This window comes from Marasmius oreades, chromosome 3 (genome assembly GCF_018924745.1).
Source record: "Marasmius oreades isolate 03SP1 chromosome 3, whole genome shotgun sequence".
NCBI classification, from domain to species: Eukaryota; Fungi; Basidiomycota; class Agaricomycetes; order Agaricales; family Marasmiaceae; genus Marasmius; species Marasmius oreades.
This window is the reverse complement of record NC_057325.1, coordinates 4,366,216-4,500,431: the sequence shown is the minus strand read 5'-3', so window position 1 is coordinate 4,500,431 and position 134,216 is coordinate 4,366,216. Positions and strand designations below refer to the sequence as shown.

Sequence of the window (134,216 nt, the reverse complement as noted above, 5' to 3'; positions counted from 1 at the left end):
AACGTCTCCCGCCTCCGATTGATGTCTTGGGCTGCCGAAGAGAAGAGCATAAGCACGGCGTCCTTGAACAGACTTGCCGCTAATGTTCTCTCTCAGCCAGACTTCCATCCCAGCCATTTCGAAGATTTTGACGCGCAGCGCGAGCTGAAAAGACTCGACAAATTCATTGAATTACTTGATGATGACCCAACCAACGTACGCTTGCTGCCTTTCGAAGCGAATGATGTCTGGCGTCGTGGGTCGATCTCCATTCCGATGCCCTGCAAAGACCGTAGATTCGACTCGGAGGATGCGGCCCCACAGCTTGTTATCAACGATGTCTGGTACCGCCGTCCATTAGACATCATCAAGTCCGCTGTGAAAGACGAGGAGTTCATGAAGCTTCATCTTCGTCCATTCAAGGAATTCTGGGCTTGGAATGGTCATGTTCAGAGACTGTACGGGGAGGCCTACACATCGAATCGCGCCGTTACGATTGAGCGGGCTAAAATGCAGCGGTTGAGGGAGAAGGACGTTCTGGGCGATAATTTGGAGGCTGTGATCCTTTGGATGATGATGGCCTCGGACTCTACCCACCTCACAAACTTTGGAACCGCCTCCCTTTGGCCTATTTATCTGTACTTCGGTAACCGCAGCAAGTACGAACGTACTCATCCAAAATTCCATTCAGCTCATCACATCGCCTACATTCCCCAGATTGCCGACTTGGCCCGCAATGTATATCGCGAAGCCTATGGCCAGCCTCCTTCAGACGCTGTTATGCGGCATCTCAAACGGGAGGTTATGCAGGCTGTTTGGAGTCTTATCATAGATGACAATTTCCTAGATGCGTACGAAAACAGCGTTGTTCTGGAGTGTTTCGACAACATCTCCCGACGCTTCCTCCCCGAATTCTTTTCCTATTCGGCAGACTACCCCGAGAAGATTTCCGTCGCCTGCACAAAGTATCTGGGCAACTGCCTTTGTGTCCGTTGCTTGATTGAAAAGCACCAAGTACGGATGCTAGGCTCCAAGCTTGATATGCAGCGTCGACAGACACTGCGTTGTGTCGACAGCACTGCCCGTCAGAACTTGGTCAAGACTGCACAGTGGCATATATTTAGTGATGGACGGGGTGTTGAGAGCGCGAGGGTGAAAGATTTGCTTGACAGTAAATCGCTCACGCCCATCGTCAACGCCTTTTCGGAGAAACTCTCGCAGTTCGGATTTGACGTCTACCAGCTGCTAACAGTAGATTTGCTGCACGAGTTCGAACTGGGAGTGTGGAAAGCCGTACTCATTCACCTAGTGCGCATGCTTTACACCCTCAAGGATAGCTCTGTGGATATCCTGGACGAACGATATCGTCGTGTATCCACTTTTGGACGAGATACTATACGCAGGTTCCATAATAATGTATCGCAAATGAAGAAATTGGCCGCACGCGATTATGAAGATATCCTTCAATGTGCCATCCCCTGCTTCGAGGGCTTGTTCAGATCCGAGAAGAACAAGTCGAACAAGACAGAAAACCTCGTAGCATCCCTTCTGTTTGACCTCGTTACATGGCATGCATACGCCAAGTTTCGTTTGCATACCGATTCAACTGTAGCTTCCTTCGAAGAGGTTACCAAAGACTTGGGCAAGAGCTTGAGGTCCTTCCAGCAGAACGTGAAGAAAATCAATACGCACGAGACTCCCAAGGAGGTAGAGACTTGTCAGCGTCGTGAGGCAGCATCACGGAAAAAGTCTCAGGGCAAGGCAGCTAGCGAGACGGAACCAACAAAGGGAAAGAAGAACACGAAAGCCTCGGTGAAGAAGAAAAGTTTCAACCTTTCGACGGCTAAGACGCATTTTCTTGGGGATTACCCTCAAGCAATCAAGGAATATGGATCTACAGATTCGTATACAACCCGTAATGTGCGTGTCTTTCCAACTCCTCTGTTCCCTGTCAGTCACTGATTAGTGAATCCCCTGCAGAGCGAGTGCCAACACCAGCAGGTAAAGCGTTATTACCGACGAACCAATAAACAGAACCACACTGCTCAGGTGGTTCGCCACGAACAGCGTGACCGAGCCCTTCGAGCCATACATCGTAACATTCCTACTGCTGCAAAGCAGAAGGCCAAGCCCAGGAGGGTGAGGCACCTTGCTGGGGGACGTGAAGCGCTGTCCAAGACGGACCCTTCCGTATGCTATCATATTGCGAACGGGCAAGAATTTCGAGTGAATTTGTCGGAGTTTGATTGGGTGGACGAAGATGGAGATGAAGACCTCGCTCTCCTGGTATGTATCGCACCAACTCTGGATGTTCCGTTTCCTGACTTTATCGATGTAGGACTTTGTTCCCAAACTGAAAGACCATCTCCTCCACCAGTTACTTGGCCTGGATTCGAAGACAGAGTACAGTCAAGATGAACGCTCTCTTCTTACATTCACCAACGATTGCATCTACGCTCACCGAACTCTACGTGTCAACTACAACACCTACGACAGACTCAGATCTCAGGATTCCATCAATCCACGTACCCATCCCGACATCGTTACTCTGAACCCTGATGTGGCCGAGAACGAGGACATTCACCCTTATGAATATGCGCAAGTCGTTGGAATCTTCCATGCCAATGTTCGCCTTTCTCCTTCCCTTCAAACGAACAAGATACCCATAACCAAACGTATGTACTTCATCTATGTACGGTGGTACGAGTTCAACACAACCTGTAAGGCTGGGTTCAAAGAAAAACGGTTGTACCGTGTGTTCTTTCCGCAACCCGATAACCCCAAGGCTTTCGGGTTCCTGAACCCGGACGATGTCATACGTGGTTGTCACCTTATCCCGTCGTTTCATGACGGAGGTGCAGATACAACCACATCTTTGGTGCCATACTCAGCGGCGCGTCAACTAGAGCGCCTGAATACTCACGGACTGCGGGAACTCGAAGAGGATGACTGGAAGTTCTACTACATAAACATGTAAGTCTCCCAATATCTACACTAACGCCGACTCGTAACTAACTCTTACAACAGGTTTGTGGACAGGGACATGGTCATGCGGTATCGGGGAGGTGGTGTTGGCCATGTTCAATTCCACGAATATCTCAAATACTTTGAAAAGGATGCTGGCCTGTCCGAGCAAGCCTTGCCATTGTATGACTCGGACGGCGAGGAGATACCAGCCGCAACAAGCGACGATGGCGATGAAGACCAGCAGGAACTATCTGGACCACAGAACTCGAGTTGTTCGGAGTCAGAGCCAGATAGCGACTGGGTTCTGAGCGATCCAGGTGACCAAAGACCCGGTGAGGACGAAGACGAGGATAGTGGAGATGACGAGGACGAGGAAGTCGATGGAGATGGCGATGAGTACCAACATGCAACTGTATGACTTTGTAGGCTTGCCGACTCGATGTACTATATAAACACGTAGAGTTTGACTCGTAGTTATTCATTTTTCCCATTAAAATATGTTGCTACTGTTATATACACAACAATTCGATAGATCTGGAACAATTGATTGGGATTTTTACGACCCGTTACGATGTATTTGTGAAGTTTTAATGTAATACTACAGTTTTACAAGGTGTACTACGCTTACAACTCGTTAGAACATCTGCAACCCGATATTACACCGACGAACCATAACTACGGTTTGCGACGGTTGTATGGGGTTACAATGGATTGGGAAGGTTGCATCGGATTGTTCTACGTACTGACCGTCTTACCACAGCGTTGCGATCGTATCCCGACCTGTATTTCTCATTCAAATAATTTTATTGAGTCAGTCTGAATTGTGATACTATTGTAAGTCTATTAAAATACTGTTATAAAGTTATTCTAACACTATCTAACTGTAGTATTAAATCATAAACGCTGCAACCCATGGTATTGTGGTTGCAGCGTTTCCAGAATTTTGCTGATGGACCATAGGTCGTGGGAAAGTCAGTTGTGGGGTCCTTTTGGCAGCTTGTGCAGCGTCGGGAACCTCGGCATGATCGGACTCCGAGTACCGTTTAATTATAAGTCGCGAGTCGCACCTTCAATGGACCTGCAAGTTCCTCGAACATGAAACTCGATTATCAAACTTACACACTCTCGGAGGACATAAAGATCTTCTTCAGTGACAATGGCGCTCCGCCAAATTCCGACGACTACACCACGATAGTCCTCCTTCACGGAAGTGGTTTCAATGGACGTGAGTGCGTTTGAATCAGAATGTTTGTAGACAATGGGCTAACCTGCACGAGTAAAGACGGTCTAGAAAGGATGCACGACGTTTCTCATTCGCTCAATCTTCGTACCCTCATTTTGAATCGACGTCAATATCCTGGTTCGACGCCATACACCGACTCAGAGCTCGAAGATCTCAAGCAAGGCCGGAAAGTCTTCATCGACAGAATTGGGAAAGTAATGGGCGAGTTTCTACTACAGTTTATTGAGAAGGAGAAGATACCGAAAGCCAGTGACGACATGAAGAAAGGAGGTATCGCGGTTATGACCTGGTCGATGGGTACTTCAGCAATGGCGCTCTTCTCCGATGCCAATCTTGTTCCTCACGAGGACTATTTGGTCCTTGAGAAATACGTAAAAGACCTTGTTTGCGATGGTGAGCGATCACTTTGTTTCCCCGAGTCGGACCCATGCTTTTATACAGTTGTACCTACAGATCCTCCTCATCTGTGTTTTGGCTTCGAAGTACCCGACGATATCAAGGCTTACGATCCTTGGACCGACCCAGAGTTGAAAACTCTACCAGAAAAATTTAAGCAGTTTTCCAAATGGGTATCTACGTACTTCGATCACCCGAACCCAGAAACTGGCAAGCTTCAAGACATGGACCTAACAACGAAAGGAAGTAGCAATTCAACTATCATGAAATGGTCTTCAGAAGAGTTGCAGAGAAACTTCAATGCGGAGGCAGCTGTAAAATCTGAGTTCCCCATGTGCGCTCTTGCTCCCTTCTCAAATTTCATCCCGTTGCTTGCGACTCACCTTTTTCCCCTTGAAAGGTATACTGAGCCGATGCAAACAACGCTCAGGGGAATGACTGAACGGGTCTTTTATGATGACAACCTCATTCGTTCGTACTTCCCTCGCTTGAAAGTAACCGTGCTTTACGCCTCGCAAACAAATTGGCACTGTTACTGGGGCCCAAGGGAACTACAACGAACTTACGATGAGCGTGTGTCGAAGGGAGAGAGTGCAAGGCCTTTGAAGGTCTATAAGGTGGTCGGGAACCATATGGTAAGCAGTTTGACTTCTCATACAGTCGGGTGCTGAACGACTCCCCTCCCCACTTGCTAGTTACACTGGGAAAATCCGGAGTGTTTGCTAAAGGCAACGGTGGAAGGATTGAGTAGGTAGTTTCATCAGAGACATGTTAAGGCACCCGCCGAATTATCAATGATGTCCATATGCTTACTACAAGAGAATCTATATGGCCCGAATCTTGGTAGATGTAGGGGGGGGGGAAAACAGCTTGCGTTCGTCAAATTACACGATGCTAGTGACAATTGAGCTCCAATTTCTCGGACCGCCCTGTCGAAGCCTGTCGAAGCATCGACCGACGCTCCCCCACACAGCCATTGCAGAAACGGCGGAACGAGAAGATCTACGATTTGGAAGAATATGACGGAACGAAAGAGTACTCTTGAGAGGACCTGCCGTACACGCTAGCCCTTGAGATATCGAGAGTTTGAGCGCTCACGATGGACCGGCCACTAAATAAGGTCAAAGGATTCTGCGAGTTGTAAGTAGGTTATAATCGGCATGTTGAAAGTTGAATTTTTAGATTTTTGATCGGAAAGGCTTAAGAGATTTTGAATCACACAGAGTCAGAGTGTATAATTTAGATATAGTGAGAAATACACTCACCTATCTGCAGACCTTAGAAGTGACGGCTGGACGAGAAAGATCATGGAAGGTCGACGACGCGTGACCGGCCCGAGGCCCATCTTAGTGAGAAATTAGGGTCACGTTATCCATCTCATATCTATCTATACCGTATTAATTGAGGCTCCTTCCTTATCACAGCCAATGAAAGACGGGCCCGGGAGTAATGGCACGATCCGGGTAGTCGAAAAGAGACGCTCGTTGTCGCCGCTCTGTCACAAAGTATTGTTTTCTAAGTAATTCATTCATATCATTTTCTCTGCCTGAACATAAAAGATCCCAAAGAATACGGGCCGATGAAGCTACTTCCTGATCCCTTCTGCCACTTTCTCCAGCAAAAGCTTTGGATCCTCACAGGGTACCTAGTAGTCGCAAGTGAGAAAGGATCGTTCAGTACAAGCTGCATGAGAGAGAAATCTGAATTACTTACAAAATGGTTTGCTCCGGCTATCTCGCAAAATCTCAGAGGCCTTCCTTTCACTCCCTTCGACAAGCGCTCATCGTAAACCCGTTTTAGTTCGTTCTTAGCCCATGTACAGTGCCAACATGACCTCGTGCAATGGATCACAGTAATCCTGAGGTTAGGGAAGTACGTTTTGATGAGATTCTCGTCGTAAAACACCTGTTCTGTCATGGTTCTGAGAGTTGATTGCATTGGCTCCATAAACCTTACGGAAAACGTTGGGTTTGAGGCAGCAAGTTGAAATTAAGGTGAGGTGAAACGTACATAGGAAGCTCGGAGAAAGATGCCCTTTCATTGAAGTGGCGCTTAGACTCTTCTGCAGACCACTTTGTGACAGTTGCATCGCTGCTTTGTTTGGTTGTTAGGTCCATGTCTTGAAGATTGCCAGCAGGATCGGAGTGGTCAAAGTACGAGGATGCCCATGCAAAAAACTGATGGAGCTTTTCTTGTGGATCCTTCAGATCTGGGTCGGTCCAAGCATTATAAGCCTTGAAGTCCGCCGGCGTCTCGAAGCCAAAACATACGTGAGGAGGGTCTGTGGTATATTCGTAGCAATTATAGCAGGCACTGGGTCACTGAAGTTAAAGTAATCGCTCACCAAGCAACAAGACGTCTTTCACGTATTGTTCCAGGATCGGGTACGTTACGGGAGGAACAATTTTTGCATCGGACAAAAGTGTCATAGCCAAAGCGGCACCGGCAGACCAGCCTACTACCGTGATACCTCCTCTATTCAGGTCATCGCTGGCTTTCGGTATCTTCTCCTTCTGGATGAACTGCACCAGAAACTCGGCGAGTCGTGCGCCAAATCTGTCCAGATAGATTTTACGGCCTTGCTTGAGATCATCGAGCTCCGACTCAGTATATGGCGTCGAACCGTATGGGGGTCGTTCCAAGAGGACGATGCGGAGATTGAGCTGATGAGAAAAGTCGTAAAGCTTCTCTAAACTGGCTTTACTCGCAGGGGTGAGCCAATCGCCTGTAGAACCTTGGGAAGTACTTACATGCATTGCAAGAGCCGTGAACGAAGACGAGAGTGGTGTAGTCGTCGGAATTTGGAGGATGGCCATTGTCAGTGAAGGAAATCTCTTTATTATCGGAGAGTGTGTAAGTTTGACGGGCCACCATGTTCGAAGAGAGCAGATGTAACGTTTTGAGACGAAAGGCGCGCTTTTAAGTGCCCTCCCCGGGGCCTCCAAGACGTCCAGACTCCGGATATCCCGAAGTCCCCGACCAGCGGGTGATCACTCAAAATGTGATGATCGTGTGCTTGATCGAGGGTAATTCCGTAGTAAGCTCGGAGCGCGATACATGTCCCCTTGCTCAATGGCCATCTAAACTGTCACTCCTGAGGTTGAAGTCGAGGAGTCACAAAAAGGAAAGATACTATTCACAAGCTCTCGGCTTCACTTCGGAATGAATGAAGTCGGAGTTCAAAATGTTACCATCGCATAAATCCAAAATTGTTCGGAATTGTTTACTCGGGTGTAGCCGCTCGGGCGCTCTGTGTTCCTCTTTGTGGGACTCGCACAGAGGATCAAAGTTCCTGCTCCAGACTAAAATTTTCGTTTGGGTCCTGGGAACAGTACGTCGTACTCCCCTCCCCGCTCTCGAGCCAGCGAATGCCTGATTCCTGGTCGGGCATGCGCTTCAACGCCGTTCCCATCCATTCAGGTCGTTCAAATCGCGATGTAGGATTAGGGTTGTTGGAGCAGCGAGCTTGGCTGGAGCAGAGGTGCACGGGCATCGAATGTGTCCGTCACAGAAGGACCAGAATGGGTGGGTGGGAGACAGTGGTTGGAGTGGAGTACGATGGACGAGAATGTATTTGAACGATGAACTAGGAGACTTAAAAGCCATAGCTCGACTAAACATCCATAACTCGGCCGTGTACCGATTTTGCTAGTTGTATGGGTGCATGTTGTCAACGTATCCCTCTGGACTGCGTAAATCAGATAGCGATCAGAACGAGACTAGGCACCACTTACCAGATAGCTTATGCTTTCCGGTCTCCAAAATTTTTTTGTTTAACCGCTAACTTGTGGTTTCAGTACGAACGCGCCTTGAATAAATCTGAATAAGGGCAAATGAGAAGGGCGAACGGAACCGACTGCGTCGACATCCGTATTGAAGGGCACAAGTCTGATGACCTGGCTTGACGCTGAAGTTTGATGGATGTGAAGGGTGCTAGGTCACTGCTATCGCGGAGGTTACGCGTGGGGTTATGGAGTTCTTGATTTGTTTTTACGATCGGGCTGTCGGGCGTCTTGGTGAGAACAGCGAATGAATGAAATAGATATGACGAACTGGGTAAAGCGACGAAGGCATTATTTTAGGCATTATTTGAAGCCGATTCCTTCAAGGCGGAACGACTTGGCTCAAAGCAACGGAAGGCACGCCAAAACTAGTGAAGGAGTGACTAGTGAACGTTTTGTTTCGTGGACGAGGAGGTAGCGATCGAGAATCGCAGGCTGGAAAATGTCGTTATGAGGCAGCCTATTGTTCCGTCCAAATATTAAGCCACATATATCGTAAGGGATAAGCGGTTTCAGCGGAAACACGCATCCTGACAAGCGTTCTCCAAGAGATGCAGCAGGTCTGAAGTTTGAACTGTTGAGAGAAATTAGGCGAGAATATCGACACGAAAAAAAAGAGATAGGGACTGTACGTGACGTCATATGTACAAATTCTCCGAGTATAACCTAACAGAATCCATCCCTGAGACGTTGACCTTCAAAAAGAAAACGCGATGAAACCCGAAAGCAAGTGCAAAGCGTTAAACGTTAAGCGCCAAAGGTCCCACGGTCGAGCCAAATAATGCCCAAATAACGTATCCTCACCCTTTGACAATGACAACAGTCAAGTAGAAGTTGTGAATCTCAGTGCGTTTGTCGACTTTGTGCTGATCTTTACCCATACTTCCCACCAGACCTCTTCGTTCCTCTCTCAAACGCCTCAATCAATGGGGCGGAACCGGGCCAGTTTGGTCAAAGTTCAGCGCTCTAGAACGCCATGGAACACCATCCAGTGCGACAGTGTCAAGAATGAACTGTTGGACTCCGCATTTGAAGCCTGCGAGAGTTGTAGTGGTTACCGGGTTCGTTGAATCCACCTTGTCGACGTACTCGTTCCATAATAAACTCGAGGAAGCCCTACAGTCTATTCAAGACGCGATGAAATGCGATATCTGTGTCAACCCACCGTTAGCGAGGTACGTAAGCAAATCCTTCCCTCTTAACCATTGCTCTTCTCATGTTTACCTTTTCTTCAATATGACGCAGTAGTATTATCAGAAAACTGCTTTTTGACGGAATGGGAAAGTCGACACTCAATACTCAACAGCGCTTTTTTGGTACCTAGCGCCTCGCTGCAGTCTCGAGGATCTGGCTCAGACTACCACCATATGCTGCTCCTCATTGCCAACTGATTGAGGAAGTGCCACCAAGACAGCTCGCTACGGTCGTCCGTGGTTGATCTTTCCAGAAGGACGTTTTTTCGGATCCAATGCCCTATCTCCTCTGCAATGCGATATGGACGCTCGTTCCATCATCACCATCCACCATCAGGAACGACGAGCTGTTTTGGGCTGGGATCACTAGCTTGCCCGCTATGACCGTCGATGTTTTAGTCTGGTACTCTGGAATCTCAAGTACTGTCGATGGATTTCGGTAGATATATATGTAAAGACTTCGCTGGGAGTGGGTCAGTTCTTCCACTTCGCATCGTAGCGGGTTTCACTGACCCCGATTAGTTCGCCATGTGTACCTTTTATCCCCAGTGTCGATCCACAACCTTCGAAGACAGAAATCTTGGAGGGAGCTTTTAGAAACTGGATCAGATAACTTTCAACACATCCTTCCGACGTCATGCTGTACCATCAATAGGTCTTGAAAACTAAACCTGCCGGCGGTATCCCTGTGGTGCGGCTATACTACTTCTCCCAAACCTTCTCGCGATCGTTGTCTATCCTGCCATTTTGAAAAACCTTGCCCTCGCTGCGACATGATGTACCGCGAGCAACCATACTCCTTGTATGTGGCGCGTTGTCCCAAACCTCCGTTATCTGACACATCTCAGGTGAACCACATCGCCAAAAAATCATAGACCGCATTCTCAAACAACCTTGCCACTACTTTAACTTGACCAGTACTTCGAGAAGAGCCCCATTCCAAAGTCCAAACCGCCAATTACCGTCTCCGTCATGCTTCATGCGATAGGGAAGAAATTCAATCTCATAATGTGCTCGTGGCTCGTGGTTGTGCAAGCTAGCGGAAACATGTTGTTACCGTTTTTCTTTGCCATTATCCCATGCGCTCTTCCCTAAATAGCGCACCCGTATCCCTTCTTCCACCAGCACCTCTGCCAGAAGCGATTGACCTATGTTCGGTGTTGTATGATTAGGCACCCCTCATGTCTTCCGTTAGTATCTCGGATTTGATGAGTCGGTGGTATGTGGATGGTGTTTAGGGATCTAAATGGAAGCTATAAGGGTAGCTGGGATGCCATTCCAGTGAGGTAACCCTAGTGATGGAGGAGGGGCCACTGATGGTGCTCGGTACCTGGTCTAGTTTTCTTACTTGCGCGTGATAGATCAACGTTTGAACCACAACAAACGAATAGACCACATCTTCTGGTGACCATAAAATGGGAAAGCCGGCCCGCCAAAGGAATCAGGTCGCTCATTTCCTCGTGTCGGAACAACTTCCGTCTGGCCGCCCCTCTGTTTTGGAATACCTCACTCCCCCATCGTACCATTTCCTTCAGCCTCCGAATGCTCTAGTTGAAACGATATGTATAGATCATTACATGTACTTACCCGACACGAATAACAGTATTTCGCCCATGTTAAAAAAGGTTTTCGAACCATTCGTATGAGATCATGCGTTGGGAAAAGGGAAGAAACACCACCACTCTTCGCCGAATCCCTGGCAGTCAAAGTAATATCAACGGTAATGCTGAAGGGACCGAAGAAGTATATCAAATGTAGATGAGAGAGAACGAATGGTATAGTGACAACGATGTAATCGCACTCTATAGCACGTAGAAGCTAATATGATCATGGGGTGGAGAATGGGATGCGGGCTATTAGAGATGCCGGTGGTAGACCGAGACCGGAGAGTACAGAAGTGCTTCGAACGAGAGAGGACTTCGCCATCATACACCCGAGTGGCATTACGATGACCTTCAACATCGAAGACAAACGTGAACAAGGCTGCTTAGTTCGAACTTCGAGTGGCACAACCAACATCCGAACAACCTCGAAGGGCCGAGAAATCTGCTGCGAGCGAAAGACAACCAACGCAGACACAGATTTTGAGCTGAAGAAACCCATTATGCGATAGATCAGGGTTGCGAAAGCATATGAAGGTGTTAGGATCCTGCATGGTACCGGGGTGCGGGAGGGTGGGGAGGAGGTACGTGGATTGAAACTTATGCATCATGGGCGCCTGTGGCAATAGCAAGAATCTCGGCAAAGCTGAGAGGTTATCCACAAGTGATGTTAGAGGGAAGAGGAAAGGGAAGTAAAGTCATTGATGACGGCAAATGACTTTCTGATACGGTGTGAGCTTGCGAGAAGTGTTCGTGGCTAGAGTTCGACCAAGGCGGAGAGGAAATGATATATATGTATGTTTCACCCCTCCCAGCTTCCTTGTGCGAGGAAGCGTAGAATGAGCAAAAGCTGAGTTGGAGAGTAATCTGCCAGCTCACCTTTGGGTTGTTGGCCAAGTTGAACCAATGCCATCCACCACACACTTCTCCATGCGAAACTAATAGTAGCCATCACGACACTTCGCTTCCAGCGATAACGAAGAACCATCTCATCGACCCAACCAACATTTCCGAAGCCCAGGGAAGCGAGAGACACTCTTAGAGGTCTACGAGATCAGATCAGCAACTCGTGGGGAGATGCATATTAGAACCACCTTCGACAACTGAAGAACTTATAGTGCATACGTCGTAAACCGGAAAGCGCGGTCAACGCGTGGAGAGAAAATGCTGAATATGAACCAGTCTTGATAAACCGGCATGCATGGAAGGCCCAACTAGCGAGTAACACGTTTTTGGCAGTGCGTACGTCTTTGACATCGTGAGGTTCGTCGTGCCTTCACGACCGGCAGAGTTCACCACGTATTCTGGTGGCAGGGAACGACTAGGTTGTACCGTGGCTTCTACAGCAGGTAGCGATCGAACACGAGAAGGTCAAATGAGAACAGCGAGGTAGGCGAAGAGCACTGAGCGGAACATGCAGGTACCCCATACGCGAATTGATCATGGAAAGGCAGTAAAGGCCTGGCAAATAGTGCTATAGATAAGGGTAGTAGGAGAATTGCGGATCGTCGGGTGAGATGTAGAGTCGCTCCGATAGAATACCTTCCGTTCGACGATAGTGGCGGCTGAATGGACCAGCAGAACGAACTGGCAGTGAAATAGTACGCGAGCCGGGTCAAGAGACGTTGGAGGAAGGATGGAGCGATTTGCTTGCCACGCCTTCGGAAAGCTGGCGACTTTGGAAGGAGGTTGGAGAGCGATTCCCTTCCAGCCTTATCCTAAAGAAAGCTGGTGGACTTCGAGAGGCATTGTTCTAAGGAACGCGAGAATGCCAGCAGCGTTCGTTAGCTGAGCGTCGATCGGTCGGTCGCGTTCGCATCCCCATGGATGGCATGAACTGGATGCACAATTCAAGACAGACGACAGAAGAGAGAGGATAACTTCTCTCACCTAAAAGCTCCAACGTTTGCATGATCTCCTTAAGCATCTTCGACTACAACTTGACGCCGATATCTTCTCATCCATCTCACGCTGATTAGGATGTGAATGACACATTGATTGGAAGTTGGAGAAAGAGCATACGTTATGGATGCTGGACTTGAAATAGATATCGAATGCCGCATCTAGTGATTCATGAGAGTGTCTGTATGCCCCAGGGAGACTAGAATATCGTCGTCAGTAATAGAACGAGAGCGTGGCAAATGACAGACGAACAGTGATAGTGTAGAAGCTGAGATGCATTGTGCACAGTAAGGAACACATCAGAACAGAAAAGCAGAAAAGCAGTTCTGGAACGAGAATGGTGAGTCGAAAAGACGCAAATAACCCCCAAAGGCTACGCACAGCGCTAGGTACGATGAATCGCTCGAAACACGGTCTGACACATCCTGGACTCTTTGTTCACTTTCTTTCAGTTCCTACGAAATTCGAGAACCAAGATTCAAAGTTGAGTCGACGACCTGAAGGCTGAAGGACTGGCAATCACGAAAGGCGGCCAAAAATTTGTACCAAAAGGTTCACATGAGAGAGTAGGTAGGTCACGCAAGTGTGACAGGCCTCAGGCTTCTGCTTGAAACTTGCTGGAAACCACCAACATGAGTTCCATCGCCAGCTCAGCTCTTACAACCCCCAGTTCGTATGCCCAAAAACAATCATTTCCTCTTTCTCGTAGGTTACGACGCAGGAGTCATATCAGGCGCACTCGTGGTGGAATATTCAACGAGTTGACGAATGGGCAGAAAGTGCGTAGCTGGAAAAGCTTATCGTTGCAATCCAACTGGAAAAAAAAACTTCGCTAGGAATCCACGACATCAACGACGACATTAGGCGCACTCATTGGCGGCCTTATGGGAGACGTTTTTTCCGATTGAACAGGCCGAAAACGCGTCTTTGGTATCGCAGATATTGTTTTCATGGGCAATGCAATTGCGCAAGCTGTCTGTCACGATGTTTGGAGTGTATATGTGTCTTTTTTCTCTGTTTCTATTAGCTCACAAGTCTCTCCTTATTCCTCCAGGTGTAGGCCTGGCATCATGCGTAGCTCCGTTATACATCGAACCTTAACCTACACGTCTACGGGATGGTACTAAACGTATACGCGATCACGCTTTAGGACAAGTAATCGCCTACGCGATTGGTGCTGCATTCACACATGAATGAAGATGGTCGGTCGGTTTGGGTACGATACCAGCAACGATACCGGTCGTGTTTTGTTTTTCCCGTTTGAGAGTCGTGAGTGTTAAACCGAAGGGAGTTGAATATTTTTGTTTCTCCAACCAGCTCGTTTACTTGTGGTGATAATCATCGTTGGAACGGCTATGTTACTGAGAGATACGGGAGGTGTTCTGGACACGGATTTGAGGGTGTATAGGGTTCCGAACCTCCGAGTCGTTGGTATGTCTGTCATCGTGGCCTGTTTAGATTCCATCTGGGGATACTCACTTGCTCATGTAGATGTTGTGTAGCCATCAGCGCACTTATTGTAAGTTAAAATCCTTCACCGACTACGACCGAACCTAGGTTATAAAGCCTGCCCGGACAGTCTTCCAATGTATACATGATTGACAAGAGGCGAGTTGCGTTCTTGAATGTCACTATGTACTACATGACCGAATTCAATAGTGATATCTTTCTTGAGTCCGCCGTCATGATTATCAAGGATCAATAATCGAGAATCCGACTGTTTCAATCATCTATAATCGAGGGTTATTCATAAAGCGGATGGATGAAATCATGTCAAGAACTGTACCCCGTATGTCGTCTATGTACAAGAACGTGGTTCCGAATGTTCGTGAACCCAAGTTGACACGCCCGATATCCCGGATCCATGACCAAGTTCGTGCCGTCATCTACTTCGATATCTACTTCTGGAGGACTTCCTTGCGAAGCCTTTTCTGCTGGCAGACGTGATGAACAGAGAATTTAAACTGCAGCCCGGAGGCTCTAGGCTGATCGGACTCAGCACCGACTCGGACTCTGGAGAAGTGACTCGGTACTATGGCAGTAGTACGCGATAGAAAGCTGAGGATTTCAGGGCGGTCAACGCTTGCTCCGAGGAGATGGAAGTCGACATGGCAATAAGCCGTGACATGCTACTGGCAGCTGGCACGTATATAGCCCGTGTAGGTGTGGAATGCAAGCAACGAACAAGCTGGCACAGAGTCGATGGAGGAGGAAGGTCGAGGGTTGGTCGAGAGATGTGTTGAACTGATCAGTAAGCAATTGTGAAGTAAGGACTCATACTAATAGAATTATACGTTGACGAATCGAGAACGGAGGTACGGTTTACAAGGATGACATTTAGTATATCTTCAAGTTATGCAAGTGTTCCCAGACTGGCTCAAAAAGATTTTCGGTCATTCATAAATTCAAATGGTCGGATTATTGTGGAAATATGGAAAGAACTCTATATATTGTGTAGGCTTTACATCTGGTTTATATACTAGTAGTCCATGTATCTAGAATGTTCTTGTATGTACTGTGTTCTGAGGAAGATGAGTAAGTAGCTGAGTAAGAAAGTAGGAGAGAAATAACCGGAATATTCTAATAGTTGTGTTTGCGCTTGCCGGAGTTGCCGGTCAACTCCATTGATCTACAACACGGATACCACACATCAGACGTTCTTGTCGGCACCTGGGCCACCAACCGCACCGTGTCCGTTTCCTATCATATGTCGCGCAGGTGCCCCAATCTCTGTGTCACTTTTTACCCGAATGCCTATGATATTCTTATTCTCGATCTCCCCACTGCTCGTTGCTCCGAATTCCATCCCGATGCCTTCCCAATGGCCGCAAGGGGGGTTCATCAGCAAAATGACATAAGCCTTTTCGGCTTTTTTGAGCTTTTTTCGGCTTTTTTACTGGCGGACAAGACAAAAGCCACTTTTCGGCACTTTTTTTACCAAATTCAGATCATTAAATCCGAAAAGCCGAAAAGCTGCGACTTGTTGACTTGTCGGTGCCGGATAACGGCGCAGCCTCAAGTTTGGAGGACACGTGGTACCTTCACACGCCTCCCGCTAATGAAAAAGCGTGTCTAAGTCGTGCCGCTCAGTTGCCACCAAGGGTTTTGATGTATGTAGGTACAAAGTATGCTATAATATGTGTTTATTTTCAAAAAAACATGCCTCCAGATTATCAAAATGGTACTTTCAGAGTAAAATCTTCGAATTTTCAAATACTCCCCTTACAAATGCCTTTCAAACACCCTCTCTAGTCTCTTACTACTATAGATATGCCAAAAGGACCTCTGTATGGTAGTTCTGTATGCATATGTTATTGGTTGTTCTATGTTCTACATAGTTACACAGTGAGATCTTACAATGTCCAGGCATTGCTAGCCCTGGGCCATAAGCTCTAATAATGTGGACAGCAACATCAGCAAACCTGTTTTCGACTATGTAACCGCTGCCAAGGCTACATGTAGTACTCATATGCCCCATAGCACTGGGTTAGCGCTACATAGCACTACATAGTTCATGCTCGTTGCTATGTAAGTTATGGCTGCTATGAAGAAAATTGTCAATTATATAGTTAACGTTATACATCAAGACTCTACTTACGAATTTCTAAACCTTCTCCATCATTAACCTCAGGCTCTTCCCTCATTCTTCCTGCATAACAAATGGTATACAAAGATGGCCAAAACTTAGTAGTCTCAGGGCTGTAGGTAAGGGTTGTGAAAAAACCAGGATGCCTGACCAAGTACATTATCTGATGTCCATTATCTGCGATGTTTGACTTAAAGAATGCTCGAGTCACCGCTGAGATCACCAATTTATCCGAGGGACAGGGTATGCATTGCGACATGTCGTAGCTATATATATTATTATCGTAGTCACTGCCGAGATCACCGATTTATCTGAGGGACAGGGTATGCATTGTGACATGTTGTAGCTATATATATTATTATTGTACGTTTTACTTCCCTTCCTTCCACTTTTTCCCCTTGCTTTGTTACTACCACTTGCACTCCAAACTTCCTTCTCTCCCCAACTCTCTTATTTCCTTTTTTTGTGGCAGGCTTGACAAACAAAGGCTGGCAAATCTGGACCTGGAACTTTCAAAGCCACACTGGGAGCCGACCGGCGTAAGTCTTGACTGGAATCAAGGTTGTTCTCTAAGGCTTATGCTTTCTTTTTCAAAGCACGGCCTTCTCCTGGGTGTCTAAATCCTCCGATGTCCAGACTCTCTCCGACAGTTTAGTCAAGCATGCAGCTATGGAAATGCAGGAAAGAATGGGCGAAACAGATAGTGAAGTGGATGAGCTGGAGTCAGGTCCTGAAATGGATAATGGGAATGAGCCTGGTGAATGGGGACCAGTTGGTGCCACAGAACTTGCGTGGACGTTGCAGTCGTTGGGCTTGGCGCAGGTTTCTTATTTCCTGACACTATCATACTATACATAACTCATGAATAATATCCGGTTTCTTTTGATTTATTGCCTGGGGCAAGCTGCCTGATGAATGCACATTAAATACAGATACACAATACTATCATATTGGTTCAGGAGATCAGTAGTCTATCTAGTCTACATAATAGCTATAGCCCCTGGTTATGGCCAGCTATAGCGTGCTATGTACCATTGTGTGAGTACTGTACAGTGTTACATAACTTATGCTGTGGGCTAATTAACGCTATATAAAGGGGCCACTTTCTAATCTGCTATGCACGCTAGATAGTCTACATACAACATGAACAGGTTTGCTGATGAAGAAAAAGAATTATAAAGGTGATAAAAAGCAATTACAATATAATTCAATTTGAGTATACAACTAGCTACACATAAGATTGGATGAGAGGAATTATACAGAGAACTTGAATGATGTGAAGTTGGTAAGACATGGTGTTCAAATTCTTCTTGCAGATGTTATAAATTATTCATACAGTAAAGTACATATTGTTCAATTGCTAGATAAAAAACTAAACATTTGATGGTTTGTAAATTTGTTAACATAATATGACTCAAATGCATCAAGAGAGTCTGAATGATGAAAAATTTCTGGAAGAGTATCCATACCAAAACAAGGGAGAAGGTGTGCGGAGTGGGCAATTGATTCTAGATGAATAATGGCCAAGGTGGGTCTGCCATCTCTTTGTACTTCCTGTTCAACAACCCACATCCCAGTGTCTTCATCAGGCTTGTCATCAGGCTGAAGGTACCAGTTGAACAATGCACATGGATAATACTTGTTATTATGGGTGAAAGAGAAGAGGAGCACATGAGCAACAGCAAGGCCCAGAATACCTGGGAGTGAGCTGTCCACCTGTACAAACACTGTATCTCTGCGAGGGTGTCTGTCATGCCAGTGTGGGTTTGAGCGGATGTGTTCTCTGTACATTCCATTGCTCCCACATTCATCACTTGGTGCATAGCAAGTAATGACGGCAGAGTGAAACACAGTGACCTTCTGTAACATACTGTACAAATTTCCTAATATTCACCATTGATCCGTTCACATTTACATCTATGGCAACAATGGTAATAATGTCCGTGTTACTAGAATTCCCGCATTCCTGAAATATCTGGCCTAACCTGATTTAGCTGGCTAACCCAGACACACTACATAACTCGTGTACGCCATCCCTCATTTATTCTGTGGCTATTTCCCGAGAACCCCCTTGAATATTCTCTCCCTTTCCCCAACATTCCTTTTTGTTCCATTTCTTGATGACTAAGTACCTAAATAGTAGTATAAAAACCTCTTCACATGTACTAGACTCCTTAGCCTTACTATTGCCTTAACTGTCGTATTTCTCTTATTTCTCTAACAATCTATCTCTTTCTTGTGAATCTAACTGCCTACTGAGAGTTCTTCTATCAACTGAGAGTCTATACAGACTTATCTTGTCAGAATCCTCTGAGTCCCTATTAGTTCACACTATTAGTCCACCCTTTGAGTACTAAGTTGACTAAGTGCCTAGCAGTTCTTGCTGTCGGACACGTTTCAGAGCCCTCATAGTGACTTGTCATAGCGAGAGTATACGATATGTTACACCTTCTGGCTGAATATAGGACATTGTTCAATATCTAGGCTATCCCCAAAAATATCAGAGTGTGAAAAGAGACATACCTTGGGCACCAACCCTGAACAACACAGGAGAGGTATGTTTACTCAGAATAGTCAGCAATATAGGGACCTAGTTGAAATATGACTCGACGGTAGTGGCCATCAGGACATTTCAGAAGGATTGGGGTGGTCATATATGGTTTTAGCACCTTTAGTGCTGTGAACAAACTGTGGTGATAGAGACGTCAACAGAAAGTATGAAATAATTGTGACTTTCTATCATTTTGATTTGCTGTAGTATGAGTCATCAGAATTATCGTAACTGGCAAGATAATATGCTCACTTCGGGGAATAGCAAAGAACATAAAAGGAAGAACGCTATTGCCATGTGCTCTTCTTGCAATATTTGTTAGATTTCCAGGCGAGATATAGGCAGGATGATATTCTTGATGTCCCGTACCAACAGAGACTGTTGTTTTGTCACTTCCTAGAACAAGAGGAACCAGCATTGCCCCATTTGTGCTGCGAGATAGGTCTGGGTCTTTAGAAATTTCATCCTAAGACAAATTGATAAGTATATCAACAAACAAACAAATAAAATACAACTTACGGCAATATCCCATACCCAATCCCCAGAGAGCAGATTGGAATAAACTCTCTCATTGCGAGTATTCCACTCCCAATAAGGAGTGTAATTGAACTGGCCACTAAACACTTCCGTTTTAAGTTGTTCCGTAAGAATGTTCAATGTATCACGGATACAGAACTCATAAACTTCTGTCATCCAAAGGGGTGGATCATCTGGCAGCTCACCAGTATACTTAATATGATATGTCAACCATGGAGTATTTCCTTCTTGAATAGAGTCAATTGCTGTATAGAGTGCTTGTGCGTCCTTGAATGGAGTATTACTACCCCCAACTTCAAGAAGCTGTGCTGCTAGAATATCCAAAGACTTGTTGATTTTCCCCTTCGAGGCTTTGAGTTCAACATAAAAAAAATGTGACCAATTGTAAGTAGAATGGTTTTTGAATGGGCTCCAGGCTTCTGCAAGATGGATAGGAGGTTCGGTAATTGACTTGGGGGGCTTATTTTCAGGTACAGGAATGCCATGTGCATTGTATGGATTGGCTAAAATAGGAGAAGTAAGCTATATTAGTTGACAAATCAGTGATATTGAAGAAATGCACCATGAAAGTGTGGGTGTGTTTTGAACTGATGTTGACTTTCCCCAGTGTTCTGTGGTCCAAAGGAAATGGCAGGGTGTTTGATATTTTTATGGCGGGTGAGACCACCAGGTGATCGAAAGACCTGGTTGCAAGTAGCGCAACAAAAGTCAGACATTTGGGTTCAGTTTGGTGAATATGGATGGGGTATGAGGGAGTTCTTCGCTATCTGAATTTATATGAGGATAAGATGTTATGTGAAAACATGTTGTGGAACACATGTGGTTGTGTGTGTGACTGCTGGTGCTGGCAGTGACAAATAATTAGCAAACCGGCAAATTTGCGGCAATTCAATCCAACACACACCTGCATCCCTCCCACACATTTCACACGTCCCACACACATCCCACATTGCTCTCTTTCTATGCCCCCTCACTCCAAGAAAAAACCTGTCAATTTGCCGGTCAGTGATGACAAAAATTCACAAACCTTGAACACACACTCACGTTCGCAATCAAAATGTTCTGCTGCCGCTGCCACCAGCGCTCAACCAGTTTCTCCCACTACTGAACAGTCCGAAGATGGAGATCCAGAGGCAGCATCCAGTAGCAAAAACAAGCATGGTATGACCACAGTCTTTTTTCACAAGGCTGGGTATTAAATCAGCCAAAACAGGTAAAAGAAGGACCCTACCTTGTGCAAACAAGAATCTAGACCCAGCATGACCGGATCGCCCCCATCCCAGGTGGTCTTCTGAGGAAGTCCAGGTCGAAAAACGCGTGCAACTACAGAAGAAGCTTGTGAGAATGCAGGAGATACATGCGAAGGAAGTGGAGTTGGAGAAGCTGAAGTCGATGCTGCGTGAACAGCAGACCATACAGGATTTGAAAGTGAGAACAAGGGCATATGACTTACTGAATGTACCCAAAGAGACAGAGAATGAGGTGTATGGTGGCAGTGAACAACCTGTGGGAGAACGAGACGAGCACAACTTGTTTTCAGACTCCCATGAGTACATTGACATTGATGGGTGAGAGACTCTGATGATAGCAGTGAGGTTGAGATAAAGCCGGTTAGTCATTTTACATTCAAGTTTGAAAATCATCAACTCACCTTTGTCTTGTTCATTCAGAAAGCGAAGCAGATGAGACCGGCGGGACCAGCGAAGAGTACCAAGAGTACCAGTGGGGGTGAAAAGGGAAAGAAGATGGCTGCACATGATAGGAAGGTGTGCCAACCAAGGTAGGTTTACATCTGCCGTCAACGTCATCAGTACTGACATTGGTCTGTTACAGCGGCAGGACAGACCTTTCCAAGTGATTTCGAGTGCAACTTGTACGAGAAGAGAGGCGAGGTGGTGGACTTGTTGATAGTGATATTGAGGACATCCCTCCAGGTGAAGGAGAGTGGGAGATGGGTGCAAATGAAGACAACATGGTACGTGTTGAACGTATCTCAGTTCGTTTTTTTGTTGATCCTTTTATACAGCTTGGTTTCGTCACGATGCCACCTGTCAACTCACAGCCAGGCTCACAGAATTCATCAACCGTGCCATCTTGCCAACCCTCTCGTCAGCCATCTCGTCAACCTTCAGTTGAATTCAATCCTCTCCCGAAGAAAGGACCTCAACAGCTGCCTTGTTCTGGATCTTGGTCAGCCTCACATACAGGTACACCTGCTGGGTCTCGAGCCCATTCACCAAATCCTGCTCCATCTCAGCCTCAAGAACCCAGAAAGAGAGCCGGCCAGAGGGCTGGAACAACTGCCAAGGACTATTCAGATTTTGTGAAGAGTAATTGGTCCAGTCTTGTCCTCCTGACGGCGAAGCATGCAATGTTTGCTTCTGATCAACCTATATCAAATTTCTGTCGAGATGACATCCTCCTCAATACCATTCAGGAGGTCATCATGAAGACTTGCCCAGAAACCAATTTTTCTATTCAGGAGCTAGAATCAAGGCTCACACAAGCCACACCTGTTCCTGGGGACGTATCCTCACTTTCTTCTTTGCATGATGAACGAATTCTGGCCGTTGGAGTTGGGAAAACGGTTTGGTTCTGGCAGGTTGCAGGCAAGCAAATACTAGACTATACAGTTGTTGTGGCCTAACCTCCCTTATTTTTACAAGATATAGACCACGATTGGATCTTACTCGGCCAGCTACCTCAACCTCCCAATGTCGATGGAGAGTCGATAAGCCACTTCCAAGTCACTTCAGTGTTCACACTGAACTGTTTGACCATTTTGGTATCATACGCCAATTCTGCTATCTTGTGTGTTATGCGTCATCCCAGGATACTTGTTCGTATTCTCATTACTTCACCTTACCAAAATCTGGAAATTTTCATTCGACTCTGTCGTATCTGAGATCGCCACAAAGGGTTTGAGAACCGCCAGTAAAGTGTTCGTGCAGCTCTTATCACCATCTGCAATGGTCTGATCTATGCTCGCTGCAAAAATTTAGCATGGAAGTATGTGGAAGATCTCGCCAGTTTCCCGTAGCTGAAAACTGCAAATTCCTCCTTTATAACATCAATAGCTCACTCGTCTCTAGGAAGTTCACATGCGGTGTAGAGGCTGCATGGGAAGCATGCTTTGTCACACAGTCCCCTGACTTCATCATTGGGTGTTCAAAGTCGCAGCTATTCCAATGGGCAAACGGCCAACAGAGTAGTATCAGTTCATGACAAGGTTGGTATCTGCTCAAGGGCTCCCTGTATAGTACATACTAATTTGAATGCTGCTGCAGAGTCTATTATCTTGATCGTGGTGAGATAGTCCTGCAATGAATTACAGATCCATTGGTTAATACTTTGACAAAGTCAATCTACGAAAACAACTCAGATGTGGCACGGATCGCAATGCTTGTAGACAATACTTCCTATCCTCACATGGTTTTATGGCATACAATTGGCAACATGCCTTTCAAGACAGGATCTGTCGGTGCGTGTGCACCATACACCCACATTTCACTTTCCATCACTAAACAATCTCACAGCAAGGATGTGTTTATCATGGTGCATGATGATTTTGGTGTTAATGATAGGTATTTGGTTTCAGTGTCTTAGTGAGGGGAAAGGAAATATGCCGTTATTGGAATGGGTTGATTCATTTTACACCAAGAGATTTACATGAAAGGTAGTACACATGCTTGCATTCATTGTTGCACCAGAGGCTAGAGCTTAACGAACCCTGTAGAGCTGAGCTTCTAAAGTAATCATCTCCCTGTCCAGGTCCATGATATCTGACTCGAGGTCATTGACCCTCTTCTCCAATTCCTTATTTTTCTCTTGCAATTCCCCATTTTTCTCTCACAATCCTTTGATGTGGTGTTTTGCTAGGTCAAGCATCATTTCTTGCTGTTTGTAATGGGATAGCTTGGTGACCAAAGTCAGTCGACATGTGAAATTTAGAGACATGAAACTCACCTGTAATAATGAATCAACCCATCACCTGAGCCACTCGCCTTCCTCAAGAAAACTTTCAAGTTTTCGACTGGCAAAACAAATTCGCAGTCGGAGAACAGCCCTGGGTTTCTGACAGACTCTGTGTGCGACATGGATGATAGTAGTGGTATTGGTTATTTAGTGGCTGAGGAGAGTGGCACAATGGAATGATGATTCAAAGTAGGATGTCAAGGGTCTAAGAGTCTGCAGAATATTTAAATGGATCGCATCATGTGATCGTGCCACCGTGCTCTTCAGTCTCTTTCATCCATCCTCCAACATGATGGTGTCTGTTCACGAGCTCGACGATATTTTGAATGCATAGGCAGAAGATCAGGGAGAGTGTTATGACACCTTCATGACTCTGAAGGACCAAATAGCAGAGGAAGCGCTGTCAGAAGGATTAGTGGCACTTAAAGCGGAATCGGTGTGTTTTCCCTTCTCTTTTCTCATCAAAGTTACGCTACGACTCCACACTTATGATTGATGTCATATAGGAAGAGATCAAACAACGTCTTCTTGAATGTGAAGCATACATTTCTGAGGATATCAGCTCAATTTCGGATCCAATTGAAGCCACCTCCAAGTCACCATACATTGTAATCAACGCAAAAAACTGCGGTTTTATAGTGAGGGCGATGCTGCATGGAAAGGAAATTGGATCACGTTTAACCTCCAACGTAGAGTTTTTGCAGGAAAAGGTGTGTGATGGTTCCTTTCGTGATTTTAATTTGAGGAAGGTCGACGACTTGTACAGGTTTCTAGTGACCCTGAAATACTCATTGGGATTCTCAGTGAGCTCGAGAAACACACGAATAATCATCCTTGGTCTGGTGGTAAACCAAGCTACCCTAACATTGATCAGTGGTCTCAACTGCAGGAAGGTATTTTCTCCATGCAGCAACGCTGTCCATAGGTGTCAAAGTCACTGGACACACATCTGGAGAGGTCATATACTGGTCCAGTCCCCATCAAAGAAGTTGCAGCTAAGATCCTGGGTCCACTTTTAACTGCGTGAGGTCATAGTACTTGCTGCAAGACTGTACAGCAAATTAACAGAGAGAAGGTACTACTAGTGACTAGTGACGCTTGTCCATTATGAGTAGCTGACACTGGACCATAGCAAAACAGTCAGGACAACATCAATGATGAACTCACACAACGCCAACATCTTCCATCAGTACAAGCAGATACCGACACCACCAATGAGAAGGTATTTCACCATGATTAGTGCTACCATTAGGTGCTGTTCGAATTTTTAACTGCCAATGCTGATATGATCATAACGTCTGTGTAGGAATACTCGTCAGAATCTCAGGCTACACCGACGCTACCTGATATACAAGTCGATAATGGATTCAATCATGCTGACATGACTAATAAGACAGTAGTACATTTCATTGACCTTGGCACTATGTGAATTGACATTGGTGATCACTTATGTAGGAATACTCTTCCAACTCGTCATGCCGTGCCCGGAGCCCAGTTCTAATCAACACTACACCAACACTACTTGAAATGAGCGGCATTTTGGATATATTCAAGTCTGATGGATGCAAAAATTTTGAGGAGACTGAATCTTATTTGTCAGCTATATACGAGTTACGAAGTGAGATAGCTGCTATGAACGTACATTTGAAATCCTGTACCATGATGATTTCTTTTTTATAATAGACCCTGTAGGAACAATTGAAGGATAACATTGAGAATTTGGCTGACAGATTTCTGTCAGAGATACAGTCTCTCAAAAGTCTTATCACTCACAAGAGTACCCAGGAGACAGCTTCTGTTCCAGTGATTGACCACATGTTACAGGTGTCCCAGAAATTAGATTTGGGAATGCAAACAGCTTTCCATCTGAAAGTACTCCGATCGGGATGAGGCCTTGGAAGGAGAATGTTGGAATCACGTTTCCTTGCTCATCAATTAGGTATTCCTGCAAAGACAACAGTTTGTGTACTTGTTTACTGATGATTTTTTAGATGAAGTTCATTACACTGGACTTGCTGAACAGAATGTTGGAGGCCCTATAGATGTGTCAAATTCATGGCAGCAACAGGCATATCTGCAAACTGAAAAGAGAATTCATGACATACACAAAGCTCTTGCTCAACTATTCACTGCAGTAAGCCAGTCATCTTCTCAGGCAATGTAGATTGTCTCTATGCTAACTCATGGTTTCAGGTGAACACTGATATCAAGGTTTGTGTAATTTGCATCTGAACTTAACATGCATACCCAGAATTCTCACAGCTATATTCTACAGAATAGAATGATGGAGGATGTCAATCACACTCCTTCTATAGAGTTGGACCCAGTTTTGGTGAGTCCCCCCCCATATTACAGGAGAAAGCTGAAACTTGAACTGATAAGCCTCAGCATACTGAAGAATGTAAAGGCATTCCAATTCCAAAACACCAAACTGAGGGTTACGAAGGGATTCCAATCTCAGGTTACCAATCTTTGGTATGTGTTATTATTATTTGTTTTTGGAGGACATCATAGAAGACTTGATATGACCAGGCTGATGAATTAACATCATCCAAGTGCTTCTTGATTGAAGATCCACAAGTTCTTAAGAAGGCCTCACCAGTTGATTTATGCAATGAAATGGTGAGTTTAGAGTAAAATTGTTGTTATATCAAGGTTAACAATATCCTAGTCACTAAACTCAAATAAACAGAGCTATTTGTTGCTCAAGATTCCCTACATTTTGCTCATGGCTTTGAGTGGGTTAATTTTGGTGGTTGTGATATGGAGGCTAAGCATTGAGGAAAATGAGGAGATTTACATCAGCAACTTACACAATTTGCTGGTGAACTTTCCTGGCTTTTCTGGGCTTTTTGGCTGGTTCGACCAGTCCACCCCCTCGCAAGTTCACCAGCTCCTTCACATATCGCAACCACACGCCAGCCAATGAGGTCAAAATAGCTGGCATATGTTCCATAACATGATAGCTGCCCTTGGAAAGCCTCCAACAGTGGAGGTTTTTGTGAGAAGTTGAGGTGACTGGAAAATTTTGGCAGGTGGACCCGAGCAAAACTGAGCTTGCCAGAAATCAGACATAGCTGGTGACTGGTCGACTTGTTGGCTTGTGCAAGTCCAAAAAGTCGTCAAAAAGTTCTCACCAGTAAATTGTCAAGATGCTGATGTACTGGAGAGTGTCCTTGGATGAATTTGATGATATGATTGACAGATTGGAATATTACAGAAAGGAGGAGAGGTTTTATGACCTTTAGTGAATAATCTTGGTTATTAGGAATAGGCATGGCAGTAGAATTTTAGTGCTACTCATTTGGAGTTCTCTTACTGCTATCAGGTTTTCTGGTGTAAGTGTTGTTGATGTTATTCTGTGTGTTTCCACAATAGCATCAATGGTGGGAATGATTGAATTTGGTAGGGATGCGATGATGGCATTTTTGAATTGCATATCTGTGATTGTTGCATATCGTTCATTTAGCTGATCACGTATTATGATCATAGCATCAAGATGTTCATTGATCTTGGCTGGGTTATGGCAGATAAGACTGTGTAAACGTCTTTCGAGTTGTGCTTCTGTATGGGCATTTTTGGTTTCATAGTCTTTTACTAGACCTAACCAAAGACCAGTTGTGGTTTCCATGGCATGATATCGTCGAAAAATGGCATCAGGAAGTTTTCCTATCATGGCATTTAAGAGAGTTGCATCTTTGTCTTTATCATCATCATTTGGTGCCAGGAGTAGGAGGTGTTCCATTTTGATGGATTTAGCAGCGTGTTCCACATGCTTGCTCCATGATGTCCAATTACTGCCATCAGATTTCAATTCTGTGACTTTGTCAAATGCTTTGTTGACAGACATTTTGTCTTTGTCTTCTGTATCAGAATCTTCTTTGTATATCTCCTCTTCTGAGTCTTCAGAATCATGTTCTGGTTCTTTCTGTAGGCTGCTGTACAGGTGGTATTTGTACAGGAGGTGGAGATTGTTGTACTGGTGTTTGAGGATTTGAAGTAGAGGATTGTACACCGTGTGTTTCCTCTATTATGGAACATTGTTCTGTATGTGGAAAGACTCCCCAAGAGGGTATTGCTACTGTTCGAGCAACTGGTAACGATTTAGACAATAATTTTGTCTGCAGTCTTCCCAGATATTATTGGAAAAATAACAGTCTCATTTTTCTGTATCATTGTATATGTGCTCTTTGTTTGCACAAGGTTTGTTCCCAGCAGGTGGTTGTACTGTGGATACTGGTGGTGTAACTGTTTGAACTTTTGGTGCCATACAATGGTGAAGAGGATGTTTTAAAGGATAAGGTTAAAAGGCAGGGCCCATAACCTGTGAGAAGAATAAAGAGATATTCTTGAGAGTGACTACAGCAGGTAGTCTTAGCAGCTAAGAGGTTTCCACTACAGGTGGAAAGATGACCAGAGGCTTCACTATAGGTGAAGGGAGTAGAACTGATAATGTAGGTAAATATAGATAAGACCATATGGTCTGTACTGCTGCAGATTGCTGTGCACGACTGTGGTCAACTGTGGAATGATAGTAGTAAGAGGTGTTAACAATCATAAAGTAGAGTTAGAAGAGAAGATGTAATAAATATTCCAACAGTTAGCCTCCACTTCCTTGAACTTGATGTGGGTGGTAGCAGGGGGGGGGGGTTGTCATGAACCAAAACACTTATGCCAGCTGAACCCTGCCAACCAACATAGTACTGGCCCCCCTTCAATTTTTCTAAGTCTTAATCTTATCAATAGATCCTTGTTATCAACTATCCCTATTCAATTCTCAGTAAATCCAACTGGCAAGTCATCTCTGCACAGGTCTGCACAGGTTTGCACAGTCATTTTGACTCATCTCTTATCTCTAGTCATAGCATAGCTGTACTCATGTATTAATTGACTCATTAATGACTCATTAGATAGATAACAGAATAGTATATAAGGCCTGAGGTTTGCAAGCAAACCTCAGCCTTGATATTTGTAACCCTTGTAGTCTTTTGTTCCTTTTGTCTCTTTTGTCTCTTCTGTTTCTCTCTCTGTTTGTTTGCTTCTTTCTCTTATTTTTCTAGTATCTACTCAATATATTCTGTTTCCTCTCTCTCAAACCAAGCTCTGTCTGAATTCTACTGCTCAAATAGCACCTCTAAGCCTTCTGAAACCATTCAACAAACCCTTGGATAAGTATTTCCAATCCCAAATCACACTCTAGTCTGTAAATCTGTAGTGAACCTCTAGTAGTATTCATTGTGCATCCCTAATCCCCCTGACTTGTGTCAACTTGATGATTCTCTGAGTAAGTCTTGAAACCTCACCTGTTGAGTGCATCAGAAGAGTTTTCAATTCCTGACAGGGGTGCAGGGGCTTCAGCTTCTATGCAATGGTGTTTCTTTGGACCTCCAAAGAGAATAAGTCAATAAATACTTAGCAAAGATAGCTGAAGTTACTCATGGTTGTCTGTCACTGATGGAGTTGAAACTTGTAGTACTGTCGATGATGAAGAGGCCTGCACATTGACTTCTGATACAGGTGTTTCCTCTTCGTAGAGATGAGCCATTGTGGCTTTTTGAAGCTGCAGCGACATCTTCTCATTGAAACAAACTGTTCAACCTTAGAACCACTACACCCAACTAGTGGGGTTTTAAGGCTTACATGGCAAGCTAAACAATATGGACAACACTACAAAGGGCGAGCACCAAGGTGACAAGGTTTACTCAAAGGTAAATACTTACTGAGGGATGCTGAGTGGGAGCTTAAAAGCGCTTGAAGCACACTGGATGAATACTGAGGGCACTGGAAATACTGGAAGGAACACTTGGGAACACTTAGGAACACTGGACAGGAGCAATGGCTCAACTGGAGAAAGAGAGGAGGAAAAGCAGAAAGCACGAGAGACAGAAACACAAACAGAGGGTTTAAAATTACAAGGCTGGGGAAAAAAGCTAGATACATGGGGGGGTTTATATACTACTGAGCTATCTATAAGGGGATAGGGCTTAACCAATAGGAAATAACATGTGACTAACTACCAGACTTCTGATTAGAACAGTGGAAACTTTGTATAAAGATGACCAGATGCCAGGAATGCTTGGGATGCCCCAAAAAATTAATTTCCAGGTATTTCTTGAGGTTGGACATGCCTTGGAAAGTGAACAATTTGTGACACTCATAGTGATTGAAATTCAAAATGCTGATTTTGCCAGTCCACACCATGGGTTTAACGAGCTGCTTTCTTCAAAAGAGAGCTGGAATCCCCCCATCTGGAGGGACAGACTTTCTTTCACATCGGGGGCATCTATTCACCTCAAAACCCACAGTTCGGAACTCTTCTCTTTCAAATCTCGCACGAGCCACACTGGAATTCCTGAAACGAATTGTTAGTGTTTCGAAGCTAAAGATATCGAAGTGGGGTTGCACCTAAGTTGTGTAGATGCTGTGTGAGTTCCAGATTACCAGCAAGAGTGCCAATGGTGCGAGTGGCCTCATAACTGGTCTGTAATACATTCAAATGCTCCCAGCAATGTGCATAGTTGACCAACCAATTGGTGTGGCCACCACACTCAAGGCAGATGTGCTGGACCAACTCGAACATGCGAAGGGCTCGAGCAAAGCTACAGACACAGTTCAGTTGCACTAGCAGCCATGAAAGACTACAGTTGTAGTTCTTTATATACTGTTACAGGGCAAATATGAGTGTGAAGGGTCCATGTTCAACATATGTTCATTGAGTAAGGAGACTGTATCACGAATTTTAGCACGAAGATCCCTTTTGAAGAGTCCTAACCCAGTAGATGACCCTGATTCATATTCAGAATTGACCCATTCAAAATTGTTACATGTCAGAGGGTACCAGCACATGAAATAGACGTCGGAACTGTCTGTGGATGGGAGAGGAATGAGGGCGAGGTGAGGATGGGTGAGGCTGAACAGCTGAGGAAAATATAGTGGGTCTTCAAGGCCAAAGTGGTTATTTTTGTGAAGATAAACTGAACAAACACTGCACAAAGGGTCAAAAATGACTTCAGCATTGGGTGTGGTGACAAAAACATGCTCCTTTTTGAATATCGCTCCAACTCGACCTTCATGGGGACCCAAGGACAAAATAATACTTGCAGAATCCGTGGAAATGTCAGTGATTTCTCAAAAAAGTGTGTGAAATCTGGCTCTTCCTGAAGGAGTTGAAACGATTGAAACTCAACCAAAGAAGAGTATCAAACCAAGAAATAATGTCGGCTCTTCCGTAGAGGAGCTGAAAATATTGATACTTGACCGAAGAAGGGTATTGCAAGGTAGAAATAACTTCGGCTCTTCCATAGAGGAGCTGAAAAATATTGATACTTGACCAAAGAAGAGTATCACAAGGTAGAAAGGAAGAAGAGAAGGAGAAGACTTACCCAACTCCATCGCAATGTTAAGATTACGAGGAAGATATCAGCTCGATGCAATGTCAGAAGTGGAGAAAGTAGCATACCAATGGAATAAGTGCAGAGAATATGAATACTTGACTTGAATGCATGCAATCGATCTAGAGAAGATTGCACACTGACTCTACCGAAGTGGAGGTGGTGGTTCACATTCACGAGTAAGGCCATGGTAGTCACAATGGTCAAAGCTGTTGTTTGGTCCAAATAGCCAAATCAAATTTCCCAGGCTGCTCTCCTTAGCAACTCACCCCAATCTCCACTATGGTAGAGATTGAGGTACAGCATTTTCTATAGGTGATGTTGTGCATTGTCTGTCCTCATCTCCAGGTTCAACAACACCAACATCACTCAAAGTGGTAGTGACAGAAAGTTGGGAAAGTTCAATGGTGAGTTCCTCAAATTTAGTTGTTGAAACTACAATTGACCTGACTATGGTTGTGTTTGCCAGACTGGGTTTCTTCTCACAAGTGTTCCTTCGCCAATGCTACCTCTTCTGCGGTCAAGGTGGTCTGATTCTGCAAACCTTCTATGGTCAGTTTACAGAAAGTTGGTGAGGTGTTCAAATGCAAGTCTTCGAAGAGATCAATCCCACTCTTTTGCAGTGTTTCAGGCTTTCGTGTAATGTTCTGGGAATCTGTATTTCTCAATTCACAACAATTGCACTACATATGATTAATCCTAGACTCAAAATTCAGTAGATTCTCGCACTGTAAATTAATCCTATCACTACAATATAATCCTATCATAATCTGAGGAGAAGCAAGTACAATCCCAACCAACAAAAATAAGGATTAATCACATTATAATTCTATTTAATTCTACATAATAGTATCCTTGTTAATCCTATATAATCCTATGTAATTTTATTGGCATCTAATTCTACACTAATCTCACCAAGATAGATTAATCCTACCATAATCCCACCAAGCTTGGATTAATCCTACTGTAATCCAGACTGTGCATGTGACATTGTTTAGTATCTGTGAGTGGACTTAGTGTAATCAACCATCACTGGGGGTCTGTAGACTTCACTCTGGAATTTCCTACCTGCAGCCACTTCCTCACAGCATACAGGTAGTGCATGATGAATGGGCCCTTGTGATTATGCAATACAACATGAAAAGAATTCAAAGCAGTCAGAATTTATTGGAAATAAAAATAAAATGACTACACACCTAGGGTCCAAATAAACTCCTTCACATTATATTGGCCAATTACTGAGCCACTTGAAAGTTGACAACAATACACAGAGGAGAAACACCATGTTGGGGATGGTGGAAGTAATTCAGAAGAGAGGAATGTGCCAGACATCAACAAGACTTGCACGTGCTACAGGTTGACAGATTCGTGGGAAAGCTGGACTATAACAGTCATGCCACGGCTGCACAGCTGCCACTCGCCTCTTCTTCTCAATCCCATCTCACCTGCTAACACATCAAGTCAGCTTGATGTCCCTCCCAATTTATCACAACAAGTTACAAGTCTGCAAGGTCAAGAAGGGTTAGAAGTGAGTGAAGGACTGAGAAAAATAAGCCAAGAAATGCTTTTCAAATGGGAAGTGAAAGGAAGGGTGAGTTGTTGTCTGCACCCAAAAAATATATGCTAACTGCAAAGTGCAAATGTTTGGTACCAGCTTTTTATAATAAACTTGATTGAAGGCAGCCAACCTCAACTCCAAGAGCACTACTTGGTGTTTCAGCAACTGACCCAGATTGGATTAGATTAGGATTAGATTAGGATTAGGGATTAGATTAGGATTAGGGATTAGATTAGGATTACACAGGATTAGATTACAGTTGGATCATAGATTAAATTAATCCTACCTCCCATTCAGGATTACATAGGATTATCCAAGGATTATAGTCCTTTTTTTTGAGTTGGGATTACATTTGAACACTTGAATTATGTTAGGATTATATACAAGTAATAGGATTAAACTACAGTGTGAGAATCTACTGAATTTCGAGTCTAGGATTAATTGTGGGAAATGATATTCCTGCAATTCAATGGTGAATTTCATTTTGAAACCAGTAGAAGCTCAGCTCAGATCATTCCAGCTCCTTCAGGTCTGCCAATCCTTTGCAGTAACGAGGTCATTACCAATCATCCAGGAAAGACAGCAATGGTGCTAGGGCAACGTGAATGAGTGAAATCAACCCTATGGATTCGCAATCCCATATTTTCAAGTTGACCATCAATGCCATAGAAGGCTGCAGATAATGCAGATGAAAGCCATGACTTTGCCTCTCAAATATGATTTCCCGGTGCTGCCTCTTCTACAGTCAAGGTTGTTCTGTTTTGTATGCCTTCTTACGGTCAGCTGGCAGAAATCTGGTGGAGAGAAGTTGGGATTTACATCGCTGGGCATTATTAGGCTCAGTGCTTGACTCAAGGAATTTCAACAATGGTTCAGCCATTAGAACCACTTCTCTGGCTTGAAATTTGGTGGCGAGTCACTCATCTTCTCTGCTCTCACAACAAAACTCATCTTGTTTGTGGCCAGCTCCTCCGGTGCTCCACATTGTTGGCACTACCTCTTCTTTGGTCGAGGTAGCTTCCTCTATTTGCCTTCTATGGTCGGCATCCTGTATTCAAGTTCGGGTCTTAGGTTGAAGGGCAAGGCTCACCAAGGCCTTCACACGTACAAGACCTTGAATGAAATTTCACTGCATCGAGAAGATCTTAATATACAGCCTTGGTAAGTCTTAGTGTTGCTTCCATGCATTCAACTGCTTGTTTATTCGCCCTGCTTGTCTTTTTGGCTTGTTAGCTGCTCGCTATACCGTGAACCTTGAGAGACATTAGAGCCAGTACTTGCTTTCCATCCCCAGTTTCCACCAATGCTCACAGTGCTACTTTTTCGTGGTGGTCTAGCTGCAGAAGTGGTACTTGCTTTCCATCCCTGTCCCTGTCCTCGCCCCCCTCCCTGACCCCACCCCCTGTTTCCACCAGTCGACCCAGTACTATCTTTTTGTAGTGACCCAGTGGCAGAAGCAGCGCTGCCTTTTCATGAAGTAGGAGCAGCACCAATACCTTCTTGCAGAGGACCAGCTGTAGGAGCTGCAATAGAGTCTTCTTGTGGAGGAACGGCACCAACATCTTGCAGAGGGCCAACTGTACCAACCGTAGGAGCAACACTGCTACCCCTCTGCCCCATTGATCCAATACTGGGTTTCTGCAGTGCTCCAGCTGTAGAAGCTGCACTACTCCTCTGCCTTGACTTTTGCAAAGAGGGCCTCCCATCCTCTGGTGCAAGGCTGGCTTGGTATATTTGCAAAGCACGGGCACTTGCATACAATGATCCACCATCATTCTTTCCTTCCAGTGGGGTTCCTGTGTGTTGGTGTCCCCTTGCGTTAATGTGACTTAGTTGACTATGCTACAAGGTTCTTTTTGCACTTTAAACAGTGCTACGGAGCAATATTTATCATATTAAGAACTAGAGTAAGCCCGAATTGCTAGTTAAATCTAGTGCCACTAGTAGAATGTGCTGTAGGCACAGCTAGACCAGTTAGAGAGAGCCATAGATCATGTCAGAAACCTGTATGACTGTTTGAAACCTGTAGAACACTATGAGCAGAGGACTTAAGCGGTAATTCACCAAGTTCTACTCTCTACATTCTGCTATGCACTGGCATATCAAGGGATTGTACTATTAGAGGACTTGTAGTCTTCACAGAACTGTTCATAGCAGAACTTAACAGAGTCAAAAGACATTCATACTAGGAGTACCTACTTCTACGGGGGATTTAGTTGACAAGGAATTGGACATAGGACCACGCAGACTAGGAGAAATTTGATATGACTGTAGATCGAGTCCCGATCTGAGGAAAAGACAAAAAGACATGATACAGATCACAGATCACAGATAGAGTACCTAGGAACCAGGCAGGAATGAACAATGGATCTCGGAGTCCGCGCTGTTCATGTGCTACGGGAGTTTGGAACTCTGGATCCATATGCTGGAACTACTTGGACACACAAAGTCCATATAATTTGATAACGTCGAAATGCAGGATAAGGTCCGTAGACAGGAAATACCATATGGTATGCCTATGTAGGTCCATTCTACATGCTGAAACAAGAATGAAGAATGGTCCAGATTGGTCCAAAACATATGATTCGAATACGGAAAAGCTCCATAGACAAGATTCTGCACATGTAGCAGTCCCTAGCGATAAGACTCCGCATGGATTCGTAGCTACGGTGCATTATTTTTAGAGATAAAACAAGTAGAGATAGGATTACAAAGCTAGCGTAGAAGTAGTATAAAAGCAGCTCATGTATCCGTAGATAAAGTAGTACTACCCGTGCGTAGGAAAGTCCTGAGTGGGTTGCCCGTGAGTAACTGCTCTTGACACCAATAGAGAGATTTGCCCTGTCATTGTGCAGTGAAATGATAAGATTTGATTTGAACATACGAGACCGTCGAGGTCAAACTTGAGAACTATCCGTCCATAGGCTGCCGAGGTCTTGATTACTGTTTCATGATCCGTCGAGGGTCTTAGCATTTGTGTCTGCCAAGGACTTAGTTTTCGTGTCCGTCAAGGGCAATAGTCTCCAATCGTTCAAATTAGTCTTACCATAGACAAAATTCATAGTCCCACTTAGTCCACTGGACAATAAACAGAGCCCCTACAAACCCTAGAATCCCCGTAGCTGTGGTGTTTTACACTTGCAGTTGCACATTGATTTTATAAGACCTTCATACAATATTGAGACTGTGATCTTGTGCGTAACCTTTGCCAAGCAGTCCACCCTTGCAATCTTTCCTTGTGTGTAGAGTTATTGATAGACTTTACACGGAGGTTTACTAGTTTTTGGGTTGATTTGGTGTTGGTGCTACTCCCGTAGCTCTGATATTAGGTTGACTCTTGAGTGGTATACTTCGCCCATTAGCGTGATACCTTCAAGGTCTGAAAGACGGCTAGGCTCCTTCTCATCCATATATCAAATCCCTCTGCCACTGTTGAGATTCTTACACCCTCAGTCCCTGGATTTGGCACCGTGTCAGATGAAGATTGATGCTGTGAAGTTGCTTGTGGCGGGGAAGGCTGCGGTTGAGAAAAGAACTGTTGTAGTGGTAGCCATCAAAGTTCAAGAGTATCCCGAGAGATCCATTGGAAACAGCCATCCAGTTTCCTGGTGTACACCAAGATAATTTTCCCCGTCAAGTCCGTCCACCTCTCCTCTCACCTTTCCGGTTTCTGTTGTACCAACAATACACTGCACCAATACAAATCCCTGTTGAACATGAACCTCAGGAATCCTCCTGGGGTGGCCATGGGCTTCTCCAAATAACTCTACCATCTAGGAGGGTCTCTTTATAGGTCCTTATATAGTATCCTGACCAAAATGTTTTCCCACCTATCCCAACCCAAAATTCCTTCAACCCCCTTTTGCTTGCAACATACCTAACTATTTGATTGTTGTCAATACAAAGACTAAAACTCCAACTGCTGAGCTCATTCCCCCAGTTTGCCATGTCTACTTTCCTCTGGACATCTTCATTGATTTTCTGCTCGATTTTGGACAACAGCCTCAATGTTATGGAGCACTTTGGATTTCCAAGGCCCCCAGTAGGTTCTTGCAGAAAGAATACCTCATTTTCACCAGTTCGTCACCAACCTTCTCTGTAAGGCCCTTTGGAGAATAATACTCCATCCTCAGTAAACCACCATTCATATCTTGTTGCGCCATCTACTGAGTGATAGACAGCACAATTGAAAAGAACCTGGTTTGTGCAGCAGAAACATTTGCCATTATATGAAACCAGGGGAGATGTAGAACCTTGAGGATTATCCATATCCATGTCGGTAGTGTCGTGAAGGAAGGTTATTTCACCTGTATCAAAGTTCATCATCACATTGCTGGTGCCCCATGTCCCTTGCCATAGTAAATCTCCACTTAAATCATCCGACCATGACTCCAGCCTGTCCTCAATGACCAATGTCCAAGCAACATCCTGACCTTTACACTTGAACTTCCAATCTTCTCCAATAATGCGCTGACCAACAAGAACACCTTTTGATGTCGAGTCCTAGTCCTCTGAATACTCGGATGCTTGGATGTACCTCAATCTCCTGCCCACAACTTCATTGGGAATGGAGCCCAGTGGACCCTCTCTAATAGCATATTCCCCATCATTGTGGACTTCCCACTTCTGATCAGCACGAGTTTCTACGAATATCTCCAAGCCAGTTTGATCTTGGAAACGCCGATGAACAGTCGTAAAAAACTGTCCACCTTCAACAAAATCTGGTTCATCAGCGGCATCTGAAGGGATGGAGTGATGTATCCAGTCAGTTATCCTATCTATCTTCTTGAAATTGAATCTTGACCTCCCTGACAACATTTGTGCATCTGAATCCCGCAACTCAATTTCCAGCATGAGTGGGTCAATCAGTTGATGAGAATTTGAACCATGAGGCCCCTCGAATAAGACTGATCTGTCACGACCAGGTATGTCACTAAGAAACCATTCCCATTTGAGTCTCTGATTGAAGGCGTATGCAATAGGTTGACCTTGAAACTTGAATCCAGTGTAGAAGGCATTCTCCTCTGGAATTATAATCACAGGAGGTCTGCCAGCTAGCCACATGAAGACCAACTCGTCGTTATCCTGAATGTTGAAGGGAATCAAATCCAGAATGCCATCCTGCAAAATCCTTCCATCCGAGTATCTGAATCACTCTGTGTTGTCCCTCTCATTACACACATGCAACACATCCTCTCCTGCCTACCAGCAATATGTGTACCAAAGTTGAAGGCTCTGCTCTAGATCTGCAAACTTCAATTCGCAGATCTGATCATCCTCCTGGCCCTTTCGCTCGTCTCTCTCCTTTTCCTTACCCTTATTCCTTCCTTCTTGCAAAACATCTGGTTCTTCACCCCGATCGCTTTGTCTCCCTTGCTCTTTGCCCTTACCCTTTACATCTGTAGGATTTTTTCCTCCACTGCCACTGTCAATGCCATCAATGCTGTTATCATCATCATCATCATTGTCACTATTACCACCCTATGCACCGACCGGTAATGGCACTAAAAACTACTACTAGGTGCAGCAAAACACACTCCAAGCACGAAGTGCACAAAACCAAACCCAACACTAGCAATTAGCGTAGTTGATTTGTGGAGGTCGGTATCAATGAACGCTCTCAGCAAGGTTCACTGAGAACTCTAAGATTTGACTTCAAGGGTGGGGCTTTATATGGTTCAAAACAAATTCAAATTCTGTGTTCACAAGTCAAAATGACAAAGGCTTTCTATGAAGTTCACTACTTCGAGGAGGTGTTCAATTCTTTCTAAGTTCAAATAGAACTATCAAATTCAATTCAAATTCGAGTCAATGCGACTCTACAAGTTCAAAGTTTCCAAGTACCAAAGTGGCAACAAATTCAAATCAAATTCAAAGTTCAAATCTAATCTTTTCCAAATACAAACACCAACTTCGAAGAAGTGGGGCAAAGTATGAGCCAGAGTCCCCTAGTGAAAGCACTTAGGCTTCTGTCGTAGGTTACTGGGGAGAATACTGCTGCTACCACCCCTCCTTATATACGCCTTTTCGAATAAATAATAATCAAACATCAAAGATATGGTAAAAAGTCGAAAATATAGAGAAATCCCTTTCAGAGATACCAAAGTACCCTTAATCAGGTATAGTACATGTCAATTAGATATAAAACTGTCCAGAATATAGTATTCCTCATTTCTTTTCCTCATATTTTCTTTATTCCTGTTCCGAGTCGGATATCTTTGACATTTGCATGTGGATACATCCTGACCCCTTTCTGTTTCCAAGGCGAGTCCCCATGTGCTCCCTTGTTCTCTCTTGTTCTATCCAATCTGGAATAGTCCAAAACTGTTCGATCTACATTCCAGGGATCGTTCCTATGGTTCTTTCCTGGTAGAATGTCCTTTCTGACCGGACATCGTCGACATCTGCCCCTTTTCTTGTTTCCAGCTGTAAGTTACAGCCACCGGCATTGTTTCCGTTCCTTAAGTCCGAAGTGGACTTTAGATAGTTACATCCATCCGATTGTTACTTCCAGATGTACTTCTAAGAGTTGTTTCCATCTTTTCAACCAATATCGAAGAAATCAATAAATGGATAGTAAAATCAAGTGTCCCCATGTTTGCTACAGGTAATTGCGAGTGAGACGAGGCCTATCCAAATGAACGAAGGTTTTTAAAGGCTGCTTCATCAGTTCCTACAGGTTTCGGAACATCGAAGACTCTCATCTATAGGGTGTTTTGTACTTTCTGTACTTCGGATAACCCGCAAATAGACCCGTGCTTTGACTAGCAGCTTGGGCTTGCTCTAATCCTCATATTATGTTCCCATTTTGATTATATTATATATAAAAATGTTAAAAATGCGTTTATTTAGGTACTAGTAGAGTATATCCGTGATACCGGGTCACCACCTTCACTCTCTTGGCTATCTGAATCCTCGCTCTCACCTTCCGTATGAGTGCGGCCCCTTTTCCTCTTACCAAAGAGTTTTGTACGAGTTCAACAGGCTCTTCTGGTTCTCTTCTTCCCTCCTCTAGCAGCCTTCTCTTCTTCCTCTACCATGGCGTCAACTTCATCCTGAGTTGGAAAGTTATAGGGTTCCAACGCTGAGATGCCGTATGTGCAGATAAACTGTTTACAATCTATTCTCTTGAAAGGATGGGGAGGGTTGGTTGCTAAGATCTCCCTGATCAGAACGTCCTTGGGTAGTGCTGCATATGGTTTCGATGCACTCCACATTGCCCTTACTCCTGTGCCAAGCGAGTTGAAGAACGCTGGCTCAAAATAATCTACTGGACAATTTCCAGCCTTGGGGAAGACAAATTTGGTGGCTGCTGGGCGTGCAGGGAAAATGTGTCTTCGTTCCCATGGTTTGATTGGGCCCCAACGACCTCCGCTCTCTCTCATTGCTGGTGCTTTGTCCTTGGGGAGATCTGGGTCCTTGAAATCGTTGTCTATCCACAATACCAGCTCCATGACCCACGGATTCTGTTCTGGTTTTACGCACACCTCAAACACTCCAGGTGCCACTTCCACATCTTCGGAAACACATTGGGCAGGTCCAACGATACTCTGAAGCTCTGAGCCGAACCCAGTGTTTTTCAAAGCATTCCTTCTTTTTTTACCCAACTAAGACTGAAGGTTAGTATATACTGTATATAGATAGAAATTCAGCTTTTATTTACCTTGATGTTAAAGATAGGATGTATCAAATGTTTCCCCAAATATTGTGTATATTTATGGAAAACACATTTAACATGTAAATAAAGCTTGCTCAGAAAGGTGTCAAATGTTACATGTCCTCTGCCCCCGCTGTCGCTGTATGGTGGGGCTCCGAGCGGCTCCAAGCTGCTCCGAGTCATTGGATTGAGCATAAGGTGCACGATTTGTTTGTCACAAAGAACTTGGCCATCATGGCTGATGGGCAATTGAACTTGAACTTGGATGAAGCAGCAAGCTGTGGCCCATGTAGGGATTCTGGACGTGGTGACTGGTGTGTGGCATGGCCAGTGGGTAAACTGGCAAGTAAAGGATTGGCCAAGGGGGGGTAGAGTGATAAGATTTGATTAATCATATAGTCATAAAGTCAACGTTTTCTGAGATTTAATCTTTCGTATGTTTGCAATGAATCGTGATTGAACTTACCATTTTCTGAACGTGTCTCCGAGATGGCCTACATAATTTGATTCTGTCAACATGGCGTATCAGGTGGGCGTGAGGTTTTGACTTTTTGCCCCATGCACATGACGTCCCAAAAAGGGTTGTGATGGAAATTTAAATATTGAAGGCGAATAATGTTACATCAACATTGACAAACAATGTCCCACTGCATTTTTTCAAACTCTCCCCTCAGGGCACGTATTGACTGGGGAGGCTAGGGGTTCGGGTTAGTGGTTAGATTTAGGGGTTTGGTTAGGGGTTCGGGCTAGCAGTTAGGGATTTGAAGATATATGAGGGGGTCTGGGGGCTTGCCCCCAGTATTTAGCATTGTTGTTACATTGTAACAACTGCAATATAAAGTGCCAAATGCCAGTTTGCCAGATCTCCTTTTTTGGATCATCATAGTCACATGTGTGGGGCAAAAAGTCGCCAACTGTGGGTGTGTTGCTTATGTCAGGTTCAACTTTTCTGTTCTCACCATGTCGTTCCAAGACAACCTCCTGCAATTACGTGCTTTCAGGCTGCCCAGCTCTGTCTACAGGAAGAAACATAGCTGACTCATCAAGTCACAAAATTCTCAACCAAGTCACTTCTTCAAGGCCAGCAAGTGCCTGTTCCATGCATCCAAACATTCAAGGCATGCCTTCAAGAACGACATCAATATCTCAATGCCTCAAACTTCAAGCTCTCAAGCAAACCTCAAGTGACAAGCTTCAAAGACCATCTTTTTCAAGTCTTCAAAACTTCAATGCCTCAAACCCCCAAGTCTTCCAAAGTCAGGCCAGGCTCAAACAGCTCAAGACCTCAACATTCAACAATTCAACCCTCAAAACATGATGTTCTAACCATTGGTCTGCAGTTTCTCATTTTGGGGCATCAGGCAATCAGAGAGATTGGTTACAGCAGCTGTATCTCGATGTGAGTCACCTACTGTCTTTATTCTAATGACTGTTGCTGATACATCGCCTTTTCATCTATAGGTATCTGCTACTTTCAATGTGTTCGTGTCTGCTTCACTTGACGAGAGGCAGACAAAGGGGGTTTGAAGTTCATAGTTCATCACCTCTTACACCCATCTGTATTCTTTCCTGCTACATGTACAACAATACAAGAGTTCTTTATTATCTACTGTACTGGAACCCCAGCAGCGAGAGCAAATGGGTATAGGGTAAAGGGTATGGACCAGCGGACCGGATACCGGATACCGGATGCTGAACGGCGAACGCGGTGTGCGCACAGGAGGTATATAATATTTGATATAATATACTAAATTTTCTTGTTTGGACCTCGTTCATTTTTCAAAGAAAGTTCCACAAAATTTTAATTCATTGGCACATTGTGACTATGCAAAATACATGGATAGAATTCCATAGAATGGCTAGCTGTGTAAGTACGGGAAGTTGGCATCCAATGTTTCAGCATGTCCGAAAGTCCGAAAATCCTGATGAGTGCGTGACAAATAAAAATGCTCCTGCACCCCACAGCTACCCGAGATACAACTTAGGGCCTAGAGAAACGATTATATACACTATCAATGACTAGAGCGCCCAGAATGATCTGCCCCACTTTGACATTAAGTAGAAAGAACTGTTTACAGTCCTCCGGAATATCGATGTTGGTGTTACGGAGTTTCCTGAACAAGACGCTTCCCGCATAAGCTACGCCCACAAAGAAAGCGATACCTTGATTGTTGAGAAATCCACTGTATGTCACCATAATAAAAAATAGCAACCCCGTACAGGCACAGATCGGGATCGTCCAGGAACCAAGGAGAAGGGCAGGAGAGTAAAGGCCGATCTTTACATCGTCCACTTTATCCTATGTCATGATTGCAAAATCGCTGAGTTTTAATTTCAAGTTGGACGCGAAGAGAGGGACGGAAACAAACCTGATGCTGGTAGATCGTTTCATACGTGAACGTCCAGAGGCATGCGCCCAAATACACAGGAAGAAGAACGTGCCATGGTACCGTGTGGGCACTAAGGTAGCTCCATCCCATGAATACACCAACGTTGAACATGAAACCCTTTCATAGGAAGGGTATTAACCATTGAAATGATCCACAAACAGGAAATACTGACCAGAGGTATAGGGGCCAGGTTTGTCCAGCGCTGAACCGGTGGCTAAGCAGAGGTAAAGGCGTCGAAGATCGAGCCACCTACCTTGCATGTTGGATAAATTATATATATGGGAAATATCAAAATTGCAATCTGGAGCCTGGAGAAGGTTAATGGTATGCCGGTCATAACTATCTGCTAACGACTTACGATGTTTTATCGAGATATTGAATGGCCAGGACCATGCCGATTGAGAGTTGAGCAGAGAAGAATAACCAGGCGCGTTCGGGAGAAATCGAGCCTCGAGGAAGTGGTCTGTTCTTCGTTCGCTCAACGAGCAAGTCAATGTCTGTGAATGGATTAGAAAACCTAGTGAAGGATGCACACGAATTGGACGACGAACCCCGGTCGAGAATGTCATCGACAGTCATGATCTGGGTTACATGATTTTAAACCCAAGGCACTTTACAAACGTGGCAGACTCACCAAAGATTTCATGCCAAAACAAAGCGGTACATAGAGCAAGGCAGTCTGAAGAGCATTTATTGCAGCAATATCCCTTTGCGCATTGTAAGCCATTGCGATGGACCATGCTGGAGGCGTACTAGGTGTCAGAGAAGATCCTGTCCGAGTCGGAATTTGAAGAGTGACCAACCCGTTGGAAGCCATACTACCCAGAAGCCGATGTTATTATGCAGCCTGCAGAGTTCCCAACATGCCTGGGCCTCCTCGGTAGAGGGTGCTTTGAAAAGGACAGACAACGCAACGTTTTTACGGGGTGACTCGACGTTTCTGAGGGTAGTGTCGCCGGAACTCATCGCTGTGAGGATTTTGTTTGGCCCACCTTCTTAAGTATGAAGTATGATGCATATTAGAGGTCGGCCATTTCGGATGCTCCGGTCACTCAGGGTTAGAAATTTTCCTTTCTCTCCGGAACCGGTGAGGCAGTAGGGCTGTTCAATTCTAAATTTTCAAACGTTGCAAACCATGTAGTCCGGGCTCCGCCCCATCGGCGGTTCGATCGGGCACCCCGGCCTGTAAGCGCTAAGTGCCCAGTCTTTTTCTGCCCGCAGTCCCCGACGTCTCGTTCGACGTCCAGGCCAATGCCGCGATGGAGATAGTGATAACCTGTTAACAACAAAGAAAAACAGAATCTGAACATCATTGGAACATCAGGACGTAAAATTCTTGAGTTTAGAAAGGCCTACCTTTACTTAAGTTACTAGCTAGGGTTCCGGGCTTACACATGAACGCTCGCTGTGCTCGGATGTGTTCCTGCCCTTAACCCAGCTATGCGGGGCTTCGTCCCTGCACCCCATCGTTTTTTTCTTGCGAAATATGCACCCCACGGCCTGGTAGCTCCCTTCAAATCTCAGTAGCGATAGAAAGCAAAAGGTTATCGTTGTCGCCATGTATTCTAATTCTTTTTATCATCTTCGAATGCCATGTATGTGGCCATTGCGTGAGCATCACTCATAAGATATTCAACTGACATGGGACTCACCTGGATGAATGTTCTCGGTACCCCACTTTTTCACGTCTCCTTTATCCTTGCTACACCGCCGGCAGTCAGCTTCATATTCCAACGAATCCCCCGACAAACACCACAAGTCTGTAGCTTTGTCGGCCATCACACAAATTTCTGAATACACCTCTCGGCTTCAGTGAACACCGCATCTTCCGGTAGATCGTCTTCCATCATGTCACTTCCATCGCTGAAATACTGATAAAAGTCGTCTGAATCCAGTACATCCACGCCTTCGGATTCGTTGCTTGGCGGCGGCTCGTCCTCATCAAACACGTCTTCGACGCGCCCGTCATTACATTCGCGAACATTTGACCTTGCTGATCTGTGCAGTCTTCGTGGGTTACTTGCTTTGAGCAGCTGGTACACCAGTGAAGACCTGGAAGCTGTTTTAGACATGTTTGAAACTGTATATATACATGTAGCAACTCACCTTCACGCTGTACCTCTAACCGCCCGCCCACATTTCTCTGAGTTGCCCAAGTTGGTCCGACATTATCGCAAGTCCCCGTGAGTTTTGACCGAACTTCAGGATCCGAGTGACTCCACGTCGTTGTACAATTTCTAGAGGGTGAGCGGGGAATGTATGCTTTTGACGATATTTCTTACAACGATCAGGAAGGATGTGTTGTGTTCATTGGGGTATGAATGTTCTGATATAAGTTCCCTACAGAGCGAGCACCTTCGATTGCCTTAACACAATGGCAAGTCTTGCATTGGATCGCTATCTCGAGAAACACCGGGGACAAAGTCCAAATCCAGCGAATGACTCGTTACCAAAACAAAGCAGCCGGTACTCTGGATTGCCGCCTCAGGTAGAGTTGGACTTGTAGGATGTACGGGAAGAGAGATGAGACGAGGGATCGACGTTTGGAAATTTGATTCGGAGGCGGTGGTCAGAGACAATCTGACTTTTTTGTTGCACTGAGTTGTCCCTGCAAAGCTCAGACAGAGTTGGAGGATAAATTACTGTAAGGGATAGAAATACGGCGTACATCTCGGATCTGACACAACTTGACAGTAAACATCGTTCAGGGTTGGATTTCCATTTCTCCACTAAAAGTCCATGCGAAGAGTACGGTATCAACGCAAGATAGATAGTTATTCCTTCCTCTCGTACGGCTACGCACAATATCGTCCTATGAAAAACCCTGAGGGCGCCAGAACCCTAACAATACGCTCATTCCTCTCATCATCTCTCTCATTCGCCCTCAAAACCAGCGTCTGGGCAGAATGCCTCCCACCTGCTAACAGACCAAACCTGCTCTGGCAACGACGCCGTCCGACGAATATCGCTATCTCCTCAATCCCTCGGTAGGCATGACCATGTTTTTGCTTGGAAGTATGGAGAGTCTTCCAAACGCTCATCCCAAAGTTTTCATCAAATTTTTCGGGATATTTCCGATTCCGAGGACAGTCACTGAGCTGGCCACCACAAGTCCGATGGACCCGACCGAAGTCATAGTGGATGCTGACGCGGCGAAGTTGCGGAAACGACCCGAGGACCTCGTAGTAAGCCAAATGATTTGCATCATCAACCGTCCTGTTGATGTCCAATTCTATCTCCTCCAATTGGGACGCCATTGAGCGTAGATTCTTTTAACTGTCCAACAGTCAGAACCTCCCGCGTTTCGTTTTCGTGAGGAATCTCCACCTCGTGCAGGGATAATGAGCGGAGCGAACCGCCATGCCAACGCAAAAGGGCGAAGAGATCGATGAATGCCGAGTAATTAGCGATGGACAAGGATTGTAACGGCGGAATGGAGAGTAAAAAGTCGACAATATTCGACTTCAATTCCTTCTCCGTACAGTCTGAGCGAGAAGAATGATTGACGGTGAAGGATAGGTGTTTGAGAGCCGCAAAAAGTCCCTGATTTCTCGCACGAATCAACCCTGAGATACGGGATACCTCCCCCATATCCAACGACTCGACTGTTCCAAGGTCCAGACCCGCTTGTTCAAAGCGATCAAGAACGTTCTCGTCCAATTCAGTCCATTTGATCTTCCTCAACCCTTTCCGTACCGGCTCCTTCACCTCGAATCGTTCTGACTCTGTTCGAATCTTTTCTCTCTGCTCTGTCGTTAATCGGTTCAGCGCAGACCGCCAACCCCCAGAAGTCGAGATGCTATAGCCCATTGACTGGAGGTTTGGTGCAAGGGACGCGATTCGAAGAAATGCCGGCAAATAAAGATCTGCTCCTGGTGGACCCGAAAAAACGAATGCGTCGATACTTCGAAGGCAAGGTGACATAGCCAACGCCTTCTCATACGGATCTCCTACCCGCACGTCGTACCCAGCCCTTGTCCAACCCCGCACATGAAGTCGGCATAGTGGATGTCGGCTATGAAGAACGTCCAGTAAGACGAGGGGGACCCTCTCTTGACAATCGAACACCAGTTCTTGTAGATGAGCGATCCGAGATAAGAATGTAACGAAAAACGACCATTTGCACTCAATGTCTTCGTCAGACGGTATGAAATATGTTCGTTGGAGGGTGTCTCTTGGCCATCGAGCATAGGTAGAGTGAACAACGACCTTCCTGATCGCCTTGAGGATCCTTGGATCACCCCCCGTGATGGAATGAATTCGGTGTTGTGAGTAAGTGTATGGGTCGTGAAGAACTTCTGTGCAACGCCGATGATCTGCTTGTGTGAAGTCGAAATCCAGAACTCGGTAGAGAAAAGGTAGTGTCAAATCGTGAAAGGTCTTGTTGACCCGCAACAGGGAAAATAATGTGTGTCTTGAGGAAGCATGGACCTGTGAAGATGTATTAATGTCTACGACAAGAGAATATACAGGCTATAAGCATACAAGCTGGATTATTTCGTTCAATGCGTCGGTATTGAGACCATCCAAGGAGGACATGGGCACCCTTATTTTGTCCGCATTGATAATCGTTCCGCCAATTGGCATTGGGTCAAACGAATGACAGAAATGGAATAGAGCCTTCGTGGAATCATGATTTGGCGTCCATGGAATGATAGAACCACAGCCCGCTCGTCACTTGGCGCTGAATGGGCTAACTCTTTAGAACGTTGACCTTTGGATAGGGCCGGTCTGCTGGTCAGATGAGATGACTTTTGAAGGAAATTTCAGCCTTAAGGCGCACCAACAAGTCCTCAATCGTGTTATTGACTTTCCAGGCCTAGACAGAACTCTCCCAATTACTGCTGCAGGCGATTTGAGTCCTTGAGGTCGGAACAGATTCAAAGGTATTGGTCGAGGTCAAGTGATTCTCTGGGTAATGTGACCAGAGAACATATGACGATACTCGGGTCCTCAGCAGCATCGAAAACCAAGCGATTTATGTATAAAAAAGACCATGGTTTACGCTTGTAAAGTTTACATGTAAAATAAACGAGATATCTATTTCGCTACACGGCTTTCCCGACCTGATTTGTGGGGGCAACCGTGTTCTTCATGAACACGAGGATGCAGATCGTATCAATAACCAGAAGCGCGAAGGGGAACCAAAGTCCCGGAGCTCTACCTTCCCAAGCTGTAGGTCCTCCATGTGTGTCGTCCACACTCGTGGTAACGATGGCTGTCCTAGCAGCGCAACTAAGTTGTAGGGAGCAGTTAAAGAATTATGATAGATCCAACAACACCAGCTTTCTCGGGTGGGGTTACCGCGAACACAGCAATACTGCGGGGCATGGTCAGTGCTCTAGTAATATCCTCCGAAGCAGGCAGACACACGTACTTTACCGTCGCGAAGATGATCGTCATTCCCGTAGTACCGAGAACAAATCCTGGGAACGCGAATCGCCAATAGTGCTGAGGTGAGTCGGCGAAGGGAAGCAGAACAGTTCCAACTATCCCGATAACTTGACCAGCAAAGATAACCCACTTGAGGGGCAGTTTTTGCTGCATCACATTTGCGATAGCTATAACCGGGAAACCAAGCACTCCCAGGGGAAGGCTTTGCACGAATCAGTCAGAATGCACCACGGGGTGATGAAGCTCCTTACAAGCGAAGTGCAACCTGGATGGGAGTCCATCCGTAGACGTCCTGCCAGATCCAAGAAAACAGGAGCTGTACGCATCCCCACCAATTGAAGGGTATGGTAGTTCCGCATAGCACAAGTACCGCAAAGTTCGTATAATTCCAGAGGTTTGGCGGACTGGAGGAGACCCAAGTTAACCCTCGTATTATAGAATTTGCCCCTCGGCGGACTTACATGGTAGCCATATCCTCCGGTAAACGGGCCTCCCAAAGGAAAAATGCAGAGATCAAGAAAAAAGAAATGATCAACGGTGCCAGACATCGGGCGGTATTCCACCCGTTCACCGAACCAGTCGTGACGCCGAAGATGAACAGAATCAGACCCACTATTATGTTCAGGATGAGTAAAGCATTTCGAACTCTTGAACTCGTACGAAAATGACCTACTGTGAGTAAAAGCACCCCGAATAGGTCCAGTCGTTTGAACCTTTTGGCCTTTTCGATCGCAGAAACGTGCTCTCGGCGAGGCGATGGTGCCAGGACGGCGGCACCGACAAAGATGATAGCAGCGATGATGCGGGGTCTGGAACAGTTTCCGGTGGCCTAGGGACATTGCTCAATATTCGGGAACGTCGGGGATCGGGAGATGATCAGAGGTTGTTTCTTGATTTCGTTGACACTTGTACAAACATAAGGGTGGCGCATGCGGACGAATAGTTGAATTTGAGACGAGAGAGCATGTTGGGAAATAGGTTTTTTGTGCAGAGTTGTGGAAGCTGGGTCGGGGTCTTCCTCGTATGAGGTTGGGTGTGTTGGGGGCAGGTGGGTAGATCTCGATGTCGTTGTCGTCGGTGGGTGTATGTGGTGGTTTGGTCTAGAAGGATAGGTTTTTGGGTTTGAGTCAGCTGCTGTGAGATATATCAGTTATTATGCACGACAAGAAGAGGGTTTTTATGAAGTCGGTGAGGAACTGTAGCATCTTAATGTAAAGCTTCTCGTGGGGAAAGACCCGAAAAAAATCCTTCAGAGAGCGCCTGCGTCGGCTGAAGCATCGAGCACGCATCCTTCTCCTCCACCAAAAAAGAAAAGAGACCTCCAGGAGAATCAAAACAAAAGACCTCACCAAATCTCTTCCTATTCCCCTTACCCGGCCCATTCCTCCTTCTAATCTTTCATATTTATTGCTTCGTGGTGGAGCATCGTAACGGTAGCAGTACGCCCCTCTCTTACGTCTTTTTCTTCTTCAGGTTGTGATTGTCTAAGAAGCATAACCGTCGTTTCCAGGGTCGTTGGTCCTTTCCTCGTCATCCTCGAACGTGTTGATGTCAGATGTTGTATAGGTTTTGTTGAACTATCGAAAAAGCCAAGAACAAAGAATCAGTTCGGCACCCCACTTCGAGTTCAAGCATTGAACACTTTCACTTACTTTGCTTGTACTCCATTCTTCTTCATATGAACGGAAAATTCTTCGTTTTCTCAAGAAAGTTCCCATTATCTCTCCCTACAAGGCTTTCTTGAAGTCGTATTCGAGTGGGTCTGGATTCCGGAAAACACAGATGGGAGTGAAGAAAAGTTATCCTCAATGACCATCTGAACCGGGGTCGGAGATGGTAGATTCGTATCTACACATTAAACCATGCTTGAACCGAACTCTTGGACTCTTGAAAGAGGTCGTGGTAGCGTTCGGTGTTCAACAACTTGTAAGAAACGTGTCCTGTATATTGGAATCATAAGTTAAGATTCAGACTTGATATAATATTGACAACTTACCAACCTCTCTATTTCAGTTCCACAGGACCCAGTCCAGCGTCGATCGTGTAGACGTCCAACCTACGCCTCTTTTCCGACCCACTCTCAAAACACTTGACTGGAACTGCGAGTTGAGGTTCTTGCGTTGAACCATTCTAGCGCAGTCCACAGTACAAGCTTTGCCTTTTGAACGTGCTGACATGTCGGAAATATTGATTCCGGTGTATAAGCGTTTATAAACGTCCGCTTTTTCTCACAAGGCGTTACTAGGTGACCTTACCCTTTATGGAGCCTTATTTCAGCTTTATAAAGCCTTATTTGGCTTATAATCGTTAATAAGTGGGCCGAGAATTTTCTCACACCTGGTTATGAGGTTCCCGGAAAATCTCTGACACGCGGTTGTAAGGCAAAAAAGGTTCCGTAAGGGCTCCATAAGGCTAATTTCCCTTGTGAGAAAAGGCGTAACGTTTATAAACGCTTATACACCGAAATTACTTTTTCCGACATGAGCCAATTCGGCGTCCTGTCACAGACGAGTTAGCAAACAGCTCGTCCGCGTCAGGTCTGAGTGTGAACGGGACGCAACTCGGTTCGAACGTGGGAAACTGGTCTAAACACGAGCGTTAACGTTAAAACGTTACAGTAAACGAGTCATTGACTTGTCTACTTACAGGAGACTAGGAAACTGAGGGGAATGACGGGTGTGCTCAAGTGTCTTAACGAATTTGTGATTGAGTACACTAATCGACACTAGTACCGTTATAACGGCTTATTACCAATACGGTGGATATTTTATCATACAGAGACAGAAATAAATCAACCAAAAACAAAATACATATACATCTCCTTTTGCATCTATTTCGAACTTCTGGTTCAACGGTGGCCTAAGCTCAAGGCACACACACATACACCCTTCTCATTTCGTCCATTGTGCCATTAATTGGTCTCAGCAACCTTCTTTTTAATGACGTCCACCACACCCGGCTCCGCAACCGTAGACAGATCACCCAGTTGGTCTCCTTCACCTGCAACAATCTTACGCATAATTCGGCGCATGATCTAGAGAAGGCACGGAGAAAAATTAACCATGGCATGGGGGGAGGCGAAGACATAGTACACACCTTCCCGCTCCTCGTCTTCGGTAGATCGCTAACAATATAAACCTTCTTCGGCGCCGCGAACGGTCCAATCGTTTTCCGAACTTGAATAACGAGCTCCTTGATCAACGAAGCCTCATCTGCAGCGTCGTATGTGAATTCCCTAAATCGCAGAAAAACAAAACGATCATGTCAGAAAAAAAAAGACCAGGCGAGAACATTGAACATTAACTCACGGTTTCATCGTGACAAACGCATAAACCGCCTGGCCAGTCAACTCGTCATTCGTACCAATGACAGCCGTCTCTGCCACACCCTTGTGAAGGATCAACGCGCTCTCGATTTCAGCGGTCGATAAACGATGCCCAGAAACATTGATAACATCATCAACTCGGCCTTTGATCCAGATGTAGCCGTCAGCATCGCGAGCAGCGCCGTCGCCAGTGTAGAAGTAGCCGGGGTAAGGCTATGTGTGTGAAGAAGAAAGAAGGTCGAGTTAGTAACAATATCCCTACGACATGCAAAGAGAGAAAGACCTGAACACTTACCTTCATATAAACATCCAGGTACCTCTTATGATCTCCCCAAATCGTCCTCGCAATAGACGGCCATGGTTTCTTCAACACCAACACACCCTCCGTCTCTCCTTCGAGTTCTTTGCCCGAAGTAGGCTCCAAAAGCTCAGGGTGGATGCCGAAGAATGGGACGGTAGCTGAGCCGGGCTTGGTGGAGATAGCTCCTGGGAAAGGAGTGATGACGATGGAGCCGGTTTCTGTTTGCCTTTTTGTAACAAAATGAGTAAAGTGTCGAGAACTTAAAAAGAGACAGCGGGCATACCAGAACGTATCGACGATCGAACATTCTTTCCTTCCCACATGTTCGTGGTACCAAGTCCATGCTTCGGGGTTGATGGGTTCCCCTACGGATCCGAGGATACGAAGCGTTGAGAGGTCGTGAGGTTCGACGTGTTGGTGGCCTATAGACGCGCACCATCAGCTGTCAGGAACTCGTACGAAAAGAAGTGAATAGAGAAGAAGACATGAATGAATAGAGAATAGAAGTTGAAAGAATAGACTTCAAGCTCCAAAATGGATGAATGAATAGAAGGAAGGAAGGAAGGGAATGGTTGAATGGAATATAAATAGAGTTGAACTGCCAGACCCACCTAATCTCCTCAACAACCTAATCGCGGTAGGCGCAGAGTAGAATTGGGTAATTTTATGTTTCGCTACAGTCTCCCAGTATCTACTCGGCGTAGGGTAGACGGGGGTAGACTCGAAGACTGTGGTGGATACGCCATTGGCGAGAGGGCCGTAGACGATGTACCTATGAGACCGTCGATTAGAAGGCGAGGAGAAGAGAAAGAGAAAGAGAGACGACATACGTATGCCCAGTGATCCAACCGATATCCGCCATGCAAGCAAAATTGTCATCGGGATGGACATCGAAAACGTACTTGACAGTGAGAGCAGCGCAGAGTAAGTAACCTCCAGTGGTATGGACAACACCTTTCGGTTTTCCAGTCGAGCCCGAGGTCTGAAAAGAGGGAAAGGTTAGGGGACGAAGTAGACGTAGGAACGAAAGGAAGAACTCACATAGAGAATGAATAATGGATCCTCGGCGTTCATGGCCTCGCACGGACAATACCCTGGAACCTTTTCGGTCTCTTCATGCCACCACAGATCCCTCCCAGCGACCATGTTAACCTGTCCTCCCGTCCTCTGCAGAACGAGGACCTTCTCTACGATCCCTTTACATTCCGGAGAAGCGAGCGCAACGTCAACAATCGCTTTAGTTGCGATAGACTTTCCACCACGACGACCTTCATCAGAGGTGATAAGGACTTTGGATTTGCAATCCACGATCCGATCTCGAAGGGATTCGGACGAGAACCCAGCGAATACAACGGAATGTATAGCACCGATTCGCGCGCAAGCCAAGAAAGCCGCGATAGAATACCATGTCATGGGTAAGTAGATGGATACGGTATCGCCTTTCTTCACTCCCAACTGTTTCAAGACGTTCGCGACTCGGCATACTTCGATATGGAGTTGCTTGTAGGAGATGTATTGGTGCTCATTAGGCTCATCAGCCTCGTAGATGATCGCAGTCTTGTTTGGATGTTTGAATGCCCATCTATCGACACAGTTGTACGAGGCATTCAGCTGCCCTTCTACGAACCAAGCGATATTGCCATCTTCGAATCCGCCTGAACGAACGGTATGGAAATCACGGTCCCAATGGAGGGTTTCTCGAGCGGTCTATTGAAGATGTATTATTATTATTTTCGTTCAATACAGGATAGAGTGTATCTCCGCTGAGCTCACCTTGGCCCACCAGTGATCACTGTGCTCTCCGAGGGTCTGCAAGTGAGCGCTGTGGTAGGCATCACGATCAGGTCCTACGTGAGGTTTCTTTGAACCTTTGGCGACTCTTGATCCAACTGGATGAACTAGGATCGTTTCTGGGGTGTCAGACATGGGTGATGAGTTATTGATGGGGAAAAAGAGGCTAAGGAGAAGAGAGGGATTCGGCCGCCTGCTTGATTTTATATCAGCGAGGGTTGGAGTTGCGGGGGAATGGACATGTGACAGGTCAGATGCCTTGCGGCGATGCACCGTTCGGATGTCACGTTGTTCGGATCTCCACCCCTTGGCTTGTTCCGCCAAGTTCCCGCGGCCCGCCTGACCTCCCACTGTCCCCATTTATTCCTATTCTGCAACGCCCACACTGGCATCTCCTCTCTCGCTCTAAGTCTCAGAGCATAACTAGAGAGATTGAGATCCTGCCTTTACGTGTACACTTTCAACTATACGCCAATGATCAGCGGTCGAAGCTAGACCGACTCGGGTCCTTCTTTGACATCTACTATTTACAACCAAGGCAGGATCACCGGAGGGGCCTTGGCACCCCTAACAATGCAATTTCGGTGGTTACACATACAATAACCCCCGCTCATGACCCTAGAAAGGTAAGAGGCAGTTAATTTCCGAGCATGAACCTGAACATATACATAGGTCAAATGCCCCCCGCGGGAAGTTGTTCGTATTCTCCTGAAGGAGTGTCAAACTCGAATGTAATGTCAAAATCGGCAAGAGAAGCCGACCATTCTACCCATCTACGGTCGGATAGAAGTTCAAATACTTGGGCACTTGGTAGGATTGTGGTAGCTTCACAGAATCCTCCCCGGGCCACCTCCCGCTGCCGGTCCGGCAACCATCTTTCGTCGTGCGCGTGAGTCCGTGACCCCCAGCTCTCAATTGTTTGTTCGAAGAGCCGGCGAGGTTGCCTAAATTTAGTTTACCTGTGCTGCAGCAAATTTGCAGGATAGCCGGTCAATTTCCTGAAGGCGGCCGTCTCAATACAAACCAATGGTTTCAAACTTCGAATTGTCAAGGCTGCCTCAGGAACTGATGCAACTCCCCGGGTCCGGCGGCGGTGCTGAAGAACGAGGTCAAGGTTTGACTTTGCTACTTCCATAACTGTGCAGGTTTCACGACCGAGCTCGAAGGTAGCTTTCACAAACCGAGCCAATAAACAAGTGCACGGTGTAGTGGTCACAGGAGACTCCAGAACCACAAATACCTAGTTCTGTCTTGGTCCTACGTCGTCGCTATGCGCGATCCAAGACCCACTACTTGAGCGAACCCTTACGGCCTCAGGAGCGCTTGAGGTTGTGGTCTTGGAAGGTTGGGGTGCCTCGAGCAAGCCTCAATCCCAATCTGTTATATAGAATCCGGCCCGGCGTCCGAGTTAGTGTGAGCCATTCACCGAAGGGTTTTTGATCTGAATTCCCAAAATACCTCCCAGGTACGAGTGTCCGGCGGGACTCCTGATATCCGCACATGTAACGAACTACTATGTCGCGTTAGGGTGAGTTCTGTCATCAATTAGAGGAGGGTAGTTGACGGAGCAATCACCGCAGACATTTCACTGACATGATTTATGGCAACAGTAACGACACATCGGCGAAGTCCAACAATTAGATCAATTGCAGGACATAATAATTATCGTACAACTTAACCATATTTCTCGATTATCGGAAGACCGTGATCAGCTATCTGTACATAATAAACGTCTGACATTGGGCCCGAATCCGTTTCTTGGAAAGCTATACATTCTCACTCTCTGAAGATTGTCTTTGACCCAGATTTTCGCTGCCCAACTCTAAAGTATCAATAGTAGTATTGTCTCCCTCTGAGTCGGCAAGGCGTCGGACGTGGAGAACCAAACGACATGCCAAAATTGCATGTACGACGCGAATCGGCCTGAAGCATCGGCACCCCACTCAATCAGTACGCCGGCGCGGTTGATCATGACAGAGTCAGACGTACGTATCTCCTACGGCGAACAGTTCATCCTTCAAAGATCATATTCAGAAACCCTCGCATATAATGTGAGCTCGTGGCATACTCACCGGAAGGCTCAACATGGCTACTACGTTTAGAATTGTAAATGCTGAAGCCGAATATACGATCAATAGCGGTGCCACAGAAACGAAACTAAATCTCAGGCTACTGACGTAGAATGCAGAAGTAAAAGAGAACCCCTATGAAAAATAACTTTAGATGGTTTGCAATGTGATTGCTTGAACGACTGCAACTGTACCATCTCGATAGAAAGCAGTTATCAGGCGGGAGCTCTTGAGACCTGGAACATTGTTAAGCTGGAAGAAATACCAGAGTGGGGGAAGTTCAAGTGACGTTATACGTACCCCGACTCTCCCACCACGCACTCGTGGCTTTCAAAGCCGTCATCAACACAATGACTGCAACCCACAGTTCAGCGGCCGTATAGTGTTCGAAAATGTGGGAACTTTAAAACTCACTTGTTTCGCCCGTCAGGAGCGAAAAGTAACACAGTAGACCTATATTACTCGCACGGCTTAGATAGCATCTCACAGAGGTATCCAACTCGGTTGGAATGGTTTTAATGTGCGCTGACAAGTACCATGGTCAATCTGTGCGACCTGATAAAACTTTATGGGCGTACCGTTAAAAGACCCGGTCCATTTCGCCATAGCCCAGATATTGATTGCTCCCAAGGTCTATGTGATACTCGATTGATCAGTCCTGGCTTTTGCTTCGCGTATTGGGAAGGTACGTACAAAGATGGCCATCACGAAGAAGATCAATATCTTCTTTGACGAGCTGTACAGTGCGTACGTTCGGACCGTAAGGATAACTACGTACGTAGAAGTCGTAGACAGAACGTTATCACGGAGTAACTCCGAGTCGGTGTTGAGCAGAGGGGACAACTCACTTTCGGATAGTGTGATCCCAAGCCCAGAGAATACTGAAAAAAGCTTTAATATACCTCTTAATCGTCTTTCTAGGGACTCACTGGTAGTGAATGTCATCAAACGATCACAATCCTGCCACAACGCAGTTTCAGAATCAGACACGAGACGGTCGAGAATGTCGAGAATTTCGCCGCCTAGCCCACACATCCGAGTCGACGCTCACCATAAAACTTTGATCAAGCCTTTCTGAGTCAACTATTCAGCCTCCCCATCCAAAGCTTCGGACTAGAGGAGTAGACGAGGAACGTACCATAGACAGCAATGGTAGTGTCCACGAATGTGCTATAACGGGTACAGATATATAAGATCTTGACGAGATTCCACTTGCTTTTCCAGATGTACTGGTACTAGTTCAAGAGATCAGCTGCGCAGACACGCCAGATAACAAGCTGGTAAAAGGCTTCCTTCTACCTACTTCTTGGCTTTGTGTGATCACCGTATCGTAAATCTGGTAGCTGGAGTTATTGATTCAAGTTCAAATGAGCAGAAAAACATGATTTCGCACCAGCCAGGACAGGCATGCGACTACTCGGGGTTCAACGTTTAGCAACTGTATCGCACGTCCTTAGACTCGGCTGACCTTTAACATACTGGTCATTCGGTGCATCAGCATCCTTGTCGTTGCCAGGATAACATGTAGAACGTACCGCGAGAACTTGAAGATTATAAAGGAGCCCTGCAATCGACGAGTCGTCCATCGCTGCCAGAGTGTAGGTGAAAGAGGTTCGAAGATGGCTCTCGATTTTTTGCCAGTCATAATGTTTAAGTATGACCAAAATTGTACATGCAGCCATGGCAGCAATCCGAGTCAATCTAGTTTAAGATTGAGATCAAGACAGATAGACAGATACGTAGCATCATCCATCGAAATTCGAGATGCCAAGTATCATTAAGTAGACACAAGTGATGCGCTGAAGTCGTCGATAGCTTATTTTACCTCAATTCCTGAGAATGAAGCGATGAACTTTCTGATCCATGTTGGCAGTTGGCAAATTGCTATGTTACGCGTTACGTGCTTGTCACTTGATCCTGTGGCTTCGGCCCGGACCGATACGGCACCCGTACCGGCGTCACCGTATAGTTGCGTTGAGTGAAAACTTGGATCTCAAGGGATAAGGGAGGAAGCTTATGAAAACCGTAGTACCTTCACTCGCAAATCTCCGTACCCTGAACGTATTACGGCCTTGAATTACCGTGATTTGCAGAGGAGATGTTCGAGGTTCGTGGCGATTATTCTGTAGTCAATGAGTACTTTGAGGGGGGACAGTTTGAGAAGTCCGGGAAACTGCCCAGTACAATTCAACGGGGGTGGGCGTCGGAGTTGATTTTCTGTATGAAGCAGGTTTGGGAGTTGGGGTAACGGGCTTTGCTAAAAGGTTGGGGAAGCGAAGGTACGGGAGCTTCACGTTAGACGAAATGAAAGGAATGATGATGTTAGTGTAAGATTATAAAAGTCCTGTAGATCCTTGAATACGTGTAAGTATATAATTTGTATCTGCAAGGACTTTTAGCAATTCAAATAACACGCTGTGTTTCGGCCACGAACCTAGTCGAGCACGACAGAACGTGCTTGAATAACCCTAATCATACCCTCCCGTACCCACCATCCTTCAAGAACTTACTAACCCTCTGAACGATCCCATCCAATCCATCAAGCCACTTGCGTAACTCCACATCAAGCTTCTCCTTAGATCCGCCCTGCGCGATACAGCTGAAAAAGTCAGAGCGACGGGGAACCGCACGGATTGCTACCTGCGAGAAAGTGAGGTTGAGATGAGCATTATAAGTAATGAGAGATTAAATGTTATACGCACGGATACGACATTCCGCACAATAAATCCATGATGATGTTTCAGCACCAGATCATACGCTCGTTTAAAACATACATGGAGCTCGGAGGATGTGTCGGATTGGGTATTTTCGAGAGCTTGATGGGTGAAGTAGAGGCCTCTGTCTTGAGTGATTTAGTCGTGTCTAATTAGAGATAAGGAGGAAATACGCACCGTACAAGTCTAACTAGACACGCTATCGCTACCCTCTTATTTTCTTTCGTTTCTTCCTCCACGAGACGTTCTACGGTGACTGACTTTTCTCTAGTTGATTCGAATCGAGCGCGTACGCCCTGAGTAGGCGAGGGGAAAAGTATAAGAAACGAGGAATATTGCTGTTACAAACATGAACGTACCGCAATATTCCCTTTAATATCCGACTGTACAAATCCGAATACTGTAGAACCGAACAGATCTGGTCAATATGCATGTCAGTTTGACGGTTCAGTGAGATGTGATTGGTAAACATACCGAACATCTTGACGAGCCCATCTGAAGCATCTAAAAAGTCGTGGGTGTCGATACCGTTCTCCGTGATTCGTACATCTGCGAAAGACTGGAAATTCCGTTGATTTTATTGAAAGAGGGGCGGAAATAAGATAAAAAGAACCTTGACAGTTTCAAAGTACGGAGTCATGGTGAGGAGAGAAAAGTGAGTGAGTGTGGCATTTCATAGAGTCTGGCAATGCCGGAGGAACGTGCTTTACGCGTTAATCGAACCTTCTCTATATTGACTAAATGTTGCCTTTTTAGGTTTACTTTATTTTGCAAAATTAGTGTAAAGGTAAGGTTGCGGGAAAATTTAGCCTGGCCGCGGACATAACAACTTTCTTTTTGTTTCCCATCGCTTCCTCAAGGACTGCTATCGTGCAGCGCTCTTTTCGACTTTGTTGGCACTCCTGATACTTCTGCAGCCAGTGCATCCAGTGGTACCTTGCCAGCAATTTCGACTTGAAGCCACATCTTTAATGGACGGTCATGCCCATGAGTCTATATATTCAAGCCCTAGCGTCAAACAGCGATACGGAATTTTGATCCAGCCTTCCAATGAGTTCTCAGTTTAGTTTGTGTATCGAACCTGTAATAAACGTCAAGCTCCTAGAAATATTGTGCTACCTTTCTCAGGTCAAAGTGAGACGTTACATGCACTGGCAACCTCGGTAACCTGAGCAGCTCGAAACACATCGTACGGGTGTGAACGTGTTGGTACAGCGATTTCTGACCTTTAAGCCTCAACGCTTCATCTGCTCAAAATTTACATTTCATGAACGGCTAACAGTCCATCGACCGGCTCGTCGATCCAACCATCCCATCCCTCCATCTGACTCGATGATCAAGTTCCCCGCCGCAGACAAATTTCCCATATAGCTTCAAGCCTGCAGAAAAACGGTATGTATGATATTCCCCGATATATCGGCCTCCATTGGATTCTGCGCCCATGATTGCTGGGATTAGTGACTGTCGAAAGTGAAGGCATTAATGCAACTTTGATGTGCATTTTGCCGTTGGTAGTGGGCCTTTGAAAAACGAAAGTTGCAACTTGGACTGAGGTTCTCCCCGCCATTTTTTCACACGTAGATGGTAGATACTTCAGCGGGTGGATAATCGGTAACGGGGTCCCTGCCTCCTCTGTTTAGAAAAAAACAGAGGAAAAACCAATTTGCTTCCTATCATGCAATATTTCATTCACAGCGGCAGCATGAACGGCGTGTTTCAGAGTGAACTGTGAGACGGCGACTGTTCTCCGTCGTGGGCAGGTGATTCAATTTTGGACCATCCTATGTCTGGACTTTGAAGACATTTGTGGCTGTAGGACCAAAGGCAAACAAACTTCCTACCGAATTTGTGGTCACTTATATATAGAGATCTAGGTGTTTGCAAGGGGAAAAGGAAAGATGCATGCAGACCGTCGAGGATGGTTTCCCGGGGGTTGCCGGAAACCCACGTGGTGCAGAGCACCGTCGTCACTGCCACTGGCAGCGGCACGACGACGACGACTCTTTCTTTCTTTCCGTTCCCACTGCCTTTCATTTTCTCTCCCTTTGCTTGTTTCTTTTTTCCTCTCCTCAACTTCAAAGACAACATTGCCATAGATTGGTAGTAGGAAGACTCGAACAAGTTTTAAGCGGGTAAAATTCAGGGCTTTCAGTGAGTTACCTTTTTGTTCTGCAGAGTTTTTGGCTCATCGTGGCGGATAATGACAACCAAGGTAGTTCATCAACCCTGAAGTGGCAATCATGAATAGGCAGTCGACCTTGCAACAACGCCTAGAGGAGGTCAACGATCTTTCGAAACTCTCCAACGTATCCGACGATGTCATCGTGGCATGTCTTCGTGAGAGGTTCATGCAGGATATAATTTACACCAACGTCGGCTCCAGCGCATTGGTTGCATTCAACCCTCACAAATACATCACTTCCAACGCGGATTCTGTTCTTCACAAGTATGCCGCCGAATATCGGGATACGACTCTGAACAAGGAGCTCATGCCCCCTCATATCTTTCAACTCACAAACAATGCGTATTATCATATGAAGAGGACGTCGCAGGATCAGGCCATTGTCTTCAGGTATGCCCTCGATTTTTGTTCGTCCATGCGGGTATGGCGGACATTCCGTATTATCCAAATGGCTATGTGCGATTCCACGGGAACGTGCACATGCTCGATGCCATGTTCATTTTCTTCTTCTTTGTAATGGCTTGATCAATTGTGTACTAACTCCATACTTGTCACTAGCGGTGAGACCGGGTCGGGAAAGTCAGAATCTCGCCGTCTGGCTATCAAGACCATCCTCGAGTTATCCGTATCCAACCCTGGGAAGAAGGGTGCCAAACTAGCCAACCAAGTCCCCGCAGCCGATTTCGTGCTCGAGTCGTTCGGCAACGCTCGTACCCTCTTTAATCCCAACGCCTCGCGATTCGGAAAATACACTGAGCTTCAGTTCAGCGACCGTGGCCGCCTTTGCGGTGCCAAGACGCTCGAGTACTATCTCGAGAATAATCGTGTTGCTGGAGCTCCTAATGGCGAACGTAACTTCCACATCTTCTACTACCTTGTCGCTGGCGCTTCCGCTGAAGAGCGAGCTCACCTACATTTGGGGGACAAGACACAGTATCGGTATTTAGGGCAGAGACCTGGAGCTGTTGCTGCACGGGGTCCGAATGCTAGAGATGACGATGCGTTGCGGTTCGAGCAACTCAAGGTTGCGTTGAAGACAATTGGGTTTTCCAAGCGCCACGTAGCACAGACATGTCAACTTCTCGCAGCTATCCTGCACCTCGGCAATCTTGAGTTTACCGTGGATCGTCACCGCAACGAAGATGCTGCCGTTGTTCGTAATACTGATATCTGTGCTATCGTCGCCGACTTTTTGGGAGTTCAGCAGAGCGATCTCGAAGCGTGTCTCTCTTTCAAATCGAAGCTTGTGAAGAAAGAGATGTGCACCGTCTTCCTCGATCCAGATGGTGCTTCCGACAACAGAGATGAACTCGCCAAATCCCTCTATTCCCTCCTCTTCTCGTGGTTGAACGAACACATCAACCAACGTCTTTGCAAAGACGACTTCAGCACTTTCCTCGCCCTCTTCGATCTTCCTGGTCCCCAGAACATGACTTCCCGCCCCAATTCCCTCGACCAATTCTGTATCAATTTTGCAAACGAGCGTCTCCAATACTGGACACAACGAAGGATATTCGAAACTCACACGGCAGAGTATCAATCCGAAGGAATCACTCCTTATATCCCGCAAGTTACATACTTTGACAACGCGGAGTCCATCCGTCTGTTACAAAACAAGCCTGGGGGATTGATTCATATCATGGACGATCAAGCACGTCGAGCACCGAAAAAGACGAACCACACGATGGTGGAAGCCTTTCAGAAAAGATGGGGCAACCACTCGTCCTTCAAGACTGGATCTATTGATCGGTCCGGTTACCCAACCTTTACCGTTCACCACTTCAATGGGCCCGTCACGTATTCGTCGGAGAACTTTTTAGAGCGTAATCAACATGAACTCAACTCTGACTTTGTTAGTCTGTTACGAGGTGGAGGTGCGGATGGGAACCCCGAAAACGGTGGTTCGATCAATCCGTTTGTGAAGGGGTTGTTTAGTGGGAAGGCTATTGCGATGCAAGTTCATCCTCGGAATGAGGAGACGATTGTTGGTGCTCAGCAGAATGTGAAGCCTATGAGGGCACCGTCGATGAGGAGGAAGGGAACGGTGAGGAGAATGCCAACTGTCAGGGAGAGTGGGGATACTATGGTTGGAGAGGAGAGTTTCAAGGATGAGGATGGGCTTGGTGGTGGTAGTGGTATTGGCTCGGCATTAGGAGGAGGGGGATGTGTTACGGGAGAGTTTCGGGCGGCTTTGGATACACTTTTCGAGACGCTAGATGAAGCTCAACCGTGGCATGTGTTTTGTATCAACCCGAATGACTCGCAGTTACCGAACCAGTTGGAAGGGAGGAGTGTGAAGGGACAGGTTAGGAGCTTTGGGTTGACGGAGATTGCCAAGAAGTGTGCGGTTGTGTTTGAGGTCAATATGACGCCGGAGGAGTTTTGTGAAAGATATAAGGAGGGTATGGCTGAGGTTGGTGTCATGGAAGGGACTGAGAGGGAGAGGGTACAGCAGACACGGACAGCGTTTGGTCTGGAAGGTCATGATATTGTTTTGGGCAATCAACAAGTACGTTGGAGTTCCCTTTGTGTTTGTTCTCGTATAGGGCGATCTGACAAGATCTTTTCCTCCCATTTCTAGGTCTACCTATCTCAAACCGCGTTCCATCTGCTCGAAGATCAACTCCGTTCCCGAGACGTTGAGGAACAGAAGCGCAATCGATTGCGTGATGCTGAGGCTGAAGCGGGTCTTGGGCCTCGTGGCCTGGCAGATCCTTATGCACCTTATCATTCGCCTGGCCTCGAAAATGACGGTGACGATCCTTGGGCAGCAGGATACGGTGACAACCTCAACGCCTCCAGCCAACAACTTCCCCTTGTGTCCAACGCTTCTCCCTTCCTCCGTGCAGATCAATACGATGACGAATACGATGAGAACCGTTCCCTTCGTAGCGATGACTTTGATGGTCGTAGCCGACTCACAAGTCAGCGTGATGATTCTATTTCCCAATTCGGCTCAGAGAGTTATGCACCTTCTCGGAACATGTTCCATAATGCTGAGAAGACTGGGCTGGTCAACAAGGAGGCCTTACCTGGCGAAATTCAAGAAGGAGAGACGACTGAGATCGTTAAGGAGAGCTCTGCCCGCCGTCGTTGGGTCGCTCTTTGCTGGATCTTGACTTGGTGGATACCTAACCCTTGCCTAACTTACATCGGACGTATGAAGCGAATGGATGTGCGTCAGGCATGGAGGGAGAAGCTTGCGCTGAACATGATGATCTGGTTCCTTTGCGGCATTTCTATTTTCGTCATTGCGATCTTGGGAAGATTGATCTGCCCTACGCAACACGTCTTCAGTACGACCGAGTTGTCTGGACATTCGTTTGAGAACAATCCGGACAATGTGATGACGGCTATTCGTGGCGAGGTTTTCGACTTGACGAAGATTTCGGAGTTCCACCTGAGGGCGGTGTCTGTGGTAGCGCAGAAAAACGTGTTGAAGTACGGTGGCAAGACGATTGATGACATGTTCCCTATGCAAGTGCGTATATTTTGATTGTGTCTGAATCTCCGTTTCCAACCATATCTTGTCGTTCTAGATCAGCGCAGTGTGCGACGGTGAAGATGGAAACCTCAGCCCCTTCATTACCTTCAATCCCAAGAACACATCTGGGGACCCGAATGCCTTGTATCATGATTTCCGTTCCTTTACAGATGACCCCCGCCCCGACTGGTACTTTGAACAAATGATTACCATGCGTTACTTGGCCCGCGTCGGTTTCCTCGGCTTTACCCCCAAAGAGGTAAAAAACATGGCCCATTCTTCTCGTTCGGTTGGCGTCTACAAAGGCTTGATTTACGATGTCACGGACTACATCAAAAGTTCAGGTAGTCTTACTCCTCCAAATGGCACCACCGCGCCGAACGTTCCCACATCCTTCATGAATGACAAGGTTATCGATGTCTTCCGATACAACTCCGATGGTGGTGATATCACGAAGAAGCTGGACAACCTCAACCTAGACAAGGCTGTACTTGCGCGACAGAAAACCTGCTTGCGGAATGTATTCACCATCGGAAAGGTGGATAACCGAAACAGCCCCCAATGTCAGTTCGCGACGTACATTCTCTTGGCTATTTCAATCATGATGATTGCTGTCATTGGGTTCAAGTTCTTGGCTTCAGTCAACTTTGGTTCGCCGAGGGCTCCGGAAGACCATGATAAGTTTGTGATATGTCAGGTGCCCTGTTATACGGAAGGCGAGTCTTCGTTGAGGAAGACTATCGATTCGTTGGCTCAGCTCAAGTATGATGACAAGCGCAAGTTGCTTCTTGTTGTATGTGATGGTATGATCGTTGGTTCTGGTAACGATCGTCCAACGCCGAGGATTGTTCTTGATATCCTGGGGGCTGATCCCAACCTGGATCCCGAACCGCTTAGTTTCGTCTCCCTTGGGGAAGGAGCTAAGCAACACAACATGGGCAAAGTCTATTCGGGTCTTTACGAGTGTTCTGGACATGTCGTACCTTACCTCGTCGTGGTTAAAGTTGGCAAGCCGAATGAAAGGTCGCGTCCTGGTAATCGTGGAAAGCGAGATTCGCAGATGGTGATCATGCATTTCTTGAACAAGGTAAGCTTTCTTTGACGTGTGGCTTGGGACGTCGCTCTGAGCGCTCTCTTTGACAGGTCCATTTCAATGCTCCTATGAACCCTCTGGAGTTGGAGATGTACCATCAGATCAAGAACGTCATCGGTGTCAACCCTACGTTCTATGAGTATCTGTTCACCGTCGATGCCGATACAACTGTCGACAAGTTCTCTGTCAACCGACTCATCTCTGCGTACGTTCGGATGCCTGTTCATGGAATGTTTATTCTGATTGCATCTCCTCCCAGTATGATACACGATAAGAAGCTTCTGGGCGTTTGCGGTGAAACAGAGTTGGCTAATGCGAAGCAGTCCATCATTACGATGATGCAGGTGCGGAATCATACTTATTGAATTTTCTGTCTGGTCTTCAGCTCCTCTCCTTAGGTTTACGAATACTTCATCTCGCATCACATGGCCAAAGCATTCGAGTCATTGTTTGGATCCGTTACCTGTCTTCCCGGCTGTTTCACACTCTATCGTCTTCGCACCCCGGACACCCACAAACCCCTGCTCATCTCAAACCAGATTTGCCAAGACTATTCAGAGAACCGCGTTGACACGCTTCACATGAAAAATCTGCTACACCTTGGTGAAGATCGGTATCTCACGACACTGCTCCTCAAACACTTCCCCATTCACAAGACGCAGTTCGTCCGTGATGCTCATGCATACACAGTTGCGCCCGACGATTGGAAGGTCTTGTTGTCCCAGCGTCGACGTTGGATTAACTCAACGGTGCACAACTTGGGTGAACTCATCTTCTTGGAGCAACTTTGTGGTTTTTGCTGTTTCTCAATGAGATTCGTGGTCATGATTGATCTTGTTTCGACGCTCATTCAGCCTGTTACAGTCGTCTACGTGTGTTATTTCTACTTTTTTTCTGTCTAGCCCACAAACTGACGTTTTGGCCCGCAGATTGTCTACCTCATCGTGTCAGTCTCTTTGGGGGACATGGTTGTTCCTTTACAGTCACTAATCATGCTTGCTGCTATCTATGGTCTCCAAGCGTTGGTGTTCGTCCTTCGCAGAAAGTGGGATATGATTGGTTGGATGATTTTCTATATCATCGCCATTCCGGCCTTCTCGTTCTTGTTGCCGCTATATTCGTTCTGGAAAATGGATGATTTCTCTTGGGGTGCCACTCGTCTTGTGCTCGGAGAATCTGGCAAGAAGATTATTGTCCACGTAAGTCTTGTCGTATTATAACGTCGTTCCCATCCCTGATCAATATCGTGGTTTTTTATAGGACGAAGGCAAATATGACCCTAGGTCTATTCCTCTCAAGTCATGGAGCGACTACGTACGTCTAATTTTAAGGGACATCAGACTTGACCTCACGATCCTTTTTTTGAAATAGGAAAATGAACTATGGGACAAAGAATCTAACCACAGTATCGGCTCCTGGGTTCCGCCCAACAAGTTCAAGAACGACGGATATGCTGAGTCTCATACGGCTTCTATCTATGGCCGGGAGACGATCTATCAGGAACCTCGAAGCTTCTCTCCTTCACCTTCACAAGGAGGGATGTATCCTCCACCGGGATACCATTCCGGGAGGAATACGCCTTTATCACAGATGCAGGTTCCCGCGTCGATATATGGTGGACCTCCTACGACTCGCAGCATGCTTTATCAACCAACACCTTCCCGGCCCCAGTCCAACTATCTGGAACTTCCTTTTGACTCTAGAAGTCCCAACACTAGCCCGCCTGCACCCGGAACACCCTCGGACGTGGAGCTCGAGAGAGCTGTCGGCCTCATTCTGAGTCAGGCTGACTTGAACAGCGTAACGAAGCGAGAGCTGAGGAGACAGTTGGAAGAACAGTTCAGGATGGATCTTACAGCGAAGAAGGGGGTCATTAATGCGGCCATTGACAGATGTCTAGCCGAACAGGCGTGACTGGGACAAAGATGACCACTTGAGTGTTCTCTATCCCTCCGTTCCTTTGCTACTTGGATTTTTTTGGTTGAGTTTTGTTTTAAAACCTTACGGCATGTGGGTTGGAAGGGTGACTGATACTCTTTTGAACTTTCTATTACCTTTTTTACACTAGTCCCCCTTCCCCGTCTGTGCGGTATGCTAATCATTCATATTATTCAGCAAACGGACTGAATGTTTATATCTTTTCTCGTCCACTCTCTTTAAGTAGATCATCGTTCAAGTTAGTTCATCGTTGTCAGATTCAATTGTTTTCTTTGCAAGCTAATGGACATCTCATCACATCTTTTCTGCGAGTTTTAGTCGCACCTGAAGTATTATAATTGAATCAGGTTGCGGTGGCAGCCCTTATCTTCGCCCTCAATTGAACTAGAATGTTTCAGTTTACCGCGCATGTCAAGCGCCAGCCACAAACTATTCAATCGAACGACATGTAATTCATGACCGACAGGGCAAGCTCCCAATTATTACTCGGTACCTCCATCAGGTGAATTCAACGATTTGAACGCATCAACTTTGTTTGTCAGTGCTCTGCCCCGGGCGTCTAGTGTCTAATGATAATGTGCAGTGCGTTTACCTCGAGGACTCCTACACGGTTTGCTTCCCTTCCCCCCTCTATTTCGCACCAAGATGGCTGATCAAGACTTTCCGGAAGAAACTCAATATCTCCTTTGTCTGGCTAACAGTCAGAGAAATCCAGACTTACAAGGATATGCTGTGAGATTGTCCAGTGCGCACATCCAAACAAGGTTTACATTCTGTCTCTGACTTTTGGAATGTGGTAGTGTTCGTCGCGAACGTGTGCATAGGTACTGTGATTTTTCGTACTGTCCAGGTCACCGACACGAATGCTCACTGTCGTTTCCCCTCAAAAATCAAAATCAAATTAAAAAAGCTATTCTCATCGCATGGTCGGAACACGTTGTCAAACAATCTGTTAACGTTGTTATGCTCCAGAACTTTGTCGTTCTCGTCTGTACAGCCATTAGTATGGCCAGAAGGGACCTGTCGGTCTCCGACGCACATTTCGCGCTCACCTTGACGATATCCCCACTCTCCATCTACTTCGTGTACTCGACCTTTCGTTTTGTTCGGAAACGTCCAAACCATCTCTATGCTTGTCTAGGATCCGCAAAAGTTATCACCGCTATCATGTCGACGATCCTGTTGGTTTGGTGGACTGTCTTCGACCTGCTGATATATTTCAGCGATGTTTACAAGGACAGTAACTGCAGGGCCACACTACGAGGGTGGATATTGTATAAAACCCTATCCTCTTTTATCAACCTGATATTTGCGCTGGTTTTGATACCTCTCATCCCGTTATTCTGGATAATCTATTTCATTCGACATTTCAAGGATATTCGGGAGGAGTATCGGAGGCATATGAAGAAAACTGATCTTTGGGAACGGTTTCAGTGGGTTCAGCTTCTTGGGAGGGGTATCAAATCATTTATGATTGCGCAATGGTACGTTAATCTTTCGTGCGCTGCACCCTTCACGCCGTACTTATAAACTTTCTGTCTTGCCGGGGACGATAGGGACGTTATCACCCGTTCGCATAAATGGTTGTTCTTCCTGAACATACTCGTCTTCTACGTGACTTGGGCTGGCTCCCTACTCATATGGGTGGTCGACGTCGAAGACTTCTTTTATGAAGTCGTGGTTACTACATTCGACCCAGACGCGCCACCACCGAAGGATGATGGTTTTGACCCGCTTGGGTATGGGCAGGTGAGTTCTCCGGAAATCCCCCCCCCCCCCCCCCCCTCCGAGTTTGTTGTGGGTCATGCTTACCCCTCCCTTTGGCTATAGCTGCTCTCGGTAGCTATAGCCATCGAACCCGTTTGGGCGGTTTTGAAGTTGACCTTCTTCAGAAGGTATGACATACTATCGTGGGTCAAACAATGGCCGCAATCGGTTTGGAACGGTATCGTTTTCATTTTTACGGGCCACCGGAACCCATGGAAGAAGATTTCGGAGATGCAACGGATGCACTCGGAGTCGGATGGGGGGGCAGATTATACTTATAACCATCTGTTCCACCCACATGTGCTCGAGTTTAACGAGTTACCCATTTTAACGAAGGAGTCGATTTATGAAGAATCGTTAATGGAACCGGCGTCCGCTGGAGAGGGTGCCAAGGCGCGGGTTATGTTTTCGAGGGCGGCTTCGCCCCAGCTTGTTACGACGTATTTCGACCCGTATTCCGAAGTATTAGAGGATGGTCACGGACACTATAGACGTAGTAAAACGAGTTCGTTCGATAGCGTGTAATTTGTAATTGTATCTAATAGCTTTTTTGACCACGCCTGCTGAGTCGGTCTCACAGAAATGTAAGTTATGATGGAAGGTGCCAGTGCGTGACGCTTTGAAGAGTTGAGGATCTGTTGGCCACACAAACGGTTCGCAAGTATAGTAGGCAGCTGTGGCATCATCCATTGCGAAATCCCAGCGATAAATATTGAATCTCTACCTCACTCAAGCCTTCAAAAGTGATGTTCAGGGACTGTAGGCCGCTCCGATCATCAGGAACTTACCAATTTGGTGGTGGGGACTTTTTACGGCTTTTTGGGGCTTGTACAAGCCAACAAGTCGCCAGCCACCAGTCATGTCTGATTCCCGACCAGCTCCATTTTGCTCGGGTCCGTCCGCCAAGATTTTCTGGTCAACATACATTTTTGAGATAACCTCCGCTGCTGGGGGTCCTTGGTGAGCAAATAACATATTTTAGACTTTAGACAAGTTGTTTTAAATCTATTTTATGGAGTATAGCTGCGATGTACAGACAAGCTGGTGGACTGCTGAACTTGCGAGCTGGTCAAACCGGCTGAAAAGCCCCGAAAAGCCCTTAAAAGCCGAGAAAGCTCACCACTAAATTGGGTAAGTTGCTGATGATGTCGTCCACGTCCCAAAAATCGTATGATTCGAAGATCCAAGATTTGAAAACCAATTTCCGTTTTTCCTTGGATCGACATATCGCATTTCTCAAGTTCGTCGAAATATCTAAAGTTGGAACCGGAAGACTGAAGGGGTGAGGAGAATATCTCGTAGGGTTCACCTCTGGATGAGAGGATGACTTTGGTTTGACTTTTGGTGGTCGTTGAAGACACCGTGACCGAAGGGGTACCGCGGCCACCTTAAAGCTTTCCACGGACCATATATAGCAATTTGCTCCAACCCTTTCTTCCTTCCTTCCTTTCTTTCTTTCTTCAGTCACCATCTCCGTTGTTACCATGTTCTGGTATATTGGTTCAATGTAACCTTCTAAGCAATATTCAAGTTTATCACGGAGTTCAAAAAACTGTACTCTCCTCCCTGGGCCTGGACCCTCCGGCGGCTCTGATCTCGTTTCTTGTCTGGGCCGGGTGCGTCTCATTGAACGACTAAATGACGAGGTTCAACTATATCAACCGACCCAAACTAGTAAAACAACATCAGCTGGCACACTCGAAACGCTCGTGCCTCGCGCTCCTTGCGTCTAATACTAAAATTTAATGGCACTCCACGGTATGTTAGGTTATTTACAGAACACGACGCTGAAAACTCATCCCGGAAATGGCAGTCAGTTGCGCCCGGGGCAGAATCTTCAAACGAACGCCTGCGCTGGCGACTTGACTAGCATGACCTTCATCGATTATCGATCATCAGTCATCTGCAGTACCCTGGCTTCCAGTGTCCAAGGCAATGTTAAACGTCAAATAAAGTGTGCTTCTCCTTGGCGGAGATAACTTCATATTTTTACAGTTACCAGTCACCGTCGAGTTTGTGATCATCTTCGATCTGTTGATATATTTAAAGTTGAGCAGTGTTTACAAGAACCCACGAATGCAGGGCCACAGACACTGCGAGGGTGGATAGAACTATATCAACGTTGATACAGGCTCTCATCCCGTTATTTTTAGCTATTGACCCCGTTAGGGCAAATCTGAAGATGACTTTCTTCGGAAGGTACGACTGCATAGTATGAAGAACCGTTGATCGAACCGGCGTCCGCCGCTGGAGGGGGTACACAGCACTAAGGCGCGGGTGATGTTTCCGAGGACTGCTTCGCCCCAGCTTGTTACGACCTATTTCAACCCCGTATTCGAGGATCTCAGTGCACGGTGGACTAGAACGAGTTCTTTTGATAGCGTGATTAATCTGTACACAGAAACGTATGTGCTTGTTGAGGATCTGTATTCGACCACGCAAACGGTTCGCCAGTATAGGTAGTTGTGGCATCACCCATTGCGAAATCCCAATGATTAATAGAATATTCTGATGAGATTCAAAGATCCAACGACTCGGACTCATCCGCGAGAATTATTCCCGTTCTTCAAGTTCCTTGGATCAACATATCATACTTAGTAGTCACAAGCGCAGCACTTATCGAGTTCGTTCGTCAAAAACTGATGAGGATGGACCCACTATTGGATGAAAGATACAGCATCATCATGTAACTTAGTGCTTAGAATAGTATGAGCGCCATATATACATTGGGTCTCCGGCTCCTCGGCATCTATCTTATCTTATCTTCAAGTTACATTGCTTCCGACGTCTTTAAAGTTCTTTCTCTGTTGCTGCCATGTTCTGGTAAGAGCAATAGTCTATGGCTCGTACTCCCCTCACAGGGGCGCCAATGACTCTGGGCTCAACGTCAACGTTATTCTGGACTTCTATTTCAGATGGCTGAATCCTCCGCGTTATCTATAGAACATAGAACGCGCTGAAAACTCATCCCGGAATGGAACAGTCAGTTGAGCCCAGCTAATTTTACCTTCAAACGAACGCTGTGATTCTTAAATTGACCTTCATCCAGTGTTTGTGTTCGAACTTCGTTGTTGATCATTATAAGAAAACAGATTCGCAGTGCCCTGGGCGTCTACCTTCCAGTCAAAGACTCAAATGCGTCCTTCTCCCCACCACCTTTCGCCGTCCTTCCTTACCTCTCACAATGGCTGATCCTGACTTGGAGGATGATGGATCTCAATATTTTGATTGCCTGGCTAACAGTCACAGGAGCCCAGACATGCAAGGGTATGCTGTTAGGTTGTCAGGTACGTTTCTCATCCACATAGATTATGGCTCGAGTCTCTGAATACGTACGGTCGCCATATAGCCTTCATTGCGAACATTTGTATAGGTGCAGTTTTTGTTTTTGTATCCAAGTCGATACCGCTGGAACTGATCCAATCGCAGCCATCCTCATCGCGTGGTCGAAAGAAGACGTTGTCAAAGAGTCTGTCAACGTGGTAATGCTCCAGAACTTCGTTATCATGATCGCTTCAGCAATCGCAATGGGAAGAAAAGACCTCGTGGTCGCTGACGCACATTTTTCACTTACCTTGATGGTGTCCCCCCTTTCCATGTACTTTGTATACTCAACCTATCGCTTCATTCGGCGCCGTCCAAATCACCTCTATGACCGTCTTGGCTCCGCAAAAGTCATTACGGCTATGATGTTGACGATCCTATTCATTTGTTGGATTGTCTTTGACTTGCTGATATATTTCAGCAACCTCCACAAGAGCAATGACTGCAAGTCCACACTCTTAGGATGGATATTCAACAAAACCTTCTCGCTCGGCATCCAGCTGTTCTTTTCATCCATTCCGATCGCTCTCATCCTATTATTCTGGATTGTGTATTTCATCCGACATTTCAAAGACATTCTAGAGGAGCATAAAAGGCATATGAAGAAGCCCGTTAAGCCTTGGAAGTGGTTTTTTCTAGTTCAACGCCTTAGGAGAAGCATAAAGTCATTTTTAATCGCTCAATGGTGCGTTCACAGTTGCAGTGCTCACTTTTTGTCGCGCTCACGGTTCCGGGGACAAACAGGGACGTTATAACCCAATCACATAGGTGGTTATTCTTCCTAACCATAGTCGCCTTCTACCTTGGTTGGGCTGGAACCCTATACATCTATGTGGTCGATATCAATGAATTTTTTCACGAATTATCCGATTCTCCATACACGCCGACGGATTCGGATTCGGATTTCGACGCCCTTGGCTATGGCCAGGTGAGTTTTTTAAATCTAGTTCTCCACAGGTTTGTCCTTTGCCACTTGCTGACGTCCCTTTGTTACTTCAATGTTCTTTATCGTAGTTGCTCGCGGCTGCCATTATTATCCAGCCTATCTGGGGCGTCTGCAAGCTATCCTTCCTCAAAAGGCACACAATACTGTCATGGCTCAAACAACGGCCACAGTCAATCTGGAACAGCATCGTTTTCATTTGTACGGGCGATCAAACTCGGAATCCATGGAAGGAGATTGTAGAGTTACGGCGGGTGCATGAGTCGGAAGAGTCGGTGACTGTGATCATGCCAGTGGTTCCAGTCCACACCGCCAGTGCCAGTGCCAGTGTGCGCCGGAGTTCAACGAGCACTCTTCCTTCTGAAAAACGGTCGTTAGATCAGACCGTACTGCCTGGCGCCAGTGACTCGGATGGAGGGGGTGCGGGGGAATTCGAAAAAATTACACTTCCAAGATCGCCTTCGTCTCAACTTCTACTTCCGACAAACTATGACTATGACCCGTATTCCAGGGGGCCAGGCCATGATGGTGATTATGCCGGACTTTCCAGACACCGTACGGTGTAGCCGAGCGGGTACTATATCTGTTACACCATGATTTTTCGATTTCTCCCAAAAGCCTCTGGGCTCGACTCGATCTCACGAAACCCGGAGTCACTGTTGTATCTATCTATCCATAAGAGGCGTCTGCACAGCGGAGAGAACCGTTTCTATTCTAGTATTTATTGTGATTGCTAGCTATGTATGTAACTTAAAGTAAATTGAAGCCATCGCCCCGATTTATTCAAGACATGTTCGACTTCTCAAGGGACGCTTTCGTCGTCTTCGTTGGCTTCCATCTCAATTTCTTCGCTTAGTTACTCACGAATCGTATATCTGATGCCAACACCGAGTATAAATGTCCGCCCTAAAACGCGACTGTATTCAATTGATTGAGGGGAGGGTAAAGCAAAAAACCCACAAAGTCACCCTCCTTCGAAAATGAGGTAGGAACTGGGTTCTTGATTTTCCCCAATTCGAAGAGAACTTGCGAAATTCGGTTGCCATAGAAGTCGCGATACTCGTGTTCATTCGGCATTTACGAAGAAACACCCCTCTTTACCATGTGGAATGTCCTTGATCAGGACCGCGTTGAAGAGTAGGACGTAAAGTCGGCGACTGGGCTCCGTGGTCAGAACAAATCGAAAAGTAAGAAACTCACGTTCATTGATGTGAACATTCGGCCAACGATAGCGTCCCTGTAGATTTACAGCTGGCGGAACGAGCATCAGAACGGTCGCCGGTGAATGGCTTCTGGACGGCCAAAAGTGGATATAAAAGGAAATTTCCTCTCACCCTTAAGATGCCCTCGTTCCGAACTTATTACGTGAGGCTCCCATGCACCATATATAGCAATTTTATGTATGTGACGCTTCCTTCAATCTTCTGCCATGATAATAACAGCAAGATTCGAGTTTATCACGCAGTTCAAAAAACTGTGCTCCCCCTCCCTCTCTGATCTGGGGACTATTCAGGTACTGGCTGGTTTCTGCAAGGCGGACGCGGCTGAAGTTTTCTTAATGACTCATAGCCTGGTGCACGTCTCAAACTCGCGTTCTGTACAATAACTTGGCTGTATAGATAGGCCCAACCATATCAAAATATCGCCCCAAGTTATTCTTGACTTGAAACACCATAACATCAGCACCGAATCTACAGGCCCCGGGCTTTGCAATGACAGCGGTGATTCTGACACGCTCGAATCCTCGTGCTCTTTCCTTTCTTTAATGTCCCTTCCCTTCGCTGCGTCTATTACCACTCTACGGTCCGTTGGGTTATTTACAGAACACGCTGAAAACTCATCTCCGGAATGACAGACAGGTGAATAGCGCTACGCGGCTAAGAAGGGATCAGGAACAGTGATTTCACGGTCAGCAGTTCAATGCGCCCGGGACAGAATCTATTGATTCTGGAGCTAGTTGTGCCTTTCAAACGAAAGACTGTGAAGGGAAGGAGCGCTGGCCGTGGTAATACTGGAATGCGACGAGCTCGCAAGAAATCTCTGTGTTCGGACCAAAAGGTTCTGACTTGCGATCCTTCAAGATGATTCGTTGATCGGTCATCTGCAGTGCCCTGGGCGTCTACCTTCCTGTGTCCAGGGTGATGCTAAACGTACAATAAATGTGTGCTTCGCCCTCGAAGACCCAGTTCGTTTCCTTGCTTACCTCTCTGCAGAACTTTCTAAAACCTCCGAAATGGCTGATCAAGATGACCTGGCTGAGGTAACTCAATATTTTCTTTGCCTGGCTAAGAGTCCAAGGAGCTCAGATATGCAAGGGTATGCTGTTAGGCTGTCAGGTACATTCCATTTCATTCAGATAAATATTACTTGAGTCTCTGACTGTCGCTATCCAGCTTTCGTTGCGAACATTTGTATAGGTATAGTTTTTGTTTGCTCTGCTACAAGTCGTTAGCATTGGAACTGATGCAATCGCCCTGTCCGAAAGCTATCCTCATCGCGTGGTCGAAAGAAGACGTTGTCAAAGAGTCTGTCAACGTTGTAATGCTCCAGAACTTCGTTATCATGATCTCTTCAGCAATCGCTATGGGAAGGAAGGACATTTTGGTCGCTGACGCACATTTTGCACTTGCCTTGACGATGTCTCCCCTTTCCATATACTTCGTGTATTCAACCTTTCGCTTCTTTCGACGGCGTCCGAATCACCTCTATGACCGTCTTGGCTCTGCCAAATTCATTACGGCTGCTATGTCGATGATCCTATTGATTTGTTGGGTTATCTTTGACTTGCTGATATACTTCAGTAACGTCTACAAGAGCGAAGACTGCAAGGTCACGCTCATAGGATGGACGTTCAACAAAGCCTTCTCGTTCATTCTCAAGCTGACCCTTTCATCGGTTCCAATTGCTCTCATCCCATTATTCTGGATTGTCTATTTCATTCGACACTTCAAAGACATCCGAGAGGAGTATCGAAGGCATATGACTCACAAGACCGAGTCTTGGGAACGGTTTCGTTTAGCCCAACGCCTTGGAAGAAGCATAAAGTCGTTTGTAATTGCACAGTGGTGCGTTCACAGTTATTCCTTTTTTTTTGGATCACACGCCCTCACAAATTCCTTGGTGTACTCCGTGACAACAGGGACGTTATAACCCGTTCACATAAATGGTTATTTCTCCTGACCATACTCGCCTTCTACCTTGGTTGGGCCGCATCCTTATACATTTGGATAGTCAATATCAATGAACGTTTTCACGTTGCTGTTACCGTGATTGAGCCCGATCCCCAATACACGCCGACGGATTTTGACCCCCTTGGCTATGGGCAGGTGCGTTTTAGTTCTCGACAGGTTTCCATCCATCACTTGTTTACGTTCGATGTTGCTTTGTTCTTCATACTAGTTGCTCGCGGCTGCCATTGTTATCCAGCCCATCTGGGGAGTTTTCAAGCTGGCCTTCCTTAGAAAGCACGAAATACTATTATGGATCAAACAATGGCCAAAGTCAGTTTGGAACGGCATCGTTTTCATTTTTACGGGCGACCGGAATCCATGGAAGGAGATTGTGGAGTTACAGCACATACACGAGTCAGAAGAGTCGGTGACTATGACAATGGGTCCCACCCAGATGTGCCGGAGTTCAACGAGTTCTCTTTCTCCACGAAGGAGTCGCTTTCCTTCTGAAGAGTCGTTAGTTCAGACGCTGCCTGATGGAGGGGCTGAGAAGGCAAAAGTCACACTCTCAAGGTCGCCTTCGCCTCAATTCGTTCCGACCAACTATGACCCGTATTCCGAAGTGCTGGGCTGCTGTCACGATGCCGGGCTCTCCAGACACCGTACGGTGTAGCTGGGCGGGTTTCTATTCACCCAAAAGCTTCTTTGATCATGAGCTAGAGCGCTCTCGATCCCACGAGATGACGCCTGCAATAGAACGCAGGGAAGAGCAGCATTTCTATTGTAGTATTTGTAATCGCCAGGTAGCTTATAATAAAATCATTGCCCCGAATCATTCAAGACATGTTCGACTTCTCGAGGGACGATATCGAGGAAGTCTTTCGTCGTCTTCGTTGGCTTCCATCCCAATTTCTTCGCTCGGTTACTGACGCATCGCACATCCGATGCCAACACCGAGTATACATGTCCGCCCTAAAACACACCTGTATTCAATTGATTGAGGGGATGGTAAAGGAAAAACCTACAACGTCACCGAAATGTTCCTTCGCTTCCTCCTTCGAAAATGAGGTAGGAACTGGGTTCCTGATTTTCCCCAATTCGAAAAGAACTTGAGAAATCCGGTTGTAAAGGTCGCAATACTCATGTTCGTCGGCATTTGCAAAGAAATACCCCCCCTTGCCATGTGAAATGTCCTTGGTTAGGACCGCGTTGAATAGTAGGACGTAAAGGTCGGCGACTGCGCTCCGTGTTCAGACGGTTCTGAACGTTGAGATACATAATCGAGGTAAGGACTCACGTTCATCGATATGAACATTAGGCCACCGATTCTTCCCATCAAGTACAAATATTCCAGCGCCCCTCTTTACAGCTGGCGGAACGAGCATCTTGAAGAGAACGGTCGCCGCGTTTGCTATCCCAGCTTCGACGAGAGGGTTGCGAGCGATACCGTAGATTATGGAAGGAGAAACGATATACGTCTTGACATAGCCTGCCATTCACGGAACAAATCATTGAGATCATAACTCGAGGACTCGAAGGACAAGCTGTACCTTCTTGATCAGCGGCGAGAACCTTGAGTTCCGCTGGACGGTGAATAGCTTCTGGATGGATTGTGTCCAATTGGGCGACGTCCTCGTCATCCCAGACAATTCCCTTTGCGCCATCCTCTTTTGATCTGTCCCACACAACACCTGGAGAATAATTAGTGGAGAGAAGCATTAGAAATTCTGGAGAGAAACGAACCAGTTCCTGACTGATTGGGAGGCTAGATTTAAGCAACGTATGAAGCAGATGGAGTAGCAAAAACTTACGGTATGGATAAGTATGGGGGGCTTCCCAGTATCTTCATACCGTTTCTTCATTCCTTTCAGGACACCTTCGGCAGCACCCACATCGTCGCAGTCAGCCTAGAAGAGAATAAAAAAGTTGATTGTTATTCGAGGATACCAATTATACATTGCACGCACCATGGCCAACACGATATCTGCCTTTGCGGCTTCCTTCGACATCAAATCCTGGTCGGAATGTGAACCGATAATGGCTTTGACGCCAAATAGATCGTTCAACTTTTTCGCTTTCTCGGCATTCCTAACAACTGCGTGGAATTCGAACTTGGAAGATGCTTCGGGGAGTTTGAGTAGCCCGCTGAGAACACTTCCACCGATGTAGCCTGGAAATTTCTGGTGTCAGACGGTGAAAGGAGTGCTGGTCCCAGTTGGTGACCGACCTGTTGCTCCTGTGATGAGGACAGCGATTTTGATTGCAGATTGAGCAGGCATTTTCTGAAGGAGGTTTCGATGATTTATGTCAAGCAGAGCTGAATCTTGCTGAATTTATCCTCGGCGGTAGCTGCACGCTTGAAAATAATAGTCAGCATATCCCGAGCAATTTGGAGAATACCAAGTCGACTGACTAATGTTGATCGATTGCGTAACCTGCCAACTGAGCAAGTCAATACTATAGCATGAGGGTTCGGATGTGCTGATATCATACACGCTATTTGAAATCTGGACAATCCGGTATTTCTTTGTCCTGAATTGCCTCTGAGCTTGGTGATAGCAGGCAAAGAGTCCTATTCCGTATGCTCGTTTAGGCTTTAGCCAAGGTGGTGAAGACGTATGAGTCACTTCCTTCGGTGTCTATCAATTTCCATCAATTCTCTCCGTATAATTACTAAAATAGCACCCACCTGGGACCTATCGCACATCATGAGCACCTTCCCACAATCTCATAACCTCGGATGGGAGCCGGCATCACGAGAAACTGTCGACATAACCTATTCTTGGAAGATTCACAGACGCCTCGGATATCAAGAGATGCGAAGAACTTGCCTTACTCGGCCACGAAGACATTGAACTCTAACAATCAAGAGCATGTATGGGAACATTTGGAGTTATCATAAGACCTGGTCATGCTGATCGCTTCTTCAGATTTTACACACTTCGTTCCCTTCGAGTCTTCGACAACTAGGCGGATCAACGTCAACCGCCATTTAGATTGGGGAAACTGTGAACACACCATAGTCAAGGCATTATCCGTCTACCCGTCTCTGCAACCTCCTTTCGACACCACTCGTCCGAACCAACGGCGGTCACAATTCTGATTTTGACGTCAAGGAAAACCGTCCAGTTATCCACCGACGGTCGAAAGGATGTACTTCCAGCTCGCGGTTAGACAACACTGCTAGCAGAATCGTGCCATCGATTTCCCAGCAGGCCGGTTCTGTGGGTTGAACGGCGAGTAGTGCAGGCTACGTGGTTGGACCTTTTTCCGAATGGATTAGTCTTCGTCGCTCGTCTCGTAGTCCATTTCGTACCTGCAATCCCAAAACCATCTCCTTAGTATGAATTCTGGCCAAGTTCATCCATTGACACACGCTCCTCATCCTTTCGGAAATTGAGCGCTACAGTTATTTAGAGACAAATATGTGCCCAACCCACAAGCCCTAACTTCATTTCGAGCGAGGTGATCGTGAATCGGGGAACCGGAAGAGATCCAAGGTGGAAAGATTCCCAGTTAATGAATGACCTGAGTCCTAATAATATGAGAGCCACCGTATCCAGACGGCTGTGGTTGGTAATGCTCATGTTATTGTTTTGCTTTTCGTCAAATTGCGTTAACGGAATGTTTTTATTGACCGGCCCTAAGTCAGATAATCACGTGCCCTGTTGGTTCTGGTAGCTGCCAGTCTACGATTACGCATACAAGTTGGAGTCTCACGTCCGACGCTTTGCCGACGCAAAGCGACACAACCGTCGTTGATACCCTCGAGGAGTTGAACCTCGAAAATAGCGGTCACATACAAGTGAAAAGAACCTCCAAGTGTGAGAATGTATAGCTTTCCAGGAAACTAATTTGGGGCCAGTGATTGTTTATGTACCGTAAATAGTTGCTTACAGTCTTCAGTCAAGAAGACTGCCAGTTGTACGATAACCATCATGTCATGCAGTTAATCTGATTGTTGGACTTCGCCGCCAATTCCGTGTGGTTATAGATCATGTCAGTGAAAGGTCTGTGAATATACTTCGTCAAGCGGTCGTTACTTAGAACAGAACACTCACCCTTCATAGCGTAATGCGACGTAGTAGGTCCAGGTTACGTATACGGATATCAGCAGTCCCACCGGACGCTCATACCTATGGAGGTAATATGAAAATTCATATCGAACAACCTTCGACGAATGGCTCACCATAACGACGCCCCAACAAAACACATCGTACTGCCCACGTACATAGGGTCATTCAAGACATTGAACGGGAACTGGGTCACACGTTTCTTGAGGAGAATCCCGAAGTAGTCGCCGAGGTATGTTCCATAGAATCCGAGGGCAATGAAAGAAGTGGCGACGAGGAAGTTACCAGCCCCAAAGATGATCCACGCAATTATAGTTTGTACTTCGTAGGGTAGAGGATATTTTGGCTGGTCGTGAAGAGCGATCTTGTATCTATGTCACGTATGGGTGAGCAGGGAAAAGTCCACCGTCATGAAAGCCTAAAGGAACTTACAATACATCCCGGTACAATCCGGCCAGAAATATTGAGACACCCAGAAACCCACAGCCTACATGAGGCCCGACTAGTCTGGTCAAGGTCTTGTTGCGGTATTCTGTTGTAAAATGTATAACCACTGTCAGACTCCGTACTAGGGAAGTAGATTGCCTGTACCATTTCTCCCAACTACATTCCACACCAAGGGACTTGCACTAATAGAGACAAGGCAGCAATAGAGTGAGATCTTTGACCAGTCCACATGTGATGGAACCGATGAAATGAATTTTGAAAGATCTGCTATGGGGTCGAGGGCTGGATGCATAGTAGAGCAGGAAAAGTGGGAATCTCCATGCTGAACCTTTTATATCTGGCAACAGAGAATAAGAATTTATGTAAGAGTTCCTTACCCGATGTTGGAGTTGTCACCGAGAAGGCCCCTACCACCGATACCACCACCGGTACCACCGAAGAGGCCACCATTGGCAAAAGCCCCATCACCGGCAAAGTCCCTCACCACCAAAAAAGGTCCCACCCAACTGTGACATGTTCTCGAGTACCGAAATCATGCCTTTTGGTCACTTTGGCTTAAATATTATGCAGCATGAAGGAATTACCCATGCTGCATATCGGAAGCAAGTTAAGTAGATTTACAGCATATCAGAAAAAAAAAACTGAGATTGGGACTGATTTGCCCCCAAAGTAATCCGAGTCAGTACATTGACGTTGACGAAAAACACTTCGTCAGATTTACCAACACATGGCAACACATGGCTGAGGACTGAAACTGAAAGTCCAATATGTGTAATCGCGTACTGTCAATGTGGGTGTAAGTCAATATGCATGATGTACATAAGCCCTCACCGATTCCCGCGTTCTTCCAGGCACGGTCTGTTGGCGAGTCCGGGATCTGTCCGGGATCTTGACATCAACGAGGCGGTCCGTATCGAGTACAAAATCAAAATGTCTTCCTCGGTGTTTGCTATACTGTCTCATCGAAGGTCTTCACTGGCTAACTGTAGACACCCAATGGACTTGCCACTGTGCTCAGAAGGGCACAGATCAGATTCCATTGGTGCAAGACATACCAATTACCGGCGGCAACTGCATTGAATAAATGACCCAACGGCGCTGATAGAGCCGTCGGACATTGAGCTAGAAAGCGGAGTCAGATAACGCATACGAAAGAAAGGTACTGAACATACGACGTCGTTGTTCGTTCTGGCCAAGTCGTTTACCGTTCGTTCCATCCGGCTGGTTCCCCAACACTGATAAATCCATAACCTCTTAGTCTTGGAAACTCGATCCTCTTACTGTCGCCCGTCGCCTGGTACTTCTTTACTGTCTTCAAGTCCCCCACCTTTCGTCGAATAGGATTCCTCTTCAGAAATGCAGCCCCGGTGTGCATCTGTGATAGGGCATTCGGGTGTTGAATTATTGGCCTGACATGAGTCCTTTTGAGTCCAATGTAAAGAATTTGCTGTTAAAAAAGCTAGAGGAAAATCGAATGAGAGGGAATTCCAGATATTGTAGAGAGGATATGATAGAGTATGCATACCAAGTTTTAAACATTACGAGTGACAGCTGCACCGTGCGTGTGGCTAAATGTCGAACGAGCGGCGGAGGCGACCGCGGAAAGAAACATATAGGCGGCCCGATCGAACCTGGCGGAGTTTGAAATAAAGTATGTACACTATTTTGAAATTTAGAATTACGAGAGGCTGCATTTTACGGCAAATTTTACGGTACCACGTGCAAAAGGGTCCTGCTCTGGTCATCAAACACATCCTGACCATCAAACCATCCTGACCATCGAACTCTTTCGGTCTCGGCGTATCTCTCAAGATCTAGCTTTCACTCGCTTCAACCAATATTTCGCTGTATGAACGAACCAGTCAACGATATAGCAACACACGGCCGTCGTTCTTGCGGCGGGTTCAGTGAGGCGGGCTATCTATGCTGTCTTGAATATTAGCGTCAGGAGACCATTCCATCGTTTCTCCTGTTATTACGTGCGTCACCTGGTCGTACAGACTATTTGTCTGCGATGATAAACCCCGACTCAATCTCTTCCAGTGATGACAAAGTGGTTTCCCTCACAAAGCCGGTGACGACGAATCTCTCGACGCAAGTTATCCCAGCAAGTTGGTGAACTTGGGAAAATTGCGGAACGTAGGTGTGTTGGCTATACGCTAGTTCAAATCTATAGGTGCCAAAGGAATTGGTCTAAGATTCCGAACTTGCTCAGATCGACTTCCAGCCTGACGCCCGCTCATGTTGCAGATACCAAGTCCTGGGATGAACTCTTCTCTGACGGTTGAGGCCTTGAGGTCTCACGTCGAACGCTGTTTTAGCCAGCAAGCAGAAGAGGGGCATCTTTCCCGTGTTAGCCTTTAGATACACGCATTACGTTTTCACATCCGGTTCGTACAACCTTAACCGCGTCATGGCACCAGATTGACGTCGATGCAGGTACCTAGGCATTTTAATGCTACTTCACCCTGGCTCCCGAAGCGATCGTTTGTTAGTCTTACGCGTTTGGCAGGTTCAACATCATCCAGCCTCGGTAGTATAACATTCATCGCTCCGAGGAGATGATCGATGATCAAGCTCAGAAGAAGGAAGTTATTCGGAAGGCTGAATGCAATCGTGCTCGCCAGGGTAAATGGAGGACTATATGCGTGCTCATCTCCCTGTTTCCTGAGAACACGCTTCGCTTCAGCGATGTTCGACGCTGAAATTGAAACACGCCATAATGTGGCACCGTCAAGTAGTGTTGATGTTCCGATCGACTCGCTTATCAGCTACCCAGGCTTGTTCGAATCAACGAACCGGATGCGAATCCACACCGATCCAGCGGTTAATTAGTAACGCAATTTGACAAAGTTTCATTCTGGTACAATTTCGCTCTTTGCCTCAGCGAGGACTCGGAAACGGATTCTCCAGCGACGAGTAGTCAAAGCTGATGATCAGAGTTCGGGACGTCAAAAGGTATGAGGTTCTTGCTCTATACTTGTTCTCTCCCGCTCAACATCGCTTACTTGGAAGGCTAAGCCACCGTCAAAGACGCGAACAAGAGCTTCGGAAAAAATTCCCGTCGTATCAGACTTCACAGCACAGATGGTCGATGATCCTATACTGGTGGAGCAAGCAGCTGTCAACATCTTCGCTCACCTCAAGATAAACACTACTCTAATCTGGAACGATTTCAGTCGCTGACAAGCGGTTGGCTGCCAACTTCTTCGTGGATTTAATGGTTCAAGAGGACTTTCATGTTCTTTCCAGTGACTCGAGACCGATATTCCGAAATTTAGGGGTATGGTTCTTCCAAAGGGAATAGCCCTCAGCCTACTGCTAGCTTACAACTGGCTTTCATTTTTCTTTTTTGGCCGCCTCCAGGGCGTAGCCGACGCACCCGTACAGGCCCCAGTACAGTAAAAATGAAAAGCATTACTTATGTAGAGATTCATACATCCATGATCCTTTCCCCGACTACTTTACATGCTTAGTGAGAAAAGAACCAATAAGGGAAAGAGAACGGAATTCAACAACACCAACCCCTCTCCATTTCTCCTCCGTTGACAACCGGCACATGCTCCTTCCCCATAATCGGGGACGATGTCACTGTACATCTGTAACCTCCGGCGGTTTAGAACATGCCCTGATCGATGTTCAGATTCTGGTATTTGTCGCCAGCTATCACTCGCTTAAAATATCTCCGATGATTTCTAGCGTTATTTGCAACGATATTTACAAATAATCCTTACGGGAAGTCATCCAGACAATTTCCCAATTTGCAATTTAGATCGAAACTTTTATTTGAGGAAAACTATTGCCAGAGCAAGAGTCCGAGACCACCGAGGTGATGGAAGGCTGACAACTTCTGTCGGAGTTTGTAATATGGACGGTAATTTTATAAACAGCCTAAATAGCCTATTAACCCCATACAACGTAAACCACTCCCCCTCGAATATTCATTGAACGTCGTCAAATTATGGAAATCAAACTTCGCCACTACAAACGTCGGTTCGGTCGGAGTCCTCGGACGCCCTGCAGTTTCAAGTTCTTCTGGGTCCGTATCGTCTCGCTCTTCGACGTCAATGCCTCTGAAGACAACGATTATATCTGTTTTCACATCTCTCGCTTGACCAGTCCAAGGTCACCGAGACTTCGAACGAAAACAAAAAAGAGCAAAACTGGCGGTCAGTAAGTTATTGGGAAGTCACGGCAAGCACTTAAAAAGCCTTCGACATTGGAACGGAAATATGGACCCTGTGGTCCACCATCTCCACGAGATATACCATCTCAGACCACGACCACCTGTTGCGGACGACGGGAAGTCGAGAGAATGGGTTATTCCGCTCTAGATTGGATATGATCAGGACATATGAAGGATAAACCGCCGTCGAAGCGATGAGAAACCTCAAAATGGACTGCCGATACGCACTATCATCCTCACTGGTTAGTAACAGGTACATATCTCCTTCGACATGCGTATACTCTTTCGACTCCGAATTCCGAGTTCGCCGTGCTAGGAGATTCCATTGCGTAGTACGGCAAACCGTTCATTCCCGGCTGTGCATCCATTTCAAGAATATCCGACTGAAATATATGCATTCCTTAGCTATTTAACCCTTCCTCTCCCTCATCTTGCAAAAAACGATGTGCAACATGATCCCAAATTATGAACGAGCCAATGACGGACAATTTCACCTGATTGAACGGACTGTCACTTCGGACGACGTACCGAGCTGGAAACGTTACAACCATATCCTTACCGGATACCGAAGGCAAGGATTCGTTGAAAGTTTCAAGCAAAAGGTTACTAATGTCTAATCTCGGAACTTAGGTCGCAAACGAGTTGGAGAGGTTGCATTCATTCCATCTATGCTTGTACGTGCTTTTAAAAGCTACAAGAGATTTCCGGTGCTGACCATAATCATATCGTGGTTTTACCGATAGATGTGCATAACGAAACCGGTGACACGAATTGAATCGTATGAGAGATTCTATTCTGACTGGCTTTCCAGGCAACATACACACTCATTTGTGGGGCGGCGTACTTTTTCTATATTTTCTCATCACAGTGAATCCGTCTCAACTGACATCTGGCCAAACGACATGGGTCGACTCGGCAGTGTTCTCAATCTTCTTTGCGTCAACCACGTTTTGTCTCCTGTTTAGTGCAATATACCACACGTCGCTCGCCCATGAATCCCGAGAAGTACTTGTTGAAAGATTATACGTTCATTGTGTTCCTCACATAAGTTTGTTAGGTCTGCTCTCGTTGCCACGCCTTTGATCACGTTGGAATCACCGTTCTGAACTTGGGATCCTTCTGTCCATTTCTCTACTACGGATTCTTTTGTGAACCAGAGACTCTAAAGCTCTATGTCTTAATCGTTCTCTTACTAAACGCCGGTATGCACTGGCACTAGTCCTCGTTATTGTTGTCTGACTTTACTTTGCTCAGTCGTTGTCTTTGTTCTTAACAAATACACGAAACCCACAGATCTGCGCACGGCGATTTTCAACGTGGTAATGAGCCTGAGTCTCATAGTGACAGTAATTTTTCACTGGTTCGCTACACATGGAGTAGCGGCATTTGTACGGATGGGTGTGAAATGGTTCATCTTGTCCGAATTCTTCTACATTGGAGGCGCATTGCTGTAGTAAGTATCGCTTGCTCATCATAAAGTCGAGACTCACAGTGTCTCTAGTGCAACCCGGATCCCAGAACGCTTCAATCCTGGTGCTCATGACTACCTCTTCAACTCCCATCAGATCCTTCATGTCTGCGTGGTAATGGGTGCTTACCTCTACTACGTGTTCATCTCCAAAGTGCTTGATTATTCCTATACTCAGTCCAAATGTGTTGTATAACCATTGATGGGAGAAAGGCAGTTCCAGTTTCACTGGCTCTTCACATACAAATAGTTCAATCTAATCATTTTTCAACGTTCTCTACTACGATCGTGAGTGGACCGAATTTGTACATTATTCTTTCAAGATGATATACAGCCAAACAAGTCGACAACACGCCTACAAGTCCATGTCCATCCAATCATATACGTACGCTGGGAAACAACTGAGAATGGCCGAAATTTTCGACACAAATCCTAAATCAATAGCACCGTCAAACTCCCCAACAGCAAAGCTCAGACAACCTTAGCCACACTCCGTGACCGTTGTTGTTGTCGCCGTTGTTTCCACTATTGGCAGTTGAGAAGTTAAAGTTCGCATTTGACTCAGTGGAACGACGGTTTATGTCACTGGAGGTTTGGTCATTTCTCTCGCTTTCGCGCAATTGAGTCACTAGTCGAAGATGTTGAAGGAGAGAGATATCAACGGTATTAATATATGGAGAAGTCGCCGCGGGGCGGTCGGAGGCTGTTTGGACAATCCTACTTACCATCCATCAAGTTTTCGCATTATGAATACAACTCAGATCATCCGGGAGAGGAAGGGAAAGGAACGCATCATCTACGACGACGCGTGTGTATAGTGAGAATTCAAGTCGAGAGGAGCGCCGACTCATTAACATTGTTCACCAATTCCCATCAGGTATGTCAAGCTCGCTTCCATCAAGGATATCGACCCGTGGAGGTTGTATTGGACGGGACAACGTACACAGTAATAGAGGCCGAGACTATACAACCCTTTGGGATAGTTTGATCCAGTCTACGTCGCTCTCGGCGTGGCTTTCGGGCCCCTTCAATATTCTGGCAGCGGAGGGACTTATTACATGTTATGACCCGTGCTTCAACGGATGGGAACGACTTACTTTGTTGTCCCAACGGTATTTTGAGCGCCGATACTAGCCGGCCAACCGTCCTGGGACCTGAGTCTATATTTCTCCACTCTAGAGTCTAGCATGAACAAGCCATAGGGGTAACTCGATTTGACAAAAAAACGGGTTATGCGCACTCTGGATTGAGTATGGGAATAACGCCGAGGCTTGCGAAGGGTGATCGTTAGGAACCATGGAAGGAAGATAGGAGGCGGTGCACGTGGTACATACTGAGTGCAAGACGGTTAACGCCTTTGAAGAATGTCAAGTGGAGACATTGGAGGAAGATGGTGTTGTTGCTGATGTCGATGCTTCGTTGGACCGCAGCTTAGAAGACTTTGACCTGGGGAAAGAAAAGGTGAGAGATAGGATACCGATGTAGAAGGCATTGTCATTTACCTTCAAATCGACCTCCTCTGTCCTTTCTTCCAACAAGTACACGAGCCGGTCGGAAAAAACATTCAACTCCCTTCGGGTGAAAAATTGAATATCGAACAGACTTACGACTCTCACAAACGAAAACACAACCTGGATCGCTGCTGGTACCACACCCAAGCCGGCCATCCATCTCCATCCTCCATGTGCGCACCGATCGCGTGGGCGATCACTTGTCCTACGAGTGATCGCGTATACGTTTGATACGACCATACGACCCCGTAGACATGTGGGCAAAAGTTCTTGGATGTATAATGGAGATATGCATGACGCCTGGCCTACGCCTGTTTTCTTTCAGAGTAGAAAGACATACCATACTCCAAACATCATGACAGACTGCTTGTGCAATTGCACCACCTATGAAAACGATATCTGCGATACCAAGGACGGGTTTTCGACCTGTCTAGTCGGAAAGAACGCCTGCCACGAGGCCTCCGATGAGTGCACCCAATGCTGTTGCTGATGTCATGAGTTCCTAGCGAAAATTTCAGTAAATTCCGTGGATTGCGACCAGCTGTTCAGCTACGCACTTTCTGCCCATTTGTCAACGTTCCACCACGAAGGTCGGTACCACACGTAACGAGTGCCCTGATAGGACTCCCGTGTCGTAACCTACAAGAAGAAGAAAAGGTTGTTCGACGATTCTCCTCAGAATTCATTCTTAACAATTGAACATACCGAAAAGGAGTCCCGAAATTGACCAGCACGAGAACAGCATCCAGACGAACCAAGTCGTCCTTTCTTCACCTTCTGCAACCACAGCTAGCTCATTAATCTCGCCATGTTCCAAGTCGTGAAAAAATGCTGCTTAAAGCCTCCTCGGTCGGCTGGATTTTCTCGTTCGGTTATGCTTCTCTTCCGGTGTGATTGTGACTTGAGTAGGAATACGAACACGACGAAATAAAAAAAACTGTGGATAAGGAAGTTGTAGCAAGCACTCACAAAAGTACATAATATGGACCATCGTCACAGCCTTCATGCCATCTCCAACTATCTTGCACCAAGAGCCGCGACACAACTGCTCCCCACATTCGTCTCCCAGTGAGATTCCTCTTGTCATGTCTGTGATAGGGGCATTCACTCGGCGGTTTATTGTCGCAGTCGGCATGAGATAGTGAAAAGAACGGTATCAAAGCAACGGATATAAAGTCACAATTGTTAGAAAAGCTAGAAGAAAATTGAATCAGAGAGAATTTCAGATATCATAGAGAATATATGATAGAATAGACGTACCAAATTTCGAACCTTACGAGTGACAGCTGCACCGTGTGGCCGGATATCGAGAATGAGAACGGAAAAAAATGAGCAAACGACGGAGTTTGAATTGCATAATTTTCGAACTTTAGATTTGAACAGCCTTGAAAAGTAGAGAACACGAGGGAAATAGGGAAGAACGATTAGCAGGTGCAAGTTCACCAGATGCTTATCCTCAGTGGAAGGGCGACGACAGCGATTGCATTATTACTTGAAAGTCCGAGAGGAATACTTTCTCCGCGAGGATCAACGATCGCGTGACGCGATAACGCGACGTGACATAAGTGACGAGTGGCACCTGAAGCGACGAGCATCAATACCAGTGACTTGCCAGTGACCACGAAGAGGCATAAAGGGCAGTCAGTGGCGGGAAAACAGCTCGACGGAGAGGAAGATACAGAGAGCCTGAAGGAACAGTCAGATCAAGGTCACCAAGTTGGGAGCGACGCGTCGGCCGTCAATTTGCAAAAAAAATAAATAATCGCAAAGGCCTCGGATATCAAGAGATGCGAAGAACTTGCCTTACTCAGCCACATTGAAGTCTAACAGTTAAGAGCATGTATGGGAACATTTAGAGTTATCGTAAGACCTGGTCATCCTGATCGCTTCTTCAGATTTTACACACTTCGTTCCCTTCGACAGCTAGGTAGATCAACGTCAACCGCCATTTAGATTAGGGAAACTGTGAACACACCACAGTCGAGGCATTATCCTTCGACCCGTCTCTGCAACCTCCTTTCGACACCAATCGTCCGAACCAACGGCGGTTATCAACACTATAGACAACATTGCTAGCAGGATCGTGCCATCGATTTCCCAGCAGGCCGGTTCTGTGGATCGAACGGCGAGTAGTACATGCTACGTGGTTGGACCTTTTTTCGAATGGATTAGTCTTCGTCGCTCGTCTTGTAGCCCATTTCGTACCTGCAATCCCAAAACCATCTCCTTAGTATGAACTCCGGCCAAGTTCATCCATTGACACAACCTAGCAACACACGCTCCTCATCCTTTCGGAAATTGAGCCCTACAGTTATTTAGAGACAAATATGTGCCCAATCCACAAGCCCTAACTTCATTTCGAGCGAGATGATCGTGAATCGGGGAACCGGAAGAGATTTGGAAGAGATCCAAGGTGGAAAGATTCCCAATTAATGAATGTCCTGAATCCTAATATGAGAGCCACCGTATCCAGACGGCTGTGGTTGGTAATGAAGAGTGCTGAGGATGCTCATTTTATGTAAGTTATTGTTTCGCTTTTCGTCAAATTGCGTTAACGGAGATGTTTTTATTGACCGGCCCTAAGCCAGATAATCACGTGCCCTGTTGAATGGCAACCTCGCCAGCCGTTCCACTTGAATTCCGTTGCAATTTCCAAAGCTAATGCTTTCTAGTCGCTACCAAGCCTTTGATGTCTTTCCTCAGACCTTCTTCGTCAAGCAGCAGCGTACACATGGCTGTCCTGTCAAGTCTTCTGATAATCAAGGTTGGTTGACAATGGACATCAGGTCGAACCGACATCATTGGCGATGAAACTGTTGGCTGAATGTAGAAGTTTGAAGATTTGTTGGATACAGTATGCTCTACTTGCAAATCAAGATACATACTGTCACCTCCACATGAACGCCCAAAAAAATTCCCAGTTTCGCATTATCTCGGGACAGGAGATTTCATTGCACGTCAAATTCATCAGTCAGAGCAAAGCGGGACGTCTAATGTTGAGTATGGATTTGAGAAAACCCCAACGAAGTCCCCAGTAAGTAGGTATTGCGATGCCAATATCCCTACTTGCTGACTTCGGTGATTAGGCTGTTGCGTTATCATGATGAGCGGAGAGTGGTGTTATGAGGACGCACGGGAGGATCTTGAAAGAGACTCAAATTGTAAGGGGTGTACGCCCCTTCAAAGCGCTGCCCATCATCTATCATCGAGGACGGCCACCCGGCCTCGATTTAGAGCGCACCCATGTTCAAGCCGAGGAACAACAACGGAAAGATGATACCCCCAGTCTTACCCGATCCATCTGAAATACCTGAATTTCGTTAGCGCTGGTTCAGCCCCTGTGTTATAAAATGGGTACAATAACCCCCCCTTTACTCTGCCTTGTCCTCGAGAAAGAATGACCAGGGTACCAATTCCTTTCCTCCTCTCACTTGCTCTCACTCCCCGTGCTTTCGCTCAACAAGTGGCGAGAGATGAGCCGACATCCGACCATTATCAACAGAGTTATCCTGTCTGTGTAGTGGGAGCGGGTCCCACCGGCCTTGCAGCAGCGCACGAACTCGAGGCCAAAAACTACTCTGTGGTCATCTTTGAACGTGAGCCCGAGGTTGGAGGGAAATGCCAATCGTACTACACGAGCTCAGATCAGTAAGTTCTCCCACAAATGTCATGAGGTGCATAGTTAACGGCCTGTTTTTTCTAGCACCACCTTCCACGCGATGGGACCCATTCTAATATCCAATCAGACCTACACCGAGTCTCTTCCCATCGTCGAAGCAGCCGGAGTCCCGTTCTACCTCTCCAAAAGCGTAACCAGCGGGTACAGTTACCCTCCGTTACAGCTTCCGGTCGGCAAACAGACTGTGGTTAACCTCACGAAGACACCGGCACCAACGGACGTGCAGAAATCTCTGTTGACTCAAGAACTCGAACGATACAACTCGTTCTGGGAAACGCAGTATAAACCTTCTTACACTCCGATGCGTTATCCTGTACGTTACCAACTATGATGCTCAATTTATCTCTCCAGACAATGTCTCATATTTCAGCACAACAGAACGGTGTCCCGCAGGAATTCACCGTCCCGATGAATCAATGGCTAGCGAGTAATGGTTATCAAGTTCTTCCCGTCATCATGAGACAAGGGTTAGCCCTCGCCGGGTACGATGATCTGAACAGGACTGCAACAGTGAGTTGAGATTTGAATGATTGTTCTCAAGGTTTCCTAAGATTAGAATTACCCTTCCCTCAGCTATACGGTCTTCAATTTTTCACACCCGATCAGTTAGCATATTTTGCCAATGTCGGAGTCGTCAACTTTGTCGGTGAGTCTCTACTTCTTTCCGCTCAAAATCGAATGAATCCCATTAACCCACTCTACCATAGATTTTCACGCGGTTATGGTCCATTACGCCAGTAGTCTCAAAAAAGCTCAAATCCTGAGAAAAACAACTGTTACGAAAGTCGGTAAGTTGTCAATTAGCCTTGGTCTTTTTCTAGTACCCGTCGGAGCTCATTTTTCCGGAACTGCTTAGACCGAAGTAAAGATCTACCCGTCGTGTCCTATGTCACAGCAGGTTCCCGAAAGGTCCGCACACAGACGTGCTCCCACCTCATCAACGCGTTCCCGCCCCTTCTCGAAGCACTCACCGGCCCTTCGGATCTATCAAAGCCTACCAATAACAGCGGGATCGGAATCGACCTCTCAGATTCCGAACGAGCTATATTTTCCAAAGTCGGGATGACGGTATACCTCTCCAGTGCTGTATCTATGCCGAACGTTCCCGTCAACACCACGTATTCTCAACTCCCTACTCAAGATATCGGACAACCGATTTTATCGACCAAGAGTTTTGCCGATTCGCCGATCTTGACGACGTATTCTTGGGGGCCTTTCAAACCTTACGGAAGGAACGAGGTGTCGTTGAAGGAAGCGAGGAAGGTTATGTTGGAGACGTATAATGCCGTTGATTTCAGTGCAGCTTCGGATGTGAGTCCGTCGGGGCAGTCTGAGATTAGAGCTAAGGCGAAGGATGAGGATATACGGGAGTTTAGGCAGTGGGATTATTTCCCTCGATTCCAGCCCGAGGATTTGGCTCAGGGGATTTACGAGAAGTATAATGCGATTCAAGGGTATAACAAGACTTATTGGGCGAGTGGGCTGAATAGCTTTGAGTTAGTTGAGCATGCGGTACGGGCTGGGAAAGAGATAGTGGGTAGTTTCTTCTGATTGTGTATCTGAGGATTGTGATCATGGACACAAGTAATGTAGAGACGTACATAGATGATAGAGTGGTATATGACTCGAAATTAATTTGTTCGGAGCCAGTGGTTATTTGTTGTGAGGACAGTGTTCCTTTTTACCGGACCGAGAAATAACGATGTGGATTACATAGGATACGAACGCCAGGCACGAGGGGGAGGGTTCTACGCCGCGGGGCTGCGCTACGTACATAAATGCATAGATACATACATAACACCTACAATCCTTGAATCCAATCCAAAAGCGCCTGATTCACCTCATCAGGGATCTGGAGGTGCATCCAGTGGTTCGCTTTGAAGTCGCGAACGGTAGCGTTCATACAAAATTTCTTGGTCAATTCTTTCCCTTCTGAAGGCAGTGAGACATAGTCGTCCAAGGCCGCACCGAAAAAGACGGGTTTTCGTATGACATATCGGTTCTGGGGTACCGCTGCGGAGTAGTTAGCATAAAGCGACAGATGGGTTGAATAATGCTACCATTGTCGTCTTCAGCTTGAATCCCCGATACGATGGCTTTGTAGTAAGTAAAAGGTCCATTTCGACCGTTGTTATGTAAATTGCCGAATTGGAAGTTCTTGTCCTACAAAGTATTGTAAGAGCACCACCGGGGATGTATTTAAGAGGACTTACATCATCTGAAGGGAACCAGGATGGTGAAGGCAAGATCTCTCCGGAAAGAAGATATTTCCGAAGCTCTCCAGATGGTCCGTACTTCTCAGACCAAGATTTTGGATCTTGTGGATACGTTATATTGAAGAAAGCATCGAACTGTAGATTTTAGATAGATAATCAGCAATCAATGGGAAACGGTCTGGCCCAGTACTGCGACAAACATGGTTTGCAACGATCTTGATTACGGCCGCATCATTGGCGTAGAAATCCATGAAACCAAGGAGCTCTTGACCATATTTCTCCTTTTCCCGTTGAAGCTCTTTCGTGTAATCAAAGTTGGGGTTGGGAGGAAGGTAAGGAGTGGAGAGGAATGCGCATGCTAGGACTCTGTCTGGGTGTAATTGAGCAATGCGGCTTGCTATGGGAGATCCTCTAACCATCTCAGTAAAATTTAAAAGGGCCAGTGGAAGGTCAGAAATTCAGACGGACTCACCCTCCTTGGCTGACAAAGATAGCCTTCTTTACTTGTTCAAAGCCCAAGATATCCACGATATCTTGGACGAGTGAGGTGTATTTGAGTTCGTTTGGGTCGATCCCGTTGGGTATGGCGCTACCAGCGTATCCAAGCATGTCGGGCACGATGATTCCATATCCTCGCTGACGGAAATATTGGACCTGCAAAAAGACAAAAGTCAGCGCGATGGGTAAAGTCAGAACATGCTCTTTTCACCTGGTGACGCCAATCCTTCGAACCGATACCAAATCCGTGAACAAAGAAAACGCTAGGCTTTCCCGACTTTGGAGAGGATACGTAGTAATGGTAGTTGTATCCCCGTGATACATTGACATTTCTATACGACGAATCCTCCATAGGCTGACAATGACGAGAGTCCAGACACTGGCAGAACACCCCGTATATGCCTCGTATGTGGTTCTTTAAGACATGGTGTTGTGGCTTAGTTGTGCCGCTGCCGCTGTCTACAGTTGGCGTACTATCCACTTTGTGGGGTACTAGAGCAAATCAGTACTAGTTGCCAGAATACGGTGTTTCGCGTCGGATCTTTAAGCGAGAAACGCAATATAAAGAAAGCTGTAGCCTACGAGCGAACCCTCAACGTCAGACTCGAGGCAACTGACAGAAATGATCATTACTTATTCACCTCAGTGGCACCCCTTGATGTATCCTTGATTAATTCAAGAGTTTATGCCTTCTGCCCCCACCAAAGCCTCTCACTTCATCTAACGAACCACTCTGCCTTGGGGGTTTACTTGGCTATGAGTCCAGTGGCGGACCGCTGTAGTGCCTGAAGCAGAAGCAATGCATCCGCATCTAGAGCTCCTTGAAGAGGCAGCGACAGCGATGGTTACGAAAAAAAAAGTTCGCGGAATCCTCCGCGCTTTTTCCTTTTAGAGTTAAATCCCCTTTACCACCGACCACGACCACGACAACCACCAAAGCGTCTCCCATCTATCGCCATCGAACCCACAATGAGCAGCCCTACTCATGCATCGCCTCCACACTCATATCCTCTGCGATCCGCGATGAAGCACTCATCTGCAGCAACTTCACCAGTCTCTTCACCACCCGTACGGTCGCAAACACTACCTGGAACGCCAGACATGGAATCACTTCCTCTCTCCACGACATCGACATCGACATCGACCTCGTCTTGTCATCATGGCGATTCTCTTCAAAAGACTTCTTCACAACTCAGCTTTGGATCTCAGTCGCCATCACCTTATTTTGCCATGTTGCCACGGACCCCCGTTCCGGGATATCAGCCAAAAGTGTCGTTTGATACTTTTGAGAACTCTGCGGCGAACATGTTCAGCTTCACGTTGAGCTCAAAGTCGGATGGTTATAAGAGAACGCGGAATACGAGGTAACGTAGTTTGCTAAAGATTGTTGTTTTTTCTCAATGTCTGACGAACGTGATTCCAAGAATCTTTCTATGTGCAACGTCCCCAGACGAGTCCGGGTCTGGAGCATTAGACTGGGCTCTTGAATCTTTCGTGCAAGACGGGGACGAATTTGTCGTGTTCAGAGGGATAGAAGAGGACGACTTAGGTATGTTCATCTGATGAGGTCTATTTATAATCTGTATCAGATTCTTGATGTTTGAGGTTCACAGCAGAGAAAGACCACGACTCAATTCGGGACGATGCTCGAGAATTGATGAAATATGTACAGGAAAAGAGTCAAGAAGTTGATCCCGACCGCAAAGTCTGTCGTTCCATTCCAGTCCTGTTCGCTATCAAACTGAAACAAAACCCCCGTTTCAGCTATCGATCATCTTGGAGTATATTGCGGGCAAAGTTACGGATACACTAGACCGTCTTATCGTGTTGTACAGACCTGATTCAGTGATAGTGGGAACTCGAGGACGCAAGTGCGTATATGCCACTTTTACCCCATTCACATATAGATTAACCCGCTTACTCTTTGATCTCTAGAATATGGCAAATGGGACTTAAAGGCACCATGGGAAGCGTTAGCAGGTACTGTTACACCTCTCTGCGTTTTTCACTACCGCTAACGTGTGCCCCCGGTTTTCAGATATTGCTTGACACATTCTCCAGTTCCCATCATCGTCGTTCGACCGGAAAGGAAGACGAAGAAAGCGATTGAAAAACGACGGGCAGATCCTAAACGAGGATTCCATTTCGGTTGATGAATTCCGCTCGAACATCTTTTCTTGGGGAGGCCGGTTCTTTAGGATCCCGCATTCGAATGAATCGCCGGGTTTGGTTCGCCGATGATTCGAGTTGCTTTGCGCCAGGCGCGATATGATACATGAACATCAACAGTAGAGACCATCGCGAAACGACCTTTTTGTAGCATACACCATTATACCCTTGTTTGTATACGAAGAAAGCTTATGAAATGAGCATTTTGCGAGATAATACATCGCATTCAAGAGGGGTTTCAATAAATATAACAAAAGCAAATAGATAGACGTATAACACATCGTACAACATGAAGTAGGGGTATCAAGGGTTATGGATAACCACCACTAAGTCCTCGAACGAGTCCTCATTCCTCGAGTAGTTCTCGTTCTCGTACCCAACTCCGGTTCCGTAACGGTCTCCTCTTTCACTTTCGTAGCAGCACCTTTACGTGGTCTTCCAACTCGAGCCTTGGTAACCACAATCTCGTTGTCGCTATTCTCTTTGTCATCTACTGTCTCTTCTTCAGGAACGGCAGCAGCAGCTCCAGTTCCACCCTTCTTCGCAGAACGCGACTTGGAGGTGGTACGTACAGCGATGGCAGGAGGAGGAATGTTATCCGCGTCCCTTCCCACTTTCCTCGACCTTGTGGTAGTCTTCTTCTGGAGAGGAGGATTGGAAACGACCTCAGCACTTTCCTCCTCTTTGATCGCTTCAGGAATCAGAGGGGGTACACTTGGTGTTGCTTTCGCACGTCGACCGCCACGTTTGCTAGTAGGCTTCCCCGGTGTCTCACCAGCCCGCGCAGCTCGAGTAGTACGCGTCTTCCTCCCCTCATTTGATTCCGTTTCAGACGATTCAGATGCACCCGCAGCAGCAGTTGTACGAGTTGCAGCCATTCTTCGTGTCGCAGTAGTCACTGGTGCAGCACTACCAGCACGTCGGCGTGTCTGCGGTCTAGTGGCTGTTAAAGGTTCTCGTTCCTCCTCACTCTGCTGGGTAACAGGTTCAGCGGTACATGCATGGCGTGTGGTTCGTTTAGGTTTGGTGTCGTTGGTATGGGGAGGGGCGGTTGGAGTTTTGGATCGTGTACGACTGCGTGTGGCTGTATTAGCTTTTGAGCAGAACTGATCGCCGGTTATCTCGACATCATCATCAATGTCTTCCTGTGCTGCTGTCTGCTCCTTGGGTACAGCATCATCGACTACCATCGGTGCTACATAGTCGGACACAACGAGTGTTGTTCCCGCTCTTGCTCGTGACTTTGACGGTGGCTTAGCCTTCCAAGTAGAGAGTCGGTAGTGAGCGGGAGAGAGCAATTAGACAACAAGAACCTCATACCTCTTGACATCCCGAACTCTGATCACTAACTTCGCTCTGCCCTCTTCCTCTCATAACCCGACCTGTGGTCTTTTTTGCCCGTTTCGGCTCCTCGTCGCTATCATCATCCAGTTCACTTTCGCGTTCGCCGACAACAGGTGACGCCTCGTCATCAGCTAAAGAGGGCGTGTCCACCGTACCTGTTCTAGTAGTCGCATGTTTCCTAGTATTTCTCGTCTTCACAGGTGATAGGGCAGGAGAAGCCGCCGTATGTCCGACTGCCATCTCAACATCAGGTACGGTGCTCTCTTGAGGGGATGTGGTGCTGGGATTGTCTAATTTATCGGTATCGAGAGATGATGACATTTCATCAACCTCCATGGGAGAAACAATAGAATGAGTTGGATGCTCAATCACATATACCGATTTCCGTGGCAGGCGACAAGCATCTGGATTTCGAAAAAGAGAGAATTCCTGAAGATCCTTGGCAGCTTCGTTATTCTCCTCGACTCTGCGAGAGGCTCCTTTGGTGGGAGAAACAGGAACAGACATCGAAGCTCGTCTTGATTTCATGTCTTCAACTGCACCCCTCATCCTCTCCAGTAATGTACGGGCATCTGAATCGTCCTCTTTGACTACTCGTTCTTTGCTCGCCAGAGAATCTGTTCCGTCATCAACACCTCGCCTCGTTTTGAATGGAGATGAGAGGGGTCCTTCACTCGCGTCTCTCTTAATAGGAGACGTGTTACTGATACCTGGGATTCCACCTGAGCCACCAAAGAAAGTTTCGGGCATCTTCAGCGCAGACCTTCTACGCTCACGGATCGCAGCTCGCTCTGCATTTGAAAGACAAACGCTAGACGGTGTTGTCAGAGGCTTGTCTTTCTCAACGGCCAGTGCCTCAGGCTGTGACGGAGGAACAGGAAGAACGATATCCTCGATCTTCCAGGGCTTTTCCTCGACCTTGACACGCATGGCCTGTCCCCCCAAGGTCATTCGTTGCCGGCCCTGCGGGAAAAGTGTATTGTTTGAGGCGGACGGCTGAGGTGTCATGAAGAGACCTCGTAAAGGAGGTTTGGTAGGTGAGGAGTTTGCTTGGGACTTGCGGATGGGTGTTCCTGGGATGGCCAGAAGAGGCCCTACGCTCTCTTGCGCCTCGTCGCTATCCTCCCCCTCCTTTTTGATTTCCTCCGGGTCGAGAACAGAGTCCGATGACGGAGGAAGATCCTCGATATCCTCTATCTCGGACGTATTCGACGCTTCGGGGCTTTTGGGAGGTGATGTTTTCGTGGGCGACGGTGATCGAGAACTGAAAGGCCATATCCTGCCAACTAAACTCTGACGCCAAGTTCCATTTGAGTTGGAACTTTCGCCTTCGTCGGACATGTCTTCGTCTGAGCTCTCGTCTTCCCCCACGTCGACTGGCATAGGAACGTCATCGTTCTCTTCCTCGTCCTCGTCCTCTGCAAATACGGTCCCAAAGACTTCCATCTCTTCCATCGCTTCTTCCTCTTCCTCTTCGCGCTGTATCTCAGCTTTGAAAGCCGCCCGTTGCGCGCTTCGGATGAGCACCGCTTGATGTAAAGTGGGTCGCGAGCGACGAGGAGTCACTGGCGGGGCAGGCGGTACTTGAAGTGAAAGCGTTGGAGGTGGAGCAGGCTTGTATACTGTCTTTGCAGCAGAAGGTGGTGGTGTAGGGGACGACGAAGTGGTAAGTGGAACATCTTCTAGGATGACCAAATCTTGGTCCTCCTCTACGACACAAGGGTTGTTACCATCGACGAGGGTCACAGCGGCGGGGTCATGGGCTCTAGAATCTGGAGTCGATGGGGATGGTGAGGTGAGAGTGAATAAGGAACGTCCGGAAGTAGACGGAGATGGAGTGGGAGTGCTTAAAGGAGACCTATAGGACCTAAGTGGGCTCTGAAGCACACGAAGATTTTCCATTGGATCAGACGAGGGTCTCGGTGTAAAAACTTCAGCAGACTGGATCATCGATAGACGTAAGGTTCGCTTTCGGGCTTCTGTATAGAGGAATCAGGCTATGAGTAATGAGGCTTATGAAAATGCTGCTCACGAGGGGGCGTATCGTATAATTGTGCTCTCAGCTCCTTTGGAGGGTACGAGAAACGGAATCGCTTCCCGTGTATTTCGATTGTTGAATTATTGAGGAGGGGAATCGTCGTTGGGGAGCCGGTCGTTGGACTTGGATATGCTTTGGAACCATCGACTATCAGTCCAGTCGAACCCAAAATGACCAGAAAAGCCTACCAGAACTGGTTAGTCGGACACCGCTCAGAAACCAGCTCAACAAAACGCACCTTTCGGTCCCTAAAGTGGATTTCACAGTGATTTGCACTGATATCTGGATAGAACAACCTGATACTGCAGTCCTTGTCCATCCCAAAGGTGAGTTTCTCTGTGTCAATTCCAAACGAAGTAACCGCGACGTTCGGTTCGTTCTGTTTGAGGAGAGATATGGTCCCATATCTTCCTATTTGGCTATAGTCGGCCATAGGTGAAGAGCTTGAGCGCATCTTAGCTCGGGTGGCCAGGTCAAGAAACTTGAAGTTGAGATGATGGAGGCTCGTTGCAGAAATTCGCGAAGGTCAACATGTCACACTTATTGTCGTAGCTCATCATGTGATCGTGACCCTTGCTGGTCGAGTCGCCGATCGGCAAAAGGCTTCTTCTGAATCTTTCAAAGAATCTTTCTGGATCTAGTACACTTGAGATACAACTGCATTAATACTTGCAAGTAATCGTTTCCGGTAAGTTGCAATATCCGAAATGAAAGTTCCATGATTGATATATACACCTTAGGAACGTCAAATCGAAAACGGTCAAGGGTCCAAGCAAAACCGTCCTAGCTCCTCAGAAACGTTCATAATCATTAGGTTCATAGAGACCCGGAGGTAGCTCGTCCGTTAACCCTAGTGCCCATTCGGACTCTTTCAAATTCTCCAGTTTCTCCTTTATTCCTTTCAAACTCATCACTTGATGGTCATAGGTCATCTTCGCTATGGTCATCGACGCTCTGGGGAAGGTACCAGCACTGGCCCCGGGCGCAGTCCTTTGCAACGAAAAGAGGCTTTCATTAAGCTTTTCAATCCGTTCATCAAGTTCCATCTGTCGTTCGGTGTCATGTGCAAACGAGATACTGCTCACTGTCTGGGTAGCCGCGACAGAACCAATGCGCCCACTTCTTGCTCTGCTGGAAGAACTTTTAGAAGCATGTGATGTGCTGCTTTTTGTGCCGGATGATGAAGGAGGGTTTTTTTGTGGCGCGCAGTATAATGGATTTCGGGTCTCCCATACGCTTCCTACTACCTTCTTGGATCCAGAAGCGTTAACGGGGACCGTGGGGATAGTTGACGTTGGAACGACTACCCGCTTCATACGGTAAATTTCGGATCTCGGAGGAGTTGAAACCGTACCCGTCGAGCTAGAAGGATAGGAAACCGCTTCGGGAGAGGTAAAGGGGTATGGGCTGGGCTTGCGAGACCACCTGGTCCTGGATAAATACCAGTAAAGTAGTGAAACGGAGGTTACAAGAACGAAGATCGCTCCAAGGACGCATCCAATGATGAGCGCTTTGGGTGGTTCTGATCTTTTTGGAAGGTGAGGGCCGTGAGACTCAGTGTAATTTGAGGATTAAAAAGCTCTTCTTTACCTTCTGAACAGTGCGCGCTTAGGAAAGAGCACGTTTTCATCACCGACTGCATGCTCGTTTTCAGGGGCCGACGCCATCGCGAAGGTAGCTCGGGAACTGTAGGAAATGGATGTTTTCCTTCGATACTGAATTAGTGTCGCTGCCAATTGCCGACAGCCCCGAAACGCAATCCACTTACATCTTAATGAGGAGCGACATCAACGACTTCAGGGTACAGCGCCCAGTGTAGTAAACGGCGCATGAAAGAGGGGGAACGTTGTAAACAAATTCAACATGGAGCTCTCAAGCTTATACGAGGGCTACTAAAGCCGCTGAATTCTTGATCAATCAGTATGAACAACCAACAAGTACAACCGTCCTGAACAAATGATATCACCTTGAACATCGCCATCTCCGGGAGGACCTCCGTTTGTCATACAACAACAGCTGATCCCCAAACATTCCTGCATGGGTTCGTGGGATGCGACTGATTTGGCTGGACCGGTTCTGCCTGAAACGCGTAAGGGAGAATATCAATATCTCAGTTGAGAGTCATATCAATCATCAGTGGCGATATTCGTACTACAAGGGTGTGCTGAAACTATACATAAGAAGAAGGGGAATATTTGGATTCTAAGAATAGCACGATGCACAGGGGGATTAAAAGTCGCACACATCAGAATGTTGTACAACGCTGTTGAAGAAGCCGTAACATGTAATCCGCTATCAGCCCGCCCCAAATAATCCATCCAAGCTGTCCATTACTCATAAAATTCTCTGTAAGGTCACACCGTCAGGTCACGAGCATCATAAGGAGAGCCAGAGAACAAGGAAACTTACGCCAACAGCTAGCTGGCACATCAAGATTGACTGTGCGATATTGGGAGATCAGATGAACAGTAGTTCCGCCTACGGATATGGCAAAAAAGGGTGACCCTTGACCATTAAGAACACCTGCCCAGGAAAGCATCACGATAAAGGTGATCCCACATGCAATGAGGAGCGGCCGAATCCAAGTGCCAAATAGAATCGCTGTAGATCGCACCCCCATCTTGACATCGTCTTCAATATCTTGACAAGCATAAATAGTATCTGAAGATGGGCGGTAAACCATAAAGTCCCCATCAGAACGGAACTGCGGTCCTTACCGTAGAGCATTGTCCAGCTAACGATGGTGGGCAGACCATAAGCTCAACAAAAACATTACAGGTAAGCAAAGAAGCGGGACAACCTACCACCAGCACCCTATCGTAGCAGCAACGAGGAGGGGAATATCGACAATTTCCGTAGTAGATATCCATGCGGTGATGAAACCAAAGTTCATTGCGAAGCCTAGCCAGGCTTGCGGCCAATAAGTAACTCGCTTTAGTAGCGGGTATATAGCAAAGCTAGGATGTGTGTCCGGTATGAATTGACTGCGGGTATCCCGTTCATAAAGACACTCACATTGGAAGAAGTTGGAACAGCGCGACCCAAAGCCTAGATTGTGAGGGGTCAACACGATAGGTAGAACGATCGAGCTTCGAACGTACGCGAGGCCATTAACTACAGCGTAGAAGAATCCCACACCAATGATGTATTGGAATATTACAAAGACGGTCGCGTTGAAAACCGTGATACGTCCGCTCGCTAATGGCCGGCCTTTGGTTCTCTCTAGAAAGTTTGAAAGGTAAGCAGGCTAGGCTGCGTACGGGAGTCAAGTGACGAACCTACGCCAGCATCCATATCGCGGTCAAAAATGTCATTGATGGTACAAGCAGAGCTGCGGATGATGAAGGCGCTGATAATACATTTCAAGAACTCCTGAGCATAGTTCGCAAGAGGGAGTTTTAGCGTGTACGCGGCCATGGTGAGGCCCCACGCTAAAGACCTGATCAAATTCTTCATCCTCGAGATGACGAGAAGAATGACAAACCGAAGGGCCAGAACATGAGTTTCGTACCAGTGGGCTACGCAGAAACGGGTTAGAAAGCAATGAGCAATGAAAAGAAGTTGATTTCCACCTTGTCCACTCGCATGAGCTCGAGATAAGGACGCCAGCTTCGAGGAAAGGCCGCTAGTGGCCCTTCTTCGCTCTTTGTGTTATCGACTTGAGGGAGTTCAACGGGGAGCTTTTCGATGAATTTGGGGGAGTCCATGTCTAATCCAAGGAACAAGAGAGAAAGGGGAAGTAATAACCGGTGGTGAAGCTATCACCGAGTTGAAGTGGGCTTATATGTGTTTCTGAGTCGTATCTGTTGGGTGTACCTAGAAGCTTCGTCTATCATTACAAGATTCGTGCACGAAAAGGAGAGGGAACGTACTAAAAGGCTCACCTGGACGTCAAGATTAGCAGGAACTTAACCCCAAAGGAGCCTGCGGCTCGAATGAGTTATCTGGTTTTGGTTTGTAGCTGGCGTTCGTTTGGAGTGGCGAAATGTGAGCGAATCTAGTTTTTTGCACCAGTGTGTGAGCTAGAGCTTGAGTCCCCGGTGAATCAACAAACTGGTTGCGCCTCATCTTCAAAAGAACTGTTCTTCGCGATCACGCGAAGCTGCCGTCCTCCTCTTATCCCCGCATCGTAGGCATTAGGCCCTTGGGAGAACGGGGGTCGTCATGTTTCAGTACGACTCGGATCCGATATTTCCGGCGTCAAAAACATTCCCAGTCCGGTAAACCTGGGATTTCGACGTGGAAAGATGTGATTACGGTCAACCCTAGGGAGTGCTACGGGTTCATCAAAGATTCGATAGTGACCACATCAGACGACAGTTTGACTTTTTCATCCCAAAGGGGCGTCCCTGGAATCCCTATTGCCGAGTCCCGCGGATACCTGAGCACAGGAAGCACTCTCATTCAGGAAACTACTCACCTTTGATAGACTCCCAACTACAGTTCTAGATGCGCAACCTTTCGAATCGGATGTTGTACTCGAGATTGACTTGCCGGGTTTAAAACAACGATCGTTATCCTAATCATTGTTCTTCCGGTGAATTTTGCGTATTTATGTCGCTGATTGAACAGCATTAAAGTTGCTGGCATACCTTTTAAACTCCCGTTGCGTGGCGATCTCTTGGGTCTTGGGAGTTTGTCACGACTCACAACCTTCTTTCCTCCAAACCACGAGGCTCCACCCGAAACGTCAGGGAAGGTGTCCGAAAATCCAGGACGCGTTATCGTTTCGAGAAGTCAAAAACATTCCAGCGGAGGTGGAATTGGGGGAGCCTGAGCGGTGCCATGTCCATCCCGACAATTGCGCTCGCGCTAGTATGTGGCTCCGCGAGAGCAGGAGTCCGAATCGGAAACTGGAGAACTATTGGGTACCAGTATAGTCTACCAAGCCTGCAAGGAACATTCGGTAATTCCAGATGTACAACCACGTGACTCGCGTTGACTGAAAGTAATACATGAGGAAATAACGAAAAGGCAGACAAGTTGTGCGTACAAGTTGTGGATAGGTCCAAGGAAACGAATAACGGGATGAGCTCACATCCCACTTTCAAAGCGAGAACGCATCCATGGGTGACTAACTTGTGGCCTCCGAGCTATTCCTTTAATGTTCTTTCCCTCGCTCCTCCATACAATCCTCTCCGTCCTCCTGATCAACAACTACCTTTGCTGGCGACAGCATCCGAAATATCAATATCAGCAACAGCCTGCACACGTCAGACTTGTCTCATTGGTGAAATTTCCGGCATCGCCAGCCGGAACCTGGCGTTTCTTTTCGGTTGCGAGTGGTCGCGCACTCTTCAATAACATTATCGTTTGTTGTGTCGGCTTCTGGTCGCGAGTTCGATGATATTAGGTAGTCCGGGCTCGTACGTACGAGAAGAATTGTCCTTTGCTCCATTCTACGGCGGCGGAATGAGCTTTAGTTCGGGGAAATATCAGAAAACCACACCTCTCCCTTCCACGATCTATGTCCCTCGCCCTTGAAAAATGAGAGAACTACAAGGTAGGACCCACTTGAACAGGTGATACTGCCTAGGTAAGGCTCCTTGCGGAGAAGGCAACCCTGCGTGGTAGGTGAGTCAGGACTAGGATGAGCTTCTGTAGTAGATCCTCAGGAGCCCTATCTGCCTCTAGGATTTCGAAGCTGATCTTGTAGATACAGATATGGGTATATGGAATTGCCCTGAAGGATTTCATTCAGCACCTTGTAACCCACTTGAAGGCTGGCCCCTGCAGATCAGACCGGTGAATCGCATCATGATAACACCACCGACAACACAATGACGAACCTCTTGAAGAAAATCTGGTTACGCCACTCCTTTCTGCGAACGATTCCATAATGGCAGACTAATGCAGATATGCTGCGATGGGCACAAAAGAGCATCTATCTGCCGTTTAAAGGAGCTGAATCCTATCTCCGGCGTCCCATGTGAAACGATGCTATCGCTCGGCGGCGTTAAGTCACCCTCCCATAAACAAGATAGCGATTGAAGTTTGTTGCCGGTACAAGAGAGGGCTGGAGTCGGGCGCCTAACCCCACATCGCATCCTGGATGTTGCCATGAAGATTATTTCGTCGAAACAATGAGTGCAAATGAATGCTTGAGCTGAAAGGCAGCCTTTGAGAGGAAAAGCGCCCACAACGTGACGCAGCGGGATGGTCGGAACGCCAGCAAAGATGTCGGACTGGCACAGCCACGAGCATGGAACTAGCAAATTGGCTGATCGAACCGATGTAGCCAACCTGGCGACGCTGGATATGCGTATTTGAGATGGGGGTAAATGAGGCATAGCTTCGGATTTGCTTGAATAGCCTAGTTGAGGACATTGGCGGTACGCGTTCGTTACGCCCCTCTATGCATGCTGCCTCGTCCACACCAGCACCAGCGCCCGCAAATACCGGGAGTTTGTGGACATTCTGCGGGAGAAGAAATGACCAGGCCTCCATCCTCTACCTAGCCCCTTCAACGACGTTTGATGAAGAGGGGAGGTTGGGGGATTAGGCGTAAGTCGAGCTCGATTCTGAATATGGTCCCCCAGATAATTTCACAATGCTCTTCTTACACCTCAACGCGGTTTCGATGGGGGGGCCACTGCACCAGATGCGGCTCAACCTTTGGCAGTGCAGACTTTGACAGATCCCGTGCGTTTTCTCACTTTAGCGTTTCAAATTCCGTGCTTCCGAATGCGATCTTCAAGAACGAAAATTTATGATAGGAGGGGCTTTGAGCAATGTTATAACCTTCGATATATTGCAAGGCCAGCAATTGAACTAATAGCACAGTAGATCGATACCTGTAGATTCCAGAAAATGAGCCATCAAGGTAGATGGCACCGAAAAACAACTAGACATACCAATAAAGAAAGGAAGAAAAAAAAGAAACTGTATATGAATTGCACGCAAGGCGTCAGTATAAGAAAATCCCCAGATAACCGAACCTCGACTTACGAAAAAAAAAACCCCCACACACGCGACCTCACAAAATCTCAACTCTTCATATTCTCGTCACCTCCAAAATACTCCTCCACCAACGCCTTCTTACGCAAATCCAACAATATATCCTCCATCTCCTGCCGTGTAGGAAGCTTCGGCGGCATCAAAATCTCAGCTTCTAAGAACGGTATATACGCAGCAGCAGCTTGCGCATGAGCAACAGCAGGATCCGACACCGCCGACACGACAGACGCAGCAGACATTCCTGTCGTCTTTGCACGTTTGGTGTCTTCGCTAGATCTTTCCGGGGGTGACGTTTCGGCACCACCACCACCACCATCACCGTCTGGATCTGGTGCTTTTCTTTTCGGTTGCTGGCCATTGTTTGTGGTTTTAGATACGCCATTGGTTGGTTTGTTGGCTTCTGGCCGCGGGATTGAGGGTGATGGTGTATTATCGGGTAGGCCGAGTGCCTCTCGGATAGAAGTGAATGCTTCTTCCCATTCTATGAGAAACGCATGAGAAAACAGGTGGATTGGGTCCCAATCGAGGGAAGTGAACGCTTTTTACCTTCGTCCTCCGCCTCTTGCTCATACCTGAGTAGGCTCCCATCCACCTCGTCTAGGTCACCGTAATAGGCAGGTCCCTGATTCATGAATTTTTTGTAATACGCAACCGTCTGGCTTTCCTCGGCCTCATCCTGCTTGCGACTTTGAAACAGTTCACGAACACCAGGGAGATCCTTCGCTCTTCCGAAGTACCTGACAACAAAAGGTTAGAGAAAACCAGTGAGGTGTCCTCCCAAAAAGTCCCCTTGCAACGCACTTGTATCCTTTCGTACCAGGAACCTCTTTCCCGTCATCATCCAACATAGCAACATTCCTCCGATAATTCGCTCCTCCAAGGGCAACAATCTGGTTCTCCCAATGTCGTTTCTCCCGAATCAGCCTGTTAATTTCATCATTGAGATCTCGGACTTCGTAATCCGTAAGTCCAGCTAAACATCCCCCCCCAAAAAAAAGAGAGAGTTCCTTTTAAGATTTGTTCGTTTTCTCGGCGCCCCAAAAAACACATACAATCCTGGATCTTAGACACCTTACGACTTATCTCTCGCAATATTTCTCCTCTCCATCTTTCACATTCTCTAAGGCTTTTACAAGAGCTGGCCATCCTTGGTCTTCTGTCTCCACGAGTACCGAGGCCCAACTCGGCAGCTTGGGCCTCTCGAAATCGGTAGAGCATAGACTGAGCTTTTTCTTCATTACGGGCCTATATGCGAGTAAGCGAGGGATGGGGGGAAATAGATGAAGGGCTGTCACCATTCTTTACGATGACTCTGGTAAAAGAGCTGCAAGGGAGAATATTTGCAATATTAATCACGGTCGAGCGTCAGGCGTTGCGTGACAATAATGTCACGATTCTCGAAAATGTGACGTGAGGTGACAGGCGCGGTCAAAACGTTGGAAGTCAATAACTTTGTAAATTGCCTCTAACACGATTATAATGTATTCTACCTAGAATAGTGACATACTCTACTGCTTAAACAAAACAAAATAAAAAGGACCCAACCAGGATGTAACATGCGCGAATAATTTATACCCTCTCCAATAAACAACAAGTTCACGACTCGTTAACCAAATTCATCCGAAAATCGTACCCTTCACCCTTAACAAACCCGGCTCTAAACGTTTGTTTCTTGACCATCTGCCATCCAGTCTTCTTATACATAACCACCGCCTTATCATTCAACCAAGTGGTCTGCAAATAAACGTGCTTTAGGCCATGTTTCCTCGCATGTTCTAGCAGGGCCTGCATCAACTTCGTCGCTATACCATGTCCACGGAAAGCAGGCGAAACAAACATCCGTTTAAGCTCTCCTTCCGTAGAATCATCATTGGAAAAGCAGTCTAAAAAAAAGAAAGAACCAAAATCTCAGTTCACAGTCAACCATACCCATAGTAAACGTCATCAACCCACCTAAACCAACACACCCAACAATCTTTCTCCCTCCTGCCATTTCGGCCTCTGCCACCCAAAACGAACTACCACCCGCTATCTCCCTTTGAGACTCCCGTACCCGATAATGCGTAGCAACATCCTTCATATCCCCCCGATACAAACTCCTAAATCCAAAATACGCGAACATCCCAATCGGAAACCCCGTTCCAATGACAAACACCACCGAGGACACTATAAACACAGTGCCCAAGACTCGAAGACACCCGCTAGGGTTTCGTAGGAAAATCCAAATGCCGATGAAAAAGAGCGAATAGAAACCGTATGAAAGGGGCGTGAGTAGATGTCGACGGACAGCCAAACGGAACGGCGAGCCAGCTGTTGAGGGGGGAGGGGGGAAAGATCCAAATGTTGTTCAGAAAAGAGGGGGGTTGATAGTATAAAAATTGAAACACGCACATCCATGGATCCTCGTCTCGATGTACAACTTCTGGACATCCTGGAGGTCTTCAGGTCTGAAAACTCGTATCGAGATTTTCAAAGACTCTTGTTCATGGGCGCCCATGGACGTTGTAGTTAGTTTGAGAGCTTGATATCCAGGGGTTAAGTTCCTTTTAAGATATTGGCTAGACCGCCGGCAAGGGGTGACGCGGTCATCGTGATCATGATGGCGGGGGTTTCATAGCATTACGAGGTCAGATACATTTGTATATATTTGCTCTGTAAGCTGGTCAGTCAGCGAGGAAAAGTTACGCACAGCGTGAAGTACTTACACCGGGGACATTTTGATGTCATCTGGCACGTGTCCAGTACCAGTCATGCAAAAACAATAGAAATTCCTATTGTTTTTGCATGACTGGTACTGGACACGTGCCAGATGACATCAAAATGTCCCCGGTGTTACCTGATGATTTCCCGTGAGCTGCGGGCTTACCATTCCCATTGGAAACGGTAAACGGTAAACGGTAAACCGGGAAAACTTCAATGTGTTACAAATTGGTAGTCTCGAGCCAGACCTTCTAATAGAGTGGCGGTGTAATTTCCTTTTGTGGTGAATTAAACTTGTTTGTCTTTTGTTTGTACTAACCGTCAGGGCACGCACTCTCTAGAAGGTCTGGTGCGTTTTGAGCCAGCTACCCTCCCTCGGTGACAACTGTCACATCTTCCCCTCACCACGTATTATTGTATCGTACCCACCCCACCCGAAGCATGTCTCTATCTACTGAAATACAAGATAAAGTTGAAGATACCTTCAATTGGACAAATGTACACAACCACGACCCATCGAATGAAGACCAATTTGATCACATCGATTGGGAAAAACTCAACGAGCAGGAATGGGCAAAGTTTTTGTGTGAAGTTGAGAGGGATGACGAGCCTACGAGGACTTCAACTTCAGTGATACCGATGATGAAGACACGGATGGATTAGGAATGGATGTTGATGAGAGTAGTGGTAGTGAAAGCGACGAAGAAGAACATGAGATTAAGAATGTTTATCTACCGAGAACAAGATTGCTACGGGATAAATTAAACAGCACACGCTCAGAACGACCAGGCAACGTCTAGTTGCAATTTATACGCGGTATTCCCTGTCAATTCTCCATATCGATCGATGAGTGCTTGACGCGTCGCCTCGCAGTCGTATCCCGTCTTCTGACGCGCCGTTTCTCGTGCTTGGTCGAGTCTTCTCTGAGATTGTTCTGCCAGGCGAGGATGTCGTGACTTGATCATTGGGATACCATTCTCGGGCATTCAAGATTGACGACCAAGCGTGTTGGCGATGTGGTCAGAGGGACGGGAGATGTGACAGTTGTCACCGAGGGAGGGTAGCTCGGTCAAAACGCACCAGACCTTCTAGAGAGTGTGTGCCCCAGACGATTAGTACAAACAAAAGACAAACAGTTCAATTCTCCATAAAAGGAAATCAACCCGGCCCGCCACAAGCGTACACTCTATAGAAGGTCTGGCTCGAGACTAACAAATTGGCATTTTTCTAAGACTCTTGACTCGTAGAAACATACGTCCAATAGGCGAGAAGAAGGTGGTGCCAGGTGGTTTATAGACAAGTTCGCCTTAGGGCTTGCGCTTTATATCCTCGCTAGATTGCGTCATGTATGCGACCGATTACCGAAATGAGCAATTACATTGATTGACAGAATGGGTGTGGCCTACACCACCAACTTGTACCGATGTCGGCTTGATGTCCTGTATTGAGGTCCCTGGATGTTTGCAGCTGACCTCGAGCAACGTCCCCCTGGACGTTGATGGATGTCAGAACCCAAATGGGGAACTATTTCTTGCCAGCGAGACTATGAGGTTAGCAGTATTACACACTACCGTCATCATGTTAGCATAAGCCAGGTCCAAATCTATATACGAGAATGGCATCAAAACAATAGTACATCTCTTGACTTTTCAAGTTTTCCAGCTTTGGATTTGAGTTCTACTTTTACATCTTTTCTTGGAAGTTATCAAAATTGGCACAAATATAATTATGTTAAATCATGTTATGTAAAGATACTTGTGTTTGACTGAAGATGGTCAACCCTACAGAAAAGCGAGCCAGGGAGACTTTGTTGAAGTTGTGAAGTCAATTCAAACTCCGACTCTACTCCGAAAATCACGTGGTGTTGTTGATATTTCCCCTGTCCTGTGGTTGCTTTCTTGTCTTGCAGCTTGCTTCCCCCCACCCTGTTACATCCATGCTGGACCGAGTCGGTCCGATCTGGACCGACTGGTCACAATCACTTTCGTTCTATTCTTACTTACTCCACTTACCTTAATCTCCGTACTACCCATTAAAGCCTAGGCTATCGGCTTGGGAGTCGGCGGTCCGAATGCGGATCTGACTATTGGATCCGTCTCGGACCTTGTACATTCTATCCTATATAAGATGTATGACTTAGTAGTTACATTCTTTAGAATTAAACTCGACTCTGGTTTCCCAGTGACCTGGTCTAAGGCAGCTCGACTCAGGAAGCCGTTGTCCAATAACTTCGGCTACTGTCAAGACTCCGTCATTCTCTTCAACCTCCTTCACTCTCCTCGTCGCTCTCCGACACGCTCCGATCAACTCCGTTTCTTTCCTCTCTTCATCTTAGATCACTCCTCATTTAGTATATCCTTCAGTACATATCTTATATCTTATCTTATTGTTTCTCCCTTTGGTTCCGTTCGGTTCCGAGTCATTCCGCACGTCCTTAACAGTAGTTTAATTCTTTTTCTTGAGTCGAAAATGTCGTTCACTCCGGACGACGTCTCTGATCAGTTCAAGATCTTCGATTCTATGTTTCCTTCCCGTCCTACTCCGATTACGACCCATGTCGGGTCTCATCTTCATATATCCCATCTTCAAGTTCCCAGTTCTTCACGAAGGGTCAGTAGCGTTTATGCTTCTGATTCCAACGACCCATACAATACTTTACTATCTCCGAGCAAACTCCAAGGTACCGTTAATCGTCCCCGACGCTCTTCCAGCAATCGCAGCTCCAACCAACGCACCCCCCGACAATCTCCGATCATCTCCGAAATGCACATCGAGGAAGTTCCGGAGACACCAAGGAGGAATAAAGGCAAGGGTAGAGCGTATGACGACGAGGATGACTCTTTTGACGATGGTACTGACCCGGAGGAGGATCCGTCGGATCCTCCGATCGGTGGCTCAGGAGGTGGTTCAGGAGGCGGTGGTCCTCCTAGTGGTGGTGGAGGTGGTGGTCATGGTCCGCCACAAGGCGGCGGAGCCGAGGGTTTCTTTTCGGCTTATGCTACCTACCTCACCACTCACAATCTTCTGCTTCAGCAAATGCTACGCGAAAAAGCAAAACCGAAGAAAGGTGCCAAACCGAAGGACCCCGAAACCTTCAACGGCTCTGACCCCACCAAACTCAAAAACTTCCTCACTGGTCTACAACTCCAGTTCAATTATTTCTCTGAATCCTTCGTCGACTCCGCTTCCAAAGTCAACTACGGACTTTCCTTCCTCCGTGGTATAGCTCTCGATTACTTTGAACCTGATTTGTTAGGTAGCGAGTTTTCCGAGCTGGATCCGCCGGCTTGGATGGTTAGTTACAGAGCTTGGGTAGTAGAACTCCAAACTAACTTTGGTCAAGTGGATGCCGCCGGAGAAGCGGCGGATAAGCTGGATTACTTGGTTATGCGGTCGAACGAGAAAATCGCGCCGTATATTACTAAATTCAACGATATCGCAGCTAAAATTGGTTATAGCGACTCCGCTCTTCAGCATGCCTTTTATAAAGGTCTTCCTGAACGTCTAAAGGACGGAGTTAGTAACATCACTGGCGGGAAGCCAGCATTGTATCATCCTCTCAAAGCGGCCGCTAAAGCCGTAGATCTTTGCTATTGGCAGCGCGAGGCCGAAAAATCCCGAGCTAATCACCAGTCCAATTCCAATTCCAATTCCAATTCTACTCCGAAACAATCCTCTTCCTCTACCTCTACTTCCAACAACAACTCCTCTTCCTCTTCACAATCCAAGTCCAAACCGAAAGGCAAAGGACAGACCTCGAACTCTTCCACTTCCAACGCTTCCGCTTCGGCCTCCGCCGCTCCCCATCTCCCATTCTTGGAGAAGTTAGGAACGGATGGAAAACTCAACGCCGACGAGAAAGCCCGACGGTTGAAGGAAGGGTTGTGTAGTTATTGTGGGTTGGGTAAACATAAAGTTGAGGATTGTCAAAAGAAGAAGACTAATCAGACTGCGAAGGATGCTAAAGCCCGTGCAGCGACAGTCTCTTCTACTCCGGAGAAGGCCAAGTCCGACAAGAAGTCGGGAAACTAGGCTGCAACTCCGATGCCTCGACACAAGCTCGGAGTTGCACTGCACCGGATTGTGTCTATCCTGAGGTTACACTCAACGCAGCTGCGCTCTCTTCTTCTAATTCGCTTACGGTTCCTCTTACCTCCGATACATATAATTTCTTGGCCCTAGTGGACTCCGGTTCTTCCCATTGCTTTATTGATAAAGGCTTTGTTACAAAGAATCTAGTACATACAATACCTATTTCACCTATATCTTTACGATTACTCGACGGTTCCATCGGCTCCGTTATTACGTCATCCGCCTCGCTTCCGATGAAGTTCTCTACAGGCAAAACCATTCTAATCGACTTTTACGTCACTTCTCTAGATTCTACTTGCAACTTAGTTCTGGGATACAACTGGCTCAACCACTACAATCCGTTGATTGACTGGTCTGAAAACAGTATCACTTTCCGAACCGACACGCTTCCGAATCCGGCCGACCGTCCGACTCCCTCTGTCGAGGACTCAGACAAATCCATTCCGGCGGGCCCGAGCAAACGCCAACAGGCTAAACTCCGCTACGCTTCTAAAACTTCTCACTTTCCTTTTGAGCCTATTTACTCCTATGCAGATCTTCTTAACGCTCCTTCCAACTCGACTCCGCTGGTTTCCATCATCTCCGCTCGTGCTTACTTGAACGCTACGAAGCAATCAGGTGCGCGATCTTATACCATGCAGATGGTAGACACAACGGAAATGTCGGTGACCGGAAGAGCCTCGGAATTATCCGATGAGGATCTCGCACGTATTCCTACGGAGTATCACGAGTTCGCTGATGTTTTCTCCAAGTTGAAAGCCGGGGAACTTCCCCCGCATAGACCTTACGATATTAAAATCAATCTAGAGGATGGTTCGGATCCGCCTTACGGACCGATCTACTCTCTTTCCACAGCCGAACTCAAAGCACTTCGAGACTTCATAGACGAACATATCAGTGCTGGACTCATCACTCCTTCGAAATCCCCTTACGGTGCTCCGGTTCTTTTTGTCAAGAAGAAGTCCGGCGATCTCCGCCTATGCGTCGACTTCCGTGGCCTTAACAAGATCACGAAGAAAGACCGGTATCCGCTTCCTCTCATATCTGACCTTCTAGACTCACCTCGGAGGGCTCGGATTTACACCAAGCTAGACTTACGTCATGCTTATCATCTTGTCCGGATCGCTCCTGGAGATGAACCAAAAACCGCTTTCAGGACTCGTTACGGATCCTTTGAATGGCGTGTTATGCCAGAAGGTTTAACCAATGCTCCATCTGTTTTTCAACGCTTTGTTAACGATATTTTCTCTGACATGCTTGACGTCAATGTCCTTGTTTATTTGGATGACATCCTTATTTACTCGGATGACCTCGAATCCCATCGGGAGCATGTTAAGGAAGTACTCCGTAGACTCCGAAAGAACGGTCTCTACTGTAAAGCTTCGAAATGCGACTTCCACACAGACACCATTGAATACCTCGGTTACATTCTCTCCCCCGAAGGCTTGCGAATGGACATGGCAAAGGTCAAAGTCATTACCGAATGGCCTCCGCCGCGTAAGATCAAGGATATCCAATCTTTCCTTGGTTTTTGCAATTTCTATCGGCGCTTTATTTACGATTATAGTGCCATCACTGTCCCTCTTACCCGCCTCACCCGGAAGCAGATCAAATGGAATTTCGGTCCCAAATGTCAGAAAGTGTTTGAAACGTTAAAGGAAGCTTTTACTCATGCTCCTATACTTACGCACTGGCTTCCTGATCAGGAAATCATTCTGGAGACCGACGCTTCCGATTATGCATTAGCTGCAATCCTTTCCCTTTGGACCGAGGACGGTGAGATTCACCCTATTGCTTTCCACTCAAGCACTTTCACGCCTCCCGAACTCAACTACGACGTCCACGACAAGGAGCTTCTTGCTATATTCGAAGCGTTCAAACGGTGGCGACATTACTTGGAGGGTTCCGGAGATCCGGTCGATGTGGTTACAGATCACAAGAACTTGGAATACTTCACTTCTACCAAGATTCTTACCCGTCGGCAAGTTAGGTGGTCCGAATATCTCTCTCATTTTAACATGGTTATTCGTTTCCGTCCCGGACGTCTCGGAACTAAACCAGACGCTCTTACTAGACGATGGGACGTCTACCCTAAAGAGGGGGATACCGCTTATGCCAGTCTTAATCCTCATAACTTCCGTCCAGTCTTTACACAAGAACAACTCTTCTCCTCCCTCCGTGCTACCTTCCTTGAAGGCCCCGTCCTTCGCGCTAGTGTCATTATGGACATTGAACGACTTCACGAAGACATCCGAACAGCTCAGTCAGAAGACGAATCCCTTCGGGAACATTTCCGGTCCGCTACGGATCCCGATATCGCGGATATAATCTACTAGTACCTAAATAAACGCATTTTTAACATTTTTATATATAATATAATCAAAATGGGAACATAATATGAGGATTAGAGCAAGCCCAAGCTGCTAGTCAAAGCACGGGTCTATTTGCGGGTTATCCGAAGTACAGAAAGTACAAAACACCCTATAGATGAGAGTCTTCGACGTTCCGAAACCTGTAGGAACTGATGAAGCAGCCTTTAAAAACCTTCGTTCATTTGGATAGGCCTCGTCTCACTCGCAATTACCTGTAGCAAACATGGGGACACTTGATTTTACTATCAATTTATTGATTTCTTCGATATTGGTTGAAAAGACGGAAACAACTCTTAGAAGTACATCTGGAAGTAACAATCGGACGGATGTAACTATCTAAAGTCCACTTTGGACTTAAGGAACAGAAACAATGCCGGTGGCTGTAACTTACAGCTGGAAACAAGAAAAGGGGCGGATGTCGACGATGTCCGGTCAGAAAGGACATTCTACCAGGAAAGAACCATAGGAACGATCCCTGGAATGTAGATCGAGCAGTTTTGGACTATTCCAGATCGGATAGAACAAGAGAGAACAAGGGAGCACATGGGGACTCGCCTTGGAAACAAAAAGGGGTCAGGATGTATCCACATGCAAATGTCAAAGATATCCGACTCGGAACAGGAATAAAGAAAATATGAGGAAAAGGAATGAGGAATACTATATTCTGGACAGTTTTATATCTAATTGACATGTACTATACCTGATTAAGGGTACTTTGGTATCTCTGAAAGGGATTTCTCTATATTTTCGACTTTTTACCATATCTTCGACGTTTGATTATTATTTATTCGAAAAGGCGTATATAAGGGAGGATGGTAGCAGCAGTATTTTCCCCAGTAACCTACGACAGAAGCCTAAGTGCTTTCACTAGGGGACTCTGGCTCATACTTTGCCCCACTTCTTCGAAGTTGGTGTTTGTATTTGGAAAAGATTGGATTTGAACTTTGAATTTGATTTGAATTTGTTGCCACTTTGGTACTTGGAAACTTTGAACTTGTAGAGTCGCTTTGACTCGAATTTGAATTGAATTTGATAGTTCTATTTGAACTTAGAAAGAATTGAACACCTCCTCGAAGTAGTGAACTTCGTAGAAAGCCTTTGTCATTTTGACTTGTGAACACAGAATTTGAATTTGTTTTGAACCATATAAAGCCCCACCCTTGAAGTCTTATCTTAGAGTTCTCAGTGAACCTTGCTGAGAGCGTCCATTGATACCGACCTCCACAAATCAACTACGCTAATTGCTAGTGTTGGGTTTGGTTTTGCGCACTTCGTGCTTGGAGTGTGCTTTGCTGCACCTAGTAGTAGTTTTTAGTGCAGTTATCATTGGTGACCACCGCAGGGGGTGGTATCACTAAGAAAAGACTTCATTTACATTGTACATCTCGACTTCGAAGAAGTTCGCTTCGAGAAGTTACCCTATACCCATTGAACTTTACGGAAGAATCTGTCAAAATTGCTCCTAAAAGCGACCCACCAGTTGCGAATAAAGGAAAAGCGTTAGAGACTTCTAAGAAAAGAACAACTTTGACTTCGACTGTTGCAGGACAGTCACAATTGTTTGATCACAGTCTCTCAAATATTCAGAAGAAGCTTGAGGAACTGAGAAAAAGGAATACAGAACAAATAAGAGATTCGGAAGCAGCCCGGTTAAGAATAAATCAATCTTTAGCTGAGTCGCCGACGAAAAGAGGGTATTTTACCGTCGAAGAAGGCATTAGTACTGCTAGTCTAGTACCATTACCATCTTCCTCACGTGAATCATCTTTATCGAGTTTGTTGTCAGACGTAGAATCAGAATTTAGAATGTCGAATAGAAATGAATCGATGGCGCCGACAGAAATGTCGGATCGCCCACCAAAGAACTCCTGGATGGAGCTCTCCGAAGAAGCGAGAGATGTCCTGAAAGGGGACAAATACAAGTTGCGACTTCAGGTCTTTAGTAAAGATCACCCGGAACATTTCGAAGGTTGGCTTACAGCCTTAGAGGATTATTTCCGGTTCCATAACATAGAGAATGGTGAAGCACGGATCAATTTTACTATGACCCAGATGGACATAGCAACCAGAGAGCTATTAGCGGAGGTTGTACCGTCATCTCGAGGTTATGATTGGGAAAAATTCCGAGAAGAGTTACTTAAGGAATTCCCGGAAGCGCAGGACAGGAAGATTGGCTCTCGTGAGCGTCTACTTGCCATTTGCGAGAAAGCGAAGTATATACCGATTGGACATACCTCGAAGTTAGCTGCGTTTAATCGTGAATTCAACTTAGAATCGAAGAAGTTAAAAAATGTGAATCCGCCGTTGATTACGAATGTGGACCTAGTCCGGTATTATATCAACACCTTGGAGCCCCGCTTTGCGGAGGAGTTACGGAAACATCTGTTTGCCAAAGCCATGGCAGAGTCCAGTAAGGACATGGACATCGCTGAAAAGCTAAAGAAACGTCAGGATCCGTGGATGATCGAAGATGTTCAGGAAGCGGCTATCAACATGTCTGTTACGATGATACAAGGTGCATATTTACCAGAAGTAGGACAATCAGGTAGAGATACCTATGCGGGGTTAACGCCTGCAGGGTATACGATGCTTCATGGTGTAAGACAGTCTGAAGATCAGTTTTTGAGACCACCGGTCCCGGAAACTAGGGAAAAGAAATTCAAAGACGAATGGGAACAGAAAGTTTCGTCTTCGATGGACACATATAATGTGAAACTCCGAGAATTGGGACAGCAAGTCTCAGAACAGAATAAGGCAACGGAAAATAATAACCGATTACTCCTTGAATTGATGAGAACAATGAAAGTGAGCACTGGAAATGGGACTCAGAATAACGGAAACCAATACCAACGTCCTGGCGATAGAACGCGCAATGGAAATGAGTCTTCGTCAAAGTCTAACTGGGTCGAGGATATGCAGTGTTGGTTCTGCAATAAGGAAGGACATACCGTGAGGGACTGTCCGGAACAAGCAGATTTATTGGCAAAAGGAATTTTGAGAAGGAATGCTGATGGAAAGTTCGAGTTGAAGAACGGGGACCGGGTTCCGTTTGTGAGATTCGGGGAACCAGGACCAACTCGTGCGGAAAGGATCTGGGCAATTGCCAAAGAGAAAGGATGGACGGCTAAGACTTCGGTGATGGCGCAGAGCTTAATGTTTGAAGTCGAAGAAGAGCCAACACCGGTCTCGAACTTCCAGTTTGCGCTGGAAGAAACTATCAAAGAAATGGGTGACTCAGATGAATCGAAAGTATTATCGGTTCTGATGAAGAAACTCAATGGCTCAAAAAACTAGAAGTTCCAAGGAAAGGGCAGGGCAGTAAAAGGGATAAGGCCCAGGAAAAGACCCTTGAGGAACCTCGAAGATTGAAGCCGGAAGTTGTGATTTCGCCGCCGAAAGACTTTGATAGATCCAAGTACGTAGTTCCACAGTTGAGAAAAGAAAATGAAGAAAATGATAATGCGCCGACTTCAAAGAAGTCAAAAGAAAAGGAAACTAGCGAGGAACAAACTTCAGAGAAGGAAGATCCTCAAGAGAGACACTTTGATCGGGTAGAACCGATTGAGAGGATATTTCAACCAAGGGATTTTGCTTTACCCAGGAAACCAGAAGAAGACCAGGGAAACAAAGGTCAAGGAAGCCGGAACATTTCAGAGAAAGTCGAAGACATTAGAAGGGCTATTAGGCCTAAGTCGGAGAAACTTTCTTTGAATGATGACGATTGGAAAGTCGTAAAGCAGAAAGCGGTTGAAGAGATTGCGGACAAAATTCTGAGACAGGAAGTTGAGATTTCGACGTCGCATGCTATAAAAGCTTCGCCGGAATTACAGAAAGCCTTGTTAAGGAAACTTAGAAATCGGAGACTGCCTAGAAGGGATGCGAAGTCCTTTTTCGAAGCAGAAATAGATGAAAAGTTAGTAAAGCAATTTTCTAACTTTGGAACGGAAAGTGAGTTCGTCGATCTCGATGAACTCGAAGTTGACCAAACATTTGAAGTTTTGGAAGAAGCTAGAGGACAGCTTGAAGCTGGTTCAATAGTTCAGAAAGATCCGGTGGAACAGTATATCAGAGACCTTCCTATGGAACAGCAGCGTAATGTTTTTATAGTTGCTAATGTAATGGATGGTCTTCGATGTATTTATCCAGAAGTCAATGGGTCCAAAGAAAGAGTAGAAACTATCATAGATAGTGGATCTCAGATAGTTGCAGTAGATATGGTTGTAGCTATTGGACTTGGAATGATTTGGGATCCAGACACAAATGTGGTTATGCAATCTGCAAATGGTCAACTACAAAGGACTAAAGGATTAGCAAGGAATGTACCTTTCACATTTGGTGAAGTAGAAGTCTTTTTACAACTTCATGTTGTCGAAGATGCTCCTTATCAGATTTTGTTGGGAAGACCTTTCGACGTTTTAACAAACTCAGAGGTTCAGAATTTCCCAGATGGTGATCAACTCATAGTAATCACTTGCCCTAATACTAGAGTAAAGTGTACTATACCAACTTACCCTAGAGGTGAGGGAATTAAGATTCGCCATAAAACAAAGAAGCCAATCCTTAGAAGAGAAAATGCTAGAGCCAACAGGCTAGAAAAGAAAGAGAAGATGAATTAAAAAGAGAGGAAAATTCAGAAATAGAAAATTTTCAATGAGCCTTGAGGAATTGCTAGATGATCAAGGAGAGGTTGCATTGAGTTTTATTTTTGAGGATAATAAAATTGAGATAGAAGGGTATAAATTACCAGAAAAGAATAACTTTGAGTCAGTAGAATTAGCAGAAGCGTTTGTCTTAGCTAGTAAATCTGATTTCGAAGAAGTCACAGCCTTGTTAGCCTCTAGCGCTAGAATAGAAGAAATAGAAAAAGGATTAAGTGGAGAGAACCCACTTATCAATGATAACTCAGAAACTCCTTACGGAAACCCTGAGAATCTAACAAGTTCAGAGCCAGTCTCTGTATTTGGGAAGTATAAACCAGTGCACTTGAAGGTTAGACCGCAACTTGCACCAATGCCAGAAGAATTTAGGGTACAAAGGAATATTACTGGAGATCCACTAGCGGAACTTCCAGAACTATCTCCTAATCCACCTGAATATTCGCCTGGAGAAAGATATACTTTAGAAAGGAAAGAGGTCATTGACAAGAATCACTCCGAAGATTTCTTGTGGCCAGAAGAAAGGAAATTGTTGCATCATTTCATGACAGTACAGGAAAAAGGATTTGCTTGGTGTGCAGAAGAAGGAGGAAACTTCCGGACAGACTTCTTCCCTCCAATCAAATTTCCAGTACTACCACATACTCCATGGGTGGAAAAGAATATTCCTATTCCACCTGGGATTTATGAAGAAGTATGCAAGATCCTGAAAGATAAGATAGCAGCTGGTGTTTACGAACCCACTACTTCGTCTTATCGGTCTAGATGGTTTATGGTTTTGAAGAAAGATGGAAAGAGTCTGCGCTTAGTTCATAGCTTAGAAGCTTTGAATAGAGTTACGATCCAACACTCAGGAATTCCACCAGGAACAGCAGAGATAGCTTCTAGCTTTTCTGGAAGAGCATGTTTAGGCATGTTGGACATCTGGGTTGGTTACGATGAAAGACTGATAGATGAAAAGTCAAGGGACTATACTACGTTCCAGACTCCATTTGGTCCTTATCGTTTGGTTAAACTACCAATGGGTTGGACAAACTCTGTTCCATTATTTCATGAAGATGTATCATACATCTTTAGAGAAGAAATGCCACATGTCACAAGACCATATATTGATGATGTTCCTATCAGAGGACCGGCCTCTAGATACGAAACACCAGATGGGTCATTTGAAACCATACCAGAAAATAAAGGAATTAGAAGATTTGTTTGGGAACATTTCCAGAACGTAAATCGGATAGTTCAGCGCATGAAGTATGTTGGTGGAACATTTTCGGGTCCTAAAGCATACTTGTGTGTATCAGAAGGGTTAGTAGTAGGACACAGAGTGTCCTATGAAGGAGAAAAGCCAGTAGAAAAGTTGGCGGAAGTCATCCTATCATGGGACCCTGCAAACTTTGAAAACAGAACGCATATAAAATCTTTCTTGGGCACAGCAGGACAAATGCGAATGTTCATTAAGGATTATGCGAAAATTACACGTCCGTTGACTAAGTTGACTGCAGCAAACGTACCTTTTGTCATTGGGGAAGCGGAGATGAAGGCTGTGAGAACAGTTCAAGAAGCTATTCAAAATGCGCCAGCACTCAAGCCCATTGACTATGAAAATCCTAATGGAATTACGTTAGCGGTAGATACTTCATGGCAAGCGGTTGGATTCTACTTATATCAAGAAGATCCAGAAAATCCTCGCAGGAAGTTCTTCAACTACTTTGGTTCCATTACCCTTAATGAAAGAGAAGCAAGGTTTTCTCAACCGAAAAGAGAATTATATGGTTTGATGATGGCTCTAAGAGCTACCAAATATCAGACCTATGGATGCAGAAACTTAACAGTTGAAACCGATGCTAGCTACATCAAAGGAATGTTAGACAATCCTAGTAGCGCGCCAAATGCCAGTATCAACCGTTGGATAGAAGAAATTAGACTCTGGAGATTTACCTTAGTCCATATCAAGGGATTGGTACATGGGCCAGATGGTTTATCAAGACCGCCACCAGGTGGCAAGTCAACTGAGAGACCAGAAGGTTGGGAAGAATTTCTAGAGGATGATGATGGAAAACCGGTAGACTTCAGGATGGGTGAAAACCAGACTGAAGAACCATTAGAATTTGAGACCTTCAAGGATCATATAGATCCTAGGTCAGGATATTTTAATGAAGTTGTAGACTTCACAGAGTTAGCTACAAATGTAGTGGATTTTGAGGAAGAATTGCAAGAAGTCAGAGATGAAGAAAGACTTTGGGCTTATTATTTTGAGTCCTTTCATTATAAGAAAGGAAGTTGGGCTAGAAGCTATTCACTAAAAGAAGTGGTAGTTATCCCATCAGAAATAGACTTGGAATGGTCAAGGGACCATCCATATGATGAAATTCATCGAAGTCAAGAAGCAATTGATCAAGATGAAGGAATTCCAAAGATTATTGACTGGTTGGTCAACTCAGACTCAGATGTCTTGAAATTAATGACCGCATCAGAGAAGAGTAAATTTATACGAAGGGCTGCTAAGTTCTTTGTAGACAATGAAGGAAGATTATACAGAAAGTCTTTGGATGGTTCTAGCCATCATAGATTATTTGTACCTAAGGAAAAGCGAATGTGGATGCTAGTTGCATCGCATGACAACTTAGGGCATAAAGGAATGTTTGCTACCAAAGCTCTTATTGAGAAGCGATTTTGGTGGCCTCACTTAGAGGAAGATGTGGATTGGTTTGTCAAGTCTTGCAAGCCTTGTCAAGAACGGAAATTGGAGTTACTTAGAATTCTGCCAGTTCTTACCCATACTCCTTCTCTATTTCAGAAAATACATATTGATGTTATTAAAATGACACCTGCTAGTAGAGGATGCAAGAACATTGTGCATGGAAGATGCGCGTTGTCTAATTGGTCTGAAGCAAGAGGTATCGCCAATGAGAATGCAAGGCAACTTGCGGAATGGTTCTTTGATGACATCTTATGTAGATGGGGAACACCTGAAGAGATCGTAACAGATAATGCTCCTCAGATGTTAGCCTTGACTAAATGGTTAAGAGACAAATATGGAGTTAGAGGTATTCGTATCTCACCATATAATTCTCAGGCCAATGGAAAGATAGAAAGAGCACACTTTGATATAAGACAAGCATTGGCAAAAGCCACCAGTGGGAATTTACACCACTGGTTTTATTTCTTGAAACATATCTTATGGGCAGACAGAATTACAACTAGGAAGAGTCTAGGGTGTTCACCCTACTTCTTTGTTTTGGGGGCAGAACCTATTTTGCCTCTAGATCTGGTAGAATCTACTTGGTTAGTAAAAACACCTGAACGGGTTTGGACCAGGGAAGAACTTATTGGATTTCGTGCTCAAGCCCTAGCAAAACATCGTACACATGTATTAGATATGGTGCAAAGGGTATCCGAAAATAAAAGAAGGAATCTAAGAAAATTTGAACAAGACTATATGCACACTATAAAGCCGTATGACTTTAAACCGGGTACATTGGTCCAAGTTCGAAATACTCAGATTGAAAAGAACTTAGATAGAAAGATGTTTCCTCGATACTTGGGTCCTTGTATAGTAATTAGAAGGACAAAAGGAGGTTCGTATATCTTAGCAGAAATGGATGGGACTCTTATGAGAGGAAAGTATGCTGCTTTCAGAGTTCTGCCTCATGTGGCAAGATATACTCCGATCGAGTTACCTTCGGAAATAGAAAAACTTATACATTTGTCTAAAGAAAAGTTAGATAAATTAGTAGAAGAAGATGAAGAAGTTGAGTATGGTCCGGACAAAGACTATATCTTCGACCGAATTCCTAACTTGCGACTTAGCGAAGAGGAAGCAGACATCGGACACAACTTCGAAGAAGTTGAAGAAAGCGATGTCGAAGACTAAACTCAACTTCAAATCAATCACATTTGCGCAACAGCGCTACAGACGACAAGTACAGTATAAGTCCAAGCGAAGTGTATGGGTTATATATTTTACTTAGAAAAGGAAAACGGAAAACTGGTAAATTAGGCGGAGACGTAGCCAGTCTTCGAGGTCTCGCCTTGGACAGAGACGTCCTTGATAGCCTCCTCGATGGATTCGGTGTCCATAGAATCGTCGATACCTAATTTAGCAAGGCGGACACGATTAATTTCGTCGAGCTGAGAAATAGTGAACTTGTACTGGTTGTGAGCGTAAAGGATGGTATGCTGAAGAGTAACCGCCTCAGTGCGCAAGAAGTTGGCAACAGAAAGAAGATGCTCCGGATCGTATTTGGAAAGGTTGGCAAAGGGCAGCAGCCCTGCAATGTGAAGAATACGTTCGTGGCCTTCCTGACGAAGGCGGAGTTCCTCGTCGATGTGTCAGGACAGTACGAAGTAAGAAAGGAATAAGAGAAGATACCGGGTGTTTCTTCAGCGGTGTCAACGATTGGAGTTGGCAAGCGAGCCTTCTTGGCCCTGGACAAAGCCATGGCGGAAGTACCGTTAGGGCCACTCTGAAAGGAATAATTAGAATGTAACAGAAATCGAAGAATTCAAGAAACTGACTTTCTTGAACTTAAGGACAGAATTAGCACGGGCACCCTTGCCCTTGGCAACGTCCTTACCAGCGGACTTGCCTTCTTTCTGTTTGAGGACGGAATGGATAGAGGCTTCGAGCCCCTCCATCTCCTGAAATTTAGTAAGGAAAACAGAAACAGAGTTGGAAAGTACCTTTGGCTTAATGGAAGCGTCGGCGACGAGTTCCATATCTTCGTCAGAGTCGGACCCGACCAACTCCGCAGATTTCTAAAGGAAAGAAACTTTTAAGAATATCTTCAACATCATTGAGATAGGAAGCGTACAGCAGAGCGCTTGGAGCCTTTGGCCTTGTTACGAAGGGTTTCCTCTTGCTTGGTACGAATGGCCTGCACCTCGTGAACGAAAGCGAGATGACCGCAGTAGCTGGGAACCTCAGACACGCCGGGGACCTTCTGGAGCTTCTCGAGAAGCTCGACACATTTCTTGATGAAATTAAAGGCCTCAGTATCTTTCGCGATGTGGTAGATAGACATGGAAACAGACTACGGAAGTTAGTCGAAGAAGAAAGGATACGAATAAAAACAACGTACTAGACGGTTGGCAATAGCGCGAGCGCCTTCATCGGCGAGCACGCTCATATTGCTGGCGAGCATGGCTTCCATATGTTTGATGAAAGCATCGTTGTGCTTAAGGAAGTGGTCACGACCGTTCCAGGCAGGGACTTTGCTGGCAGTAGACATATCGAAGACGGTACGAGTTGAGAGTGTAGAAGTAAAAAGAACGGAAAATTGGGTGAGGATAGGAATGGCCTCACTGAAGCTTTTATACCGAAAGGTATAGTCAACGGAGTTGACAGTTCTTTTGTCAGGGGGAGAGGACTTGAAATTCGAACAGAATTTTGCGTTTTGCAACTAAGCAACGGCTAAGAATGGATCGTCGATGTTGGTGCAACAGCCCAGAATTGCCGGAAATTCGATCTTCCGAATAAACCCTACACTCTAAGAAACAAGAGAACCATAAGGAAAACCATGAGGATGATCGAGATGCCATCGAGACACATATGGTTTCAATGTCGAAGATGGGGTCTTAGTAAAAGAAAATAGAAAAAGCACATTGAAAACAAGATCTATACTACGGACAGCGTGGCGTAGGAAATGTAGATCATGTCTAAATAAGGAAATTTGATCGGAACTCGACTTCGAAGATTTAGGCTACAGTAAATCCGCGGATATGTACCTAGCAGTGTTGAGTTCAAAGTCAAAGAAACCATAGTATGCTTGTGGAGGAACATATTGGATGGAATCCGATACTATGAAGAAAGAATGGAAAACGGCGATGCACCAAGCTTCGACAGCGCCGGGAATTGAGGCAATTTCGAGCTTCAGGAATCCGACTCGAGCCATAGCGTTCGCAAGTCGATGAAAGAATGAGCGTGCAGCCGTAGGAAAAATGTGATAGCAGAGGGGACCCGTGATAAAAGGTCTCTGTGCTGGATCGAACGTGAGGACAAACTTGAAGTAAGGTCCGTCAGAATGACGTAGGGAAACCATGAATTGGAGTTGGATGGCTAGTTCAGCTTCTCGTTTAGTCGAAAGAGGCGTACGAAGAACGATCTGGTCTCCAGCAATGTAGTAGGAAAGCCCTACATAAGGAACAAAGTTCCTAGGGTATGCCTCTATTCGATGTCTAGATTCGAGATTGCGTATCGAAGACATTAGAATGGACTTACTAGAAACCAATAACTCATACAGCACTTCAATGGCTAGCTTCATGTTTGTCAGGATAGAAGGGAATATAGAAAAGCATAAGGGAAAGTAGGACTTAGGGGTCTCTTCGATATCGTTGAAGTCACTAGACAGGGGCTAACGAAGGCACTCTGTCTAAGTCAAAAGTCTTCGAAGACTCTTAATTCCTTTATCACACAGTAATAGAAGGAAAAATACAGAGTGTATTTTTATGCTACACAGTAGCAAAGATATAGAAATACATTTTTTAAGTAGTATGTATACTACTGAACAGATAGAAGCATTACAAGAAATAAGAAAAGAATAGGTCCCGAGACCAATGTCTTGAGAACCGCAAGTCCAAGCAATAGTCCATTACAAGATATCGGCGAAGGTCTCTAACAGGAATAGTTAGTGAGGTCGAAGATATCTAGGATATGAGCTGGACTTACACTTAGGTGAACGTCCAAGAGGATCGGAAGACGGGGCAACATCCCCAGGCAATGGTGCCTCCATCGAACGCTCTTTCCCCTCGACAACTGTTTGACCCGGCTGTTGAACCACGGATTCCTCAACTTCCCGAGCTGACGCGCTGTCATCGTGAACTGGTTCCGGAGCGTTCTGCTGAAAGGAAAGGAGTATTTAGAAAGGAAAATAAAAAGGAAAATGGATAGAAATATAAAGAAAACGTACTTGAGCGGCACTGGTCGAACCAAGAGCGACAGAGAAGGACTCGCCGGTTGTCGGGTTGAGAAAGGTCGTCGAAGACCCATCCACCTTGACCTCCGTGAACCCCTCTGCCTCTCCATCTTCCAACGGCCAATCAAAAAGGGCACTAAGCCCACGGATTGTCTCCGAAGAGAGCGCCAGACCGTCCGGGTGCAGTTGAAGATATTCGAGAACTACCTTCGGGTTGATGGCGACATCTTGGACCTCGTGAGCCTTGTCGACGATGCTGGCACGAAGGGAGGAAATCGAATCTTGAAGAGACCGCGCTTGTTCATTGAGCTGGTCATATATCTTCAAGAGCTGCAAGAGCTCGCCTAGACGCGAATGGAAGTCTAGAAAGATACGTTAGTCAAAAGAATAGAATGGAAAACAAGGACTTACTGCTGGGGGTCGAACTCGCCCAGTCCCGGATGATGTCCATCCTAGACCAGGACTCCGACTTCGGCAGAATCCAACTGCACGGGAACCGAGACACCTTGCATCGATCACACTTCTCGCTTTTTGTTGTAGAGCGCTCGCACTTGACTTTTGCGGAGGCGCAGGAGAAGCATGGAAGCATTAATTCCTGCTCAAGTTGGATCAGCTTAGGAAAAAGAGAGTGACGGTTAGAACTTACTGAAGAAAGAGTCCGGCCGCTCTCGAGAACATCTCGAAGCGAAAAAGCGTCTGCCTCAGGAACGTTGAAGCGGAGCGGGACATCTAAGATAGGAATTAGAAACAAGAAAATGTTAGAAACTGGAAAGATAACTTACTATCGGCGTCGAGACCTTGCGGATGCTTTTGGGTTTGCGAATGCTGAAAAAGTAATGACTTAGAAAAGAAAAGAAGTAATGAGTATAAAACGGAGACTTACGATGTCAAATCGGCGATTGGAAAACCATTTCGAAGGCTTCGGAACGTAGGGAGATGGCGATTTAGGCCTAGCCTTGCCTTTCCCCTTATCCTTTCGAACCTCGGGGACCTTACCAGCTGCAGGTGTCTTCGAAGGTTCTTGCTTGACCTTCAGGAGGGTACCGGTTGAACTGCGCGTAGTGCGAGGGCCGGAGGACAAAGTCGACGAACTGGCTACTGGAGGGATCTCGACCTTCTTGATTTTCGACAAATCGGAGGGCGGAATCTATTCCCATTATTAGAATAGTGAGAAACAGAAAAGAATAAGAGACTTACCAGAGAACGTGCCGGCTTAGGCAAAGGCTTAGGGAGCGGACGTTGGGATATGACCACCTCCAGTTGCTTTTTCGAAGGCGGAGGGGGATCTTTCTTTGACAGTCTGGTAAGCGGCTACGAAGATATTGTTTAGCCTTGAGAAAGAAGGAAAATATTAAGTGAACTTACTTCTGGGGAAGGAGAAGGTTTCAGGTCCTCTTCGGACTCGATTTCGTCTTCCTCTTCCTCAGAAGAGACTACTGCCTTGGATCTCTTCGACGTTGGCTATAGAATGGTTAGAAGAAGTCTAAGAGCGGAAATGACGGCTTACCTTGCGCATAGCGGTCTGTTTGAGACGTTTCGCCGGGGGATCGTCGACGATTTCGACTTCAGAGGAAGAGGCCTTCTTGTCGTTCTCTTCAGACCGGCGTCGTTTTGAAGACATCATGCGGACCATTCGGTATCCGGGATGCCAGGGAGAGTAAGGGTGAAGTTCAAGATCGGGAAGAACATCGTATAGAAAGTTGACGGAAGGCGCAGCCTTAAAGTTATGTTGAGGCTACGGAAGACAGTTAATATAGAAGACAAAAGAAAGGAAATATGGAACGCACAAGGTTATATGTCGCCCAAGTGGCGAGTTCATCAGCAGAAAGCACCCAGAGAGCTTCGTAACGTTGAGAATTCGCTATCCTTGAGGCAGCAGAAAGGATCGATCCCACTGCAGGAGGGAAGCTTCGATGAAACGAAAACTTGCGGAATTCGAAAGCCAAGCGATCCTAGAGTGCGAAACGCGTCAGAAATGAAACAGAAAGGAAGAGAAAGGGAATTAACACATACCAGCTCTGTTCCGCAATGCTTGAGAGCACAGAGGAGGAGTCCGTCGCGTGAAAGTTCTTCAGAGGGAGGGAACGTGATTGCGTCGCCGAATGTGCGGTGTATTGTGAACATGGCCTCATTGAAGGACGAAAGATCGCTGAGAGCCGCTGGCGAAAGGCCCGAAAGCGACGAAGAGGAAGACATGGTAGAATAAGGGAGGAAGGAAAGTTGAAAAACGAACCCTTGAACCTTGAAAATAAAAAAGGGGCGATCGGCAAACCCCGAATTGACTTAGAAATATTTTGAACATACCTCTCGTGGAAGTAGTGGAGTGGGAAAGTTCTAAATAAGGAAACCTTAGCTACAGATCTCGAAAACGAGTTGATGGCTAACTCGCTAGTGCATAATCAATTCAATTTGATATCGATAACGCTTCTAAGCGAGATATATGAAGGAACCGATTGATGTGGGGACTTAGAGTCCTCGGGAAAGAAATTTTGGACTTCGAGGAGGTCTAATCAACCAAAGAACATTGCGAAACAGGTCGTAGACATTGTGGATTGACTCCGGACAAGGATAATATGGACTGAGGACAGTCCTTTCTTTTGTTAGGGGGAGATATCGCGGATATAATCTACTAGTACCTAAATAAACGCATTTTTAACATTTTTATATATAATATAATCAAAATGGGAACATAATATGAGGATTAGAGCAAGCCCAAGCTGCTAGTCAAAGCACGGGTCTATTTGCGGGTTATCCGAAGTACAGAAAGTACAAAACACCCTATAGATGAGAGTCTTCGACGTTCCGAAACCTGTAGGAACTGATGAAGCAGCCTTTAAAAACCTTCGTTCATTTGGATAGGCCTCGTCTCACTCGCAATTACCTGTAGCAAACATGGGGACACTTGATTTTACTATCAATTTATTGATTTCTTCGATATTGGTTGAAAAGACGGAAACAACTCTTAGAAGTACATCTGGAAGTAACAATCGGACGGATGTAACTATCTAAAGTCCACTTTGGACTTAAGGAACAGAAACAATGCCGGTGGCTGTAACTTACAGCTGGAAACAAGAAAAGGGGCGGATGTCGACGATGTCCGGTCAGAAAGGACATTCTACCAGGAAAGAACCATAGGAACGATCCCTGGAATGTAGATCGAGCAGTTTTGGACTATTCCAGATCGGATAGAACAAGAGAGAACAAGGGAGCACATGGGGACTCGCCTTGGAAACAAAAAGGGGTCAGGATGTATCCACATGCAAATGTCAAAGATATCCGACTCGGAACAGGAATAAAGAAAATATGAGGAAAAGGAATAAGGAATACTATATTCTGGACAGTTTTATATCTAATTGACATGTACTATACCTGATTAAGGGTACTTTGGTATCTCTGAAAGGGATTTCTCTATATTTTCGACTTTTTACCATATCTTCGACGTTTGATTATTATTTATTCGAAAAGGCGTATATAAGGGAGGATGGTAGCAGCAGTATTTTCCCCAGTAACCTACGACAGAAGCCTAAGTGCTTTCACTAGGGGACTCTGGCTCATACTTTGCCCCACTTCTTCGAAGTTGGTGTTTGTATTTGGAAAAGATTGGATTTGAACTTTGAATTTGATTTGAATTTGTTGCCACTTTGGTACTTGGAAACTTTGAACTTGTAGAGTCGCTTTGACTCGAATTTGAATTGAATTTGATAGTTCTATTTGAACTTAGAAAGAATTGAACACCTCCTCGAAGTAGTGAACTTCGTAGAAAGCCTTTGTCATTTTGACTTGTGAACACAGAATTTGAATTTGTTTTGAACCATATAAAGCCCCACCCTTGAAGTCTTATCTTAGAGTTCTCAGTGAACCTTGCTGAGAGCGTCCATTGATACCGACCTCCACAAATCAACTACGCTAATTGCTAGTGTTGGGTTTGGTTTTGCGCACTTCGTGCTTGGAGTGTGCTTTGCTGCACCTAGTAGTAGTTTTTAGTGCAGTTACCGAGAAATCCCGTTGGTCTTTAGATGAGTCTGGTTTTCTTCGTCTTGATGAACGAATCTACGTTCCAGATGCTAAGGATCTCCAACTCCGGGTCCTCCGCATCTTTCATGACCATATTCTAGCTGGACACTTCGGTCAGAATCGTACCCTAGAGACTATCCACCGACAGTACACTTGGCCACGGATCCGTGAATTGGTCCGTGATTACGTTAAGTCCTGTGTTATCTGTAATAGGAACAAGTCTCCGAGACATCGACCATACAGTATGCTTCAGCCTCTACTGGTTCCGGCCCGTCCGTGGGATTCTATATCCATGGACTTCATCGAAGAACTCCCAAATTCTAATGGCTATAATTCCATCCTAGTCATTATAGATCGTGCCTCTAAACAATCCATTTTCATTCCAACCGACACTACTATCACTTCCGAACAGCTCGCACGCATCTTTATTATTCATGTCTTCTCTAAACACGGGGTTCCGAATCATGTCACTTCCGATCGCGGATCCGAATTCGTCTCTCGATTCATGCGCTCCTTAGGTACCGCTCTGGATATGAAGCTTCACTTCACTTCCGGATACCACCCTTCGGCCGACGGACAGACCGAACGTGCTAACCAAACATTAGAACAGTACATCCGAATCTACTGCAATTATCAGCAGGACAATTGGGACGAACTTCTTCCATTAGCAGAGTTCGCGTATAACAACGCTCCGAACGCTTCCACCGGCATCTCTCCTTTCTTTGCCAACAAGGGTTATCATCCGAACATCACTGTCCATCCAGAACGCGATATCGCATCCGAACGGGCCCGTGAGTTTGTTGTCGATCTTGATGAATTACATTCGATGCTCCGTGACGAGTTAACAGCAGCTCAGAAACGCTACAAGGAACAGAAGGACAAAAAGCTTATACCGCATCCCGAATGGAAGGTCGGAGACCGAGTCATGGTGACAGCCAAAAACATCAAATCGACTCGGCCGACCAAGAAGTTTTCGGAGAAGTATCTCGGTCCTTTTGAAATCATAGCTCAACCGTCCACAGTTGCTTACACTCTTCGGCTTCCGACAGAACTCCGCTCTATTCATCCCGTCTTTCACGTCTCTCAACTAGAATCTATCCTTCCTAATCCTATTCCTAATCGTGTCCAGGACCCGCCCGGACCCGTTATCGTCGAAGACTCTGAAGATCATTATGAGGTCTCGGAGATACTCGATTCCAAAATCGACCGACGGTTCCGATGTAAGCTGCAGTACTATGTACGGTGGTTAGGATATGAAGGTACTGACGAAGAATACTCTTGGATCCCGGCCGATAATTTCCAGGCCGAGGAGATCATTATGGAATTTCACGCTAAGTACCCTAATAGACCGGGTCCCTCCGGATCCTTATGATCCTTATTCACTCATTTCACTCTGTTCAAATTCAAGAAAAAAACTTTTTTACAATTACAAGAACAATTTGCCGGTTCGGTCCGTACTATTTACATTTTATACCTATTCAGGTCCGACTTCGGCCGCTTACATTCCCTCACTCTCCCATTTCCATATCTTCATCCTCCCCTTCGTTGCCGGTTTCTTTCGGCTCTTCCTCGGTATCCTTCTCCTTCGGTACTACTACTTCCACCGATTTCACGATTCTTCTTCTCTTTTTTGGTTTCGAAGGCCCGGCCTCCGCTTCGGGGATCGCAATCTTGGAAGCTTCTGCAATAGTGAGCAAAAAGAAATGAGTAATAAAGAAAAACTTACTTTTAGAGCGACCAATCAACTCGGTTAGGAGCTGATTCGTCCGCTTCTGCTCTCCTATCATCTCCTCCATCAGCTCTTCCAGCCTTGTATTGTCGGCGATATTGACGGCCGATCGTCCTCCTCCGGCAAACGAACATCCAACCTTCTTAAGGTTGCATGCCTCGCAGGCTTTGGCCTTGCTCGGTCCATCCGGAATTCGGCAAGGGATCTCTTGTTCAGAGCATCGCTTGCATTCTGGAAAGAAAACCAATTAGTGCCCGAAGATTTTATCAGAGAAAACCACTTACTATTTTCGGCCTCTACATAGGCCCTTTCTTTACCTTTTCCCTTCCCCTTCGGATCTGGATGGCCGTGTTTCAAGTAACCCACGATGGGGCTCTTCAAAGATGCCTCGGCATCTCGTCGACCTCGCTGGTACCCGAGGAGTTCCCCCTGTTTGAAAGCATCATCAGTGTTTTTGAAAATTAGCTGTGAGAAAAAATGAAAGAAAGAAATACTTAAGTCAAATTTAGGCTTACCTTTTCGCCTTCATCGGATTCCTCCTCCTCTTCATCGTTCTCGCCGGATCCACTCGGGGCGACACTCACGTCCTTCCCTTTTCCTTTCTCCCTTCTCCTCGCCTCATCCTCTTCCCTTTTCTGCTGTTCCTCTGTCCACCATGCTTCAAGTTGTCGGCGCCTTTCGGCCTCCAACTCTTCCCATACCTTCAATTTGGCCTCCACGGCCTCCGCTCTCTCATCTTCAGCATCCTCATGTGCATTTCGCGCTTTCCTCCACTGCTTCATCTCCTCCTCCAGCTCCAAGTTGAACGACCTGACCTTCTCTTGTTCTTCTTCGACTTTTCGAGCCCATTCCTTCCTCGGAATCGCATCCGGCCGAGCACGATCGAACTCGTCTTCGTCAAAAACCTTTGGCGTCCGATCGGGCTTCGACTTGTTGAAAGGCTGGCGCGTA

At 46.1% G+C, this 134,216-nt stretch overlaps 29 protein-coding genes across 31 annotated transcripts; 11 read left to right on the top strand and 18 right to left on the bottom strand.

Moving 5' to 3' along the window:
- Positions 1-4,024: 4,024 nt before the first annotated feature.
- Positions 4,025-5,388, top strand: E1B28_006800 (uncharacterized protein). The gene is made up of 5 exons (XM_043151500.1): positions 4,025-4,171; positions 4,229-4,582; positions 4,643-4,919; positions 4,986-5,220; positions 5,281-5,388. Exons 1-5 carry the CDS (start codon positions 4,042-4,044, stop codon positions 5,338-5,340), a joined length of 1,056 nt encoding a protein of 351 aa, XP_043012596.1. The 5' UTR covers positions 4,025-4,041; the 3' UTR covers positions 5,341-5,388.
- Positions 5,389-6,038: 650 nt separating this feature from the next.
- E1B28_006799 (uncharacterized protein) lies at positions 6,039-7,494 on the bottom strand. The gene is made up of 5 exons (XM_043151499.1): positions 7,336-7,494; positions 6,930-7,283; positions 6,596-6,866; positions 6,299-6,536; positions 6,039-6,230 (listed from the first exon to the last, which is right to left on the bottom strand). The coding sequence occupies exons 1-5, from the start codon at positions 7,457-7,459 to the stop codon at positions 6,171-6,173; spliced, it is 1,047 nt and encodes a 348-aa protein (XP_043012595.1). The 5' UTR covers positions 7,460-7,494; the 3' UTR covers positions 6,039-6,170.
- An 11,860-nt stretch (positions 7,495-19,354) lies between these two features.
- On the bottom strand, positions 19,355-20,453 carry E1B28_006798 (uncharacterized protein; the record flags this gene model as incomplete). The annotated part of the gene is made up of 4 exons (XM_043151498.1): positions 19,355-19,401; positions 19,453-19,666; positions 19,720-20,240; positions 20,300-20,453. 4 exons carry the CDS (start codon positions 20,451-20,453, stop codon positions 19,355-19,357), a joined length of 936 nt encoding a protein of 311 aa, XP_043012594.1.
- A 966-nt stretch (positions 20,454-21,419) lies between these two features.
- Positions 21,420-22,384, top strand: E1B28_006797 (uncharacterized protein; the record flags this gene model as incomplete). Its single annotated transcript, XM_043151497.1, has 4 exons — positions 21,420-21,503; positions 21,571-21,610; positions 21,672-21,712; positions 21,764-22,384. The coding sequence occupies 4 exons, from the start codon at positions 21,420-21,422 to the stop codon at positions 22,382-22,384; spliced, it is 786 nt and encodes a 261-aa protein (XP_043012593.1).
- A 1,695-nt stretch (positions 22,385-24,079) lies between these two features.
- Positions 24,080-24,637, top strand: E1B28_006796 (uncharacterized protein; the record flags this gene model as incomplete). The annotated part of the gene is made up of 3 exons (XM_043151496.1): positions 24,080-24,148; positions 24,219-24,422; positions 24,479-24,637. The coding sequence occupies 3 exons, from the start codon at positions 24,080-24,082 to the stop codon at positions 24,635-24,637; spliced, it is 432 nt and encodes a 143-aa protein (XP_043012592.1).
- A 980-nt stretch (positions 24,638-25,617) lies between these two features.
- On the top strand, positions 25,618-26,641 carry E1B28_006795 (uncharacterized protein; the record flags this gene model as incomplete). The annotated part of the gene is made up of 7 exons (XM_043151495.1): positions 25,618-25,651; positions 25,704-25,846; positions 25,906-25,923; positions 25,988-26,044; positions 26,101-26,187; positions 26,245-26,334; positions 26,384-26,641. 7 exons carry the CDS (start codon positions 25,618-25,620, stop codon positions 26,639-26,641), a joined length of 687 nt encoding a protein of 228 aa, XP_043012591.1.
- Positions 26,642-37,164: 10,523 nt separating this feature from the next.
- E1B28_006794 (uncharacterized protein) lies at positions 37,165-37,725 on the bottom strand (the record flags this gene model as incomplete). Its single annotated transcript, XM_043151494.1, has 1 exon — positions 37,165-37,725. The coding sequence occupies one exon, from the start codon at positions 37,723-37,725 to the stop codon at positions 37,165-37,167; it is 561 nt and encodes a 186-aa protein (XP_043012590.1).
- Positions 37,726-39,638: 1,913 nt separating this feature from the next.
- E1B28_006793 (uncharacterized protein) lies at positions 39,639-40,115 on the bottom strand (the record flags this gene model as incomplete). The annotated part of the gene is made up of 1 exon (XM_043151493.1): positions 39,639-40,115. One exon carries the CDS (start codon positions 40,113-40,115, stop codon positions 39,639-39,641), a length of 477 nt encoding a protein of 158 aa, XP_043012589.1.
- Positions 40,116-42,137: 2,022 nt separating this feature from the next.
- Positions 42,138-43,733, bottom strand: E1B28_006792 (uncharacterized protein). The gene is made up of 8 exons (XM_043151492.1): positions 43,512-43,733; positions 43,343-43,449; positions 43,260-43,290; positions 43,067-43,205; positions 42,962-43,016; positions 42,881-42,910; positions 42,688-42,825; positions 42,138-42,617 (listed from the first exon to the last, which is right to left on the bottom strand). The coding sequence occupies exons 1-8, from the start codon at positions 43,672-43,674 to the stop codon at positions 42,300-42,302; spliced, it is 981 nt and encodes a 326-aa protein (XP_043012588.1). The 5' UTR covers positions 43,675-43,733; the 3' UTR covers positions 42,138-42,299.
- A 1,287-nt stretch (positions 43,734-45,020) lies between these two features.
- On the bottom strand, positions 45,021-47,616 carry E1B28_006791 (uncharacterized protein). The gene is made up of 4 exons (XM_043151491.1): positions 47,492-47,616; positions 47,194-47,422; positions 45,377-47,139; positions 45,021-45,316 (listed from the first exon to the last, which is right to left on the bottom strand). Exons 2-3 carry the CDS (start codon positions 47,293-47,295, stop codon positions 45,916-45,918), a joined length of 1,326 nt encoding a protein of 441 aa, XP_043012587.1. The 5' UTR covers positions 47,296-47,422; positions 47,492-47,616; the 3' UTR covers positions 45,021-45,316; positions 45,377-45,915.
- A 345-nt stretch (positions 47,617-47,961) lies between these two features.
- On the bottom strand, positions 47,962-48,941 carry E1B28_006790 (uncharacterized protein; the record flags this gene model as incomplete). The annotated part of the gene is made up of 5 exons (XM_043151490.1): positions 47,962-48,028; positions 48,086-48,304; positions 48,354-48,506; positions 48,564-48,714; positions 48,776-48,941. The coding sequence occupies 5 exons, from the start codon at positions 48,939-48,941 to the stop codon at positions 47,962-47,964; spliced, it is 756 nt and encodes a 251-aa protein (XP_043012586.1).
- A 1,842-nt stretch (positions 48,942-50,783) lies between these two features.
- Positions 50,784-53,753, bottom strand: ACS1 (acetyl-CoA synthetase). Its single transcript, XM_043151489.1, has 9 exons — positions 53,502-53,753; positions 52,770-53,435; positions 52,559-52,710; positions 52,340-52,500; positions 52,012-52,150; positions 51,723-51,954; positions 51,411-51,640; positions 51,199-51,337; positions 50,784-51,136 (listed from the first exon to the last, which is right to left on the bottom strand). Exons 1-9 carry the CDS (start codon positions 53,652-53,654, stop codon positions 51,014-51,016), a joined length of 1,995 nt encoding a protein of 664 aa, XP_043012585.1. The 5' UTR covers positions 53,655-53,753; the 3' UTR covers positions 50,784-51,013.
- A 1,985-nt stretch (positions 53,754-55,738) lies between these two features.
- Positions 55,739-56,623, bottom strand: E1B28_006788 (uncharacterized protein; the record flags this gene model as incomplete). Its single annotated transcript, XM_043151488.1, has 6 exons — positions 55,739-55,824; positions 55,889-55,942; positions 56,003-56,113; positions 56,167-56,221; positions 56,282-56,469; positions 56,518-56,623. The coding sequence occupies 6 exons, from the start codon at positions 56,621-56,623 to the stop codon at positions 55,739-55,741; spliced, it is 600 nt and encodes a 199-aa protein (XP_043012584.1).
- Positions 56,624-57,902: 1,279 nt separating this feature from the next.
- E1B28_006787 (uncharacterized protein) lies at positions 57,903-58,992 on the bottom strand. Its single transcript, XM_043151487.1, has 7 exons — positions 58,916-58,992; positions 58,777-58,861; positions 58,662-58,720; positions 58,480-58,598; positions 58,291-58,426; positions 58,023-58,228; positions 57,903-57,971 (listed from the first exon to the last, which is right to left on the bottom strand). Exons 1-6 carry the CDS (start codon positions 58,940-58,942, stop codon positions 58,061-58,063), a joined length of 594 nt encoding a protein of 197 aa, XP_043012583.1. The 5' UTR covers positions 58,943-58,992; the 3' UTR covers positions 57,903-57,971; positions 58,023-58,060.
- Positions 58,993-60,291: 1,299 nt separating this feature from the next.
- On the top strand, positions 60,292-67,374 carry E1B28_006786 (uncharacterized protein). Its single transcript, XM_043151486.1, has 11 exons — positions 60,292-60,453; positions 60,515-60,874; positions 61,043-62,993; positions 63,066-63,965; positions 64,024-65,055; positions 65,112-65,266; positions 65,321-65,405; positions 65,460-65,933; positions 65,991-66,260; positions 66,322-66,375; positions 66,433-67,374. The coding sequence occupies exons 2-11, from the start codon at positions 60,543-60,545 to the stop codon at positions 66,973-66,975; spliced, it is 5,796 nt and encodes a 1,931-aa protein (XP_043012582.1). The 5' UTR covers positions 60,292-60,453; positions 60,515-60,542; the 3' UTR covers positions 66,976-67,374.
- Positions 67,375-67,554: 180 nt separating this feature from the next.
- On the top strand, positions 67,555-69,326 carry E1B28_006785 (uncharacterized protein). Of its 2 annotated transcripts, XM_043151485.1 has the most exons (6): positions 67,555-67,609; positions 67,670-67,744; positions 67,800-67,823; positions 67,910-68,483; positions 68,556-68,748; positions 68,830-69,326. In XM_043151485.1, coding segments are annotated over exons 2-6 (1,254 nt in total). In that variant the 5' UTR covers positions 67,555-67,609; positions 67,670-67,743; the 3' UTR covers positions 69,292-69,326. The 2 variants fall into 2 exon arrangements, with proteins under 2 accessions (XP_043012581.1, XP_043012580.1); XM_043151484.1 differs by having other exon boundaries at positions 67,555-67,744.
- Positions 69,327-71,580: 2,254 nt separating this feature from the next.
- E1B28_006784 (uncharacterized protein) lies at positions 71,581-73,815 on the top strand. 2 transcript variants are annotated; one of them, XM_043151482.1, is made up of 6 exons: positions 71,581-71,748; positions 71,816-72,053; positions 72,116-72,139; positions 72,196-72,775; positions 72,835-73,018; positions 73,105-73,815. In XM_043151482.1, the coding sequence occupies exons 2-6, from the start codon at positions 71,951-71,953 to the stop codon at positions 73,597-73,599; spliced, it is 1,386 nt and encodes a 461-aa protein (XP_043012578.1). In that variant the 5' UTR covers positions 71,581-71,748; positions 71,816-71,950; the 3' UTR covers positions 73,600-73,815. The 2 variants fall into 2 exon arrangements, with proteins under 2 accessions (XP_043012578.1, XP_043012579.1); XM_043151483.1 differs by having other exon boundaries at positions 71,581-71,752.
- Positions 73,816-74,803: 988 nt separating this feature from the next.
- Positions 74,804-76,876, top strand: E1B28_006783 (uncharacterized protein; the record flags this gene model as incomplete). Its single annotated transcript, XM_043151481.1, has 7 exons — positions 74,804-74,836; positions 74,893-75,194; positions 75,247-75,369; positions 75,427-75,450; positions 75,519-76,098; positions 76,173-76,359; positions 76,433-76,876. Exons 3-7 carry the CDS (start codon positions 75,267-75,269, stop codon positions 76,874-76,876), a joined length of 1,338 nt encoding a protein of 445 aa, XP_043012577.1. The 5' UTR covers positions 74,804-74,836; positions 74,893-75,194; positions 75,247-75,266.
- Positions 76,877-77,022: 146 nt separating this feature from the next.
- Positions 77,023-79,790, bottom strand: E1B28_006782 (uncharacterized protein; the record flags this gene model as incomplete). Its single annotated transcript, XM_043151480.1, has 15 exons — positions 79,640-79,790; positions 79,520-79,589; positions 79,222-79,467; positions 79,035-79,169; positions 78,893-78,984; positions 78,697-78,833; positions 78,617-78,645; positions 78,431-78,559; positions 78,171-78,373; positions 78,015-78,110; positions 77,947-77,956; positions 77,754-77,894; positions 77,501-77,692; positions 77,229-77,440; positions 77,023-77,175 (listed from the first exon to the last, which is right to left on the bottom strand). Exons 8-15 carry the CDS (start codon positions 78,480-78,482, stop codon positions 77,023-77,025), a joined length of 1,059 nt encoding a protein of 352 aa, XP_043012576.1. The 5' UTR covers positions 78,483-78,559; positions 78,617-78,645; positions 78,697-78,833; positions 78,893-78,984; positions 79,035-79,169; positions 79,222-79,467; positions 79,520-79,589; positions 79,640-79,790.
- Positions 79,791-79,867: 77 nt separating this feature from the next.
- E1B28_006781 (uncharacterized protein) lies at positions 79,868-81,139 on the bottom strand. Its single transcript, XM_043151479.1, has 5 exons — positions 80,868-81,139; positions 80,709-80,808; positions 80,393-80,647; positions 80,265-80,339; positions 79,868-80,215 (listed from the first exon to the last, which is right to left on the bottom strand). Exons 1-5 carry the CDS (start codon positions 81,013-81,015, stop codon positions 80,140-80,142), a joined length of 654 nt encoding a protein of 217 aa, XP_043012575.1. The 5' UTR covers positions 81,016-81,139; the 3' UTR covers positions 79,868-80,139.
- Positions 81,140-91,285: 10,146 nt separating this feature from the next.
- On the top strand, positions 91,286-93,118 carry E1B28_006780 (uncharacterized protein; the record flags this gene model as incomplete). Its single annotated transcript, XM_043151478.1, has 6 exons — positions 91,286-91,536; positions 91,592-91,880; positions 91,946-92,077; positions 92,141-92,213; positions 92,275-92,355; positions 92,424-93,118. The coding sequence occupies 6 exons, from the start codon at positions 91,286-91,288 to the stop codon at positions 93,116-93,118; spliced, it is 1,521 nt and encodes a 506-aa protein (XP_043012574.1).
- Positions 93,119-93,251: 133 nt separating this feature from the next.
- On the bottom strand, positions 93,252-95,166 carry E1B28_006779 (uncharacterized protein). The gene is made up of 7 exons (XM_043151477.1): positions 94,923-95,166; positions 94,493-94,859; positions 94,256-94,437; positions 93,984-94,194; positions 93,781-93,918; positions 93,628-93,730; positions 93,252-93,580 (listed from the first exon to the last, which is right to left on the bottom strand). Exons 2-7 carry the CDS (start codon positions 94,631-94,633, stop codon positions 93,369-93,371), a joined length of 987 nt encoding a protein of 328 aa, XP_043012573.1. The 5' UTR covers positions 94,634-94,859; positions 94,923-95,166; the 3' UTR covers positions 93,252-93,368.
- On the top strand, positions 95,157-96,670 carry E1B28_006778 (uncharacterized protein). The gene is made up of 6 exons (XM_043151476.1): positions 95,157-95,645; positions 95,706-95,830; positions 95,898-95,986; positions 96,046-96,152; positions 96,217-96,261; positions 96,320-96,670. Exons 1-6 carry the CDS (start codon positions 95,251-95,253, stop codon positions 96,432-96,434), a joined length of 876 nt encoding a protein of 291 aa, XP_043012572.1. The 5' UTR covers positions 95,157-95,250; the 3' UTR covers positions 96,435-96,670.
- Positions 96,670-100,331, bottom strand: E1B28_006777 (uncharacterized protein). The gene is made up of 4 exons (XM_043160749.1): positions 100,071-100,331; positions 99,827-100,016; positions 97,771-99,773; positions 96,670-97,709 (listed from the first exon to the last, which is right to left on the bottom strand). The coding sequence occupies exons 1-4, from the start codon at positions 100,284-100,286 to the stop codon at positions 96,777-96,779; spliced, it is 3,342 nt and encodes a 1,113-aa protein (XP_043012571.1). The 5' UTR covers positions 100,287-100,331; the 3' UTR covers positions 96,670-96,776.
- A 292-nt stretch (positions 100,332-100,623) lies between these two features.
- On the bottom strand, positions 100,624-101,499 carry E1B28_006776 (uncharacterized protein; the record flags this gene model as incomplete). The annotated part of the gene is made up of 2 exons (XM_043151475.1): positions 100,624-101,359; positions 101,423-101,499. 2 exons carry the CDS (start codon positions 101,497-101,499, stop codon positions 100,624-100,626), a joined length of 813 nt encoding a protein of 270 aa, XP_043012570.1.
- Positions 101,500-102,077: 578 nt separating this feature from the next.
- E1B28_006775 (uncharacterized protein) lies at positions 102,078-103,539 on the bottom strand (the record flags this gene model as incomplete). The annotated part of the gene is made up of 9 exons (XM_043151474.1): positions 102,078-102,178; positions 102,242-102,493; positions 102,550-102,566; positions 102,637-102,789; positions 102,848-102,880; positions 102,934-103,054; positions 103,111-103,263; positions 103,317-103,350; positions 103,405-103,539. 9 exons carry the CDS (start codon positions 103,537-103,539, stop codon positions 102,078-102,080), a joined length of 999 nt encoding a protein of 332 aa, XP_043012569.1.
- A 3,012-nt stretch (positions 103,540-106,551) lies between these two features.
- Positions 106,552-108,177, bottom strand: E1B28_006774 (uncharacterized protein). Its single transcript, XM_043151473.1, has 7 exons — positions 108,085-108,177; positions 107,842-108,034; positions 107,591-107,762; positions 107,336-107,526; positions 106,781-107,270; positions 106,687-106,714; positions 106,552-106,626 (listed from the first exon to the last, which is right to left on the bottom strand). The coding sequence occupies exons 1-5, from the start codon at positions 108,085-108,087 to the stop codon at positions 106,819-106,821; spliced, it is 1,011 nt and encodes a 336-aa protein (XP_043012568.1). The 5' UTR covers positions 108,088-108,177; the 3' UTR covers positions 106,552-106,626; positions 106,687-106,714; positions 106,781-106,818.
- A 50-nt stretch (positions 108,178-108,227) lies between these two features.
- E1B28_006773 (uncharacterized protein) lies at positions 108,228-109,372 on the bottom strand. The gene is made up of 3 exons (XM_043151472.1): positions 109,181-109,372; positions 108,743-109,099; positions 108,228-108,672 (listed from the first exon to the last, which is right to left on the bottom strand). Exons 1-3 carry the CDS (start codon positions 109,284-109,286, stop codon positions 108,386-108,388), a joined length of 750 nt encoding a protein of 249 aa, XP_043012567.1. The 5' UTR covers positions 109,287-109,372; the 3' UTR covers positions 108,228-108,385.
- A 558-nt stretch (positions 109,373-109,930) lies between these two features.
- E1B28_006772 (uncharacterized protein) lies at positions 109,931-110,152 on the top strand (the record flags this gene model as incomplete). The annotated part of the gene is made up of 1 exon (XM_043151471.1): positions 109,931-110,152. The coding sequence occupies one exon, from the start codon at positions 109,931-109,933 to the stop codon at positions 110,150-110,152; it is 222 nt and encodes a 73-aa protein (XP_043012566.1).
- Positions 110,153-134,216: the final 24,064 nt, after the last annotated feature.

Excerpts from the sequence above, each read along its gene's own strand:
- E1B28_006800 (XM_043151500.1), top strand. The coding sequence starts at position 4,042 with ATGAAACTCGATTATCAAACTTACACACTCTCGGAGGACATAAAGATC. Across the intron at positions 4,920-4,985 it reads GTAAAATCTGAGTTCCCCAT|GTATACTGAGCCGATGCAAA; the intron begins GTGCGCTCTTGC and ends TCCCCTTGAAAG. Across the intron at positions 5,221-5,280 it reads AGGTGGTCGGGAACCATATG|TTACACTGGGAAAATCCGGA; the intron begins GTAAGCAGTTTG and ends CCCACTTGCTAG.
- E1B28_006799 (XM_043151499.1), bottom strand. The coding sequence starts at position 7,459 with ATGGTGGCCCGTCAAACTTACACACTCTCCGATAATAAAGAGATTTCC. Across the intron at positions 7,284-7,335 it reads TCACGGCTCTTGCAATGCAT|CCAGTTTAGAGAAGCTTTAC; the intron begins GTAAGTACTTCC and ends CTGCGAGTAAAG. Across the intron at positions 6,867-6,929 it reads GAAAGACGTCTTGTTGCTTG|ACCCTCCTCACGTATGTTTT; the intron begins GTGAGCGATTAC and ends AATATACCACAG.
- E1B28_006792 (XM_043151492.1), bottom strand. The coding sequence starts at position 43,674 with ATGAGTTCCGGCGACACTACCCTCAGAAACGTCGAGTCACCCCGTAAA. Across the intron at positions 42,911-42,961 it reads TAATTTATCCAACATGCAAG|CGCTGGACAAACCTGGCCCC; the intron begins GTAGGTGGCTCG and ends CCACCGGTTCAG. Across the intron at positions 42,826-42,880 it reads ACCTGGCCCCTATACCTCTG|GGTTTCATGTTCAACGTTGG; the intron begins GTCAGTATTTCC and ends TTCCTATGAAAG.
- E1B28_006791 (XM_043151491.1), bottom strand. The coding sequence starts at position 47,295 with ATGCCAATTGGCGGAACGATTATCAATGCGGACAAAATAAGGGTGCCC. Across the intron at positions 47,140-47,193 it reads TGAACGAAATAATCCAGCTT|GTCCATGCTTCCTCAAGACA; the intron begins GTATGCTTATAG and ends ACATCTTCACAG.
- ACS1 (XM_043151489.1), bottom strand. The coding sequence starts at position 53,654 with ATGTCTGACACCCCAGAAACGATCCTAGTTCATCCAGTTGGATCAAGA. Across the intron at positions 52,711-52,769 it reads ATCCATTATTCATTCTCTAT|ACCTCGGGCTCGACTGGAAA; the intron begins GTGAGTTCTTCC and ends CCCTCTTTTCAG. Across the intron at positions 51,338-51,410 it reads GCGTTTGTCACGATGAAACC|GGAATTCACATACGACGCTG; the intron begins GTGAGTTAATGT and ends TCTGCGATTTAG.
- E1B28_006787 (XM_043151487.1), bottom strand. The coding sequence starts at position 58,942 with ATGACTCCGTACTTTGAAACTGTCAAG. Across the intron at positions 58,427-58,479 it reads TGTCTAGTTAGACTTGTACG|AGGCCTCTACTTCACCCATC; the intron begins GTGCGTATTTCC and ends CACTCAAGACAG. Across the intron at positions 58,229-58,290 it reads TTGTGCGGAATGTCGTATCC|GTAGCAATCCGTGCGGTTCC; the intron begins GTGCGTATAACA and ends ACTTTCTCGCAG.
- E1B28_006786 (XM_043151486.1), top strand. The coding sequence starts at position 60,543 with ATGAATAGGCAGTCGACCTTGCAACAACGCCTAGAGGAGGTCAACGAT. Across the intron at positions 62,994-63,065 it reads TTGTTTTGGGCAATCAACAA|GTCTACCTATCTCAAACCGC; the intron begins GTACGTTGGAGT and ends TCCCATTTCTAG. Across the intron at positions 66,376-66,432 it reads TCAAGTCATGGAGCGACTAC|GAAAATGAACTATGGGACAA; the intron begins GTACGTCTAATT and ends TTTTTGAAATAG.
- E1B28_006785 (XM_043151484.1), top strand. The coding sequence starts at position 67,645 with ATGGCTGATCAAGACTTTCCGGAAGAAACTCAATATCTCCTTTGTCTG. Across the intron at positions 68,484-68,555 it reads TCATTTATGATTGCGCAATG|GGACGTTATCACCCGTTCGC; the intron begins GTACGTTAATCT and ends CGGGGACGATAG. Across the intron at positions 68,749-68,829 it reads ACCCGCTTGGGTATGGGCAG|CTGCTCTCGGTAGCTATAGC; the intron begins GTGAGTTCTCCG and ends CTTTGGCTATAG.
- E1B28_006784 (XM_043151483.1), top strand. Across the intron at positions 72,776-72,834 it reads TCATTTTTAATCGCTCAATG|GGACGTTATAACCCAATCAC; the intron begins GTGCGTTCACAG and ends GGGGACAAACAG. Across the intron at positions 73,019-73,104 it reads ACGCCCTTGGCTATGGCCAG|TTGCTCGCGGCTGCCATTAT; the intron begins GTGAGTTTTTTA and ends TCTTTATCGTAG.
- E1B28_006781 (XM_043151479.1), bottom strand. The coding sequence starts at position 81,015 with ATGCATCCAGCCCTCGACCCCATAGCAGATCTTTCAAAATTCATTTCA. Across the intron at positions 80,340-80,392 it reads TTTGTTGGGGCGTCGTTATG|GTATGAGCGTCCGGTGGGAC; the intron begins GTGAGCCATTCG and ends TTACCTCCATAG. Across the intron at positions 80,216-80,264 it reads GTCGCATTACGCTATGAAGG|ACCTTTCACTGACATGATCT; the intron begins GTGAGTGTTCTG and ends GTATATTCACAG.
- E1B28_006779 (XM_043151477.1), bottom strand. The coding sequence starts at position 94,633 with ATGGAGGATTCGTCGTATAGAAATGTCAATGTATCACGGGGATACAAC. Across the intron at positions 94,195-94,255 it reads ATCTTTGTCAGCCAAGGAGG|AGGATCTCCCATAGCAAGCC; the intron begins GTGAGTCCGTCT and ends TGAGATGGTTAG. Across the intron at positions 93,581-93,627 it reads TCAAGCTGAAGACGACAATG|CGGTACCCCAGAACCGATAT; the intron begins GTAGCATTATTC and ends ACTACTCCGCAG.
- E1B28_006778 (XM_043151476.1), top strand. The coding sequence starts at position 95,251 with ATGAGCAGCCCTACTCATGCATCGCCTCCACACTCATATCCTCTGCGA. Across the intron at positions 95,646-95,705 it reads AAGAGAACGCGGAATACGAG|AATCTTTCTATGTGCAACGT; the intron begins GTAACGTAGTTT and ends CGTGATTCCAAG. Across the intron at positions 96,262-96,319 it reads ACCATGGGAAGCGTTAGCAG|ATATTGCTTGACACATTCTC; the intron begins GTACTGTTACAC and ends CCCGGTTTTCAG.
- E1B28_006777 (XM_043160749.1), bottom strand. The coding sequence starts at position 100,286 with ATGCGCTCAAGCTCTTCACCTATGGCCGACTATAGCCAAATAGGAAGA. Across the intron at positions 100,017-100,070 it reads TCCACTTTAGGGACCGAAAG|GCTTTTCTGGTCATTTTGGG; the intron begins GTGCGTTTTGTT and ends CAGTTCTGGTAG. Across the intron at positions 99,774-99,826 it reads ATTATACGATACGCCCCCTC|AAGCCCGAAAGCGAACCTTA; the intron begins GTGAGCAGCATT and ends TCCTCTATACAG.
- E1B28_006774 (XM_043151473.1), bottom strand. Across the intron at positions 107,763-107,841 it reads GGTGTCTAAGATCCAGGATT|CTGGACTTACGGATTACGAA; the intron begins GTATGTGTTTTT and ends GGGGATGTTTAG. Across the intron at positions 107,271-107,335 it reads GCAAGAGGCGGAGGACGAAG|AATGGGAAGAAGCATTCACT; the intron begins GTAAAAAGCGTT and ends CGTTTCTCATAG.
- E1B28_006773 (XM_043151472.1), bottom strand. The coding sequence starts at position 109,286 with ATGGGCGCCCATGAACAAGAGTCTTTGAAAATCTCGATACGAGTTTTC. Across the intron at positions 109,100-109,180 it reads CGAGACGAGGATCCATGGAT|CTGGCTCGCCGTTCCGTTTG; the intron begins GTGCGTGTTTCA and ends CCCCCTCAACAG. Across the intron at positions 108,673-108,742 it reads TGTTGGGTGTGTTGGTTTAG|ACTGCTTTTCCAATGATGAT; the intron begins GTGGGTTGATGA and ends TCTTTTTTTTAG.